Below are 121,896 nucleotides of genomic sequence, written 5' to 3'. Positions count from 1 at the left end.
TTTCATAAAGCTTTCTCATCTTATAATTGTTTTTTGAGGAACGGAATCAATAATTACAAGGAACTTCGGTGAAATTTGTATTAAAAAGCCATGCATTCTAAAAAAAAAAAGGTTTTATATAGTTATGTATTTTTCAAAAATAAAACTTTAAACTTAGAAATACAAAAAGGTTCCCAATAATTTTAGAATACACCGAGAAAACTATCATGATAAAATTTACTATCCTCAATACAAAATTTTAATAGACGCCGGATGATAAAAAAGTTATCCAGCATACGGGATATTAGATAGGACAGTCAAAACATTGTAAAATGTACGTGGTCGTCCTTAGAGTTTACTCCTTTGGATAGCTAGTAATACTAAGATAGGTAGGTTTTACTAGATAGGTAGTAAAATTTTTTGCCCATGCATATAATTCGTGATCAGGAAGTGGTCAAAAACATTTTGGCAAAGTTTGAGACCGATCGGAGGACATGAGATTTTGTTAGGATTATAGTAGGTGAGATTGTTAAGAATCTCACCTAATATAAATTATGATGAGAAGACTTTCAAATATCCAAGAAATATTCAGAATTGGTTTATTAAGTATCCAGATCCTAAAATATAACAAATTAATTAAGGTGGAAAATTTCACATTATGTAGGGGAAACTGGGGCCAAACAGGGGTACCAGCAAACACTGTGATTTTTTAATTAGTTATAAGATTTTGGAGAATGAGACTTATATGAAATCATAGATACTATAGCGATGTTTGTCCAGCGAAAGAATGATCCACATAGTTCAAGTAGTTTAGAAATGAGAATCTTTTTTCGCAAAATTCTGAGATTTTGATAATTTTTGTCATTTATGTATCTACCTGGAAAATCAAACTGGAATAAGTTACATAAAATTTCACTACACCAGTACTTTCCTACATGTATTGGGATAATATTTATGTATTTATTAAAAAAAATTAGTGTTCACATTTGTTTTAAAGAATAAAAAATAAACCACAAAACAGAATTTGGGGCACCACTAAACAGGCAAATTTCTCACAATTATAGAATTATTGTCGTGAGCGTAACTTAAATGGCAAAATTATTCCTCTTATCTTTCTTACTCTTCCTCTCCCTCTATGTTCGATTTCCGATATTTATATACATTCATGGAATTTTCATTCAAAATTCAGGAGAAATGGGAGAAATATAGTTTAATGAACCTAATTTTGTCTTAAATGAATTTTTAATCAGGAATTGGCGGATGATTTCTCAATTTTATCAAAAACAAATCTGAAGTGCGCGCAAAATTTGAACTTTACGTAAAATATTCGACATGATTTAGTGACGCTGCCTACCAATAAGAAGTCGATTGTTGTCAAAATGATGAAAAGTCAATGGAAAAATGTGTTCGTTGTACATTGCTTTAGTTTTCTGCTTTTTTAATCATTTATTCTAAATGTTGCAGTGTTTTTTTTTGAGAATTATTCACATATATAATACCTTCTTTATAATTAAGAGCTCTGGTGAATGCCCAAAATAACTTTAACGGGTGAGAAAAAGAGGTGTTTACTGGTGCCCCAGAAAGTGTTTAGTGGTACCCCGGGTGGTTGGAAAAAAGAGAAAAATGCATTGTGAAACGATTTTCCTTTTTCTGGAAAATTGCATTGTTTTACATCATTCTTATATGCATTAATAATGCAACCTGTACCCAAGGCTATAACATGGGGTAAGCAAAATTTTTCTAAAATTCACAGTTTTCTTGGGAAATTTAGTCAAAAGCGTATCTTTCAAAAGTGTTTGGTGGTACCCCAGTTTCCCCTACATAATTTTTATTTTTTAACTGCTCAAACTCTAGAATAATGAATTGCATCAAGCGTTGTAATTCAGATAATCAAGATTCTAAGGAAAAGAAGCATGACATAATTATGTTGAATATTGAAATATTGAGGATCGAACATTCAGAATTCTTTCAAAAAGCACTAATAGGAGTAAGAATGATTACATAGCTGATTATCATTATTAGAATAAGCTGAATAAGATTTCAAAACTACATCTATTGTTATTGGGAGTTCAAGTACCAAAATAATTCTTAAATTATCTCTTTTTTTATAATTCAGGATTTGCATTATTTGCAAAAAAAACCTATTACAATACAAATGCATAAACTTCACGCATTCGTACATATCTGAAATTATCTCTTCCATCCCAAAAGCTAAAATGGATCAAATTTCTACGTTTTGGAAGGATGAAAGGCAAAATTTCACTGATTCTTTTTGATATTCAATCCTATTGCTGGGTGAATTCTCGAGGGTGCTCTGCTCTAATCTATATCTAAACCATCTAAACCCACCGCGAATTAAATCTTCAATTGAGTGCCTGACATTGACCAACAATTGAACCTCTGCCTATTTTTCAGTGCATGCATCTGGCTCATCTACAGTAAATCCTGACAGAATGTGCAACATTTTTTAAATGAAAGCACTCTCAAAAAATGTTCATGTTTTGATTCTTGTGTTATTCTTTTGTGAATTTCTTCCTCAAGTGCCCACTCGAGAGAGAGATTGTTTTGATTCACATTGCTTGAAGAGTTCAACTATAAGCACCAGCTGCAGTAAACTAATGCTATGGACGAGGAATTTTATATCTCATCGGCTGGATTCACTTGCCAATGAGACTCTCATAAAATTTCAATTAATCATCGAAAGATTGTAAATCTCCCGATAACATCTTGTGCATTTGGGGGAATTTATTATTCCCATATGTAAATACCACGCAGAGTTTTCTTGTTCGCTAAACACCTCGTCTGCCAGGGGACAGTAGGGGATGACAAAAAAGCATCCATTTAGGGCATTAAACCAATCGGTGGAATAATCCATTGTCAGGCTTGCAATGGTTGCAATTTTGTAGCCATTGTCTGGAAGATCGTTGTGTGAGGCCTGCAGGAGACTCTTCTGTCTGATCCATGGTCTCAATGGATTTTGACACCATCCAAAGGGACTCGCCCTTCTTAGTTTTGATGTCCTATGACCAGACACAATTACAGAATAGTACAAAGTGCTTCAGAGAGGATTATTTATTGTCGGATTTCTTTTTTTCTAAATACTTATACTTTTGGTTTGCAAAAACAGATAACTTGGCTATCTCTTTTGATGCAAAATTTTCAGGTTGTTTCTGGTTTTTGGGCTGAAATTTGAGATTTATTGATTATATCATCCTTCTTTATGGTTGTGATTTTTCATAATAACAGCTATTGTGATGCATCAGTTCTAATATCCATCTGTGATTGGGCTTGTATTCACAGCGTAGGTATGTGTTTTCAAAAACCCTTGCTATTTTAAAAATATAACTATTAGAAGCTAAATTCAGGCTGATGGAACATGCTAACTATATAATTTTGGTTTATTTAAGAAGAAATCTATGATTTTTTACACTGACTATTGTCATATTCATATTGTTTTCTGACTTTTTCGGATTAATTGCTTTTGAGTTTATGCCATTCTCTTTGGATTCAAAGACAATGGTTTTTGCAATATGTTCTATTTAGCCAAATTTCAAAAGATTTCGCTATTGTAAATTAAGAATCTGAACTTAAAAATTGGCATTGTATAACTAAGCAGTAAAAATTCAAAATTGAGCAGTAACAAAAAAATTTGAAACAGTGATATTATCATCCAAATTTTAGCAAAGGGAAAATAAAGGTCTTTTCATTCTTATCTGGAGCAATTTTAAATGTTAAATATATAAATTAAACCCATTCTTGTAAATATATGAGTTTTTACTGACCATAATTAAAAATTTTATTGCTCATTTTTAATTTTTTACTAACTATTTCGAATTTTTTACTGCTCGTTTGTTTTTTTCCTTAAAAATTTAATAAATTATTTTGATTTTCTACTTTATAAAATATTGTTAAATAAAATAAAATAACAAATGAATTCCAATAAAATAGAAGAAATCTTGTTACGATAAAGGTCGATAAAAAGTTTTGTATTTCAACATTATTTATTTATCAGGCGCTAGGACCAACGGTTTTCACATAATGGGAATCCGAATCTGTTACGTTTCACCGCTCCTTATAGTTCCAAACGGCTGTAATGAACTGAAGTTCTGATCCACTGAAGCACGTAGTTTACTCCAAAAGCCTTTCAGGTTGGGATGTCTTTATCCTTAGCAAACCAAACGATTATTAGTGTTTATTCTAGCTTTAAAGCCTTATTTATTTCGTAGTCGTATTCGTAAAGGCAGATTGCGACATGGAAAATTGTTAAATAATATAGTCCAAAAATTTTCAAAAATTCGAATGGTTAAAGGTATTCTCTCTAACTTCTGTTTGAAAAGATTTTAAAAATATAATAGTTTGCTCTATAAAAATTTCCTTATAGTGAATATTTCCCGAAATTATGATCCAAAAAGTTATTTTCGATATTAATACTAAAACCTACTGACCGTATTTGATGATTTTTTCTAGCGCTCTCGGACAAATGACATATAGAACGGTAGTATACTCAACAATTTTTTCTTAGAAAAGTGGAAAAAGTAACATTTTAACACTGAATATATTACATGTATATTTTAAGAAATTCATAAAATTTGATAGCGATATTGTACTGTTTAAATATGTATTAATTTAAAAAAATTAAGCCGGTCAATTTGACCGGTGTTGGTAGGTTTAATATTGAAACGGTTTTGAATGAGATATCCGTCAATTTGTTTTTTTTATTACAAGTTTGATTTAAACAACTTTTTATTTTAGAGAATTTTAAATTAAAACAAAAAAAATAAACTACTTATTAGAGTAAGTGTGCCAAATTTCGGCATAGTTGCATACAAACGTCAAAGTCTCAAGTTTGAAATGTAATATTTTAAATACAAATTGATTTTTTTCTTTCTCCTGAAAGAGTGTTTCTTGGAACCTTGTAAAGAGTTTACCGTCTTTATTTACTCTAAAATTATTCTTAATACATTTTAAAATGAATAAAAATATAGACAAAGCTTTGGTGCCCTATTTCGGCCACCTTCATTCTCATAGTTCCTTGCCCTTCGGGAATTCTTCCAATATCTTTTTCACGTCATCTCGTTTGTCGAAGCTACATTTTTTGTTATTCTTTTGCATTGTATAATCTCTAGAGTACGTAAAATCTAAAAGTTCACGGAAATTCGAGGAACAAAAAAGGTGGCCGAAATTGCAAGCTGGCCGGAATTTGGCACACTTACCCTAATAGACACTTTTAAGGGAACGGCAAACCTGTTTAAATTAAGATTCTTGAAAACTCTTTGAAATAAAGATTTTAGAATATATCTTCCAATAAGATCTACCATGTAATAGGAAGTAGCTAACAAATGAGATTTTCATTAAAAAAATCACACAACATTGTAAAGTAAAACATGTTTATCATCAGCTCTCATCCAGCCCAGAAAACCTAATTGCAGACTGTAATTCCGAAATGCCCTGAAGCGGGAAAAATGTTCGGGAAAGAGATTTGCATTCTAATGCCATCAAGGCATGATCCATGTTCAAATAAATTTCACCCCCTAAAGGTAAATACGGGTCTTTCTGGGTTATATTTCCCAATTTCTGAAATTACCTAAAATTTCACACTCTAACTAACCATATCAAACATTTTCATTCTGCGTCCTTTTTGCCATCAGTCCTCGCCCAAACAGCATTACAAAGAGCCCTCAATTGACTGACAAATCCCTTAAATATGAAGAACAAACAACAATTTTTGGTGTATTTGCAATTGAGCCGATGAATTTAGGACCTACCAAAAATTTTTGGACAAATGTTATTTTAAAGGGGGATCCGTTTTTGTGGATTTTTCAACACTATACGTACAATTCATGGCAAAACACTCGAGTTGTGACTTTTGAAACATTAAATTGCAATTTAGCTCTTGCCAGGAAATCTCTTCGGTGGTGATTTCTCTGGACACACACAAAAAAGTCTCTCAACCCTCCTTCGTAATTGAGAATCGTGTTAAATGTTTCTACCACAGCTGGTAAATAATTTCCTGACTCACAATTCTCAATCAACCATGCAGAACGACCAGCGATTGGCGTCGATTTTGAAGAGAGTGGGAAGTCATATTCCGTGATTTTTTTCCTGCTCCCAGGAGAAATGTAAAGCCTGAGGAGATTTTCGTGAAAAATAATTAAAATAACCTCCGCTTCCTGTCGCGCTAAGACCATGGAAAATGCAGAATTTTGCGGTGAATATGTTTTGTTGCACAAGCCCTCCTCAACTCGAGCCCTACATCCACGAAAAAAAAACTCAGCTAAAAATCACCCCCTTTACAAGCTAATCTCTACAAAGTCTATAATAATTTTTAACTCTCACTCTCTCTCTAACAAATAAATTTTCAATTCATACACTCATTTATTATTCACGATCGTATTTCAGAGTGTGCAGAAAAAAAATCAGGAAGGAGGGAAGTAAAGTTAACAAAAGACGCAAAAAGTATCAGAAGAGCGTTAATGGACAACATTTTCCATTCATGAGTTTATGAACAAGTCTTCCTTATTTTACTGTGAATTATAATTTTTTTTGTAAAATTATTGTAAAATAATTGTATAGACGCTCAGAGATTGCCCAAAACATTCTTTGATTAGAAGATTGACTAAATTTTTACATTTCGCACGTTTGAGAATTCAATAAACTGTTTTAATGCTCAAATAACTCAATTTAAATAAATAACTTAAACAAAATAAATTTTTTGGCTTTCTCAAGTAATATTTTAAAAATTAAATTACTAAAATTTTTGGTGAACGTTTAAAGCTAAGTAATAAATTTAGTACATAAGATTTTCTAAACAATTTTCCCTGTAATTCCAGTAGGTTTTGCTTGAATTAAAACAAATAAGTAATTGATAAAAATAAATTGAGATTTTAAACAAATATGTGCATTATCTATTCAATATTTGGCAGTTTAAAAGTTTTGGCTTGATTTTTTCACATTTGTACTAAAAATATGAGATATATCAACTAATAGATATGTCACTTATTTTGGAGGTTTTTTAATTATGTCAGACAATTCTTAAACTTTTATATAAAAACTATTGTTATATATAAAACAATTCTTAAACTAATTTAAAATTTGTATAATTTAACTACCTATTGCTATTCCAAGTGCGCAATATTATTGCATTATATTAGGCATATTTTTAGAACATACTACTTTAAATAGTTATTTTATTGTCTTTATTTATTGAAACGACCAAGAATTCAAAATAAGAAAGTACAGGTGAGATTATTAAATATTTTTTTCTCAATTTGGTGTAGATTAAAGTCGCTTGTTTTGTATTAAATATCAAAAACATTGAAAAAATTAGAATTCATAATGTAAAATTTGGATATCACAATTAAGATTTACTAGATATTCTAATGAATTATTAGTGACAAAATCATCAAATTATAATAATCGTAGATTGACAATCAATCATTTAAGTAAATCATGGGTTTAAATATCACCTAATAATTGAGGAAACTTAAACAAAAACTGTGTAATTTTTCAATTTTTATCTTTTATATTATTTTTTTAAGAAAAATTTTAAAGGTAGAACAAATAAGAAATCAATGTATAGGGGAAAGTGCCCATGCTTTACACGGTCCCAAGCTGCATAATGACTAAATTTTGCCTACGTTTCTGAATAAATGTGACTCTGCAATATTTTTTAAAAACATAACACTTTCGACTAGTTTTTAAAATATGGGTGCGATGAGTTACATTTATTGAAAAACGGGACAAATTTAGTCATTGTAAAGCTTGGGATCGTGCAAAGCATCGACACATTCCCCTAATAGAAACTAATGATTGAACGATTGAACCTACTATTAGTACTCTGTACTAATTATAGACTGCAGACCTAAGGCTTAATTATATGACTTAACTGCTCTAATTTCTTATGTGCCAAGATTTTTCGAAAAAGTTTTACTTAGGATTGGTTTATTAACCCATTCCTTACCATGGTATTATACATCATACTCAAATTGAGTGATTTTTGATGATTTATTACTGGGCAATTTTTATCCGAATTGCTGTCGGGAATGGATTTTTAAAAACCTATATTAAGAGGAAGGCCAATTTAGTTTAAAGAATTACGACTTTTAGATAAATATTTTCATTTTTAGTTAAGTTTCTTCTTAGTTACTTTACGGAATTTTTCTCCTTTCGTTGTATGAAAACCACGTACCGTTTCTTCTATTACTAACGAATTAAACAGTTTCAAAAATAAATGTTATGATTCTGTACTAAATATATTAATTTTGCAGACTTCTTCATATTAACCCACTTCGACTTTTAAAAAATGTTTAGATGAATAATTCTTTTAATAACTTTTCTTTTATTTAAATTTTGCCAAATGTTTTTATAAAATAATTGTCTATAAAATCATTTCAATCCCCTTATCCCCTATATTTAGAATACTTGATAAGCTTCTCTTCAATTCTGCAATATTTATATCCTGAGACAGTATAAATATTGCTATACAAATCTCTTTCAAAATCCCATAGGGAAGTAAATTAAACAATCCATAGTAAGGACATGCGGAAGGATCAAATAACACAAATCCATTCTCAACTCTGGTCACTTTTATCTCTTGAATGTGAATCTTTCAGGCTTTTTATCTCCCTTGGGAAGATAGTCCTCTTTCGGAGCGGACAATCTTCAAAGGTGCTCTTCCCTCATCTCTTTGTTGGCAATCTCAATGGGAAGATGTCGCAAATCAGTGAATTACTTCCAGCTTCCGAATTTTATTCACTTGGGATTATCACACATTCAACAATCGTTTGGTGTTATATTTTTTGCTATGGAAAATTTCATTCCTTTTTTTTCCAAAAAAATGGATGATGGCATAAAAATCTTTTGTTGTTTTTTTTTTTGACAAAAAACGACGGTCACATCTGTCGGGAATTTTCACACATTTCCTGGTGCGGTTTACAATGTTCGATGATCTGGCAATAAAAAAGCACTAATCTGGATGATTACCAGTTGGAGGACTCATCAAATCGTCGCGTGTCTTCGTAAGGATGATAGAGTGGCCAGAGCTGGTGATCAGTGGCCCAAAAAAACAGCAAATGGAGAATTGGATGGCGTAAAAAAAGTGGCTTCCTGGATCACTTTCCCAGCACGTGCGCTCAATTTGCATCAACACCTCGTTTGTGGAGTATTTTGTGGGTTGAAGGAGCAACAGATTTCTCTTTCCGGGTGGCGCGTGGCTAGGACGCACGCTCGAGTGGGTGGTGTGAAGACTGTATTAAGGAGGCGATTAGTTGATTGTCGACACGTGCTGGGCAATGATACACTCCTTGGCCTTCTGCAAACACTGACAGTCGTCTTGCACTTCTCGCCTCAGGATTATTTGCTTTCGGATCCAATTAAGTCCCAATGAAGCACGTCAGTGACCCTCGTGAATAAAAGAGGACAAGAATATGACTACAATTTCCATAGCCGCAAGCAATCAGATGCATGAAATTTTATTCAATGGTCCTGTTTATCCTAGAAATTCGACACACTTCTGTTAGAAAGGGCGTTTGAGGGAACAGAAATGCCACAGAACGTCCAGTTTTTTCCTGGGTACTCTTCCTTCATAAACACGTATGAAAAGGGTATGTTGCATTAGGAAATAATGGAAATACTACATTAAAATTTTTTAAATATAACACGATCTTTAACTTAGTATTAAAAATTAATAGGGCAATATCTCTATTCCAGATAACTCTAAATTCCGCACAAACAAAATCAACTGTCTTAAAACTTGATAAAAAAAATTAAATAATCTACAAAATATAATAGAATTGCATTAATTACTAAATTTATTATTTGATTAAAGTCTGAACTACCAACGGCTATTTTTAGTTTCTCTAAAATTATTCTTAATACCTATAAAGTTGAATAATAATATAAGTATTGCTTGTGTACAATATCGGACACTAAGTTTCTTGCTCTTCCGGTACCCTCACAAGGACTTTTCAATAGCATCTCATTTGTAGACCTGACGCTCTTTTGTCTCTTAAGAATTGTACAACCTTCAGACAAATTTATAAAAAAAAAACTAAAACAAAAGAAGTGTCCGATATTGCAAGCAGAATTTGGTACAGTTCACTTACGTCAAAAGTATTCTTAAGATCCGAATATAAAAATCTGTGTAAAATTCATAACAACGATCGTAGTAATAGGGAAAACTGGGGCACCACCAAACACGGGGTACCACCAAACAGTAATTTTTATTTCTAAACTACTTAGACTATCTCGACCATTCCTTCAGTAGACAAGCATCCCTATAGTGCCTATAAATTCCTATCGGTCTTATCCCCTGATATCCAATATCAGATTAAAAAATCGCAGTGTTTGGTGGTACCCCGTGTTTGATGGTGCCCCAGTTTCCCATACATAGATTTTGTATTACGAACTGCTTGCAATACCGGACACATCTTTTGTTCCTCAAAATTCTGTAAATTTTTAGATTTTTTTCAATTAGTAAAGGCAAGTAAAGCTTATACAACTCCATTGTCTTTGGATCCAAAGAGAATGACTGTATAGGGCTATATTGATATACGATTTTTTCGCATATTTCTAAAGAGAGCTGGGCCTTACAATTATTTTATGTAGTACCACAATTATTTCGTACAAATAAGTTACAGAATGTTAAAGCCTAGTTCGTATCTTAAAATCGTATATTAATGTAGCCCCACCGCTCAAAGTAGCTCCCCACCTCCCCCTAAGAGATCCATTTCTAATTCACTGTGAAATCTATTAAAAAAAACTGACATTTTTTCCAATATCAATTTTCCAGTACACAAAACCCCTTGATAAACATTCTTTTTCTTTTTAGATTTCTATTTGATTTATTGCAGTGTTTTCTGTGAGCAATTAAATAGCCCAAATGAATAAAAATTCTCTCCCTGCGTCACTCAAATAACTGATGGAATATTTGTAAGCCAGCAATTCAAACACTTTTTTCCTGAACTCCTGCTCCTGTTCAAATAGTTTCGGGCTATTTTTTCCTGGACTAAAAAAAATGCAATTCGTGTCTAAAAATGGGAGAAAATGAAGAGAATAGCTTCCTAATCAAATATTGACTTCAATTGATAGCCTCCAGGCGAGATTTACTGGCAATGTTGGTAAATTAAAATTGTATATGCTGCAAGTAAATATCTTGTATAATTATTTCGATGATTTGTCGTAGAAAAACATTTTTTGAAAGTCGTTTTTTAAAGATAAAAGATGCTCAATTCACTCTAAAAAAGCAACATTGTCTTTTATTTTGCCTTTGCAGAGGACTTTCAGAAGTTATTCTCCCTTGACTGTGTCTCGGCTATGAAGCATATGCTGCGTGCGTCCAAATAAAAACTTCAATATGTTAACAACCATCAAATGTAAAATATATTATCATAATAAAAAATTGCTGGACAGAACAAGTGAAGGGGCGGGAGACGGGGGGGCTATTCTACATGAAGGAGCATGTGACAAGGAGGAAAAGGATGGCAATGGGGAAAATCACATAAATAGCCATTCGAGGCTTGCAAGAGGAGATCAATGTGGTAAAGTCCTCATCTTCATGTTCAATCCCATCCCTCGTGGGCACTTCTACGATCACCGTCTCGTCTGAGAAGAAATGGATGGGGAAGGCACATGTGGTGCTATTGATACAGTCCCTGGAGCCCTCTCGCCTCGAATACTGGAATGTTGGTTTGTGGATATCGAATATGGCATTGATATCATTGGACACGAGGTCATTGTCGCTGTAGAAAATGTAGTAGTAGTATCCATCAGCTGTGGCATCGTGCTTCATGATCATGTGAGTCCCATTCTCCAGGAACTTCACATTGTGGCACTGAGAACTGGGCGGAAAGCTCTGTGCAAGCAGAATCTGGCCATCGTAGCACGTCAGGAGACTATTCTCGAAGCTGGATACAGAATCTGATGGTTCATCTGTGTAATTTAGTGCTGTACCACCATGATTTATCTTTCGATCCAGCACCAGATCTCTTCGAACTCTGGCTGAATGATTGGCTTTGAGTTCCAGGATCGTTTCAGCCAATACTGACTTTGGATGTGTCTCAATGTATCTCTCAGCTGCTTCTTTCAACCTTGCCATCTCCTCGATTTTCGCTTCCTCTTCAGATGTCTCTGATTTGGGAAGGTCATCGTGTACTTCTTCCGCGAATGTCTCAAAAGTCACACTCACATGGCCCAAATTGTTGGCAAGATTGGCATTTGGTTTGTTCTTGTTGTGATCCTGCAAAGATAGAGGATCATTTAGCTCCTCAAGAAATTAGGCAAAAGTTAGTGATATTAAAAAGCCATGCACAATTTAATAGCGAAAGATGTAATGACCCTTCATTAACCTCCTACTAGCTTAAGAATATGAAATTATTGAGTGATGTTAGAGCCATTTAATTTATTGCTTATATCTCTGTCAGTTTATAAGAGAATATTATTTTTTTTAATTTGAAAGATAACTTAATGATCTACTATCTACAGTACAGGTCTGCAGAACAAGCCTTATATATATTAGAAGAAGGCTTTCATACTGGAACACTTTATATTATATTTTTCCTATATTCTTTTAATAAAAATTAGGGATTAAGGAATGGTTTCAAAGAATGTTTTTGTTATTTGCAAATATCTTGTGTATGAACTATCCTCCATGTTCAGGGTTAATATGGGGATCCTACCACGATGGTAAGTTGAGGAATTGATATGTTGAAGTTGTTCATTTTTCGCGTTTTTTTCAAAGAGCTCCGGTAGACAGTTAGTTACTAAAAAATGGACTGTGATTAACATTACAGGCTAGAATTTGTTCTAAATTTTTAGTATGCACAAGTAGAACTAAACAGTTATTACCGATATGACTTTTTTTATATCTCAAATTTTGCAGAATGAGCAATAAAAAGAACATTATATTTTATGTATTCGAATATCTGGATGCAAAATGGTGATATATAGGGACTTGGGACCTTCAGCGGACCCCATATAAGTTGACCCTGGGACAATTTATATGTTTCTCTAATATACTGCGTAATTTTGTTCATTAAACTAATCTGAGAAAAGAAAGTTCTATAACCCAAACCAAAAACCATTTTAAATAAAAATTATCGTAAATGCTTTTAATTAATAAAACTTTATCAGTACTCGTATTTCTATTTTTGCTGAAATTACGAGAAATTTCGTAGAAAAATCGATATTTCGAAATTTACAAATTTTGACAAATTCATGAAAACGGGCACTGTATGTAATATGTTTGAGAAAGGGATAGAAATTTTGACTTGATGAAATTTTCCTGATACAAAGGATACAACAGAGGCATAATAATAAATAAATTTGGTCTGTAAACGTAGAGCAATAAAATTAGATGGGGCAATAATCTTCCAGATGGACCCCTAATAAAAAATAAAATAAAATGAGATCGGAAAAATATAATATTAATTTGTTGTTAATAGAAAACCTAATTCATTACTAAAATAGATATAATTTATTAAATTAGCATCAATGTTAAATGCAAAATTAATACTAAAATTAAATTCTGATTTTGACTGCACAGTAAAAACGGTCACATTTTTTTTATCAAAAAATCTAGACTATTTTTTGTTACTAGCTCGTGTCCTTACTTATAGCCTAAAATTATTGTTGGGCGTATTTATAACAAGATTAATAGGTATCTAATAATCATTCAGTGGAAAAAATGTTACAGTAAAACGATGAATTTACTTGTTTTTGTGACGAGGAAATAATATATATATTTTTTTTTATTTAATTTTCGACTAATCAAAAAACATATAAAAGTTATTCAAAATATGCATTCAGCAATTTTTTATAAAAAAGATACTAATTCTAATATGTCATCCCATCCTTTTTTACATGTATACTTAAATAATCAATCATAGAATATTTTAATTTCAACGTATTCTACACAAGAGAATAAAATAAAAAATAAGCTATTTGTTCTTAATCCCAGACAAAATACAATTCCGTGCATGAATTTTCATGATAAAAATGAAAATATTTGTGATTAAATTTAAATGCTATGGAAAGAATTTTCTATTTTCAAAATAAGAAAATTTTCCATTGCTCTTCTTGTGCATCCAACATTCTATTGTAAATATTAATGAGTTATCATGCCATTTAGAGGTACTGATATTGAAAACACACTTCTATACCAGTCTATAAATTAAAATCTGGTGGAAAAGTGCAATTATTTCGCAAGAGTTGAATTTGATGATCATGCGGGTTTACCTCTGGCAAATTAAATTTTCTAAATGGACATAAAGTGGCTCAACTAACCTGTAATCCGCAAGTTTTTAGATTCCTCTCGCCCTTCACCACCAAAATGCGCGATCCGTCGAAACGCGAGCAGACTTTGAGCGCCACAGAGGCCCCTTTGAGCAGGAAAAACCCCCAATATTCCAATGTGTCATCGGGCAGCGTCATGGATTTCTTCAGGCGAATGTGCTTGCGTCTTTTCTTGGAGATTTCAGGGCTATGCGATAGCTGTACTGCGTGGAAGGAGGTATTCATGCGAAGAATATGCTGCTCACAGAAGATTGTGGAGATGCCCTCCTTAATCTCCACAATGTCCGATTCAGCCAGGGAGTAGATTACATCAGCAAACTTGCTATGCCTCAAGTACAGTGGTAGGATGATCAGGATGGAGGGAAGGAGTGTGGTGAGCATACAGAAGATGCACACCCTCTTGATGCCTTGCATGGTAACACTCGTAAATCTACCAAGAAATATTCCCCAAAAAAAAAATCTTTTGTGAGGCCCAAACCAGATCTTATTGCGTTTCACTGTATCATTTCATTAATATACCAATTTGCATTGAAAAATTTATCACACACTCTTCACGACAAATTCACGTTAGATTGTAGAGGAATAGCTACTTGGAGCATTTCTTATCTTCACGGAAAGACAATAAAGAGCACTAGAAAAAAGGCAGATGAGACACTTAGACAAATTCCACGGTGATATACTTCATTATTGTCACAAAATAGTCAATTAAACTTTTATCACTGTCAAACGAGCGGAGATTATACTTATACTAAGCAGACTGCTGAATGAAATCTCTGATAAGGTCACAACAAGATCATGAGCAGGGAATTTAGGCGCACATGTACTCATCAATCCGGATCATCCTGAAGCCATACTAAAGTTACAGTTCATCACCTCTCAAACATTTCAATGGGTAAATATTGTAAAAATGCTATTTGTAGAAGAAATTTAATGAATTCAGAAGCAAGTACACAATATCTAATTATATATGAGGATCATTAGCCTTGCTAATGATCACAATGTGGTTCGATTCAGATGTCGATTGTTCAGAAAAATATTTGAATACTGAATATAATTTATTAAGAACAATATAATATGATCTGAAATATTGGTTTCTTTCGGTGTTGGCTGATCCAATCAAATCATTAATAAAATTGTTATCGCAGTAAAAATTGATCATTTCTCTCTGCTTTTTTTCTGACCATGTTTTGTCATATAAAAAATATACATAATTATATTATTAATTTAAATTGTGCACGTGAGTTAAGCCTTATTCTTAAACGCTTTTCAGGATCAAACATTTTTCTCTGTTCATTTCAGAGGAACGAACATACACATGACGCATATGCTGCAGAGCTATCTTTAATCATTTTGTATCGGAACAAGAGAAATCAGAACTGAAGCTTAGTGTATCTTGTGAATTTAAATTCAGTTTAGAATAAATAAAAAATAGTACAAATAATCCTAAAAATTTCATTAGAAAAATGATTTCATCTGCGTTGGAGAATGCCTGAAAATTCTGCACTTAAGAGGCAATGACGAACAGCAAATGGGTAAGCGGGGGCCCGGGATAAAAAAATATATATCTACTTGTTCAATACAGTAAATGCAAAGATTTAGGTGCCTTTCATTCAGACTTGATAAGAGGCTCTATTTAGTGTCAAGGGTGTAGTCAGAATTTTAGTAAAAGGGAAATCAAATTGAAAGTCTATCCCCAAAAGAAACCGTTTTTCAAATCCAAAAACAATAGTCTTAAGAAAATTTTGGAAAAAGTCCAATTTTTATGAAATCGAACTTATTTAAAAATCAAAAAAAAATCTTATTAGGATCTTGGAGAAATAGAAATCCACCGTGGAACTCTTTTTTTGAGGAAATTCTGTTTTTTTATTCCATTTCTGCTAAGATGAAAACACTTCAGAAAAACACTCGTTAGGTTTAATTTTAAAAATATTTAAGATATTTTGCTTTGCAGAATTTTTTGTGGAAGTGTTTTCATCTTAGCAGAAATGGAATTAAAAAAAACAGAATTTTCTCGAAAAGGAGTTCCAAAGTGGATTTCTATTATCTTGATTTTTAAATATCCCTACTTAACAATTTTTTCTTGAAAAAGAGGAAAAAAATAAAATTTAAACACTGAAAAATATTATTACAAATACAAATATGTTTTAAGAAAATCATAAAGTTTGATAGCGACATTGTACTGTTTAAATATGTGTAAATTTTGAAAAAGTTTTTAAACCGGTCGATTTGACCGGTCTCTTGGTAAGTTTAGTGTTAAATAGGCTTTTCTTAAATTCCTATAAAGAAAAAAGATATTCTTTTCATATGTTTAAGATTGAACATATTTTATTTATTTTTTTTAAGTATCGTGTAGGGGAGTTGGAACAACGGCTTCTTTCTGCCCCCAGTTCGCTACGTCCTTGTTTAGTGTTTAATTAGAATCGAATAGTAAATTAGAAGCAATATTAAAGGGGGCCAGAAGGATGAAAATAAGTGTCTCATGACCTAAAAATATGCAAAATTTAAGAGCTGTTCAGGGGCCCCGTCAGCAGTGCCTCTTAGCTACCCCCTATATCCGTCACTATGCTAAGAAGTAATATACCTATCAGGCATCAATGAAGCATTTAGCGATAATTTAATAATTTTATATGTAAACGAAAGGTTCCCTGAAGAGCTAAAACTAATCTGAATGTTTAGTAACCCATTGGAAAAATGTATAAAAAATACCGGAAAAATATGCATTTTTTTAAAATAAGATCTTTATTAATTGATGATCTACTTATGAAACTGTTCCATGCTTTAAAAATCGACTGATCGGAATAATAAACGAACAACTCGCAGTTTACAAACGTTTTACATGCAGAGTATAGGATTTATGAGATTTAAAATCTCTATAACACTTTGAAGTATAATCTTTCAAGTATAATATTCACAGGGAAGGTATAGGGTATAAAGAAGTATCCAAAAAGCGAATAAAATGATTTTTGAAAAAATCGAGTTGTTTGACTTTTATTCTGAGTGGTCTAAATATTCGAAGTAATGAATGATAATATACTTCAAAAATAATTTCACATCATTTACCATTCACCAATTTAAGAACTGATTTATAATTCACTCACTTATAAAATCGTTTAAAATTTTACTACTAAAGCAAGCTGAATTTAGTCAAAAATTTATTTTCAGCGAGATCTGCACATTTGTCTTACTTGTAAAATCGATTAAAATTTGTGGCCTAACTGAAGATAAGTTTCAGGCAAGGAACAGATCGATAACCCAATGACTTAAAAGCGTATATGGACGGAAAAAAAAAGAAGTAGGGTAAAGTGATATAAGTTGGACATAGTGTTACAAGTTGGACAATTCGCCGGTACAATTTGGACATGGTTTTTTTCTTGATAAATACAGTACAAAATTTGTTTTTAAGTGCAAGGAACCAAATTATAAAACTAAAGCATTAAAAATATACAAATGAAAAAGAAGTACTGAATTTATCAAGAAAAAAGCTCTGTCTAACTTGTACCATTGTCCAACTTCTACCACTTTACCCTATTTGATTAAAAAAAATGTAAACTGAATCTTGTAATACGTCACAAAAATCAACTTTCCTTTGGATTGTTCCACACTTTCTTAACTCTCTCCGGACCGCAGCATATGCTGCAAGCCAATTTCACCATTTTTTAATCAAAAATATCTAAGCTCAGGAATTAATTGAAGTCCTACAAGAAATATTTCACATTTGGACATCCTTATAGTATGTAATCATCCACAAGAATCGGATTTTTATCAGTTCTGAATAATTAAAAAACATTGTTTTTCATAGAATATTCATATGCTTCTTTGGGTACTACAGTCCCAAACGAGACGAAAGAGTTAATGTTGATAACTAACGTACAACTGAGTAAAATTGTGGAAAATCTCCTTTTCATGTGCCAAAGAAGTCTCAAAATGATTATTTTAGGACAAAATTTTTTATTCAGCCCCCTGCCAAGTTGGCCCTTTTATATGGAAGCCAATTCCTAAATTGATCTCGCACTCAGCTCACAGTGCTCCGAGGAAAAAAATTATTTAAACAAAAATTTAGTATATTTATCCCTCCATACGGCAAGGTATCTTATAATACGGAAAAACTTCTCACTTTTTTGTTATTTAGTGTAACGGTCGCGAGTGCAAAAAAATCCCATATAAATTTAAATCGAAGTATGAGAAAGTGGCTTCAAATTTCAGGCAATTTGCCATTTTGTTCTTATTGGTTTATAACCGATTGGAATCAGTTCCTTATTGTCAAAAAATTTTAACAATTTTTAAGGCATTTCTAATGAGTCCAAACATGACCCAATTTGACAAATACACATTCAAGAACCTTTCTAACTTTTGACCTTGAAAAATGGTTACTGAAATATCCCCCTAGACAACATGTCCGAATATTTAAAAAAAAATCACACGATGCATTCTCAAAAGAAATCTCGAGAAATATGGTTTTCTAGGGGATGGGGAGAGATGGAGAACAAATTAGAGAGATGTTAATGATCCATGAGTTTACTTATGTGGGGTTCCTTAAATGTTCGAAGTCGCTATCTCTAACCGTTTAGCCTCTAGAGCTGTCAACGAGGAATATGGTAAAAAATCGAGGGATTATAATACTATTACTTACAGTTATAATATTCCCTGAAATAATATCAGGAGAGTTGGTTTATGTACTTTGACGTCTGTGGCCGTTTCTTTAGATGTAGACTGTCCAGTCCAGACCATAATCTATCCCTGTCTGGAGGTGGCTTAATGACCCTCTACATAGGACAATTTTCTGATTTTACACTACAAAGAGGGTCAAGCTACCTCTAAACAGCGTCCGATCATGGTTGTCGAAGAAAAACTTTTTTATCTCATGATGTAGAACACTTTGAGATCAGTGCCAAAAGAATTTGTTCTTTAATACGCGCTTCAGACCTAAGACTTATCCATCTGGCTGAACTCCTCTAATTCCTAATCAGGCACGATTTTTTAGAAAATCGTTGTTTAGGATTGGATTGACCCTTTAAGGACGATTGGAACACCGGTGTCCCATAAAGAAAATAATTTTTCCTGACTACCTGAAATTATTTTTTTCTTATATCTGTACATAATTGTAATGTAGAAGGTTGAAGGAATCTGGAATATTTTTTGTAAGTCTCTAGCTATTTGCTATGTACGTAGTAAATATTTAAGCTCAAAAATGGCGGATTTTTAAATTCTCAAATTCATTATTGATTTTATTTATATTTTATACTTACAATTTTTTTAAGCAAAACCCTTTTGGCTATAAAAACTATAATACTCATACGTAATATTTTTCATTAAAGTGAAAAATATTATTCATTGGTATTGTCAAAAAAATAACTTAAATTTTTGGGCTATTTTTGTCCCTATCGTTCATAGAAGCACAAAATACACCGAATCAGACTCTGTTGGACTTTCCAAGGTTAGATGTAAGACTTATCATTGATTATGTTTCTCAGTTTAATTTTTATTGTTGATTTTCAGTCCGTAAAAAGTGTCTCGTCGTTAAAGGGTTAAGGGCAAATCATTAATTAAATTTTGAAAGATTAATAAAATTGTTTGAAATTTCGATTCTTGAGACTTTCGGGAACTGGGATAAACCTCCAGTCTAAAGCTGGCATAATGTCATTTTACTGTCCACCTTTGCTTGGTATGCCCTGCGATGGCTATATAGCTTAAGAAAAATGTCGCAAGATGATGTTACTTTTGCCATTGCACGTATTACATCTGACGCTCAGGGGGATGATAAGGTCTCTTGTAAGGTCTTCTCAGAGTTTATCAGACTAATCCATCCTATCATACTGCCAATATTGAGTGACACTTTTAATTTTATAATATTGTCACATTTTTTCTTTCGTTACCATGTGGAAGTCTGTTCCAGTTATACCCGTATCGAAGGTTAGTAACAAACTTGCTCTCTCTGATTTGAGGCTCTGCTTCTTGAGCAACTCAGAACACAGGATAGAGAAATGGCATTTTAACATTTCGCTATCTTGAAAAATGTTCTCGCTTTTTCCTTAGCCTCAATTTTATCGGGATATTTTGTAAATTGCAACTCTCACAAAATTTCTAATAAAATTACTGGTAAAGATAGTGAAAATGTGGCAAAGAGTAAAATAAAGCCAAACCACTTTAATTATTGTAGTAAACTCTCGTTTTACTAAAGATGAAACGTTGAAAATTTTCATATAATTTGAAAGTCGTGATTAACTTCCCCTAGAACGGTAGCGCAACAGTGTGTTCGTGATGATTGGAAGTCAACCTTGGTTTAACCGAGGAATGGGGAGTATTAAACTCCGGGTTCCTAGGCTATGGGGACCGGGTAATTGGTTACTCCAGGGCCCTGAATGTAACAAAAAACTGATCTAGGCTTATCACCGTGTAAGTAAAATAATAAGAAAAAACAATTCAAAGTTCATTTGTGTTTTTTATTAAATGCCCAAAATATTCTTGTGTGTTTTATCGTTATTACAACATTGACTATCACACTTTTGAATTGTATTCCATACCCAATCAGAAATAGATTCCATGTCTTCAAAGGTGAAAAGATTAACAGTTTGATCATTGTCATCTTCATATGAAATATTACCACAAGCGGCATCGTATTCCCTGCTAGGTGGAAACGACACTACTCCAACTAGCATGACGATAGTGTTTGCTCCTGTTAATGGCAGATGTACCACTAATGGTCCACCGACATCACCAGAGCATACTAAAGGTTCATTAAGCAATCCAACGATTTGAGCGCAACCATTTGAAAGAGGCATGTCGGGAATCTCTGATAGACAATCTTCGAAGTCCTGACTGAATAATACACCTGCATATGACATAACATCCCCATTACCACTGGCCGATCCAAATCCATAGACCATAAAAAAGGCATCTTCATCTTCATAGTCTAACAGTTCATCTATCGTATCTCTAGGCACTATATCATGTACCGGAATTGGTTTCACAAAGTTATCTATCCTGAAGCACGCATTTAGTAAGAGAACATTAAAATCTCTGTTCATTTCATCATAAAATGGATGTACGTATGCATCGCAAGTTGTAGCATTGATATACTGAATATTTTCATCAGGAGTGTCTTCATCTGTGTATCCTCCTCTTATTACGTACACAAAACTCTGCATATCTGACAATAAGTCTGGATAAAAATAGCACATAGCTGACGTTAAGGTCCAACATGGTGTAATAAGACTTCCAGTACATTTCCGATACTCCAATTCGGTGGTAGAAGTTGTAAGCAATTGTCGAGTTGTCGTTATTAAGTATCCAGTAACATACATAAGATAGGGACTTTCGCCATCTGTGTCTTCTATTATACCATCTTGAAATCTAGAAGTCAGCTGAAACTGTTTATCTGGCATATCCTGCTTTTTTAGAATTTTATTGGGCTAAAGGAAAAAAAATTATATTATAGTGTCTAAATAAATATTTATCCATTAATAACATACCTTAGCTCCCACTTCCACAACTGATACCAGTAAATGAAGCAAGATCGCTACGACAGGAAACAACACGGTAATTTTCATTTTTAATTCACTCACTGATGGAAAAGTTCTTCGTAGCTCGGCTTATGTAGCATTTTCTACTCTTCTAAAATCCACGTGCCTCACGACTTACATACGTATTCAATATGATGCAAAACAACAAACATAATTCACGATCTACATAAAAAAAAATTAATAAATTTTGTTTCTGAGTCTACATCAATCAAAAAGCAATGATAAGCCCAGATAAGCTTATGCTACCTGAGATACTTACATATGACATTGGAGTGTACTTTCAATTAAAAACGCGTTCAGCTCAACCAGACAGGATTCAGAGATAATCAGACAGGAAGACCGAGAATGGAGTTATTAAATCCAGAACTATAATACAGATATAATATGCATTGGCGTTGCGTTGCACGTATATTGGGTTTCTTCTGTTGAAGCGCGGATTCCACAGACGCTCATCAGCAGAAACCCTTGCCCGTGCGAATATGCAACACCATGCAGCGTATGTGAGGAATGATACGGAAAAACTCTGCCCATCAGCTCTGATTTAATGATTAATTAAACACTCTCGAACGAGCGCTTAAGCAGGACAGTTGCCTTTTAAGTTTTCCCCAATTTAACTTATATGATCATATTTTTTAAGAAGTGAAAACACGGGATTTTTGACCTTTGATCTTCGCTTCCTTTATTCCTTGCCAACGTTTCGGAGCTTGATGGCTCCTTCTTCAGGTATGGAAATAGAATGGTGGGAAAAGGATGTCAGGGAAATGTATGGTCCATCTGTCTGTATAAAACACTCTTAAGTTGATTCTTATTTGATGTTCCTTATGAACTTTCGGTACCGAAATCCATCTCGACTGAAGTATAGGCCTTAACTGTAAGGCGAAATCACTTACACGGATTTGTTCCCGACAATGGGAACAAAAAGATTCCCCATATGAGTAACAATTTCGTTCCAAAAATTACCTCGTCCATGGACATCGAAAATTTTTGGAACAAATATGTTACAGATGTAGGAATAATATTGTTATAAAAAATATATACCAATTTGTTCCTGACAGTGGGAACAAAACAGCCGAATGCAACAAATTCTGTTCCAAATTTCGGGAACAAATTTGTATAAAACGAAATCACCTCAAATTTGTAGACATTCCACTGTATCAAAACGGTTCCAAAAACAACTTAACAAAATTGTAACTGTATTTTGTAACGAAACTGCAAAGAAAACTTTTTGGAACAAACAAATATCTTTTCTAGGTACAAATTGATTCCAAAGAAATTTGTTCCAAGGAAAACTTGTTCCAATATTTTGGTCAGTGTCCAAAAGTTTTTACCGTGTATAGCGGGGTTCTACTGTATTATTTTTAGAATTATTATTGTCGCAATTTCAATTCTTTTTTTTTATAAAATCATCATGTAATTTAGGACCCTACGTTTCTCTTTCTCAAGAGAATAGAATATTGTTGATAGAGCATGGGAGCACTGATTCTCTGCTGAAATCCGCTCATTGACCTTCGTTTTCACACTGTTGTCAAAGCTCACCGTAGATCCGAAACATTTGAAGTTTTTGACGACTTCAAAGTTCAACGAATCGACTGTGAGATTCTGGTGGTATCTTGGTGCCGCGGGGCCGTTTGCGATGTATTTTGTCTTCCCTTCGTTGACCTCGGACCCCTCCCTAAAATTCGCCTTCCGCCAAAAGCTGCGTGATTTTAAAAACACCAGTGATAAGCCCAGATAAGTTTATGGTAGCTGAGATTCTTTACAGGTAGCCTCGGAGTACATGGAAATAAAAAGCATTTCTTTTTTGCTTGTTGCTCCTCTTCTGACTCAATAAAAAGTCTTAATTTGTTCAATTCTCTTTATTTTGTCTATTATTTGAGAGACACGACATCGATCTACACGAAAAGAAACATTTAAAAGTAGTGATTATTTTGTAAGATTATTCCTTTATATATATATATTTTTTTTATTTTTGCTGTAAAATAGTTTGTTAGAAGTTCATGTGAATTATCTCACATGCTATCTCTTCCTAATAAAATACTTCAACAACTCTTGCTTGTAGATGCTGAAAAAATGTGTGCAATTATGAAAGGTTTGTTTTTAAATCTCCCAAAAGGGCGAGTTGCGAAGCAATAGAAATTTAATGAGGAATCGTCTCTTCCTCTTGACCACCTTAAAAACGATTGTAGCGTCCACGGCCGCGGCCACGAGGGGAGGCACGCTGTGCTGGACGTCCTCGCGTTGCAGTCTGCTTCTGTGGCTGCGGCTTCGTCTGCGGCGTCTGGGCTGTCGGCTGCTTAGCCGGTTGCGCCTTTGGCTCTGGTTTCGCCTCTACAACGGGCTCTGGAGCTGGTTTTTCATCTTCTGCTGCCTCAGGCTCTTCTTCAGCCTCTTCCTTGACGGACTCCATAGTAGTGTCTCCTTGGTTGATAGAGTCCTGTTCAGTTTTCACTTCTGCATCTGTGATGTCTGCATCCTGGGAATCTGTTAAAATATCTTCATGTCACGAAATTTTCCAAACGCATTAAATCAGAACGTTGCAAAATTCTAAAGTCAGGCTCATTCTAGCAGTTTGTGAATACGTTATTTATTCAATTCTTACATTCCTCACCGAACGTTTGATGTCCATCAGATTTTTCGGAGGTAAACTATTCTTTACTGGCATTTAATGGAATTGCTTAATTGGAACTGCTAGAATTAGGGGGAAGTGGGGCACTTTTGAAAGTGGGGCAACTTTGAATTTGGGATTTTTCACCCATTTTTAAATAAAATTTGAGCCTTATCGTGATATAATTTAGCTTTTCAATCTGTTTTTGCAGCTAAATTATATCACGATAAGGCTCAATTTTATTTATAAATAGGTGAAAATCCCAATTTCAAAGGTGCCCCACTTGCCCCTACTGTTATCAGACAACCGAGTTCCAGCAGTTGTGAAGTTTATCTGTTCAAATCTTAGATAAGAAAATTTGAACCCGCAAAAATGTGCTCGATTTAATGTACAATTTCGATAATCGTAAATAAACCAAATTCTAGCAATATCTACATTTCCAACTTTCGTGAAGCAGGAACAGTAGAATTGGTCATCTTTGTCATTTCTGTAAATTAGCTTTTGAAATGGGATAACTGAATTTCTGGCTATCCATGTCAAAGTGCTAGAATTGATTATATGGAATCGATCAACCTTATTCTAGCAGTTTTAACGTTTCGGGCAAGAAACATGTTTGCTCACTCTGATGATACTCTTGACAATCGATACCAATCTTCTACAAGTGAAGACCTTAACCAATCACAATTATAGCAGTTTTTACAGTACTAAGATAGGAATGTTCAGAAATGCTAAAAATTTCACTCTTCTTGAATTAATGTCAAGTCGTCATTCTCGTAGTTGTGATATTTCTTATTTTCACGAAATTTGTTGGCAGTCAAAGTTAAATTGCTAAAGTTGCAGTAATAGGGTAAATTAAGCTAATTCAAAACCTGTTCTAAATGGAAATTTTTCGCTACTCCAAATGGAAACGTCATTGTTTTCACGATAAATACAGTACTAAATTACTATAATTATATATTTTCTATACCACAGTTTCATTATTTAGTTAATTTTGCTCCAAATAAAGCGAAAACCCATTCATATTCACAAATTTTAATTTGTTAATTTCTCAGAAAAATTAAAAGTGTACCTTTTCACCATCGAATTTTTCATCGATCGACCATGTTTTCCAATGAAAAACACAATGAGGTGACTGATGTTTATTTGTTTCGTTTAACATGTATGTTATATTTCTGGCTAATTTTAATTAAATTAAGTGCTAATCTTCATTGTTAACGGTACGTGAAGTTTTCAAGTGAAATAATTACCTATTTCGTGAACAAAAAGGGTTTTTCTGAAGTGTCTGCAAATGCTTCAATTGGAAACCCCGGAAATACGATTTTTTGGAGAGATTTTCTTGTTTTAGACACGGGCATGACATTTTGTATGTTTCCCATATGTTTCTAGCGTGCCGAACAAACTTTTGTGTTTATTAGTTGTTTTCTGTGAGTGTAAAATGAATTAGCAAAAAAAATATAAATGCAAAATAAAAGCCAAATTAATATTGAATAGACAACCGAAAACCCCAAATTGGCAACTTACTTAGTTTTGGAGATATCTCGTGAAATGTGTACGAAAACAGGGAAAAATTTACACAAAAATCGGTCTCATTTTTCAGAGCTAATGTCACCCCCCATGGTTTTAGATGAGAAAGGAGAAAAGACAAGGAATAAAAACAAATCCTGCACTCAAGAGCAACTCAACAAGGTTTTGGAAGCCTTTCGTCGCGGTTTCACTTACACTGTTTGTCTCCAATTAGAAAGTTGCCCTTGTCTCCATTTGGATTAATATCTTTCCAATAGAAGCATTTTACACTCGCGTATTTTTCTTGTATTTAAGAAGTTTTCAAATTATATTTAAAGAATTTTCACTAAACAGTAACATTTTGGAAGAGTCAAGGAGCAAATTTATGTAATTCTCTTCAGAAAAGATATCAACTTAATGTGTTGAATCTTCTGTCAAAGTTAAAGCGTTTGAAAATTGTTTTGAATTAAGACATTTACCCTAGATCATTTTTAATTCTAGCAGTTTCTAAGTTTTTCTGGAAAAGGCTTGACTGAGAGAATGAAAGTCAGTCCTCTTTCTGTTTGTTGCTCTGAAAATTCGTATGAATGAGAAATCTTTTTCTAGCAGTTTCAACGTTTTTATATTACAAAGCCATAATTTAAATGTTAGGGACAATGACAGTACATAATTCTATCAGTGTTTGAGTTTGTCAAAAATCCCTTCTTTATGCTGTAAGTCAGAGGTGTGCAAGAAACCGTTGAAACCGACTAAACGTCAAAATAAGTTTGTTATAGTAGCGTTTTGACCATTGACGTACATGTTTCATTTGACGTTAATTCGGTTTCAACGGTTTCTTGCACACCTCTGCTGTAAGTACACAACTACTAGAATCCTAGTAAATATAATTCTACAAGTTTAAATGTTTCATCGTAGAAGTTATCCGTGGTGTTGATATTGAATATTCAACTGCTAGAATGATAACTTTCGTCCAACTATAATTCTAGCAATTTCAAAATTATACATTCTAGTAGTTAGTGTAACTTACCATTCGGTTTGTCATCATCCTCAGTGGCCTCGCATGGATCATAGAGCTCTGATGGATCAATCTTGGGCTTCTCGGGAGCCTTTCCATTTTGCTCCACTTGCTCAATCCGTGCTCGCTTCTTGCGTTCATTCTCAAGCGTTGCAGCAGCACGCTTCTCAGCAATCTTCACTTCATTGCATTTCTCATTGAGGAATTTGATGAACTGACGGTGATGTGACAGAGTTCTTGTATGAATCTCTGCTGTAGCTTCAGTATCGAAGTATCTGTTACAGATACGGCATTCATAGCAATCCAATTTCCCAATTAAACTCTTGCCCAATTGACGATGACAATTGTACTTGGGAATACGATTGTCAATCTCAGCCGGAAGCTCAGTGACACCCTCAATGTAGTCTAAAATGACATTTTCCGGTTCCTTCTCAGCTTCCGGCTTCACTTCTGCCGGTGCTGTCTGCCCATCCTGATTCTCAGCATTCTCCTCACCACCACCTTCCTTTGCCTCAGCATTCTCTTCTCCATCTGCTGTCTTCTCAGTAGTTTCCTTCTCATGTTTCTCCTCTTTCTCACGCAAATCCTTGAGCTCATCAGCTTCTCCATGGATGACCAGTTGATTCCGACGTTTCTCAGCCCGATGAGCCCTCTTGGAGGCCTTAATCATATGATTGGGTGCCAACAAATGGGCATCGTACTCAATCCTCGTGGGGAACTCCATGCTGCAGTCATTGCATTTAGGATGGAGGAATTTCTTGAGTGTCAAATGTCCCTCGGATTTACGATGCGACGACAGATGCCCGTAGAAGTGCAAATCGCACATTGTACAGTACTCACGACGCACATTGGTTGCCTTCACATTCTTCCCAATGCGCTTCAAACGTTCAATTTCAATGCTCTTCAGCTGCTCCTCAATCTTCGCCTCCTGACGAATCATCGTGGCGCGCAAGCGATAGCTCTCCTCAACGCCCTCCTTCATCATCGCATGCGAACGTCCCTTGATGTGATTCTCAAAGGACAGACAGTCCCACATGTGCTTCTTGCACATATGACAGTAGAACATGTCACTCGGAACATCAGCATACAGCGAATCCTGTGGATCGCCATCCACATTTTCGTCCTTTCCTTCACCACTAAAGTGTGCAATCGCAGAAGAGCGGCAAGGAAGAAGGAAGAAAAGAGAAGATGTCGATAAGAACAACGTTAAACTCAAAGATGCATAGTCACACATCAACTCTAAGCTCAGTTCATTCAAAGGGTTTATCGTCCTTGTAACTTAGTTTCTAGTCAATAGGCCTTTAAATTTAAATATGTATTCCTAACTCTTAGATAAAATAGATGTGATCCGCTTTAACATAACAATGATTTTTTTTTAATTTTCTAAGTTTCTGGCATAGAAAGGAAGGAAGTGACAGATTAGACTTCTAAACTACTGACACTTCAACTGAACAAATCATGGGGTTTTTCTTCTGACAATAATGCAGGCTTCAGACTGGAGGTTTAGCCCTGTTCCCGAAGGTCTCAAAAATCTAAATAACAAGCATTTTATTGATTACTCAAAATCTGATGGATCATTTGCCCTTAATATCCAATTCTAAACAACAATTTCCTAATAAATCGTGCCTGATAAGGAATTAGAAGAGTTAAGTCAGACGGCTAAGCCTTAGATCTGAAGCCCGTATAACACACCTCAGCAACCGTACTCTGAGCCTTCCCCTGAAACAATGACTACATTATACATAACAACAAGGTATCATACGTCTCGCTCTGAAGTAAATCGGGAAGGTAACCTTGACATCACAGAAGGGAAGTCGACGGTGCGAAGAGTAACGATACAATCGCTACTTTATCGATATTCTATGTATCAAAATTTTTAGTATTTACAACCTTAAACCAGTCCTTTTTTAGTCTAAAGAAGTTTGATATCTACATTTCTGCTTAGTTTTTGTAAAGTATGTCACCTTTCCGATTAATAAAATTGAGTACCAGAAAATACTAGAAACGGTCTTAGTTGTGAGATCGGTCTGCATTTAGTTTTTTGACACTGCGATATAGTGGAAAACAAGAAGCAGTATCGAAGAGCGAAAACCGAAAGGACCGCTTTTAGACCTGTGTATCATTCGAAATGAAGGAAATCGTCACAGGGGAGGATCAGTTCACACAAAGCCAAATGAGCCAAATAGACTGAAGGAAATTATAAATCTGATAACATTTTTCAGGAAGACTGGTTGGCTTCATTTAACCGATCAAAAGAACAAGCTTAATCGTTCGACTAATGTATCGGTTTTCAAAGCTGTGTTAATTTCTATTCTCTCACCTATGATCATGAGATTTAGGTAACTATTGAAAGAGTAAAGTCGCTAATGCAAGCTGTCATAATGGGATACCTCCGGGTGGAGATCGAACGAAGACAACAAGATAGACAACTCTATGATAAAATGATCGTGTTCAGCACACGAACAACAAGATTTCCTAGAAAAGCTATGCATATTAGTATGAAGCGTTGACCTTGAGGGCTAAATGGGATACCCAGCCTCTTTCCCAAAATCCCTATGTTCACCTTCAAAAAGATTGGGTAACCAAATCCAGTGGGAAGTCACGAACTTGTTCACGAACAAGAGATCTGGTCCTTCGAAAGATGTTTGGGCGAGACTTTAACAACCCCTCCCCGTAAAAACAAGAGTGTGTCTGCTGTAAAGACAGACTTTACAGCACGCTATGTACCACAACAAATGCCAGTTGAAAGAATGTCCAGAAAGCTACTAAACAGTGAATCTGAAAGGACGAAGCTGAGGGGGAACCCCCGAAAACGATGGAAAGTAGTGGACAATGTCCCTAAACAGCTGGTGGGGATTCTGACGTGCTAGAGGGAGATGGCGGAGAGTCGCCAGGACTGAAGGTTAGTGAGAGAGAGGCCCGGTCCTTACAAGGACGTTGCGGCCACCTAAGTTAAAAAGTAAGTACGCTGACCTCGAGACAGACTTAGGACTAAACCGATTGAAGTAAATTCAGAATTTTTTTCTGAAATCGTCTTGAAATCGGCTTCAAACATTTATTCCTAAAGTTATTCCAGAGAACAACTCCCCCTACAAAGAGAGTCGTGAAGAATGCGGCTCTTCGATCTGGGCACGAAGACCTGACAGATGAACCCGGTTGAAGGAACTCGGTCAGATATGTAGCTTGGCGATATTTAAGAAGACAACAAAGTAAGTCAACTGCACGGGACTGAAGAAAAAGCGGTAAAATAGTCCCCAATACTTGGTTATAATATGGGAATACATGGTCATAAGGACGGAGGTTAAAAATATACCTTATGCAACTATTAAATGTGACTGTGAGGCGATGCATTGTGCCAGCATCACAAGAAAAGAACAGTTCAGCACCATATGAAAAAAGAGGAAGGAGCAGGGCCCTAACAAGAAGTAATCGGCCAAGCCAAAGAATCATTGAAGATAACTCCAAGATTTTGGGTTTTATGGACGTAAGGTATAGCTTTGTCATTCAGCCAAAGTAGGAGTAGGATAGCGCCTCCCGCCCGCAATCAACAATGCTTGAGACTTCCCCGGATTAAGAAGAAGATCATTGTTAGCTGCCCAGGAAGACACTAAACTAAGAGAAGCATTCGCTACAGCAAAACAGAATTCAGGACAATTTTGGTCTCCAAAAAAAATAAATTTGTAGATCGTTCGTATAAAAATGAAAATTAAGGTTATTATTACTTAAAGTGGTCGCTAAGTCATTAATATAGATAGATAAGAAAAGAGGGCCGAGAACAGAACCTTGCCCTATGCCCTTGGAAAGTGCTAAAGATGAAGAGATTGCGCCATTCAATTTTACCGACTGAGTTCGACCTGTCAGATAGGACTCAATCAGTTTTATACTTGAGGAAAAGAATGAAAATAAGGAATGAAGTTTAGAAGGAAAAAGGGAGTGATTAATGCTATCAAAAGCTTTTGAAAAATCCAAAAGAATAAGAACAGCAAACCCTTTTCCATCGAGCCCGACACAGATAACGCGGTTTACTCGCAATAATGCACTGGAAGTACTATGAAACTTCCGAAACCCAAATTGAAAATTGGAGAGTAAGCCTCGGTGGCTCAGGTGCTCTTCAATTTGATGTTTTAGAATATGTTCAAAGGGCTTAGATAAGCTTGGCAAAATACTGATAGGTCGGAATTCACCAACGAGAGTAGGTTTAGAATTTTTCGGAATTGGAGTAAGAATTGCATGCTTCCAATCATCAGGGAAAAAAGAGAAAGTGATGCAGGCATTGTATAAGTCGCAAATGTAAGGTAGAATGACGTCGAAAAGACCTTGAAGGAAATTAATCGGAATACCATCGTGTCCACAAGCATCAGAGGTAACACAACCGAAAGCCGTGTAGATCTCATGAGAATCAACGCATCTGAAAGAGAAATGCTGATCTTCATTGATAGCGTTATATTATTTTCTAATAATTTGGTTATAGGTTTAAACAGATTTAAGTTCTCCATAAGGACTCTACACATCCCATATATCCTATTACATAATAGAACACTAACATTCACCAGCACCATTTCTGTAAATTTTCATTTACCTGACTAGAAAATCTATTTTCATTTAAAATTAAAATGAATTACAATTCTATCAAATTAATTGCATTCTTCTACTTCCAAATGTTCCATTGCATTGTCCTATTTAAATATCATGCCATATACTTAAAAATAAAATGGAAATCGATAAACCCTTTGAAGTTCAATCAACTCGGCATACAAACCTTTTTTTTTTAGCTGATGAAAATATTATATTTAAATTGAGATATAAATTAAATAGTGTTTTATTATATTACATGAATCTCTATAGGGGACACATAGTAAATGCTCAGTGTAAATTCAAATGGTAAAATCTCTGTTTTCTTTTTTTTCTGGAATGGGAGAGTTTCGTGGTGGCAAATAGGAAATGAAAATTGGCGGACAAAACACCTTTTTATCATCTATAAGAAAAAAATAGTAAAGTTAAAGGTAACAACAAATGGTTGATGTATCCTTTTCAGCCACGAAACTACATCAACATTTTCTCTCAAGCCCTAATTTTTTTTCAGATGGGGCGTATATATTTTAAAAGTAGTATTTTGGTTTTGTCTCTATTTCGAAAGAAGAAATTTGTGACAAATAATAAAATATCTAAAATAGTTTTGATAAAAGGGTGAGGGTGGAAAGAGTAAAATTTGAATGATGGGGGAAAAAAGTTTGGATATATATTTTTTTTCATTGGATGTTTTTGTTCAACTAAACAACTGTTTTGCAGACTTTAAAGTCTACCAGGTAAAACTCTTTTTTTTTGGTTCATTTTAGCGATTTTAGCTGAGCAAATGAAAGAAGAAGAAATTGTGTCATCATCAGCTTACCTCTCATTATTCTTATTAGTATCGTCGTCCGTTTTTGTTGATTTAGAATTGTTAGAATTCTTAGCCAGAACTTTCTTTGAGCGATCAGTGGCATTGGGTTTACGAATGCCGCCCGGTTTATTGGGCTTATTGTTGCGCGGACCACTACTTGCGCCAGGACGTCGATTGCGGTTGGCTACAGCATTGCGATTGCCCATCTGAATGAGATAAGAGAAAAGAAGAGAAATCGGCGTGTGACCCGCGATTTCTTTTGTTCTTCTTTCGGAATACATCTTCTTTCTGCAAAAGTGCATCCGAAAAAAAACTACCAATGTTTCGATATTGCATCAGAAACAATTGGTTCTTTGCCTTTTTCATTTGATGGTGTTGGACAGAAGAGAAGATCACACGGGTCAAGAAAATCATCACAGAGAAGATTATTCAAAATTAAAACAATAAATAAATAAATAGAATTATATCACGATGAAATCATCATCCTGGAAAGATGCAATTCTCTGAAGTATCCGGAAACAGGAAGGAGATTATTTGGTGATTTTTGTTTTTTTTTGTGGAGAGATGTCGCCCTGAAAGACGATCATTCTCTCCCAAATGGCTCAACCTGGCACGCAAGAGTCCTCGGGTCTAAAATTGTTCTGGCTTCAACTGTGCTGAAAAGTGAGGATTTTGTTTTATGGGTAATCTCTGGGTATTCGCCTAAGATGGAATAGGGCGAATACATTGTGTCCTGGCATTAGCGACAGAGCTCAGGACGAAGGTCACGACGTTCTCTGTCCAAAGACAGTCAGTGATGGTGGTTCTCTTCAAGAGAGACGAAGCTCTCGTGTTTTCTTTTTTTCTCTCTTTCACAATAATATCAATATTCAGCTGTGGATTGCAATTATACGAAGTAAATCTTGCACTCATATTTACTGCCAACTGGATAAAATTATGCACATGGGAAAAACACTTTACTGGAGAACTTCATGGAATAACAGGTAAAACGCATTCGGAAGTTACTTATTGTAAATTTTACAAAATAAATAAAATTATACATAAGTCAAGTGACAGAGCGCCAGCGCACGCTAAGGTAAGATATCCAGTACAGGATCCTGGTATCCCAGATTTCCGCAATGACAACTATTTTCAAGATTGGGATCAATCCGAAACTCGCGATCCCGAAATTTTAGTAAAAGCTTATTTGTAAGTATTACCGATTTTTTGAGTGATTTTGCAAAACACGTATCGGAGGATTAAAATACAGTAAAGAAGAGTACATACTGGCAGCGAAGCACAATATACCCAATTGTAGCCTAGATGCAATGGTAATCTGAAACAACATACTGACCCCTGCCCTAGTATAACATTTTAACTTTACGAATTTCTAATCAGGAAGTAGGGTGGATTCACCAGTTCTCGCCAGTGACCCACTTGTCGCCACCTATATTAAATTCACTATTTTTTCATTATTTATGAAATAAATGACCTACAAAGTCATTTGTATTTCTACTGTTGCTACTTATGAAAGCGAAAAATATGTTTATTTGTTTTGTACTTAAGAATTTGGGCGTTTTTTAAAACAATATTTTAATCCAGTGCATAGAATTCAATATTTCTTAATAAATATACTTAGTGTCATCGAATTTTTATCCAACAAAATGTATGTTTTTGGAAAACTAATTTGTCTATTGACTATAAAAGTACATTTGTAGAATAAGTAAAATTTGTGTTTATGTACTAAATATTTTATTTTATATAATTATTAAGTAAAATTGAAGCATGGCGGAAGGTGGTAATGTTCTGAAATTGATTTTACCAACTGTCGCCATGCTTTTAAAGAAGCGGAGCTATATTCATTGCATAGATTCTCAGTTGTCAAATTCGCATTGTTTATTTTCGGGAGTAGTGTAATTAATTGAGTTTTCAAATAAAAAAGGAGAAAAAATCATATTAAGGTGAGTAATAAAAAGGTGAACAGAGGGAAAAAGTAACGATGAATATATTCTTTCAATAATATTGTTCAAAATAATCGAATTTCTCTTGGAGAGACAGTTTTTTATCTTTCTAACCTTACTTTTCTGTTTTCCTTGTCTGCTACAAAATGTTCATCTCAATGTTTCCTTACTGAAATAATCCTTATTTTATATTAAAACAGATTTTACTAACATGAGTTATATTACATTACCAACAGTTCTTTTTTATAGTTTTGTTATTTTAATGTACTTAGGATTCAGCATTGATGCAAAATGGGGCGCAATAAACTTAAAAAAAAAGCAAACCTATTCACCACACACAGTACTGCGAGCTATACAAGCAGTTCGAAATGGAATGTCAATCAACAGAGCTTCTCATCTATACAAAATCCCGAGAACTTCTCTACGAGACAAATTAAGTAGGCGAAGTGCTATTGATAATTGTGGTCGTTCAGGAATACACAGTGGCCTCGGAAAGGAGATTGAGAAGAGAATTGTTGATTGGGTGATCACTTCGGCCGACTGTGGATTCCCTGTAACCAAAGAGGGCCTTCTTTCCACGGCGGAAAAAATAATCTCCAATCTTCCACAACGCCAACGATCAGGTTTCAAAAGAAACAGGCCAAGCAACAAATGGTACTATGGCTTCTTGAAGAGAAATCCGCAAATTTCACAGAAAAAGGCTGAGTATGTTAACAGAGCGAGAGGTAGTGTAACGGAGGAAAAAATAAGAGCATGGTTTCAGGACGTCGTGGAGCAGCTAGGAGACAATATTGGAATTCTAAATGAGCCGAAACGCGTATTTAACATGGATGAGACTGGATTCAATCTTGCCCCAAGAGGAGAATTGGTTCTTGGGAGAAAGAATCACCATGTCTATGTGGAATCCGGTAACTCGGACAAGGAAAATATTACCACTCTCTTTGCAGTAAATGAAATTGGCACTTTTGCTCCTCCTCTCACCCTATATAAATATGAGCGGATGCCTATTTCTGCTGTCCAGTCTGCTCCTCCAAATTGGGGAATTGGTAAGACTGAATCAGGATGGATGACTGGAGCAGCGTTCTTCGAGTATATAGCAAATGTTTTCTTGGAATTCCTCGTTCAACAAAACATTCAGAGACCAGTGATTGTTTTCATTGATGGTCATAGCTCACATCTTACTCTCCACTTAAGCAAGTTTTGTAGAGAAAACGGAATTGTACTGGTAGCATTGTATCCCAATTCTACCCACATTTTGCAACCTTTGGATGTGGCTGTTTTTAAGCCACTAAAAACAAAATGGAACTTAATTAAGAGGGAATGGAGGATTGAGAATGATGGAAGAGAGATTCGCAAATTTGATATTCCGACAGCTCTACAAAAAATCATATCACAAGATAACATGTCCAAAAATGTGGTCCCAGGCTTTCGCGCAACTGGATTGTACCCATTTAATGCAGACGCAGTTGATTACTCGAAAATTATTCAGAGAACAGGACTGAAAGATACAACTTCAGACCAGAACATTGACTCAGATATTGCAGATCAGGGAAATCAGGAGAACTTTGTTCATTATTTTGAGTCGAAAATTGAAGAAAAGCTTCTAAGTAAATTTAGGATTCAGAAAGAAGAAGGAGGTGACTGGTCGGACGATATTAAGGCTGAAAAGCTTTATCAGGTCTGGAGAGCCATATTGCGTGATTTCGACGAAGCAGAATCCTTGAATAATATGATTGAAAATTCTGGGGACGGAATTCAAGAGGCTGAAGCTGTAAAGACTGAGCTTCATCCTCAAATTGAAGTGAATCCGCCACTGGAATGTGTGATGAAAGGAGCATTTCAACAGATAAAGAGATGGCCAGAAAGTAAGAGAACGCGAAGGAGCAAACAAGATACCCCCACAGTAATAACTACCGAAAAGTGGGTAAACTTTTTTGAGAAAAAAGAAGAAGACAAGTTAAAACTGATTAAAGAAAAGGAGCAGAAGAAACTATTGAGAGACAAAAAAGCCATGGAGAAAAAGGAAATGTTGATTAAAAAGAAGATGACTAAAAGGCAAAAAAAAAATGAATAAATGAAAAATACATTCAAAAAATATATTTTTTTATTATTCTTGTAAATAATTCAGGTATATTTGTTTCTAAATTCCTTTTGAAACAATTGGCGAGAAGTGGTTAAAAAGATGGCGAAAAGTGGTAAAAAGTGGCGACGAAGTGGTTAATTTTGCATTATTAAGAAAAGTCATTTTTTTAAATACCTTAGAATTATTTTCGAGGATTACTGGTTTAACGAATCTGTAGTCAATACATCTGAGTAACTTTGGGTCAAATTTGAGTTACTTTGCAAAAAGGGTTTAAAAGATATAATTTAATTAATTACATTTTTTCCTAAAAGTGGCGATAACTGGTTATTCCACCCTAATTGAAGTTATTTCGGCAATATACATAGATCAGATGTTCCGAATATGCAATTCTAAAATAAAATTGATACAACAATCCTATACTTTTTAAGAAATTACAGAAGTTAAGACTTATGCTAAACCTCTAAATTCGAAGTCTGAATGATGGTTTTAATGAAAGCCTGTTATAAATTTCATCCAAGGAAGTAAATATCTGAAATTTTAGGTACTCTCCTTTACATATTTTTTCTCAGGATAAATTATTTTCTAAAATTTCTGCAATGGTAAGGTAAGACCGTCTTCAGACTAGAGGTTCATCCTAGTTTCCGCAGGTCTCAAAATCCTAAATAGCAACCAATTTAATTTGTTCTTCAGATTCAAATAGGTTAATTCCTCTTAATAGTTCATTTCTAAGTCAAAATATTCCAAAAATTTTCGACTGACAAGAAATTAAAGAAGTTAAGCCTTGTGGCTAAGCCTTAGGTCTGAAGCCCGTATAAGTGTTCCAAATATCGGTCAGCTTTCAATTTCGGACATTTTGAGTGTAACTTCGGTCAAGCAACTAAATTAATTAAAATTATGGATTTAATCTTCGAATTTATGGTTTTAATCTTCGAATATTCAATTTTTTTCCTTTAAATATTTATTCTTTTCAAAATGTAATAACACAAAAATGATTAAATTTTGGGTATAATTTAACCCTTTAACGACGAGACACTTTATGGACTGAAAATCAACAATAAAAATCAAACTGGGAAACATAATCAATGATAAGTCTTACATATAACCTTGGAAAATCCAAAAGAGCCTGATTCGGTGTATTTTGTGTTTCTATGAACGATAGGGACAAAAATAGTCCAAAAATTTAAGTATTTTTTCTCACAATACCAACGAATAATAATTATCGCTCTAACGAAAAATATTACGTATGGGTATTGTAGTTTTTTTTCCCTAAAGGGTTTTGCTTAAAAAAAATTGGAAGTATAAAAAAAAATAAAATCAATTATGAACTTGAGAATTTAAAAATTCGCCATTTTTGAGCTTAAATATTTACTACATAGATAATAGCTAGAGACTTTCAAAAAATATTCTAGATTCCTTCAACCTTCTACTTTACAATTATATACAGACATAAGAAAAAAATAAGTTTAGGTAGTCAGGGAAAATTATTTTCTTTATGGGACACCGGTGTTCCAATCGTCCTTAAAGGGTTAAATTAATAATTGTGGTTCAGAAACTTCGGTGTGGAAAAAGTCTTGCAAGTGACAGATCGCTTGTGTGATACTAGAAGTATAGTGTGAAGAAGTTCAAATAATTTTCTTTCGAGGTTTTTCATTAAAATTGATCACTGTTCATTAAAGATTGTTTTTGTTTATGTTAATAGTGAATCGTTCTTTAGATTCCAATTGAAAGTTACCCGCAGGATCATGTATTTCGTGCAAAAAATAGACATTTTGTGAACGTCTTTCCAGGAAGGTAATGGTTTACTATTTCGGCCACATCTTTTGCCACCCCAAAATTCTTATTTATGTATTAACAGAAGGACTGTTGAGTCTAGAGGAGTCGGGGGGAGAAAGTCCGTCCTGACGAATACTGTTTTAACCCATTCCTTACCATGGTATTATACATCATACGCAAATTGAGTGATTTTAGATGATTCATATCTGGGACACTTTGATATTCGAATTGCTGTCGGGAATGGATTTTTAGTTACTTTCAGTCCTTCAATTACTTGGAAAAAATAGCCCAACAGAGATAGAAATACATTTTGCTGTTCTTTTTTTTCCCTTCGCGGAGTCATGCAGAATTTTTGCTCAAAATGGCGGACGGAAAATACGACATCACGTCGAATTTCTTAAAATTGACCTCTATCTTTCCTGATTTGAATTCTGATTGCAAATTTGTTTTCTTGGATAGTTACTCAATCAATAATCTTTATAATGAATTAGTGTACAGAATTTTGACGAATCTGAAGAAGTAGATTTTACTTCCTCAGTCGGCCTTCACCAGTGGAGCCGAGAGGAAGCCAGATTCGTGAGCTTTCGAGGAAGAAATGGAGGCTCTATTCCGGGAGATTGCGATGAAGGGCGCTCCAGTATGTTCCGGTGTTAGGTTTGTAGCATTATTGCTACATTTATTTTATTTCTTTTTCAATTTCTGGGTTGTAATATGCCCATAAAAAACATCATCTCTATAAAAAAAAAATGATGTGGAAAAGAGCTTGGTATAGTACAGGAAGGGTAAATCACTACGGGAATCTGCGCGTAAATCTCCGCGTAAAATTACACAGAAGACAGAAGATCTCAGGGCTTGCGGATCATGTGGATCATATAAGAAAGTTTAGAAATTTTCTATCCGTTGTGTCGCATAAAGTGGTCATAAATAAGGTGGCCGAAGTTCCACTCAAAGTGGCCTGAATAGCACTCAAAGCAATGATTATATTTTTTTTAAATTAATTTTTCAATTTTTAAAGAAAACAAGGACAATAAACTACTTTTCAAGGTTGTAAACAACCCTTCTGAAAACAAGTAACAATAAATTTTAATATGTATTACAAATATGACACTTTAAATTTAGAAATTTTGTGTTTATTTGCGACTATGCCGAAATTTGGCACACTTAACCTATATGTTTTTGGAATATTTCGGATCTGGTAAACATGAATCTGTTTATTCTTTTTAAGATTTTTGAAAGAATTTTCACAATAGAAATAACTTAATTAGGGATTCCTACAAAGGCCCTCATTAAGTACTTAGCGTTAAGACTGATTCATGCCATTTGATTCTCGCTATGCGTCTTTCAAGTGGCTCTGAAAGTAGATTTTTCTTCGGGATAGAAGAAGTCTGTGATAATTTATACTGAATTTTTAAAAGTGAAATGCATGTACGATAGGGAATATTGCTCTGACGGATTGACTCTGGTTTTTAAAATCGTAAAAAAATTAAATGTCTGTTTTATCCAAACTTTGTCTGAGGTTTCCCTGCCACTAGAATTTGGGACAAGAACAGTGATTTAATTTCAATAAATTCAGATTAAAATGAATCCCTAAAACATGGTAAGACTTTTGCTAAATGCTTCTTTTTGGGTAGTTATTTCCAATTTATTTGCCGAAATAAATTTAGTGCAAAAATCAGGGAATTTAGTTTTCTTTGGATGAAAATCTATAGTTAGAACTAGCTTTCGCAAAACTGGTTTTCAAGCTCAGGTGATTCATATCCGGTCTAACATTAACATGCCTGGTAAATGTATGTTGAAAAATATTTATTTTAATTTAATAAATAATTCGAAGAATATTAGAATTGAATCCAATTCAAATTTCAATTTAGAACAAAATGTGCATTTTTATCCTGGGACAGTGAGAGTGTAAGCGCAAGATACAAATCGCAATTGCCGTCCTAGAATTTTCAGTTTTGTCATTCTGGCAATTTTTCCGATTAATCTCCCCTCAAGGACCCCCAGCACTTACCATTCTGCCGGCCATGCGGTCATCGAAGCGGTCATAGCCGCCACCGCCGCCGCCGCCGCCCCTGCCGTAACCGCCGCCAAAACCACCACCTCCGCCGCCGCCGCGCATATCATTGGGCGCCAAGTCGAGCAACGAAGGGGGCTGACTGCCCCGCAGGATGTTGTTGATGAGATTATTGGCCAGCGCCAGGGCCTCCGTGGACTGATTTTGGTTGCCCATGTAATTGCCGCCGCCGCCGCCGCCACCGCCACGCATTCCCCAGTCGTTAGTGGTATCCCACGGATCCACATTCCGGCTAATAGAGCCACCGTAGCTGTTACGGTCGAAGTTGCGATTGTTGCGATAAGCCATGTTCGCTGGAAAGTCCAATAAAAACAACCATTTTAGAGTCAAAGAAAAATGGCCCGGAAAGTCAAGGAGACGCGACACCAGCCCCAAATGTGACGCCAACACATTTGTCACTTTTTCACCGGTAAATGCTACAATTTCCTACTACATTTTACTTGATAAACGTACTATGGGGTTCCAGGAACACTTTGCTCACCTTTTGGAAGTCTTACGTTGGTTTTATCAGGGAGAAATTCACAAAATATCTGCACTTTTCACCAATGGCGTCTACACTTTGTGCAAAATTTGCATAAAGTATATGCACGCACTTCACTTTGTAGATGATACGCAGCTAACTTCGTACCATTAGACCATCCACAAAATTTAAAATAAACCGATTTCATATAAAATTTCCTAGATTTATAATTAATTTAACAAAAGTTTCTTGAGACAAGGAATAATAGTCTTTGACAATTTAATAATTAATTCCCGGATCTTAAATAAAGAATACTGTTTCATTTCAATTTCATCCCAAGAATACGAGAAAAGTAAACAAGTTCCACAATTCCCCTCCTTTTGTGTTCCACGTGTGTCGATAAAAGTCAAGGGAAAGACAATACTAGAAAGTGGTGTACGTGTACGGTGAACCGCGACGTAGAAAAAAATATTTCTCGTAGAAAATTAAGGTGTACAAAAATTATTGATAAAAATTATATTACTTAAAAAAATTAAAAAATTTTATTATTCAGTTCAGTGATGTTTTCTTTTTCATATTACCGGAATATTTTTATAAACGATATAATATTTATATTACTCCATATGCTTCTGAGGGTACAGTAGACTCTCTCAAATTCGGGCATATAGGACCGAAATGTCAGCCGAATTAGACAGAAATTCGGGCGACATGTGCATATAGATATTGAGTTTACACACTGATATATATCGTAAATTGCATGAAAATCCCTCAATAATGCAAAATCACATCAAAACTAAGACAAACCATGCTAAATTTGAGCATATTTGATTCATTTGATAACCATAATCAAACTTGAAAAATGACAACAAACTTTTTTCAAATGTAACCGCTGCCCGAATTAAAAAGTAGCCCGATCTTAAAAGAGCCGAATTTGCGAGAGTCTACTGTATTAGTATTCTACAATTTATTCATTATTTTAAATTAATAAAATAAAAAAAAAACTTCACCTTACAAGTGATTTTTTTATAAATGGATATAGAAATGTGGTATATTTTGGATAGAAATGCAATAAACACACGTCTCAACGGTCACTGAATTTAAATTTTTTACATTAATTAATTACAAACTATATTGATTTAAATAGAGTAACTATCCAAGAACACAAATTGGCAATCAGAATTCAAGTCAGGAAAGAGAAAAAAACCCAATTCTAACAAATTCGAAGGAATGTCAAATTTTCCATCCGCCATTTTGAGCAAAAATTTTGCATGACATTCCGCGAAGCGAAAAAAGAACAATAAAATGTATTTCCATCTCTGTCGGGCTATTTTTTCCAAGTTATTGAAGGACTAAAATAATTAAAAATCCATTCCCAACAGCAATTCGGATAGCGATTGCCCAGCAATAAATCATCTAAAGTCACTCAATTTGCGTTTGATGTGTGATATCATGGTAAGAAATGGGTTAAAATATAAAAATTTGTTTTCCTTTAATTTTTAAATTTTATTTGAATTATTTAACTGTTTACGTACCAGATATATCTACACAAAGTTCTAAAATTTTATTTGATAAGACACCGATCCTCTCGCATGTCATTAACGCCAAGTCCGTCCTTTCGGAGGCTCAGGTTTGTGACTTCCCACTAGGGTTGGTTACCCAATCTTCTATCACTCACCTGAATGTACCGGGGCCTACCAGACATTTATCCGCTTGGAGGTAAACATTAGGAATTGAGGAGAAGAGGCTGTGTGCTGTTAGTGTGTCACATTACTGCCCCATCATTTAGACTCCTACAGTAGACTCTCTCTCAATTAGACATTTGGCGCAAAATTTCATCCAAATTATCGAGAGATTTGGGCGTCAAAGTTATTGTAAATTCCACAAAAAGCGCTCAATTATAAAGAATCATGATAAAATGAGAGGAACTACAGCGAATTTGAGTAAATTTGCTTCAAAATCAAAAGTGAAAATTGTCAACAAAATTCTTCGCCCGATTGAAAAAGATCCGATTGAGCGAAAGCCTACTGTACTTTTACTACATAACCAAAAAAGTAATATTTATTAGACTTTGCCACTTGATTGTTTTCTAAATAATCGCAAAAATACGTAAATGTGAAAATTTTTATTAAAAATAAATTTATGGGTTTTAGAACTGTCGTATCTAGAAGTATTGCGAAACGAAAAAGCAATTCAAGATTTCCTTTTTGTTGAGAATATCTGCTTACGCTTATATTGAGCATTTCATGTCAATTTGATATTCCGCACATTTTTTGCCTTTTCTTTTAAAATGTAGAAGTTTAAGATATTAAAGTAAAGTAAAGAAATGAGTAGAACGAGTAGAAAAAAGTGGTTTATTTGTTTTTCAAATACTCGTATCATTGTTTTTATATTGAAAATTTGTGATTTCTTCTAGAAAAGTCAGAAATATGTAGAACTAGTAGATACTCTATGATTATGATGGAGCCCCAGTGGATCAGTGGATAGAGTAGTGGCTCTATGACGACTGTGAGGTCTCATTACAAGCAAAATTACATCATGACAAGGCTCAATTGCTATTAAAAAAAATAGAAAAAGCCTAATTTTAAAGCTGAGGAAGTCTTTTAGAAAGTCCTCGTCGAAAAAGTAGCTTATGTCTCAGGAAACCAAGGCCGACTTAGGTCCTGATAAACGAAATGACGAGGATCAGCAGAGTAGCAATTACACCAGTTGTAACACAGTCCGATTGTAGTATAACAAGATAATTAAGTACATTTAAGAAATTTTTATTTCTTACATCGAAACCTGTTTGGTCATAAATAACAATAATTGTGATTCACATACAAAAAAAGGTCACATCAAAAGCCGGTGAATTACAAATTCTTATTGAAGCTAACAGCCGATCGCAACTTCTTGCGGATCCTCGGAGATGTCCAGCGAGAGTTGCTAACACTACTAAAAGCTGCTGATGAGAGGGGTCGTAAATCATTGGGCGAAACACCTTCATCCACATCATCAGCTTCAGTTTTAATTTCCATTTTCTATAACCCAGAGACAGAAATACAGATTAAAATCTGTAAATTTTGACAAATTGCTCTTAAAAACTCACCTGAACAATAAGCCTTAGGAGTTGATGCTGTTGCTCCAGTGCACTGGTAATCTCTCTCAACTTTCTCTTCTGTTTATCAATTTCCGTGGCCAGGTAGTCCTCACTACTGGAGTCCAGGACCATTTCCAATCCAGCTGTAAAGGAACCGTTAGTAAAGTCCTCCCATTTAGCTGATTCAAACCCACCGTCTTCATTGAATGGATTGCAGAACCATTTCCTCAGGATGGAGTCCAGAAAGCCCAGTTTGCACTTTGTATCATTGGGATACTCAATCAGTTCCATCTTATCCACTTTCTCCAGCCACATTTGGGGCAATTTTTGTTCCAGTTCCGTATGTAGGACCACCTGCATGGCCAACCTCTTGAGCTGGGCATTCCTGCGTACTGACTCGATGTCACCGACCGCCAAACCGATCAGGAGATTCATCAGAAGGATTGGCATGAGAATCATGAAGAGACAGAGGATGACAAATGCTGGGATGGGATATGGTAATTCATTGCGATGAAAGGGTTGTACATAAGTTCCCACAAAGTCCATTTCACCAAGCATCATTGAGAAAGTGCGCATTAGAGACATGGGGATAGATGAGAATGAGTAGGTAGTCTGAAGATAGAGAGACTGGAAGGAAAAAGAGTGATTGACGCATTGCTATATTTCCGAACCATGAATAAAAGCGACTTACATTTGATAAGAGGATATAGAAAGCCAATCCAAAGGCAATAATGAGGATCGAGAAAACCATCAACACTTTGATGAGAGTTTGAAGAATCTCCAGGAACATCACTACATAGATTCCCACCTGAATAAATCAAAGAGATAATTATAGTATCACGAAATAAAACAACATGGATATTTTCACCTGATCGAATCTCTGGAGAAAAAGGAGCAAATTGAACCAGGAGAGAAATACAGTAACAGATGCAGCTGAGTAATGAGCATCGGAAATGAATCCTCCACAGAAGAGTGCAGAAATCATAGTAAGTGCAGAGACATGAAGTGTCCAGGAGACCAAATTAATCGGCTCAAGAAGATATTGCCACTTTTGCTGGTACACCTGGACAATTTCCCTCAGAGAATTGATAGCAATGTAAGCAACAATGGCCATCCCAGACACCATCATAATGGTCGTTATTTCCAGAGTCTGGTTGAAATGGTGATGTTGCATCAAGGGTGGGAGAGTTGATTCACTGTCCGAGATATTTGTGGCATTGACATCCTTGTTTACCAATTCCACGTGATTGTGCATCAATTGGGAGGAGAACATGGTGACAAAGAAGAGAAATACGCAGTAGAAGAGAAGATTTGCCAAATGAAAGTATTTTCCGTATGAATTCCATTTCATCTGCAGATACTTCTGACTTAGTGGATGTGCCAGTAATTCCACGCGTCCATGTGACACCATGGCCTGGATTCCATGGGTGCGAAGATTTGCCAAAAAAGTCAATGTTACAGGAAATAAAAGCAAAAATGCATGAGAAAACTTGGATAATGCTCAAAAAGGGTCCACACTTAAAGCAGCAATTTGGGATGATTATTTAAGCCAAAAGCAAGATAAAAAAGCATTCTACATAAATACATTGTAGTGTAGTATGATATACTCGTGCAGAAGCTCTTAAGATTAACTTGGGGATATAAAACAACTCACATTGACAACATCGAGAGGCGGTGGTCGCCACTTGGGATCATTTAAGCGAATTCGTATTTCATCAATTTTCGCCTGGGATTTTTGGTATGCCGAAAAAGAATATTTTATCTAAAAGAAGAATAAAATCAAGAAATATGCCAATAAAACAACAAAATCACTTAAACTCGATTTGTTTTAGAAGAACTAAAAAACATCTATAAAATAAATAAATTAAGAGTAAATCTATAATATCGATGCCTAATATTTCAATCCAAAATATTATTATGAGCATTGTAGAACACTGGAAATAAATTTTTCAGGTTTTGGTAGTTGAAAATCTGTACACACCTTGCACTTCCAACACTTATGAGATGTATTAAAAATATATTAATACTTCTGGCACTTTTTGTATCTCTGCTATTATTTTTTTTTCACACAGAAAATTCTAATTCTGTTTAAAATCATTACATTATTTCATAATAATAATTTTGTTTTTAAATAAAATAAGTATACAATTTTGTAAATTCAAAAATCTAAAATTATTGAACTCGTATAAAAATTTGCCATCAAAATTTTATGTATTTCCTTAAGTTTTTATAGTTCTTTTATAGCCAACAATTAGAGAAGCTAAAAAAATAATACTCCCATTTCCTAACAATGTAAATGTAAAGGCTTTAATGTGGTGTACAGATTTTTGCGCATAATATCATCCCCTTGGAATATGCATTAACATTAAAGCCGTACATAACTTTAAGTAGTTCCACAATTTGAATGTGGAACTTCTTCTCTGACTTTTAGAATTTTGGAACGATCATACACATATATAAAATTCGTTAAATTATTCATAAATGTTTGTGAGTTCGGAGTTTCCACTTAGAGATTTACAAAATGCTCGTAAATCATAAACTACTTAAAAGTTCGTAAAAGTTTGCTTGCAACAGGATCACTTTACAAGCATTTTTTGTTCTTTTATAAACATTTCTTTTATACATTTTATGTTTGTCAAAATTTCACGAACAAATAACAAAATTTGGAGAAAATTTTTCTGTGTTATAAAACATTTAAGATAAAATGTACGTGAAATAACAAAAAAATACTCGTAAAATGATCATGTTACGAACAATGTTTGTGAAAAAAGTATAACCTTTTTATTGGAATAATTTATTATACAGCATCGCATAAGTTCCCAGCTCGAATTCACAAACATTTACAAACTTTCATCGGTTAAATCGCCATCTTGAATTATTTAAGGTCAAAACGCCTAATTTTAACCCAATTTGGTCAATTAATTAATTAAAATATGAATGATTTTACTGCTCGAACTCCACGGAGAGAGCAGTACATATAATCCCTTGATTTTTGTACCCCCCAAAATTTCCACCTTCCACCCCCGAGACCACTTTTGTCAACAAATCTTCATGTTTCAGACGATTTCTGAGAAATGTCGTCAGGCTGTTTATCCGTCTGTCCGTCCTTACCGTCGCCAGATCTAGAGGCCAAACGGTAGGAGATAGCGACTTGGGACCTTCAGGGGACCCTCCCATAAGTCGACCCAAGGATCGTTAACATGCTCCTCGTTAACATTTTCCCCCCACCCCGCCCCTCCAAAACTATGTTTTTTTTTGGGATTGTTCGAAAACGCGTAGTGCGATTTTTTTCATTTTTGGATATATTTTAGATATTACCCAGGCGGACATTTCGTCCTTAGACGAAAATACCGTTGAATCATTCCTAACAACGGTTTCTCAAGGTCAGAGGTTAAAAAGACACTAGAGAGCGCATTTATCAAGCGAATGGTATCATGTTTTGGCTAGTTAGAAAGGTCTTGGAATTTCCGACAAAACTGAACTGGTTCCAATCGGTTTTGAATCGGTAATGAACCGGTCCATAACCGATAAATAATTTTTATACGAAATTCAATTAAATTACTCCTGAGGTGTATTTTGGGAAATATTTTGAGCGATTTATAAGTCGGTTCAAACCGGTTGTGAACCAGTAATGAACCGGTTATGTACCGATAAGTAATTTTTGTTCCAATATAATTTTTATTACTCTTCGAACAATTTTGTGGAATCTATTGAGTGATTTATTAATCGATTCAAATCGGTTGAGTACCGGTAAACGGTAAATGATGCGAAAGTACTTTTGAGTTATAGTATCTAAGTTACGAGTTCGAGCATTTCGCAAAGCCTGGAACGTTTTTCCACCCCTTTTAAATACCATTTGGGAAAAAAGGGACAGATAATCCTAACCGGCTTATGTAGGTGAGATTCTTAACGTGAGCTAACTCGGAGTGCATGCAAATTCGATTTGATGCTGAAGTTGGGAGACGCCATTCAGTTATCTTGAATCAAATTCGTGAAATTATACAAATTTTGTATTTAAACCAAAATATCAAGGATTTGGATGAACTGGCACAAAAGTGATATATGGGTGAAATGTAGACCAGAATGTTCTCTATAATTTTGCCGTAGAACTTGAACTCATCGATTACTCAGAAGCCAAGATAAGCGAGGTTTTTTGTTTCTGAACTCGTTTTTTCATCCAGAGTGCCCCAAGTAGTCATTTGTTGAACTTCAACTATATCAAAGAATTGTTGTATTTTGCGGGACTTTCCATTTAAACCCCTATTTTAAGTGTCTTGGTGGAGTAGAGTCAGTCAAATTGGCATCTGAGTGATTTCAAAGCGTTATTATTGGAAAAATCAATTTTTTCACACTTAAACGGCAAAATCGGAGTGATAGCGTAGTCTGAGCGGAAAATGATGTATGGACGAAATGTAGAGACAAATGTGCTCTACAATTATGTTGAAGTAATCATCAAAATCGGATCAGCGACAGTCGAGATAATTGAGGTTATGTGATATTGAAATTGGTTTTTCGACTGTGGCGCCCCTGGTGTTGGTCCCACGAAGTTCAAATATTCTAGAAAGTTGTAGCATTTGGTGAGATCTTTCGTTTAAGCCCTCATTCATCAAAATCGGTCACATAGAACCGGAGATATGATTTTTTGAATTTCGTGAACTTTGACCCCTCATATCTCCGGTTCTATTGAAACCACAGCGCGCATACGCACCATTTTGGAAACGTCCTAGACTGGACTACAACATACTAAAATTTCATTAACTTGCACAATGCCGTTTTTGAGAAAAGTGACTTTGAATTTCGATGAATTTTGATGCTATCACAGCGCCACCTGTGGTGACTTTTTGAACTTTCATCTGAAAGCGCTCATCGAGACGAAACCAAAAAGGTAAAATTTAGGTCGCTATGTTAATTAGAACCGGAGATAGAGGCCGGTCAATGTTCGAACTTTGACCCCTTATAGCTCGGGTCAGGGATTTTAGATCGACTTAAGGTTTTTTTTGTTTGATAGGTATAATCAACGGCTACAACATACTAAAATTTCAGCCCGATGCACAATGGAATTTTTGAGTTATTTAACTTATAAGATTTAAAAATTTTCTTTTTAATAATAGCGCCCCTAGCGGTGGTTTTATGAACTTGCGATGTTAGAAGGGGAAGTGGAATTTCACGAGAGCTTTCCAAAAAGCCCTCACTTTTTAAATTCTGACAATTAGAACCGGAGTTATGGCCATTTTAAGAAATTTTTTTTGGACCCTTATAGCTCGGGTCAGGGGGGTCGGGGGACCTTAAGTTTAGTACTGATGGAAAGCTCTAAGGCCCAGCTATAACATACTAAAATTTGAGCCCGCTCGATGCCATAGGGGCGGAGCTATTGAGAAAACAAAAAAAGGGGGGTCTTCAAAATGGCGGAAGGAGGGGTGGGGGGTGAGGGGTCAATGCACCAAGTTGCAATTTTCATGCGATATTTAACCTTTGCCGAAAACCGCAAGTCGATATCTTTTTTAGTTTAGGAGCTATTAAGCTCCAAAGAGCGGCCGGACGGCCGTCCGGCCGGCCGGGAACGTAACTTAGCCCCCCATATATTCGTGATCAGGAAGTGGCGAAACACATTTTGGCCAAGTTTGAGCGCGATCGGACGACATGAAATTTTGTTAGGATTATAGTAGGTGAGATTGTTAAGAATCTCACCTAATAGCCACATATATATTCGTGATCAGGAAGTGGCGAAACACATTTTGGCCAAGTTTGAGGTCGATCGGACGACATGAAATTTTGTTAGGATTATAGTAGGTGAGATTGTTAAGAATCTCACCTAATATTGAAGTAAAGAATAATCTTCTGAAAAGTTGCGAAAATGCAGATACGGATGGAGATATTAACGATATTTCAATGATTTATCTAGAAGTTAACGAATTTACAAAATTTTGATTAAGCCATGCTTAAAACGATTTACTCGGGATTTTAATAATATTTGGACGACAAATTCTGTTCATAAATATTCATTTTCTTCGTAAGAAACAAAATTAAAGAAAAAAACGTTGCAATAATTTCTGGTTAGAAGCTAAACAATTATATTTTTGTGAGAATAATTTAGTTAAATAGCGGAAATTTTGTCACGCATACGGAAATTACTAAGTAATATGTTTAATATTTTCCTTCTTGTTTTCGTTCTCATTAAAAATATGTATCACTTTTGTATACTTTTGACACTCTTTATGTAAATTGAAATTACTCAAATCACTCTGATTAATTTCTTTTTAATTATAGACCAAAGAACTGTCAAGCGGATGAATAAACCACAAAATATTGAATAAAGTACTATCGATCCATTCCATAATTAAGACTTAACTTAATATGAATGGGCTTTGTTGAGGAAAAGTTTAATTATATCCTTCATCAACTTCTATACCTAATATAACATTCAGAAAGCCACAAAGAAATCCTATTTTAAAGATTTATTTTCATGCAACAAATTTTGCGTATTTGCAAATTTCTGGTCGTTAGGTAACACGTAAACTAAGAATCAAGCCATTCCTGATGCAATTCAATGTTATTTTTAAGATGAAGAATAACAATCTCAGTTAATTGAATAAATCATGCAATGGAAGTACAAATTCCTTTAAGTTTATTATTGCAAAAGAATTCTTGACAATAACCATGAAAAGATGAGATAGCTTAAAGAAAGAATGTTTCATTTAACACTTATTGAAGATTTTTCCTGGAACACGTGGCAGCTAAATTTTAATTAGAGTTTTCTGGAAAACTTCCAGACTGACAGATAATTATTACAAAAAGGTGTTGAATTACAACAAAATATATTTCAAAAAGTCTCAAAATATTCAAGTTTTCAATATGATACCACGATAGAAGCACACAAATTTACTTTTATCTTAAAATAATAACATTCTATATAGAAAAGACCATCTTGAAGCTGCTTCAATGAATATGAAAATAACATAAATCTACAAAGAATAAGAATAGCATTCCTAGAATGTCAAGATAAAATGAACTTTGATGCAAAACTCAAAATAGAACTAATTCCAGCATCAATCATATACGAATGTTTCTGCCAAAAAGGGATGCAGAAATATTGTTCATTGTCTTACATTTAGTGCTGGCAAAGGAATGGGTTTGGAAATTTGTACTGCATTCCCCGTCTTTTCGTCCATTTGAGCATACATCATTGGACATTGAAGAGTTTTAAAGCAGTATTTGATCTATTTTAAAGAAAATAATTTAGTTATTTTGAGCATTTCCCTGTTTGATTTTTATATTTAGACACTCGTCCACTAAATGCTGAAAGAAAATACTACTTTTGATGAATCTATACTGTAACATTTTTAATACTGAAACAATATTTGACCTTCTGCTTAAGCTCCACCCATGAACTTTAGATAAAGCCCTTATTCGAAAAAAATTGTCTTACAAAGTAAAAATTTTTGATTTTCAATCTCTAATCTGAGGAACTATAATACTCCAGAACAACAACCACATCAAAATGAACACTTAAAATATTTTTGTGTTTGCAAAATAGGCCACGCCCACTTTTGCCAATCGTTTCTTTGATTATTTATTCATATCCCAGTTCACTTAGGAGAATATACTAAGGATATACCAATATTTTTTGTAGTAAAAACATAGTAAAAAGTTTAAAAATAATTAAAATTTTTATAAAAGAATAAAATAACGATTCTTGTAATTTTTTATAATTTTTAACAAAAAAAAATAAACATTAAAAAAATAAATTTGGTCAAGAATTAAACTAAAATGGGTCCCGGTCAAAATCCCGAAAGCTAAAATCCCGAAAGCCCGAAAGTCAAAATCCCGAATTCTTAAAAGTGTCATAGCTACTCCCACGATTGCACCCGCGCTGGGAGGCAAAGGGAAATCTTCTGTGTCTTGGAAAATTATTCTAAACATTTTCCTTCATATAATTTCATCCCTTTCAGGATTTTGAAAATTTGGGATTTTGGCTTTCAGGATTTTGGCCTTTTCGGGATTTTGGTGTTCGGGATTTTGGCTTTCAGGATTTTGGCTGCCACCGACTAAAATTGCCTAGTAATGGTTCCGGAACATCTTTTAGACTAGGAAAATATCATGAAATCAAAATTCACCGTCTATTCTACTCTTTAGCATTCTTCTTATTTTTTTGAACTTTACAACACATTATTTTTTCGTTTAGTCCAATTTTGAGTGAAAAAAGTGAGATAGACATAAGCAAAACAATTAAGAAAGAAACGAAAGTGAAATTTTTTTTCAATGGTACTTCCCTGATCCAAAAGTTACGTATGCCTCGGAAATTTAAAAAATTAAATTCTGTCAGTAAATATTAAAATTTCGTGAGCAAACATTTAAATTTGGTAAGTGAAAAAACCTGAATCTTCACAGAAAATGATCTACTAGTTTATAGAATTAATAGGTACCGGCCAAAATTCTGAAAGCTGAAATCCCGAGAAGCTAAAATCCCGAATGGGCCAAAATTCCGTAAAACCAAAATCCCGAACGCCAAAATCGCAAAAATCCAGAAAATCAAAAATCCCAAATAGTTTAAATTCTGAAAAGGACAAAATTATACGGGGGATAATGAGTAGAATAATTTCCCATAACACAGAAGATTTCAGGATTTTGGCTTTGGGTATTTTGGCTTTTCAGGATTTTGGCTTTCGAGATATTTGCTTTCTGAATTCTGACTTTCGGAATTTTGAAGTTTGGAATTTTGGTATTCGGGATTTTAGCTTTCGGAATTTTTTCTCACTGCGTTTGGGATTCCGGTTTTCGGGATTGCAGGGCTGATAATGAGTAGAATAATTTCCCATAACACAGAAGATTTCAGGATTTTGGCTTTCGAGATATTGGCTTTCGGAATTTTGAAGCTCGGGATTTTGGCAACCGGGATTTTAGCTTTCGGAATTTTTTCTTATTGCGTTTGCGATTCCAGTTTTTCGGATTGCGGGGCTGATAATGAGTAAAATAATTTCCTATAACACAAAAGATTTCAGGATTTTGGCTTTTGATATTTGGCTTTTCAGGAATTTGGCTTTCGAGATTTTGGCTTTTGGAATTCTGACTTTCGGAATTTTGAAGCTTGGGATTTTGGCGTACGGGATTTTAGCTTTCGGAATTTTTTCTTATTGCGTTTGCGATTCCAGTTTTCCGGATTGCGGGGCTGATAATGAGTAGAATATTTTACCATAACACAGAAGATTTCAGAATTTTAGCTTTTGGTATTTTGGCTTTTCAGAAATTTGGCTTTCGAGATTTTGACTTTCGGAATTTTTTCTCATTGCGTTTGAGATTCCGGTTTTCGGGATGGCGGCTTTCAGAATTTTGGCGTTCGGGATTTGGTACTTCGATATTTTGACTTTTCGGTATTTTAGCTTTCGAGGTTTTGGCTTTTTGGGATTTCGGTTGTCGGAATTTTTCCTTTCGGGATTGGCTTTCGAGATTTTGGCTTTTTTGGATTTGAAAGATGGACAAATGTAAAATAAAAAAAAAAGCTATTTATTTTCTCTTTTACAGAACTAGTGTGAAAATTTAATGGCTTTTAAAACTAAATTAAATATTTAAATTGAATGCTGATCAAATTTGAGTTTTTTTCTGACTAAATTTAATTTTTTACTACTAAGAAATTCAATTTTTCCTAGCAAGGCATATGTGACAAAATTTGTTCTTTGGAATTCCGTACAACGTGGAATTCCGAATAAAATCAATGTTGAAGGTCGGATTTGGAAAATCTAGTAATAATTCAGAAAATATGTTATTATAGAGTGTTTTGAAGATTTTTTTAAAAATTTTTTTTGTCAAATTTTAAGAAAGTTTTACCTTATTGAAATAAAGAACAAATAAAAATTAAATTTATATTCTCTTCTTGTTATAAAATGTTACAAAGGCGTGGGATATTTTTGTGATGTTGATTGTTCTGAGTATAACAAAATTATCCTATCCTGTTATTAAATAGGTATATAAAGATCAAATATTTAAAGTCATGAACAAGGCGTGACCTAAAAGTTTTTAAGAGCGGAGCTTACACCGCTCACGCAGTAAAACAAATATTACCGCCGTAAGAACATTTAAAAAGAAATTTTCAATTTTTTTTTGAAGAAAAATAATAAATTTTTAAAGGACTTACGTAAAAACTTTTGGAGTCCTTTTTGCAGTTAGCCTTTGTGATGCATTTATCCTGGACAGCTTCAAATACCCTTGGCATGGATGCAATAAGTGCCAGAGTGACACAAGGATGTTTGTCCGATTTCAGAGCCATTATCTCCGAGGCACGTTCCTCGTGGGTTACCATAGCAAGAGCTGCCTCAGGATATTTATAGTAGATGGCATAATCAATTGCACTCATGTCCATATAATTGTATAGCAATTTGCACTCCATCGTCAGCAAGAGTGAAATTGCATTGGGCTTGTTTTCCATCGTGGCCAGATGCAAGGCTGTATTGCCATCTTTGTCCACTTGATCCAGAAGATGACTGTGAACTGAATGCAGAAGCTCAATGGTCTGAGTATAGCCGGACATTGCTGCCAAGTGCAGAGGATTGCGTCCATTGTGGTCACGATGGAGCAGGGCTCCTCTATTTAGGAGCAACTGCACAACTCTTGTATGTCCCTGCTGGGATGCAATATGCAATGGAGTCAGGCCTTCTCCATCGCTCTCGTTGATGATGAAGGTTCCTTTTTCAGAGTCCAACAGCTGACGGACAGTGTTGAACCTTCCGTAGCGAGCTGCAAAGTGCAGAGGACTCTCGTTGTTGTTGTTCTTAAGATTAATACAAGCACCCAGACGAATGAGATTCTCCAGGGACTTGATATGACCCTCACGACTGGCATAGTGCAGTGGTGAGCATCCTGTATTGTCCTTTTCATTGAGCAATTGCAGAAGATGCGTTTGGGACTGAGTCTTTGAGACTTCCATTGCAAACTCCTCGAGAATAGCAAAGAGCCAAGAATTAGAATAATCAAGCAAGGAAGGAAAAGTGAACTTGTTTCTACTAAAAAAAAACATTTATTGCAATCCATCTGTGAGCTTACCTCCAATCTCCCACCATTCATGATGACCAAATGCAGAACATTTCTGTTATTGGCATCTTTGAGACTTATATTCGCTCCAAGACGAATCAGGCTATGTACTGTTCTCCAGCCACCCCTGGATGCAGCCAAAAGAAGGGGAGATCTGTGCTCTTTGTCCAGAGCATTGATATCTGCTCCATTGGCTACTAAATACTCCACAATGTCCGGATGATCGAACATTGAAGCACAATGTAGGGGTGTCATTTTCTGGACATCTGTGCAACTCAGACTAATCTTCTTCTCTTTGGGCTGTAGCGTGAACATGAGCTTAACAATATCCAGAGCCCCTTGAGCACATGCCAAATGAACTGGCGTGGAGAGATCATGCTGCTGGGTGGATATTTTTGCGCCAGATTTGAGACAGAGTTCCACTGCCTTTATATCTCCCCCATGGACAGCTGAATGGAGAGGGACATTGCCCTCAGAGTCATAAAAGGAGATCATCTCTTCACGTGACGATCCACGAGATTCGCCCCATTGAAGGAAAACTTCCATTGTTTTTGAGCTGGCGTTTTTGGCAGCTTCGTGAATTGGGTAATAGCCGTTATTGCACGGTCTTCGAGGACAAGCTTTGAATTCTGTGATCTAAAAGGAATAACATCAAAAGATTCTCTTTGTCAACAACTTTATAATAAAAGTTAAAACCTTATGTTTCGATACAAAGAGAAACTTTAAAGTAACATTGTATATAGTGAGGCAAAGAAACTAAAGGCAAAAAGCGCAAGACTCCCCATTCTCCTGAAAATTTATACGCTTCGGGAAGTCAATTTTCTGCACCCAGATTCTCATTCTTATGGATACAAAGCCCCTTTCCTGGTAATATTAAAACTCACCAAAATTCTAGCGCACTCTTCATGATCATAAATAGCCGCCAAATGCAATGCTGTTCTTCCGTGTTCACCACCTTGTTGAATGTCTATGGCATTCCGATGTTTTCCCATCACCTGAAGGGCTGAGACTTTATTCAATTCTGTGGCCAAATGCACGGGAGCTTGTTTCTTCTCATTGAGAATTGTCGTATTCACAGGTCTGATAGCCAATAAAATGTTGTACTTTACTGTTCAATGAAAATTGGAAAGTTTCTCTGTGGAATGAAAAAAAAGACTCACATTGCAAGGAGAAAATCCAGAGCATCTAGTGAATCATTTTCCACGGCTATATGAAGTGGTGTATTTCCCAGGGCATCTTGTGAGTTGAGATCTTAATAAAGGGAAAGTTAGAGAACAACATTTAAAAAAAAAAGTTTTCAAAAAAATGTAAGAAGTTTCAGGAATGCCGCTTTCAACTAAAGCTAAAAGTAATAACACAATCGTTTAGTTGGAGACTTTTTTCTAAGAAGAGACTCCTACCGATTCTCAGAATTTAGTCCAAATATTTTTGTAGCATTTTTCCCCCTTATAGTATTTATTAACTGATTTTCTTACAGTCAACTTAATTAAAATGTATAATGCAATATAAAGCAAAAACTCTTTAGAACATACAGCGTTCCAGGAAACGGCATTAGCGTGGCTAAAATCTTCGAAAATTGTGAAGAGTAATGGCGTTATCACACTTGCACATTAAAATTTTAATGTGATTCACATTAATTGTCGTTTGTGAGCGTTCAATATGTTATTTGTGTCTTTGAGTCACTTAATATTTGGGGTTTTTCTATTTATTGATAAAGAAATGGACTTGGTCTGCAAAAATAAGTTTAAATTTACCTAAAGCATAAATATTTTTCACATTAAAAAATTAAAGAAAAAATCGCATTAATTTTTCGCATTAATGCTATAAATCAATTTATATCAAATTTTACGGGCCAAGTCTACCTTTTTATCAACGAATAGATCAAATTTTGAATATAAAATGATTCAAACACACAAATTACACATTTGGACTCTCACCAGCGACAATTAATGTGAATCATATTAAAATTTTAATGTGCAAGTATGATAACACAGTAAGAAATGGTTTTCAAGTTTCGCACACACTGTGATTTCGAACACTTGATACTTGTTCTATATTTCATTAAAAGAATATGAAAAAAACTATGACTATGAAGTGTTCGAAGTCAGGATGTATGCGAAGCCTGAAAGCCTTCCCTTCCTTGATTCAAATAATTTAATATAAGTGAGGGTGACTTTGTCCCCTGCGGATGGTTTTGACACCCTCCTGTTCGTAATAATTTATTGATCAGACATGATAGATCGGATCAGTAAAGACCAGCCTTAAGTTCTAGAAGTAAAGAAAAGTTTACGAACAGAAAGCGTTTTTCAGACTAGAGGTTTAGCCCAGTTCCCGAAGGTCTCAAAATCGTAAAATAGCGAGCAATTTTACTGCTTTTTGAGAACCCTATAGGTCACTTATCTTTAATAATCCAATCCTAAGTTAAATTTTTGTAAAAAATCGGGATTGGTACGAAATTAGAGCAGTTAAGCCATATGGCTAAGCTTTAGGTCTGAAGCCAGTGGAAGGGTGTCAAAAACATTCGCACTTACGGTAACATTTTTTGATCGGCAAAATTGACACGAAGAGCTTAACACATTTTCATTAAGCCACTAAATTATAAATTGGAAATATGAGGCACTCAGAGCAAAAAAACTCTTAGGGTGGAGTCTACACTTATAGATGTTATACACTTATGGACAGCGTGCAAAAATCTTATGTTCTTACGTAAAACAGATTTCGACAAGTTATAAAATTATTAGTTTATGATGTAATTAACAATTTTTTGATGTTTTGAAATTTGTTTAATTTAATAACTTAAGATTTTTGCGTTGTCCATAACTGTGTATAACATCCATAAGTGTAGACTCCACCCTAGTCGTATGCATTTCCCTATTAAAATAGCGTTTTTTGCTCTGAGCTCCTCATATCTTATAATATTGTTGATAATGTTGTTATGTCTTAAGAAAAATTATAATTAAGTAAATTCAAGACATTAACAACAAAGTTATTTTTCCCTCTTCATAGAAATTTCTTGATGTGGAATTCTAATTTAAGTATACTTTAGTCACTTCTAAGTCAATTTCCACCAAGGGGGAGACATTAGGGTGAAAATGTGTACACCACGTCCAGACACTTCCACAATTTGTATGGAAGGGCCCTTTACATTTCCAGCATTTTGGAAGACTCCCCAAAAATGCTGCAATACTTCCAGCACTTCTTGCACTCCCATGCACTTCTCATGCTTAGGAATCAGTAATTTATTTAATAACTATGAAAATTTTGAGAAGGCTTTACTAAAGTGTACCAAAAGAATTCTTTTTATGGATTTTTTAAGAGACCAGCGAAGCTACTTCTGGAAAAAACACTCTCTAAAAAAAAGTGTAATATCGTTTCTAATTTATTGAAACTGTTTTGGAAAGTCTGTAAGAGACCAAAAGTACGAGTGCAAAAACCAATCTAGCACTTCAGAAGTACATTATTGACCAAAACTTTCTTGACAATATTAAATTGCCACAGAAAGAATTGTTTTCCAGAAGTTGATCATTTTTTATCCGTCTTATCTTCGCATTTGAAAACGTTATACATAAGTTGCTCTGAAAAATAGATCATCCGATAGGACAGCGGTCAGATCAGTGAGATGTTTTTTAAGCTTGTTTTCAAAACTTCATGCTCCAACACGCTTTTACTTCATTACCGTTTATCCCAAAGACTTCATATCCGTTCAACTATAGCACATGATCCGGCAAATCCTGTACTCCGGAATTGTATAGAGGTGTCTTTGGGTTAAAAGATCACCAACAAAAAGCACCATAGTAACCAGTATTACAATTCATACAGTTCCAACAGTTCCCCTTATTCCTTTCAGTGAAAAGATGTGGTACTGATGTATCGAGCTTTTAAGCTCGTCCAAGCTTTTCTAAAAATAGCGAAATACGATTGAATTATTGTTTTCCAAAATCTTAATAATCTCTCCTATTATTATCCATAAATTTTCTTACACTCGAATACTCACAATATTGCCATCAATGTTAGAGACCGTTTAAAATAAAGTTGATCTTTTTAAGAATAAATCCTAATATCTTAATTTTCCAAGCCATTCATTCATTTAAGTACGATCTAAATAAACCCCCAAAATACTTTTTGCGGAAGTCCATCACTTATACCTTTCCATAATTCGACTAACAATAAATAGCACAAAGGCACCTTTTCGTTCCTTACGTATTTTGTAAAAGTTCTTCAAAGGACATATCGACTGCTATTAGGACGGATGTAAAAAAAAATATAGTCATACCAGTAAAAGCAAAAAAGTAAACATGAATTGTGGAGGTAACCTACAGCATACTCCTTAACGACATTCCCTAAGTCCTACGAACTTATGCAATCATCCAAGATATACACATTTACGTTAAATTAGGAAAAAAATATATATCAAATTGATTCAAAGTCAGCTACAATAGCTATATCATTATTTGCGAACAATTACCTGTATTTGAAATTCCTGTCAAAATTAAAGAAAATTATATTGAAATGGCAAAGACAAAATTTTCATAAATAATGAATATTGGGAATAAATTTATAACCTTTAACTGAATATTAAATAAATTATAAATTAAGATACTAAATTGTAAAGTTATTTACTCCATTTTATTATCATAACCGAACTTTTCAACAAACTTTTTCGAATTATTATTTCCGAATTTAAAATCTGAGCTAAAAGTAGCGTTATAGTCTGCAAAATTCCGAATTAGACAGAGCACACATTATTTTCAGGCACTGCCACTTCCAAAGACTTCCAAACACTTCATTTTCATCTGTACACCACTTGCGATCCTAATATCTCCCCCTTTATTTCCACCTATAATGATGAAAATTGTCCAAAGATCATCAGAAGGGAAGCAAAAACTTTGTTGTTTAATCCACTAAGGCGTACTAATTGTTTCTCAAACAATTTCTTGTCCTTATGCTTATGGAAAGTTGCTATTTTTGATTTTTTTTTGTAGGAAAAGTACCAGCATTAATCCAATCAGAATTGTAATCGTAAGAAACGTTTCTCAATAACTTCCCACAGAAGCTCTTGGCCTTTATCCTATTTTCTTGCTAATATAGATAAATTAAGAAAAAAATCTAATTTTACTTTATTTTTCTATATTTTCTATCAATAGCATGTTTTTAGGCATGTCTGCCCTTTTATGACCTTTACAGATTGTGTGAAAAATTAAATTCTTTCTTCGTTTTCATTAAAAATACTTCCTATATATTTTGCTAGAAGATGTTAATGATGATGGTCGTCCTGAACATGAAAAACCGATTAAAATGTTGAAGCTGTGAATACATTTATTATGGAAAATTTCCAAATCATTATTAATCCTTTAAGGATGATTTTTTTAATGTTGTAGAGAAAGAATTGTCGTTTAATTGCAAAAATTGTTGATCATTTGAAAATAATTAAAGGTTTAGGATAATTTATTGAAAGCTATTTGAAGATGCAGAAGTGGTATGCTGTTTGTGTAACTCGACCATAAAATGACCGTTAAATTTGCACCAGATAGAGCACGGTTCCACGATAACCGCATCGTAATAAAATTAACAGGTTGTGATTATGTGTGAATCACACTTAATAAAAGTTGTAAACAAACTTTAATTTAAACAGAATTTTATTCTGAATGAATCAAGTTTAAAATGAATCAATTTATTCTAGTAAAATTAAAAACTATTTTAAGGTTAAAAAATGTAAAAATTAAATTTGATAAGCATGTACTAACATTATAAAAATAATTGGAATCATTTATGATACAAGTTTTGACAAAGGGAAAATGAAGAACATTTCTTCCACCCAAAAGATCTTTTATTTGCTGATTGTTTAAAAAAAAGAAATATTACTGTAAACATTTCCATTTATCAGTAATTAAAGATTTCATACTGAATAAAAACACTTCGTTCTCAAATTTATGGTAGAGAAAAGGCTTATGCCTTGTTTTTCTGCAGGAATTCACATACTGAATTTACTTAATAATTGTTATGCAAATAGGTTTAGCTAATTACCTCCTTGTTGATCACGTATAAATTGCAGAATATTCACTTTATTCCTCGCAGCAGCCTGATGAGCCGCTGTACGCCCCTTGCCATCCTTAACGCTCAATCTTGTGTTATCACTGTTAAAGAGTCGAGCAAAATCCTCAAGATTTCCCGCTTCAGCCGCCTGCAAAAAATCCATTTGAACAAATAACATCACAATACAACAACATTTTTGGAATTTACTTCGAGCACTTGAAACATAAAAATATCGTGAAAAAGTTCAATATCAAAAAATGTATCCTCGTTGCTCTAAACAAACAATCCACGTGAGCTTTTATTCGACGGACAAAAAGCTCACTTTCTCCTCTTACTTGGCGTGCAAATAGAAATTTTAATTGATTCTTTGACAATTTCTTTTTCCACATTCTACACCACACCAATTTTCTTTGCTTTATATCACTGTAATTTTCTGGTACATTTTCCGATGAAAAATTTTCAAGGTGAAGGATTTTGCCAAGAAATTGCAATCAATGATCTTGTTACTCAATATTGTGAGAATGTTTTAAGATGATTTCATTATTTTTAGAACTCAAAAATAAAGCAAAAACTTTGTGTTAACTTCAAATCTCAGGGCATCCATACTTGAGGAGAGAAATTTTAGTAATATTTTACAAATAAAGGGGAAACCTTTACAACTTCGTACTGAAAATGATGTACAATTTTCAAAAGTTTTTACTGAATGTCATACAAGCCGAATCAATTGTACCACTATCTCAAAAAAATCTCGTACTCATTAGGTTGATAATCCCACCTCTAAAAATTCTTGGAAATTCCTGGGATTTTCCTCTACATGAAAATTAAAATTTAATGGAAATTTTTACAAAGCTGCCTCGGTTTGCTTAGCTACGTACAAAATTTGTCCACCTACGTACACCTTATTTCGAGTATTTCGTAAAAAAATATTTAGGGTAAAGTGATATAATTTGGAATTAGTGTTACAAGTTGGACAATTCGCCGGTACAAGTTGGTCATGGATTTTTTCTTGATAAATACAGTACAAAATTTGTTTTTAAGCACAAGGAACCAAATTATAAAACTAAATCATTAAAAATATACAAATAAAAATGAAGTACTAAATTTATCAAGAAAAAAGCCCTGTCCAACTTGTGCCACTTTACCCTAACATCACGCTAAGAGCGTCTTGCACAGTGTAAAATCCCCAGAGCTTCTGGTCAACAGTTTAGGCTAATACATTTACAAAGCTGCAAAAGTTTGATTTTCCCGAACTGCCAAAGTAGTTCCACAAAAACACAAAACAGCCCTCTACGAGCAAACGATTTTTACGTAAATATTAACCCTGATAAACACTCTATAACTTTTAAAAGTTGTTTTCCAAAAAGATATTTGAAATATAAAAAAAAAATTACAGATTAATATTATAGTTTTACGGCGTTATCACACTTGCACATTAAAATTTTAATGTGATTCACATTAATTGTTGCTTGTGAGCGTCCAAATATGTTATTTGTGTCTTTGAGTCACTTTATATTTGGGATTTTTCTATTTATTGATAAAGAAGTGGACTTGGCCTGCAAAAATAAGTTTAAATTTACCTAAAGCATATATATTTTTCACATTAAAAAATTAAAGAGAAAATCGCATTAATTTTTCGCATTAATGCGATTTATATCAATTTATATCAAATCTTACGGGCCAAGTCTACCTTTTTATCAACAAATAGATCAAATTTTGAATATAAAATGATTCAAACACACAAATTATACATTTGGACTCTCACCAGCGACAATTAATGTGAATCATATTAAAATTTTAATATGCAAGTGTGATAATACAGTTAGGCCCATTCTTTATTTTCACTGCTTGAACCTAGGGAAAAAGGTTTAGGCTTCCAATTTTTTCAGAAAATGTTAGGTATGTTGGACTAGCTATTAGAAGAATATATTGCCGTGGGTTATATTAGTTTACAAAAATTAAAAAAAAATGACTTTTATGAAGCTGTAACCGTACGAAGCTGCAAAGGTTACTCCTACACAGTTTCGAAAATGGGTTTATGTCGTTTATGTATATCTCTCTATTTGTTCTATTCTTGGAGGATAACAATTAAAGATATTAAAATTTACTCTTTTGCATCTTTCTGTCACAATTTTTAATAGAGGAAATGCAACGGGATTTAACAATCAAAAAATCAAGAAAATTTTTGAATCAAATCCTATGATTTCTTTATTTATTCAATTATTATATTTTAAACTGATATTTTTTTTTTATTTTTTCGTTTAAGGTTAAAAACACACAAGCCTAATTCCTTTAAATTTCTAAACCGATTTAGTCCAGATTGGTTTTATTTGAAAGGTCTTAATCTTGAAATTCAAAACGAATTCGTAACCATTCGACTTCGCAGAGAAACGATAAAACAACTTTTTATTAAATTTTTGTCCGAAATTCAATTGAAATTTTGCATATACGTGGTACTTTGAGGAAATTTATGAATCGATATAATCGGTAGTTTAACCGATACATATTTTAAAACAATAGTTAATGAAAACAAGAGAAATTTAGTTTTTTTTATGAACCTGTATAAATTCTTCAATGGGCACTTTCGGCGGCTGTGTTAGCCTTAGAACTCTTGTCCAGGTACGTGGAATTCTCAATGGGGCTGGAACTGTAACATTGGCACCATTATTGCATCCTCCGAATAAAACACGAAATGATTTTCTCTGCAATTTAGCCATTATTCTTCACACTTTTCTTACACAATTAATTGACTTTCAGTTCCTAGATATGGGACAAAAAGAGTTCCTTCTTGACAATTTAACAGGATATTTGGGCGGAAAAAACGGGCTTTTTGTTTTTAGATCATTGCTCCTCTAACGATTTTTTTTATTATGTGACATTTTATTTTATTGTTAATCTCTTGTGTCCCGCAACACGCAAACTTATAAGCTCATTTTATATTTATCTATTCAGGAGTCATCAAGTTTTATTGCTGTCCACACAAATTGGAAAATTATTTGCCCTTCCTCAACTTTTCGTTTTTTTTTCTTTTTTTTTATTTACTTGTAATATTTAAAAGTGTTATATCCAGCCACAATGCGATTAGGACACTAATTGAAATTGAGCATTGTCTTTTTTTTCGTTGCACAAGTCAAGTCCATTTGATAAATAAAATGCTAATCGTCACTTTAAACAAATAGCCTTTCTCTTGGGGTTCAGACAGAAGCACGATACTTAAAATGCAGCAGTTCAACAGCAACTGGCAATTTTCTCAAGAGCTTTCCCTTATTTTATACATTTTCAGGAGAGAGAGCAAGAGAGAATAAGATCAGCAATTACTCATTTCTGAATTTTCTCTCGACGCAAACTCTTCCCACATCCTCAAAAGCTTTTCGTTGTATATCGCGTGTTTAAAGTTCAGAGGATAAATTCAATGGCAAAAGTTGTCCAACATTTTTTTTTCTTCATTTACCCCTTGAGCAATTAATGTTTCTTTTTTCTTTCTTTTTTTTTTGAAAAGCATCTAATAACATAAACTTCTCACCCTTAAGATCCGAAAGGGGCTGTCACGAAGGAGACACACTTCTTCCGCTGGCGCAAGAATGGCCTGAAGCTCCTGTCCACTTTCATTTTCAGCCCCGGATGATGCCTTGTCCACATCCTTTCTCATGTTATCCAGAGACTGACCTATGATTTTAGTCAGAATCCATGTCTGCGAATTCAGAGATTTGGAAATTTCTTTAGCATTTTAAAATTATAATTTTAAATTATAAATTAAATTTTCCTTTAGAATTGGTCATTCGGCAAAATTCAGCTACAATATAGAAAACTTTTAATTTGATTTTACTTCTACGGTATTCAACTTTAACTAAAATTTAAATAAATCAGTTATTTAAAATTCTTAATGCTTAAATTATTATCCAAAGAAATGTGGTGGCATGTTATTTTTTATACAGAGCTCTCATGTCCTCAGCATTGATCTGTGACAAAATGTTTGTTCAACAAATGTACGTAGTTCCGATGCTCTATCAATAAATTTGTTTACTTTTGCAAAAGTGTAATGTACTAATGTCAGAATGTCTGTAAATAGTAGGCACAAAATTTTAGAATTAAAATGCTTATTGAATGTGTTTTTGAATAGTCTGAAACATTTTTAGAATCAAATTATATAATAAGATTTTTAGAACACCGTCTCAAAATTGTCATTCAACTACCGATTTAAACATTGTTTAAACCAGTCAGTCGAGCGATTTACCACATTCTACTAGTTTAATAAAAATTGTAAAAATTATACATTTCAAATTTGCTTTAACTTCGAAATTCAAATGCAACTTTAAAAAGAATACGATACAGCTTGTTTTTTTAACGGTGTGTGATATTTTTTCAATTCTCAAATATAGCGAGAAGTGGGGTATCCTTGAATTGGGATATCTTTCAAATTGGGGATTTTTCTTCTAATTTTAGAAGTAATTGAGGATTATTGTAATGTAATTTAGCTTCACAATTGGATTGTCGAGCTAAAACACAATCATGGTTAAGTTTATTTCGGTAAAAGTGTTTTTTACGTCGATTTATTTCTTCTAAATTAGTTAAGTATTCTTTTCAATACTGATGATTGAAGATCTATTTTATATTTTTACATTTTTAAAATAGGAAAAAATTATTATTTTTAATTTTTAATTATTAGTAAAGCGCCAGGAATATTTTCATCTATTGAAGTTTATACCTCCTTTACATTAAAACAATATTTTTAAAGTTGATATAGTCCTGAAAATTGGTGATCCTCCTGAATTTAAAACACCTCAAAATATTTTTTTATCCGTATAATTTTTTTAATAAATACAATCATCTTTTGTTTAAAAACTTGCTATTGTTTATTAGAAAGAGATATTTTAAAGAAAACGCCATAGTGGTCATAGTTTTTGCAATGATGATAAGCCTTTAGTTCTTTCTCCAATATCACATATCCAATGACTTAATTTCATGTTTTTTTTAATCAGAAATATATTATGGTCACTAGTCACTACACAGTAGAGAAACTTATGTCCATATTGAAGCAAATTCCCTTCGATTGTGTAGGAAAAACTCTTCAATATGGACATAAATTTCTCTAGTTTGTAGATGCCATCAGATCAGAAGTTAATCAAGCTACTGTAAAAAATATTTTAAATTTGGACATCCTTTTACTAAGTTTGTAATTTATCGCCAAACATCGGATTCTTATTGATTTTAAATAGTCGAGAAAAAAATTCTTAGAATATCCATAGTTTTCTTACACTATTCGGAGTCTCAAAAGATACGAAAAGGTTAGGGAAGTTAAACACATTTCATATAGTAGAGAAATTCAGGAAGATAAAATTCGTAAATGTTTGTGAAGTCTTGCTAGGGACTTGTGAAATGTTCTTGAATGACATGACTTACCTAAAGTTCGTAAAAGTTTGATTTTTCTGACAAACATTGTATGTATTATGACTAACGCACAATAACTTTTGTTTGTAAACATGTTTTTAAAATTTCCTATGAGAGAGAGCGAGATGACTAGATCTAGATCTCACTCACTCTCATTGAAATGTCAAAAACATGTTTACAAAACAAAAGTTATTGTGCGTTGGGCATTATGATTACTTTACGAGTATTTTTGTTCTTTAACAATTTTTTTTCGTTCACTTGACAAAAGTTTACGAATAAATGATAAAATTTTACGAATATTTTTTTGTTCCTTTTCAAACACTTACGGACAAGTTTTTGCAAATAAACAAAAATTGCACAGTAATTGACCATATTACGAATAATTTCTGTTAAAATGTACAAATTCTTAGGAACTTGTTAATAAGTTATACGATCCACGTGCATTTCGTAAGTCCTCAGAAAGAATTGTTAAACATTTACTATTTTACAATTTTTTCTGTGTAGAAGCTTCGCGAGACTTTATTCCAAAACACGGAAACACAAATATTTTGCTAGACAGCTTTGGGAATTTTAAGGGCCTTGACAGACATGAGGATTAGCCGAGAGACGGCTTAGCGTAATTATATTAAAAATAATGGTCAAACTACATTTCCATCATTTTCTACTAAGTCGTCTCTCGGCTTAACTCGCAAGTGTGTCTAGGGCATAAGACATATCCATTATAGGGGATAAAAAAAAGAATATTTTTTTATGTTATTTCTCTACAACATACGTTTTGTAATTTTTATATAAACTGAAAAGTCAGTCGCTTCCACATCAAAGTATTAATTTAAGAGAAATATTTTTGGAATAAATGGAAATTCGATACTGATAATCGTAAAACAAAATTTAGAAACGACATTTTCTATAAGTTTTTAGTTTCAGAGAGAATTATTAAAAACAGGACTAAATATACTATACTGCTCTCGGTTGTAACAAAAAATCTCGCATTTTCCTGTCTTATGAACGAATATACAACCGGATGAAGTTTATTTTCCTGAGTTCTTATATAAAATTCAGTATTCATAGAAGCACCAAAAGTGCGAAAACTTCTTCACATAACTTCGTGATACATTTTTATTTTTAAATCACATTTTGCAACAGCATAGGGTAAGTGTACCAAATTCCGGTTAACTTGCAATTCCGGCCACCTTTTTTCTTCCTTGAATTTCCATGAATTTTTGGTTTTTACATACTCTAAAGATTATACAATGCAAAAGAATAACAAAAAATGTAGCTTCGACAAACGAGATGACGTGAAAAAGGCATTGGAAGAATTCCTGAAGGGCAAGGAACTATGAGAATGAAGGTGGCCGAAATAGGGCACCAAAGCTATGTCTACATTTTTATTCATTTTAAAATGTATTTAGAATGATTTTAGAGAAAATGAAGATGATAAACTGTCTACAAGGTTCCAATCAACACTCCTTAAGAATAAGGAATAAAAAAACATTCAATTTATATTAAAAATATTGCATTTCAAACTTGAGACTTTGGCGCTTGCATGCAACTATGCCAAAATTTGGCATACTTACTCTAGTTCCCCTAAGCTTTCAATTATATCGAATTAAACGTTTTTATCTATTTCTTTAAATAATTTTGTGATAAAAATTTAAGATTTATTGAAGTGTTTCTGATAATAATACGGGAAGGCGGAGCAGTTTTATACATGAATGACTTTAGAAAATACATTAATTTTAAGCAGATTGTTGTAATGGTTGCAATACAAGCTTACAAGCTTCCAATGGTTGCGCTCGCTCTTCTCTATAAGTTTTTGTCAAATTAGCAAGATAAATTTGTTTAAGGAACGTTCCTCAATACATAATATGGAAAAGTTCTGTCAAATCGGTGACCAATTGGATGTTGTTAAAAGTTTGTCAAAAATATATGTTTTCCTGAGGAAAAGTACTGACAAATTGGTAAACAACATCCTTTTGACAAAATTTTATAACAAGGTACATTTGTCCGCTTAACAAACTTATTTTCAGAGTATGAAGCAAATATCCTGAGTTCAAATATCTTTTAGATCACCAGGAAATTTCTTACTTTAAAAGTGATCCAATCGGACTTAATCAGTTTTACTGAAACTAAATTTTAAAAAATAATAATAATAATAAATGAATAATAAAAGTAATCGCATCCAATAAGGCTTAGTTTCTTTACACAGAAAAAAAATATTTTGTAAAAATGTTCGTAAATGTTTGAGAATTCCTATGGGGGAGTTACGAAATGCTCGTGAATCGGTTAACCCACAAACATGTTCGTAAAAGTTTGTACTTTTTTCACAAACATTGTTCGTAACATGATCACTTGAGGAACATTTTTTGTACTTTTACAAACATTTGTTCGTAAATGTTCGTAAACACACAAAAAAAGTTCGTAAAATTTTGTCATTTGTTCGTAAATGTTCCAAAATTACAAAATTACAAATTACAAAATTTTACGAACATTTTTTGTGTGTTTATGAACATTTACGAACAAATGTTTGTAAAAGTACAAAATATGTTCGTCAAATGATCATGTTACGAACAATGTTTGTGAAAAAAGTACAAACTTTTACGAACATGTTTGTGGGTTAACCGATTCACGAGCATTTTGTAATTCCCCCATAGGAATTCACAAACATTTACAAACATTTTTAAATTTTTTTTCTGTGTATGCAATACTGTGCCGTGTTATTATTACTTAAATATACATTAAAATTAACGAACGATACCGTCAATGAAATACAATACCGTTAATCACAAAGGAGTAGGGTCCCGAAAAAAACTACCCTATCTTCCCCTGCCTACAATAATAACATGCCACCGCATTAACGACTGACTATTGAGAATATCTAAGAAAACAAAAATTTTATAGTTCCTCTAGGGAGAAGTGGGGCACCTTTGAATGGGGGCAGCTTTGCAATTGGGCTTTTTCTCCTATTTTTAAATTAAACTGGACCTTATCATGACATAATTTAACTATAATGATGTAATATATACCAACTGCGAAGCTAAATTACATTATGATGAAGCTTAATTTCATTTAAAAATATGAGAAAGAATCCCAGTTTTAAAGCTGCTCCAATTCAAAGTTGCCGTACTTCTTCTAATAATTTAGTAGCTTTCCAAATGTGTAATATGTTTCATCAATATTTTGTAAGATCTATCACAAAAATTTACAATTTTGTATTTTTTGATTTTAATTAGGTGTAAAAATTTAAAGCTTTTGTAAAATGTATAAAAACCACATAGTGATCAGAGCTTGTGGTATTCCTAATTCAATTTCCTCAGTTTACTGCAATGGAACTTTGTCTCATATAGGGTAAAGTGGTACAAGTTGGACAGGGCTTTTTCTCTTGATAAATTTAGTACATTTTTTAATTGTATATTTTTAATGCTTTAGTTTTATATTTTGGTTCCTTGTGCTTAAAAACAAATTTTGTACAGTATTTATCAAGAAAAAAGCCATGTCCAACTTGTATTACTTTACCCTACTGTGTAAATTATGTTCTTTGGGGAATTTCGCGCTCTGTTTAACCATTCTTCGTGAGCTTTATATGTAATTTATTAAACCACTTTAAAGCTATACCCACTGAACTAGCTTTAAATGACTTTTAATTATTGATAAATGTAATGATTGTAATAGTACTTGTAGGTTATTTCTGAATGCTCTTCCTCACCTTTAGACTGAGAGGTTTGCTAATGTCAGGAACATCAGTCGACACCACAACGGTTGGAACATCATCCTGATTCTGTCCATTTACATTGGCGTCAGTAGCAGAAGGACTGACGGCTCTCGTGTTGTGCAACATATAGAAAGGACTTGGCATTACCGTGAATATGCGTATCATATAAAATCACCAATAAAAAAATAATCCTTTGAGATTGACCAAGTCAGGGTGAAAAATGATCGATATACCAGTCACTCTGCATTTGGAGAAACAAATTATATCACCGATAAATGTTTTAGCACTGATAATAGCCATCTGTTGACTTATCAAACACACACTCTCATCTAATCAGTTCCTTTTACCATTTATATTAATTCATTTCATTGAGTTAACATTCATTTGGAATAATTAAAAGTGTAGAGTTATCACAAGGTGAAAATTTTAGTGGAAAGATTACTCATAAAATATTAAATATGCATTAGTATTGATTAATTCTTTTCGATTTTAATCATATTGATGAGCCGAAAAATATAATTCCAGCAATTTTCTGGGAATATTTTGGAAAAAAAACACGCAAGATAAATCAACTCAGTAATTTCAATGGAAAGTTTATTAGAATATTAGAAAAAATGTTCCATGCAATGAAGCTCAAATGATCCAAATGATATGTTTAGTTGTAATATTTCAACGGGTGGAGAAAACTCTTTCTATATTTAATCTTGTCACATAATGAGTGATTGCCATAAACAGCAATTAATTAATTAATTATTTAGAGAACAGGACAACGGAAACATCGTGTTCTCTAAATTTACACAATTAATTCAATGAATTGTAACTCATACCTGATGCTATTGATTTGATGATGGACACAATGATGATGGATTGGAAGGTCCCCCCTTGTGGGATGTAATCCTTTTCACCTTGTTAGTCCAGCAGCTCAGCAAGACCTTTACCTTGACTGTGACCTGTGATTGACTCACTATGTTCTCAGAAGTTTCTCAGAATGTATATACCAGAGAAATACTTCTTATATTATATGAAATTATTAAATATTAACCATGCACTTGTCTCGCTTGAATGACAATTCACATCCAGAATGTCCATTAAATTGTTAACTGATAAATGATAAAAATTCACTATATTTCACAACATTTTCCTGACATGTCTACATGACAGGAAAATTGCATCATGGTCTTTAACAATTCTAGAATTCCAAGAAGTATCTTCCGGAAGATCCTAGAGAATTGTTTCTCGAATCTCGGTTCAATATTTCTTCACTTTTTTTTGCACAATATGGTAAAGGTCAAATTAATTGATTTTTCATGTAAAAAAATATTTCCCAAAAAGAAAATTAACGCACCACTATGTCTCCTTTGTCTCAACCGTCCACATCAGCAGTTTTCACTAAACTGAGAACCACTTCATACATCCATCGATAGGACAGGCTCTTCCACTCTCAATCTCCACCCACGTCCATCCTCACCAACCCCACATGTACACGCATTTTATTTGATATGAAACACCATCGCGTTTAGTACATTTGAGGAAAACACGAGCACTCAGTAATGACACACCCTTTCCAAGCACCATCACGACTTCATCTTTCACCCTCAGGGCTCCCCATTGCAAATTTCTCACTTGTGATGGACACTTGTAGGGGTTCAATTGAGCATGAAGTATTTAATTATAAACTTAGAAGAAAACAATTTTAACGACAAATTTATTCAAACGCTCTCATTTATATACTCACAGTATCCAAATCACAATGATGAGCAGCAAAACAAATCCTCCCGCCACATACATCCATTGAACCGGACACTTGCCCAAGATACTCGGAAGGAGAATATGCTGAAGAGTTCTCCATGGTGACTTGTACCATTGGAATGAGATGTCGGGTCGACTGAAATGGATATGGCAATTCATTAAGATCATCAAGTCAACGTTCTTGCAACACAATCTACAATGGGTGAGGAATTGCTGTCGCGTCCAATAATTAAGTGGTTTGTTGTGCTCAAACTCTCACTCTCTCTCCCCCATAGAAGCCAAATTATTCTAGGAATTCCTACAAGTGAATACATATTGTTGTAGGATTTCCCTATGGGACAGATATTTTGCTCTCAATGCTACAAAACTGGGCATTTTGGTCCAGATTTGCAGCGTCATTGGGGGCTCGTCTCAAGGGGTGATCAGAAAAAAATAACAGGGATCTTTCAAAATAACAAGAGTACAAGGGATAACTCATAGGCAATCAGACTGTCTAACGTTTCTGGTTTCCTGAAATAATATATAAGCTTCCCGAGTTCTCCGTGAGTTTCCTGAAAAAATTGTAAGTGCCCAGGGTTTATTAAAAGGCTTGAAAGGATTATCTGAGTTCCGTGAAAAAATGTATAGGTTCACTAAATTTCATAAAAATGTATGGGTTTCCTAGATTCCTCGTGGATTCCCTGCGTTCTCTCGCTAGATTGGCTCGTATTGCCCGAAATAAGTTACTGTACTTGCAAGAGAAAGAACTTTTACTTCTTCTTAACATAGGCTACCTAGGCTATCATAAGGATTCTATTTTTTAGACGCAATTTTACATGATACATGCGAAGTACCGGCGTTGCGGGTGACTTTGCACACTGCTGTTCGTGAGACTTTCATTAATTCTAGCACTTATTGATAGTCTGCGCCGTCTGCGCCGATCTGGTCTACCATGTCAAAGTATATAGGGGATATAGGGATATGTTATGTACCAAGTAAGGTACAATGATCCTCAAAAGTATTCTTGTAGTTTCAGTAATAGTAAATGAAATGCTAGTATAGGTATTTTGTCAAAAAACGGCTCCGTGAAAAAGTTATCTGAAGGTGCAATCCAAAATTGATTTCAGAGCAGTAGGGTAAATGTCCTAATTCAAAACCATTTTCAGACGCTTTAACTTTGACAGAAGATTCAACACTTTAAGTTCAATTCTTTTCTGAAGAGAATTACATAAATTTGCTCCTTGACTCTTCTATATTGTTACTGTTTAGTGAAAATTCTTTAGATGTCATTTGAAAACTTCTTAAATACAAGAAAAATACGCGAGTGTAAAATGCTTCTATTGGAAACAAATTAATCCAAATGGAGACAAGGGAAAGTTTCTAATTGGAGACAAACTGTGTAAGTGAAACCGCGACGAAAGGCTTCAAAAACCTTATTGAGTTGCTCTGAATGCAGGATTTGTTCTTATTCTTGGTCTTTTTTCCTTTCTCATCTAAAACAAAACGAAAATCTCTCCAAAAATATCATATTTCCGGGGTTTCCTATTGAAGCATTCGCAGATACTTCAGAAAAACCCTTTTTGTTCACGAAATAGGTAATTATTTCATTTGAAAACTTCACGTACCGGTAACAATAAAGATTAGCACTTAATTTAACTAAAATTAGCCAGAAATATGACATAAATGCTAAACAAAACGAATAAACAACAGTCACTTTATTATGTTTTTCTTTGGAAAACATGGTCGATCTATGAAAAATTCGATGGTGAAAAGATATAATTCTAATTTTCTGATATTCTTCTAAGTTTCTGAGAAATTAACAAATTAAAATTTGGGAATATGAATGGATTTTCGCTGTATTTAGAGCAAAATTAACTAAATAATGAAACTGAGGTATAGAAAATATATAAATATAATAATTTAGTACTGTATTTATCATGAAAAAAAATGACGTTTCCATTTGGAGTAGCGAAAAATTTCCATTTGGAGCAGGTTTTGAATTAGCTTAATTTACCCTAAATTGCCCAAATCTATTCTAAATATATCTGACTAGAATAATCCACTTCGATTTTATGCATTTTTTTTTAGTAAAATACTTTTTTTCACTATTATCTTCCTAAGAAGATTTATTTATTTATTTTATTTTTATTTATTTTAAATTAATAATGCTTTTGAGCTTGCGCTCTTGGAAGCATATATAATGAAAAAAAAAGAAAACTGTTAACAAAGCGAAACGAAAATCAGGAAGCAAGAATTTGCGGCCACCATTTATGTTGTAAAATTGTATATAATGGTCTTTCTAAAGCTTTCTTATAGAAGTATTTGGCTAAAAATTATCCAATTTTTTTTGGAAATTTAAGATAAAATGACCAAGATCTACAAAAAGGTATGGTCGCCATCTTGACTTGACGTTTCTGTCCGCCATTTTGAATAACTGTCAAAACAAAAATCTCATCCGATTGAGCTGAAATTTTAGTATGTTCTAGCTGATGTTAACACTTTAAGGACGCGAAGCTTTCCGCTGAGCGGAATTCAATGAAATCAAGTTTCCCTCGATATTTTAGCCGAAATAAGAGATTTATGGTTAAAGACATTTTTCCATTCGTAGGAGTCCTGGAAAACTGTGGGTCATATGTGACCCAATCGTCCATAAAGGTAAAAAAGCACAAAATTTTCAAGACGACTAGTTTACTCATTTGCTCTGTTATTATTGAAGGATAAATAACTTGAATATATTTGTAATAATAAAAAAAATTAGAGTACGAGTAAAAATTAAAACGATCAAAAATTAATTTTAAAAAATCTCATTCAATTTTTGGTCTCAAAGACTCTTGAGGACTTGTACACAAAACAAAAATTTTTATGAAAAAATGTATTATTGTTTACTTCATTTTTAATTTTTATGATATTCATCGAAACAAATTTCGCATACTGGTAAGGTCACAGAGATAAATGTCGCATGCCTCACTTATACAATTAGTCTTATAATCCTTTTTTCTGATAGCACCATGTGCACCTCAGTTTTCTTCGAAACATTGTAATGGGTAGGTGTAATGTTGCTTGTTTCTGGGAATTTCAGACGTACAGTTGCACATTGCTGTGGATCCGGGAGTTCTTCCAGAGTTGATGCGTTCTCGATGAAGACTTCAAAGTCCACTTCATCCACGTCTTGTTCCAAATATATTATGTCGCTTTCGTTCTGGACAAAATTGTCGTCTGGGCATCGTCGCTATCTTCCGGGCATAATATGTGGATTATTTCGGATTCATTGATTATGAAATTTTTTTTCCATTTTTGAAGTCATGTACAAGTGCCTTATAAATTATCAAAATATTACCTTCTTCAGTCAGTATTGCACTGGGAAATCTCAGCTAATTGATATATCACACAATATTACACGAATAATTAACTATTTTGCGCACACATAAGCAAAAACATGAAACAGTCTAACCTCAAATCTTCGAAAATTCATTAGAGACAGATTCGGTGTTTTTTACCTTTATGGACGATTGGGTCATATAAGACCCATGAAAATTATGAAGCTTTCCTGAAAATACCAATAAACTATAATTTTTACTTTGTTGAGAAATATTATGTATAGTTATTATAGTTTCTAGTCCCAAGAGGTTTTTGCTTAAAAAATTGGAAATATTAAAAATATTAAAATTCAAGCACCAACGTGAAAATTTGAAAATTCGTTATTTTTGAGCTCAAATATTTTTTATATAGCAAATAGCTGGAGATTTGCAAAAGATTCCCCAGAAAAGCTATGCAAGCCATTGTGAGGAGACCTCGGCCTCGGGGCAGACCTAGGACAAGGTGGCTGAATCAAATTCAGAATCTTGCCTTGGAACGCCTCGGGATCGAACCCGAACATCTTCCTGAAGTAGCGGAGGATCGACAAGCGTGGGCTGCTAATTTGGATGTCATGGGCCCGCGACCCCAATAGGGATAAGCGGTTGAAAATGAATGAATGAATGAATTTGCAAAAAATATCCTAGATTCCTACACCTTTCTACTTCGTAATTATGTACAAACATTAGGAGGAAATAACTTCAGGTAGTCAGGAAAAATTGTTTTCGCTATGGGTCACGGGTGACCCAATCGTCCTTAAAGGATTAAATTTATTATTTCTCACATCACATTTCGTTCATTTACTTTGTGTGAGGAAAGAAGTGAATAAATCTAAACCCAGGTCGTAATCAATGATTAAATCCCCATCAAGTAAAACTAACTGACCGAAAATATTCCAAATCCTTATTATCTAAATAAGAAGCAGGAGCATAAAATTTTAAAAGCGTATTAAAAGGACAGATAATCCTAACCGGCTTATGTAGGTGAGATTCTTAACATGAGCTAACTCGGAGTGCATGCAAATTCGATTTAGAGCTGAAATTGTGAGTCGCCATCTAGTTATCTTGAATCAAATTCGTGAAATTATACAAATTTTGTATTTAAACCAAAATATCAAGGATTTGGATGAACTGACAGAAAAGTGATATATGGATGAAATGTAGACCAGAATGTACTCTATAATTTTCTTATGGAACATGATCTCATCGATTAATCAGAAGCCGAGATAAGCGAGGTTTTTTGTTTCTTAACTCGTTTTTTCATCCAGAGTGCCCCAAGTAGTCATTTGTTGAACTTCAACTATATCAAAGAATTGTTGTATTTTGTGGGACTTTCCATTTAAAACCATATTTTAAGTGTCTTTGTGGAGTAGAGGCAGTCAAATTGGCATCTGAGTAATTTCAAAGCGTTATTATGGGAAAAGTCAATTTTTTCACACTTAAACGGCAAAATCGGAGTGATAGCGTAGTCTGAGCGGAAAATGGTGTATGGATGATATGTAGAGACGAATGTCCTCTACAATTATGTCGAAGTGATCATCAAAATCGGTTCAGCGACAGTCGAGATAATTGAGGTTATGTGATATTGAAATTGGTTTTTCGACTGTGGCGCCCCTGGTGTTGGTCCCACGAAGTTCAAATATTTTAGAAAGTTGTAGAATTTGGTGAGATCTTTCGTTTAAGCCCTCATTCATCAAAATCGGTCACATAGAACCGGAGATATGATTTTTTGAATTTTGTGAACTTTGACCCCTCATATCTCCGGTTCTGTTTTAACCACAGCGCACATTTGCACCATTTTGGAAACGTCCTAGACTGGACTACAACATACCAAAATTTCATTAACTTGCACAATGCCGTTTTTGAGAAAAGTGACTTTGAATTTCGATGAATTTTGACGCTATCACAGCGCCACCTGTGGTGACTTTTTGAACTTCCATCTGAAAGTGCTCATCGATACGAAACCAAAAAGGTAAAATTTAGATCGCTATGTTAATTAGAACCGGAGATAGAGGCCGGTCAATGTTCGAACTTTGACCCCTTATAGCTCGGGTCAGGGGTTTTAGATCGACTTAAGGTTTTTTTTGTTTGATAGGTATAATCAACGGCTACAACATACTAAAATTTCAGCCCGATGCACAATGGAATTTTTGAGTTATTTAACTTTTAAGATTTAAAAATTTTCTTTTTAATAATAGCGCCCCTAGCGGTGGTTTTATGAACTTCCGATGTTAGAAGGGGAAGTGGCATTTCACGAGAGCTTTCCAAAAAGCCCCCATTTTTTAAATTCTGACAATTAGAACCGGAGTTATGGCTATTTTAAGAAATTTTTTTTGGACCCTCATAGCTCGGGTCAGGGGGGTCGGGGGACCTTAAGTTTGGTATTGATGGAAAGCCCTGAGGCCCAGCTATAATATACTAAAATTTGAGCCCGATCGATGCCATAGGGGCGGAGCTATTGAGAAAACAAAAAAAGGGGGGTCTTCAAAATGGCGGAAGGAGGGGTGGGGGGTGGGGGGTCAATGCACCAAGTTGCAATTTTCATACGATATTTAACCTTTGCCGAAAACCGCAAGTCGATATCTTTTTTAGTTTAGGAGCTATTAAGCTCCAAAGAGCGGCCAGCCGGCCGGCCGGGAACGTAAATTAGCCACATATATATTCGGAATCAGGAAGTGCTGAAACACATTTTGGCCAAGTTTGAGGTCGATCGGACGACATGAAATTTTGTTAGGATTATAGTAGGTGAGATTGTTAAGAATCTCACCTAATACCTCTCATTTTACCATAATACCAAAATTTTTCTATAAAGCTCGCCTAAAACTATGTTACTAAGCCAAAGATCTGAAGTCCGTATAATAGTTTGATCTAGAGTTTGACTTATTGCGACTGTTGCATAACTAGATCTGTTGAAACGCTAATGTTGTAAATATCCATTCAATGACTTTAGTTTTAATATTTTATATGTTAAAAAATCAGTTTATGGAATTTAACTTTTCAATGTTGTGATTAAAATTATTCTACAACAGTTTTAAATCCTAGGTTTCAGAGCTTTGATTAGAAGAATCATAACAGTATCACATATAATTTCTTGTAATGATATTTTTACTGATGATTACCCCTTTTTCAGAAAAATCCATTTTGGCTTAGAAAATTCCAAGACATAGACTGATAAAGCTACAAATTTGTAAATATTCAACTTACCTTGGGTCTTTTAGGGGTTCTGGTCCTTTTCGTTGTTTTCCAACGGGCTTTATCAATGCCTCTGCTGCCGTCAAAAGCTCCAATTCCAACTCAACTTTTCCCTGAAAGTAGAAAGAATGAAATTGGATCTACCAGTGCTTTTTCTCGAAAATTTTCCCGCTAGAATAAATATTTACAGTCAATTCATTTTTGCCATAGTTACCCTGAGTGGGAAACCATCCTCTTATTGATTTGCTGCCGAACAGACTGATGTATTCCATCTGAGGATTTAGAGAGCAATTTTTGGCTAGAGATGGTGGGACATTGAGATGATTCAAATTAATTGCTGTGGCTCCTAATTAAATCAAAATGAAATATTTTCTAATTAATTACAATGAAACAATGTTATTTCAACTCTTCTACACTTCACCTATAAAATCATCTGCCGATAGCGTATCATTATCCCAAATTTGAACATTGAGCAGAGGTGGGCTCTTCACGATTGTATCGAATTTCTCATAGAAACGCCGCTTCTTTGTTGTGACTATCTTTTTAATTGATACATTACACACTTTATAGAAGATGCAATTATAATTTTCTGCGTGGTAAGAAGTTGAGCTTACCTTCTTCTCAGATACCAAATAGTGAAAGGGAAAAATCATTCTCCAATTAAATTTTCCTTCACCATTTAATGAACGATAATGAACATCAGTCTTCTGGGAATCCCTATCGCAATTCATGAGCCAACTGAAAATTATAGAGATTGGGAAAGATGTTTTTTTTTCGGTGAAAGTTCAGCGGTTGAACTTGAAACTTTAAACTTTGCCTACTAAAAATGGATCAATACAGTGTTTAATGATTCTTACCATTTAACATATATATCGCTCATTTTAGTTCGCAGGATTGTTGTATCTTTCATAGCAACATCCACTGTATTCCAAACTATTACTCGCAGTTCGTACTTTTCGGGAACTTCAGGACTAATATCAATTGCAGGAGGGATACAGTCACTCTCATAAATTTCCACCCAAAGTTGGAGTTTCCCTTGCGTAATCCCTGGTCGATCTTTTCGGAACAGATACCTTGTTTCAACATGTTCCGGAACAAATTGAACACCCTCAATCACCTGATCAAATTGCTTCAAAACCGATAGAGCCAAGCGTTCATGAAGGTTTTCAGACAAGGATAGCCTAGTCGAATCAGTATATTCTCTCTCTCCAATCCATATAGAATTTTCAGTAAATCTTGGCTCGGGTAAGTTATATTCCTCACAGAGATCAAGTAAAATTTTCAGTGGTGTCTTCGAATATCTCCACATGTTATACCCAAACATATTGTACTCTTCAGCAAGTCCAAAAAATGCTCTATGTTTGGTAAACAGTCGATCTTCGAGATCAATAAGTGTTTCTCCAATCAAATCATCAGTACATTCACTAAAATCCCGATCCCGGAGAGAGACTTTGAGGATGTGATCCTGAGGAATGAACCCCTTAACTTCGAAACATCTCCCAAAATACGGATTGACCTGGTTCTTTACAAAATTGTCCCGATCGATAATTTTCGTTTTTCCAAATTCAATACAAATATATGCATCTGAATCGCTATTTACGTCTCTAGATCGTAAATTTATGCCTCTCACCACATAAATTCTAGCCACAATTGAAACTTCGCGAGAATGTTTGACCACCTGTTGATATCTGCAAAGTATTGGATAAAAGTTTCATCACACACCTGTTGCAAAATTACCACGGTATAAGCCTCGAGGACTTACACGGCAACGTGATTCTTTTTGTTGTAAAAACACTTGTCGAAGAATAAAGAAGAACGGCTTACCATTTTGTTACTATTACGAAAGGATAATAAATAAATAATTTTAACTATTACTGCGATTAATTTCTTAATTGGAGTCAATTATTTTGGAACAAATATCTTGTTAAACGAACAAATGGATCTTGTTCAAATTTTGTCAAAAAGATGCCCATTAACAATTTGACATAACTTTTTTTCACATTTTATATAGAAAAACATCCTTTTAACAAACTTTTAACAAAAATCCATTTGACTGCCGATTTGACAAAATGTTTCAATATTGGCCTTGTCTCTGGATTGAGTGGACATTTCCTGACATTCTTACTTAAAGGTTTTAGTGAAAGATCTGTAAGCAAATGTTGCTTTGGCTTATGCAGCCCGTGATAGAGCTTTTCCATCGTTTTGGCTCTTGAAGTTGGTCACCAACGCTAAGACGGCGATGGCCGCAGGGGAGGTTGGAAATGTCACAATCAAGATGAAGAATAAATACAATACAATACAATACAATACAATACAATACAATACAATACAATACAATACAATAAAATACAATACAATACAATATTCTGTATAGAAGAACATCCTTTTCACAAACTTTCGTGTTAACACTCTAACGGGTAAGACCGCCTCCAGGCGGTCTTCACAAAAATCACATTTACAGCGACAATAAAGTTTTTATTTATTTAAAAGTGCTATAGTGTCCTCGGTAATAGTCGTATAAACATCTCTTGAAAGTTTGAACTCATTTTGACTCTTCGTTTTGTTGCTATTCCCAGTTTTGTGTGGCAGGTCAGAGAAAAAGCAACAAAAAATATTTGTGCAAAAAAAATCATTTCCAATTTCCATAAAAATACCGATTAAAAATTTATCTCACTAAAAAAAATTTATTTTTTACTGAAAGATATGTCATTCTACTTTCTATATATTATTTAAAAAATTTGAAAATCTAAAAATGTGAATTTTAGAAACAAAAAGAGTTTCAAAAAATTTTTATATTTTCTCACCTAGCGTCTAAACCAGAGGTGTGCAAGAAACCGTTGAAACCGAATTAACGTCAAATGAAACATGTACGTCAATGGTCAAAACGCTACTATAACAAACTTATTTTGACGTTAATTCGGTTTCAACGGTTTCTTGCACACCTCTGGTCTAAACTAAAAAAGATAATGAAGAATGGATGGTTTTTTCGACTTTATTGGATCATAATTATCCTAGAAAATATTGTTTTAGAACTTTTTTTCGCATATTAAAGAAAACACCGTTAGAGGGTTAATTTTACAAGACTATTCTACAGAGTTAGTGACTGACTCCTTAAAATTTCATGTTTTTTTTAACTACCTTTCTCCAGAAACTAATTTTTTCGACATACGATTAAATTATAGGATTTCTGGGAAATAATTATAGTGTTTGTCCATTTATCCAATCATTAGTGGAACTAGGAGCCAAGCGGTTATAGATAGGTACTTAGGATTTACATAAGAATTCATTGTAAGGCGAAAATCGTATGATTACCATAACTCACATACAGTCGAGTTCCTCAAATATGAACTCATCAAATTTGAACGACGGTTGCATTCAAAATGTAAAATATGAGGTTATGTAAAAGGAATTTTGCATGGAGTCTAAATTATTAGAACTATTTTTCTCTGTTGTTTCCTCAATATTGTCGTATTATAATAATTTCTTCATCAAATTCCACCAATTTAACAACAAATTCAATTGATAAAATTCTCTAAAGGTATTTTCCTTAGTTTAGGAAAAGTGAATTTTACATGAATTCCGTTACGTTTTTGAAAATATTGTTCAAATTTGAGGAGTGAGAATGTCATCTATACTCCCCAAATGTTCAAATTTGAGGAACTCTACTGTAGGGGAGACTGGGGCAAAAAGTCACAAAACGGATATTTTATTTTTTTGCAAGCTACTCGAGCGATTCAAAAATTTCTAATTAGCGCAGTTTTATAGGAAATTTACCGCTCCACAACTTTGTGAAAGTAATTTTCCTCTATTTTGTAAGGAAATACGTTTGTCGAGCCAATTTCTAAAAGGTAATTTTGAGACTATTCTCAAAAATGCTGGGGCAAATAGTACCAGACATTGAGTATTATCATATTTTGATTCGCTTCATTACGGGCTTCCGTAAATTTGAAAAAATACCTAGAGGACATATTTTCATAGAAAATTTATTCATCTACACCTTTGTAAAACACCGTTTTCTCTGCGAGAAAAGTGAGAAAACGAGAAAAGCGCTTTTCAAGCTATTTTAGAAAAAAACACACAAAAGACTGCAAATCGTTTGACCAATGCAAACAACAAGCGGCGAGACATGCAAATGACGTTTCTTTTCGCCGTGAGACGTCAGAAATTGCTTCGCTTTTTTGTTACTTTTTGCTCTATACATTTTGTTACTTTTTACCTTAAGTGGTCAGTATTATTAAAAGGATTTCTGGAGAAAAGAACCTTTGTGAAATTCTAAAATAGATAGCGGATTCGTATTCAAAGAATCCAAATTATTTAGAAAATATTCACCAGTGCATAAATTTTGGAAAATAAGTAGGTAATAATTGTTATTTTCTGCAAGCAAAATATTTCAAAAATAGGGTTAAAAATTTCGATATTTTTTTATTTTCTAAATTCCTTGTTCAAATCCTAAGAAACTTACCACATTGAAGAAGGTCTATGGAGACTATCTATAGAAAAAAATTTAAGCCGCTATCTTTTTTACCTTGGAAGATATTTAATTTTGAATTTTTCGATTTGTGACTTTTTGCCCCAGTCTCCCCTACGTATTGAAAACGCTAGATACTAGTAAAAATTTTCTATATAAGCTTATATGTCTCAATGCACATCGCTCTTCTCTACAATCTCTAATCTATTAATCTCCTCTACAGCAATAAGAACTTAACAGAGGTTGATGGAAAGGAAAAATATTTTACTTTGCAAGTCTCTCACTGAATGTCGGATCAGAATCTTTGAGAATTTCAATGTGACCACGAAGGAAACAATATTTCTGCCTCTTCAATCCATCACCGCTTTGCTTACGTGCTCTGCCCATCTCAAAGACATCTGCCCAATCACGGAAATGTCCGAATTCCGGCTGATTTTCCAATTCTGATTGATAGATTTTCAACTTGTGAATTGATTCACTAAAATTCTCACTGTTCTCTTCGAGAGAATTGAAGAACTTTGACCACCACGTGAGTTTCTGAGAAATATCAGTTGGTATCACGGATGTGGGTATTTCTTTGGGAATTCCCTGTTCAATATCCATATTTTTAGTAACATCTTCTTCCACCTGAGTCCCATAATTGAGAAACCTCGACATTGTGGACTTTATGAAGCTCTTGGCAAAATTCAGACCTACACCTTCAACCTTCTCGTCATTGGCTATTTTTGATGCTTTTTTCTCAGGAAGGTCACCCAATTTCACGGAATTCTCTTTGTGAGTTGTCCATAGTTGATTTTTCCTGAAGAATTGCTGTGTATTGGAAATAACAGTGATGCCAATTAATTTTGCAGACTTTTCCCTTCGATGTTTCAGGACAATTGGAGGCCAATAGGAAAGCTTTTCCGGAAGATAGACTTCGCAAGATTTGACACAATCTACAAAATTGCAGCTTCTTCCCACAATCCGGGAACATGATCCCATTGAGAGAGTTGAATTCCCAAATTCCAAGAAGATTTGAGAATGGTTCTTATTAATTTTGTCCATTAGACGAAGTCCGAAGCAGGTGAAAATTAAATGGAACTTTTCTATTGCAACATCAACTACTTTTGGGACAGGTGATTCCACTTTGACCAGCTTTTCACCATCCTCTTTAGAAGTCTCTTCCAAATCAACTGAGAGGAGCAATTGTGCCACTGTTATTCCATTTCTTACAACGGGTATCCACTTCAGTTTGCTTTTAGATTGAGGAGAATCTTTTAAACTAACCCTTGGGATTGTGTATCCCATTCCGAGGAAATCATCATTTTTCTTATCACCATGGAAGAGCTTAAAGAGGAGTATTGGAGGATTCTGAACACAGGAATCTCCTTCACAGTTTAGTGTAATATTCTCAAAAGATACTACTTCATTCCAATTAGGAACGAGGCTTTGGTGATGAATCGTGGATTTCCCATGGATTCCATTGAAGAAAATATCCACATAAGTATCGTAGAGGGATAATCTGTTCAGGCCAGGTTCAATTTTTGCCTGATAGAGATAGATAGTGCATCTGAAAGTGGTCTTCACAGGACTCTCAATAAAATTGAAACTGGACGTAGGTGAGTACGTCCAGTCTTTCGGCCACCACTCTGAGTCCTCTTTCTCTCCTCCCATCCAGAGAATGACATCTCCATGGCCGGATATACATCCACAATAAGTCTCTTCGTGACGACATTGTGAGTTCTTAAAGATAACACTATGTCTCTTCCGACACAAATATCCTCCCTCATACTTCTGATTTAAATAAACAATATCCTTCAAATCAACCCTGTGTACCCCAAATTCCCGTCCCTGATCATCCTCGAGCTTAATCATCAAATCTGGCCACTTTGTAACTCCCATTTTGGCAATGTTATGCAAATTTTGCAAGAGTTTATCAAGAAATTTTGCAACCAAAGTCAAATCAATATTTTCCCTCGCATGTTTCATCTCATCAATTAATTTCTCCAGCGAAGCCACAATTTGAGCTCTAAAGTTGACATGCCACTTCATCAGAGTCTCCCCATCATCCGCCACTGAAAGAACTTTCTTGAGAGATTTCAGAGAAACTTCCGTGTCCTCGAGAAACTCCATAACTATTCCTTGGGAATCTCCTTTATTTTCCAGGAAGTCAATTAAATTGCTTCTTGTAAGTTTGTAGGTCAATTGAGAGGTGAAGTTTCTAATTAGGATTTCATCCCTAAGAACATGTCTCAGATCCGGAAGAATTAGGTTTAGGGAGACGGTTGGGATTTTTTGCGATAGTTCGAGAAAGAAAAGATTGCAGGAGTCATAGGCTGTGCAGAGGAGGTCATAAGACATAGAAGAATCTTCAGCACAAACCATCTTCAGTCGAATGTGCCTTGAAGGAGAATGAAGAAAATCTAGCTCGACAATTGCTAGGTGAATTCTAAACCTAGCGGAAGTCCAGAAATCGTTCTGGCGCGATTAAGAAAGAAGAAAAAAGGGAAAACCAATATTTTTAAATTATCCTATAATAGATTTACCGTTCTACATTCTACACAAAAAAAATTATAAAATTGCTCGTAAATATTTGTGAATTCCCACTCGGGACTTACGAAATGCACGTAAATTGTATAACCTATAAAAAAAAGTTCGTAAAAGTTTGTACTTTTTCACAAACATTGTTCGTATGGTGATCACTCGTCTTTTACAAACATTTGTTCGTACATTTTTTGTCTGACAAACCTTTATGAATAAATGATAAAATTTGCGAACATTTTTTTTTGTGTGTTTACGAACATTTCAGAACAAATGTTTGTAAAAAAAAACAAAAAAAACTCGTCAAGTGATCATTTTATGAATAATGATTGTGTAAAAGTACAAAAATTTAAGAACTTTTTAGTACGCTATAGGATTCACGAGTATTTCGTAAGTCCCAATCCCAAGTTGGCATTCACAAGACGTTAAAGACGTTAAAGAATAATTTGTTCCTATGGTCTGTTTGTGTAACTAAAAACTAAAATTACAGACTGATGAGAAAATTATCCAAGAAGCAAAATAGCTGCCTTATGCCGGCTTCAGACTGAAGGTTTAGCCGAGTTATCGAAGGTCTCAAAATTCATAATAACAAGCAATTTTTTTTATTTTTCAAAATCTAATGAATCATTTGCCCTTAATATTCAATCCTAAACAACAATTTTCTAAAAAATCATGCTTGATGAGGAATTAGAGGAGTTAGGCCAGATAGCCAAGCCTTAGGTCTGAAACCCGTATTATAGTGCCGAAACTTTGAGAAGTCATTTCTTACTGCACCTTTAAAAGGCTCATAATGAGTTTTTTTTTTTAATTTAAATTCCTGTAGAACCTCTATTAAGAGTGTGCCACTTTACTTTTAGTATAGTCACAAAGACAGAACCAAGAACGCTATAGGTAGATTATAAGAATTTTGGTTCTATAATGTCTTCTTACTTGAGGAATTGTACAAGATAATGAAAAGAAGAAAATTCTACTACAAATTCTAAAAACCAAAATTCTTATTATAAGTATTTTAAAAGTCAATTACAGAGCATTTAAAAGTTGTTGCTGTAGCATCTAAATCTATATTAAATTCTAGAACCACAGGTTGTACAGAGACAAACAGAGAAATCTTTTAACACGAGCATCTGATGTTGTATGATGGGGAGAGTATTTTCACGACTTGATGTGCGCGGCCGACGATAAATCGGCACGGGTGAAGGAGGTACCGGTTTCTGATGGTCGTTATGGAGGACCATCAGACGCTTCCTGAAGAACTGCAAGGCCTCAGGTGAGGATAACGGCCTTGCGGAACTACTAAAGCATGAGGAGGGACTATACGATCGCATCCCCGGATTAATCCGTAAAATCGGGAGGTGGAAGGTAGTATTAATCATCCCAACAAGAAAGGTGACCGTTTGGACTGTAAAATACAGGGGAATCGCTCTCATAGATAGTCCGTATAAGGTACTGTCGAAGTTGATGCTTAAGAAGTTGAGGTCCTATCCTGAAAAAACTATAGAAGAATATCTGGCAGGCTTCCGGCCTGGAAGATCTACGTTGGATCAGCTTTTCAATGTACGACATGTACTTAAAAAATGCTGGCCGTACTACATCTCACTCCATCCGCTTTTCATTTACTTCAAGCAGACCTACGACACAATCAACAGAGAAAGGCTTGTGGGCAGCCATGGGGGAGCTTTGCATTCCACCCAAACTAATCAGTTTGTTGAGAATGACCATTTCCAACTCTATGTGCCAGGTCAAAACCATGGGAGGAGGATGGGGATTTTCAGGGTTAGACTCAATCCTGAGGCAAGACGATGCTCTATATCCCACGTAATAAAGCTATGCATATTACTATACAAGGTATACAAGTCCTTCCAGATGACTGCCTACATTAACATCATGGGTTGCTCGACGCGAGCGGTGAAGGAGACTTTTGTCGAACTCGCTTTTGCAGCGGAGCAGATGGGATGGGACTCAAGATCAACGAAGAGAAAATTAATTGTATGGTCACTGGCGATACATAGCCATGGACGAAGGGTACTTTGAGATAGTCCAACACTTCAAATATATCGGTTCGGGTTTGACTGCGAGCAATGAAGTTAAGATAGAGGTCGATGTGATATTGGTGGTGGGAAGCAGATGTTTTTACGTGCTCTCATCAGTTTTCCATACAAGAGACATATCGTCGGTTGCGTCTACCTCTGTCGTATCTGCATTTGTTTTGTATCTGCATTTCGTGTAGCTACAATACAGACGTCCCCTCTTGCGTGAAATGCTGACACAAAAGAAATGCAGATACGACAGAGGTAGACGCAACCGACGATATCTTGGTCATCTAAACCAAAATATACAGGACCATTGTGAAACCTATTATCACATACGGTCTTGAAGTGGCACCAATGACCCGCAGAGAAAAGAAGTCACTACTTGTTACGGTGCTATCACACTAGGATCTTCACAATTTAATTTTAAATTCAATTGAGCCAATTGAGCGTTATAAGATTTCTAGAAATTACTTGAAAATTCTCACAGCCAGGACACATTTTGCAAGAAATTTGCTCAATTTTAAATAGTGCCGCGAGATTTTTGATTGTGAATGACTCCGGAAAATGTGTGATAGTAATTTAAAATGTCTTATAAATCACTTATTTGTTATGCAAAAGAATCCCCAAAACCAGAAGAAAGGGTTGCAGACAAGGGGGCTCCTGAAAAAACTTTCATAGTCTTGTTGAAAATCTGTATGAAGTCATCCCAACTGCGATTTCTTAACACAACAATTTCCTTCGAATTGCTTTGAAGGAACTCAGCAAATTACTCCCGATATTGAAGTTCACACAGTTCACACGTATACAAGTTTATCACTAATCACTGTACTTATTTTACTTTTCTGGTCACAAATAATAATTAATTACGAGTGAATAAATTTAATAAGAACAATTTGGTTCAAAAGGCTACTTGTTTAACTGCAGTAAAATTGAAATTAATGAGCAATTTTAACATTTTAATTTGCTGAATTCAAATTTAATTGACCAACCACATTTATGCTATTTTACCATGTTTTAATGTATTTTGGTGGGCCTAGTATTAGTTTATATCAATAAATAAGCGAAAATCTATCAATTTAATTGATTTTTACTGAAAAATAACGCATAGGAACAATTCATCTGAAAATTAAATTGAATTTACAAATTGAAAAAGTCCTAGTGTGATAGCACGTTTATAGAAACAAAATTGTTATACTCTGCTTATAGCGCTCTCGGCTCCGTCGGTTTGACTACTAAAAGCGAAATAGTGCATCCTTAAGAAGCTTAGAGTTTCTTTAGGTACTTAGACACAAAATTCTCAATACAATCCTTTTAAAGATGTATTAACAATCTTGTCAAAGGCTTGGTTCTTTAGAGCAACTATTGCGCTTTCTGAGTGGATCCTACTTCGATAACTCTTTTAAGCACAGTACCTTACTAATAAGAGACTTGGGCACTTTCACAAGAATTCAAAAATTCCAAATTTCCACCAATTAAAATTGTTGAGATTTTTTTTTGGATAATTGAAAAATTACCTCAAAGAATCTGTTAATCCCATTCACTTTAACGGATCGACTAAAAGGACTCGTTTGGGGTTGTGAAGTGGCTTCAATTGAGAAGAGTATCCTACCTCTGTATTTTTGGTTCTTGTACAAATGCCACCAGGCTGGCCCAAAAGTTGGCAGTGTGGCCTCTCCATCAACCATGTGAGAGAGATTCCTCAGAAAAATATTCATTTTAGCAATAGTCTTGGATTTTAGATTGGAAGGAGACTCAATCTTTATCCCAAAATTCCCACATAGTTCAGGGAAGAACCACATAAACTGAAACTGCTGATTCCATTCAGGATGTTCAGTCATTCTTGCAATTCTTGAACAGACATCTACTCCACAGAGAGATAATCGTACACAATGGTCACGCATCGTGGGAAAGGTTCCTCTATAGAGGTTAAAATTGAGAAGAATTCTCTGACGATCAGTTTCAAGATTCAGCACTTGACTCAACTGATGGTCAAATTGATTGGAAGCCTTGGTGTTGTCGGAAACAATAACCAAATCAAATTTGATAATTCCACATGAATCTGACCTCTCACCCGGTGGAATTGCCCCTGAAGGGGGCACCAAGCGACCCCATACACCACGAAACCCTCTTCCATCGGCCCTCCACACTCTATCCAGATCCACCACTAGCTCCCCTGAACAGCGCCTCAAGCACGCTTCATGGTACAACTTGAACGTGACACTTTTCGTCAGAAGCCTGTCCAGAGTGCATCTTGCCTCAAAGACCATGTACTGCAGATCAAAGAAGAAAAAAAAAACAGACTAGATTTTCTCTCTCTGACCATTTATGGTCAGCAAAAATGCTATCAACCTCATTAAAATGTGGATTGCTGGAGGATTTTGCTACACGAGTAGTTTTCACTTTTCCACCGAAAGACACCTCTATGAATGACTTAAGATGCTGAATACGCAAATTCTTCACCTGATGGACCGTAATACTAAGGAGAAAGTCCTCCTCATTACCCTTCCTACTGGACTTGAATATTTTCTTCCCTAATTTCTGCATTGTATTTGGGAAAGATTTAATAGACTTGTTTTTATCGAGCTACTAAGGATTGTAGTGGAATTTTTTTCATGGAATTTATACATTTGATTACGCCCTGGAAATCCCACGAGATACACCCAGCCATCCCTTTGAGAATTGTTCTATTACGCACGGTAACAAAGAACTTTTAGTATTTTCCCGCGCAATTATCCTGTCTGGTCGTGGTCATATCAATTTGCACGTGATTGCGCAGAATCCCACTTTTTGCGCGGGAACTTTCCGAGAGGTATTTCACCTAGAAAGTCTCTTGTTTCAAAATTCTCCTAATTTCTACAGCATGACTTTTAACGGTTGTTCCACACACAGTTTGTGTCTTTTATTGTCTTCTAATTAAATACGCTAATCAAACCACGCAGTGCATGTTTTTTCCACAACACCATACAGCCTGGTCCCCGCCAAATTCGTTGGCCTATTCTCCAATGTGTGAGTGCGCGAGAAGTTGAATGAATGGAAGTACGATGTATTGGAGGGAGTCCCCTCCCCATCATCAATCGAATGCGTAGCAATTCAATGATGATGACTTCAACAACGAATGCGAACGCTCACACATCGTCATTCAATTTAGGCGCGCTTCCACTGTGTTGGAGGTAATGGCTTCTTCCATGGTTAGGGTTAATCATTGAATGAAAACTTCAAGTTAAATGAAATGAAATTTTCATTACGAAATTTTCCGTATTTTATACTTGTTTGTGTATTACTCGTTGCATTGAAAAACCGGAAAAAACCTTGCACATGTTCTCGTAATGCGGTTTGTGATTTTATAACGCCATCTCTGTTTAAAAATAAATTGAACAGTGAATTTTACCTCGGCTGAGGTACATCAATTTATGTAAAAATCATTATATTCCCAAAATAATAGCCTATTTCCTTGTACCAGTATTTGAAGGTAATGAACTTGGTTTTAAGGGAATTTCGCTTTATAAATTTACTTCAGACAATTTAAAAAAGCCTAAGCTTATGGTAACTGAGATTCTTTACAGGCGACCTCGAAATGCGTGCAACTCGAGGTGCTTGAAACTCAAAATACGTGTAAATTCGAAACTAGTAAACGGGTAAACTGCTCTTGTCTGCCGAAATGGATAAAATTTGCTCGATGCGATTCTTAACCCCCAAAATTAAACTAACAATCGAATTTTCACGCATTCCGAGTTGTACGCACTCAGTTTTGCACGCATTTTGAGGTCACCTGTAAAGAATCTCAGGTACCATAAGCTTATCTGGGCTTATCACTGATCATTTTCTATTTTGAATAGTCTGAATGGGGGGAGACCAACAAAAGAAAAAAAAGTTTTGAAAATCGATTTCTCGATAATTCGGACCTTTGAATAAATCGGATGAAAATGAGGTGTCATAAGGGTTGTGCACACGGCTCTTCGTTGTCCGGCTGACTTGGGGACAAAATGACATTTAGGTTTTTTGAATCTGGTCAACGGTTTTTATATTTTGTGCAATATGACTTTGCCTTCTGTCGAAAAACAACAGAACTTTCTTCATGGTGTGTTTAAGGCTTCATTTTGAAGCACAATTGTGCGTCTAAAATTTTGATAAAATCAAAATAACACATTAATTTACACTGGAAAAACTGCATGTTTTGTTAAAAAAAAACGTTTTAAATACATCAGCCGGTGGTTTTTGGCAGCTGTCATCCGGATATCGAAGTGCCGCATAATGAAGAGCTAAGCTGAGTATAGTATTCCACGAGAGCTTTCCACAACATCAAATTTTTTTTTTTAAATTCTGTCAATTAGAACCAGAGAGGTCCCGGTCAAAATCCCGAAAGCCAAAATCCCGAACGCCAACCGAACCACCAGCTTTGCTGCCACCGAACCAGAGATATGATCATTTGAAAATTAAATTTTTGACCTCTTATAGCTCGGGTCAGAGGAGTCGGGGGGGAAGGGCTTAATTTTTTTTAATCGAAAGCTCTTAGGCTCAACTATCACATACTAAAATTTTAGATCTATTTATACCACATAGGCTGAGTTATTGAGAAAACTATGTCCTAAAGAATTAAGTGCAGTGAACCTTAGTAGATGTGATTGCAACATCCTTAATGTCCGAAAATTTCTAGTCACCTAAAAGGAGTTCGATCCCGGGTCACATAGTTTATACAGCAGTCTAACTCAGTCAATTAGTAATAAATATTCCCAGAATTAAATTTGGCGACGAAAATACTTTTTTTTAGTGAAGAATGTCGGTTCTTAAGATTCTTAATAAAAAAAAATAGGAAAGCCAATGCGTGAAATTTTCAGAAACATTTCATGGAAACAAAAGTTTCGAATCTTCCAAGCACCATTGAAATTTTGCCGCCAACTGAAAACACAGAAATGTTATGTATGTGAAACCACATCAGCGTTGCACACATTCTTACGATTTCTTTTCCAACACATGCACTAACGCTAGTACGGGGGACCAAATGCCAGAAGCAAAAGTTGATTTTCCAGTTGGAAACCAAGCAAAGAGTGTCAGTTCCACAGCAGAATCGGAGGCGAGTGCAGTGAGTTCTTTGTTGCTGTGTCGCGTTGCGTACAGAACAGTGGCCAAATTAAATTTTCTAAGTGTTAGGAATATAGGAGTGAGATAAGTTTTCTATTCATCACCTAAATCCACTTGTTGGTAACACTCTTGCACTGTTGAGAATTTCACAAGTGCTCCCCCATTGATTAACAATCATTGTGCGCGTCGAAATTGTTAAGGCGGAACTAAGCAAAGGAAACAATAATAATAAAAAAAAAGGAAGAAGGGATCATTCACCTTTTATTGGCCTTTTGCGAAAGGATAGTGCGAATGACCTGAAAAGTGAAGAGGATCCAAGTGTTGCGCGTGAGAAAATTTTTTCCACAAGTGACCATTGAGAACTCAACCAGTGTTTCTTTGGATTTGTAACATGAGATAAATCTTCTCACACACTCTTTTGTGAGTATTATATCAAACTGAATGATGTTATGCTGAAGAATTTCTTTTGCTCTGTCAGTAGCCAAAAAAGCCCACAGACTTGTCTCTCTTTTCGCGGACTTTTACAGTTATAGACTCTTTTACGAAAAGGGGAATTAATATGGCCTGAAAATTTATATGCATCATCTTGGGGTTTTTAAATTTCATGAAACATTCCATTCGGAATGACCTTATTTTAAACGCATTACTAGAACCTAAAGCAGTTTTCTCAGTTTTCTTTTAGATTTAATATTGAATTTTTCAAATATTCAAATTGTTTGTTATTCTGAATTAAAAAATATGACGCTTCATTAATAGAAACTCATCTCAAAAGCTCTTAGCAATTAACCTGGGGTAAAATGTAACAAAACAGATATTTTACCTTTTAAAAAATCACAAAATATTTGAGAGATTTGTATTAAGCACTTTGAAGAAGGAATTTTAAACTTTGACCCATTTCTGATAAATTTTCCTCCGACTGATCATTTTCTGTAAAATGATTTCTAAAGGAAAAGTATGTTTTTTTTAGGTTCATAAAGTTTCTTTTAAAAAATTTGAAGACTCGGTCTCTTAATTTGAAAGATATATATTTTTAAAATTTTTGATATGTCACATTTTGCCCCAGATTCCTCTATTATGCTCGAAATTAGCGTAAAAGTTAAAGATAACTTGGAAAAGTTTTACATCTATTTTTCAGATCACTTTTTGTGAACTTTTAGCTTCATTTAAGGGGGTTCCATTAATTAGGAAGTTAAAAGCGAGCTGTTTTTCGAGAGCTTTTTATTAAAAAGAAAGAAACTATGAATCTTCTTGAAATTTTTGGTATGTGTTTGTACATAATGTAAAGTGTCTAACTACAATTTTTTGAAAATAATTATTAAAAAATGGCAGATTAATGAATAGTTCAATAGAGCATGTCGTCGCAACACTCCCTAATTGGCGGAAAATCTGCAGCTCGTAATTTTTGTGTGAGAAAAAGCAACTAAAAAAACAATTCTCATAAGTGAATTTGATATTTAAACTAAGATAATCCGAAGAAAATAGTGAAATTGTAACTTTTTTCACGATTATTAAAATAAACATGCATTTTTGGGACAAAATTTTGATTTTAACATGCTGTACAAGATAGAAAGATAGGTTTACCACAATTCTTTTAGTTCAAATAGAAGTGCATTTAATTCCGAAGAGAATAACTTCATTCTTTTTATTTAGTCAACACCTTTTTTCCAAATCTTCGCAAATTTGTTCTGGGCTCTTTGCTTTCGTTCATGTAACTTCGAAAATACTTCGAATTGATTTCTGAAATTCTTATGCTATATTCTTATACGGACTTCAGACCTAAGGCTTAGCTATATGGCTTAACTTCTCTAATTTCTTATCATTCAAGATTTTTTGCAAAATTGTCATTTAAGATTGAAAAACATGGGCAAGTGATCCATTTAATTTTGACAAACCAATAAAATTGGTTGCTATTTTAAATTTCGAGACCATCGGGACCTGGGCTAAACCTTAGGTCTGAAGCCGGCCTTAGATTGTTCATCTATTGAGTTAAGCTATAAAAAATTATAGACCTCTTTTGACCTTGTTGGGGAAACCCCTTAATCCTTAAAGTTTAAAGAGAAAAAGAAAACGGACTTTAAAATATAGAAATTTATCAAAGAAAACAAAACAGCTTTTAAAAGCAGGTTTGAAGTTTGAAAGCTTAAAGATTTATCTCAAGATTAAAAGTTTGGACTTTGTAACTCCAAAGTTTCTTTTCAAACATCCTGTTCAAGATTTTTTTCCTAATCTTCACAGATTTACTAAATAGCAAACCCTATTTTCCTCGCGGCTATTTACAGGTCGTTTTATGCAATAACCTATTGGGAATTTCTCTTCTTTCTCATCGAACCTAAGCTCTTGAGCAAGTTAGTCTCTTGGAGCTCACTTTAAATTTCTCCATGTCATTTAAAATGCCTCCCAATAAACCTCAATCTCAGCATAAAATCATGAGAAAAATCTTAAAGGAAAAAAAGTGCGAAAAAACAGGAAATTTTTTATGCGTCTAGGAAACAATAGCAAATCAATTCTTATCTTTTTCTCATAACTAAAAAAAATTTTGCATATTTAATTGGAGACTTCCATCAAAACTCTTATATCATAAGTCGCGCTTTTTGCTGTGTTCTCAGTTTTTTTTTTATAGTATACAGATGTTTTAAAATAACACACACGCACAATTTTTTCCTCTACCATCTTCTACACTTATTTATGACCAATATTGAAGAGTCAGGCGAGAGTATTGCAAGAAGAGAGCTTGAAACAACCTGCAAATGATTAATATATACAGAGGAAAGATGGTTTTACGTAAAATTGTAAACAATAAGATAATGTGGCAAATACATAAAAAAATACAAAGAGAACCTCTGACCTATATCGTTGTAAACATCCAATAGTGAAGGCTCTCTTGTATCCCAAAATAAACGTTGTATTGTAAATTGGCGAATAATTAGTGATAATAAGAGGGAACTGAACTATTTCTAGCATATCTTTCATTTCTTCTTTCCGTGCATTTTGAGGATAATTTTTTTCGGAAAATATCGCGAAATATTTCATCACTCCTTCATCTCTCATCGTGGTCATTCATTTCTCATGAGAGAATATTGCGCAAAATCAGAGCAATAATAGCTCATCTTTTCCCCTAAATTTCGTAATTATATTACTTATAAATTGTTGAGATATTAGTTGGTGGTTCTTTTTTGCTGCAGAGGATTGAAAAGCAACAACATAAAAAATTGTTATGTGAAAAGATTGAAAGTCTTTTTTTTTCATCTCACTTCAATTAAAAGAGTACGATATATCTTGTTGAATAAATTCATAAAATGTGTGGAAAAAAATCTGCAAATTTATACGTATTATTACCCATTAAGGTGTTCTGATTCACTAGGATAGTTTTCACACTCTTTCTTTCTAAATACTATTTGTGAAATCTTGTAAAAATAATTCATTTAATCATTTTAATGGGTAAAAAAGAAACAATTTTAAAGTTGTTTTGTTTATAAGATAATTAAAAATTCCAATTAACGGAGTAAATGTAGCTTAATGATATTTAGCACACACTAAAACAATTTTTGACACATGTATTTTTTTAGATACTGAAGAAGTGTTACGAAAAATTGGTATAGGGCTTCCTGGCCTATACTCTGGCTTGGAACACTTCATATTTTCCTAATGAATCTGACATATTTCAAAAGTTAATCTTAAGTCATTACTTTTCCTGAAAAAAATAGGTCAGATTCATTAAAGAACTATGAAAAAATATGAAGCAGTCAAAGCCAAAGTTTTTGCGAAACCAGAAAGCCTTCCCCTAGTGCCCAAGAAGTTTAGAATCACGAGGAAGTACACAAAAAGTTTTCTTATGAACATGATCCACTAAAATATTTACAGATTACTTTTTTAGTATACATGTCATCTGAATTTTTGATTATTATGAATTTTAAATGTATCATTCCAAAAATATTCTATATCCGTGAGAAATTATAATATTATCGTCTCAAAAAATATTAAAAGTATATCTTGCGTTTTCTAAAACGTGAAAAGAGATTTTAGTACTCAGATAATCTGCCACTAAAAAAATTCTCTTAGTCTATAGTAGTAAAGGAAGTTTCATAACTCGACTTTTTTTTTTAAGAATCTTGAAGATTCTCTGCCAAATTAAGAAAAAAACGAATTATGCTTTTCTTTATAAAAGAATCAAAGCGATAAAGGAAGATCAAATTATGCTAATATCGCATATCACAAATCACAGAAAGTTTAGACCAATTTTTAGTACTTCACAGAAATTACCCCATCCCTTATATTAATAACTTTAATAATTTGTTCCAGTGTTAAAAATATCATAAAAGAAAGCAAAGAAATTAAATGCCATACGTCGAATAACTGAATTATTGATAAACATTTCCTAATGTAATAACTCCACACATTAACGAACTTTCTAACTCTTTCCCGGCTTTAAATGTCATGAATATATTTATCGGAAAGTGTTTTGATTAGGCTTTAGTTACCCTTCTACTACATTTTAAAATTCTAGAACTAAAATCTTACAAGAAGTGGCAGTAGGGGAAAGTGCCAATGTTTCGTACGATCGCAAGCTTTGTAATGACTAAATTTTTCCTGTGTTTCTGAATAAATGTGACTCCGCAATATATTTTAAAAACTGGGAAATTTCCCCTATGATACTCTTGGTTTTATGCTGAAACTTCTCAAAGTTCATTTTAAAGAACTTGTTCTGATCCTTAGGGGCAAATTCAGGCACATATGGATTTTGAAAATGTAAAAGCCTAAGATAATGAATTAATGAGAAATGGGATAAATAATAATATCTTAAATTAGCCAATACCCAAGAAGAATTATTATGGCGACTTATTTTTGAAATAACAACTGTCTGAACTGAACCTTTCCTACGAGGCTGTCACATAACTTTCTTCACCACGTAATTTCATTTGCTTTAAATGTTAAACCACAAAATTTTATAACAAAATCAGAAATTGTTTCAACATTAACAATATAAAAGTCATTAAATCTATTATCGTTTGTGGTCGAATTGAATAAACAAATCAGTGATCTTAAAAGAGACATTTGGGAACTGTACCAAATTTCGGACATGTTCCTTATAATTCTTAAAGTACTAAGTTTGAAATACAAACTGAAATTTTTGTTATTTATTTTTTCAAAACCGGTATTTGGAATTTTAAATAGTAGTTTATCATATTTTTTTAATCTTAAATTACTCTATAGAGGAAGCTTGTGCAACTTCGTAAGGAAAATGATGTCCAAAATTCAGGACTTTTTACTGAATGCGACACAAACCGCATCAATTAAACCAGCGTGTCAAAAAAAATCTCTTATTAGGTTCATAACTCCAAATCACAAAATTCTTGGATTTTCCTCTACAGGAGAATCAAAATTTAGTGGCAATTTTTACAAAGCTGCCCCGGTTTGCTTAGCTGCGTACAAAATTTTAACACTTATGTACGCTTCATCTTCACCAGAAACATTATACCGGACACAAAAATTTGTACATCACTGTTTAGATGGGACTTTCATCTACTTGATTTAACCATTTGTGGAAGGTATCTTACGTTTGGCATATTTAAACTGTCAAAAAATGCATTAAATACTACACATCGGAATTACGATTTATAGGCCCCTATTTTTATTTCTGCATTTCAAACCCGGGAAAAAGGCTTATGGCCTCTACACATTGGGAGCATTTTTTGTCAAAAATTGCTTTTTTGAAGGAAATTCCCTGCAGCGTTGTAGGGAAAAACGTCAAATTTCTGTCAAAAGTGCAATTTTTGACGAAAATTGCTCCCAATGTGTAGACGCCTTTAGTCTTACAAGTTCATCAAAAAATGTGAGGTACGGGATTAGTTATTCGAATATATGGCCATGAATGAGATTCAATTAATAATTTAGAAAGAATTCATCTTTTACTCAGCTACAGTATAACGTAGTTGCAAAATCTTCTTCTAACTGAATAAAATGTATATTGCTTTGTATGTTATACCGGACACCAAACACCGGTTTCTCGAGATCCCTTGTGTTTCCGGAACTATTTCAAGGATTTTTCTACAAAATCTAGTTCACAGAAATGGCATTGTTTTGTTTCTTGTGCATTGAACATCCTTTACAAATGAAAAATCTAATAATTTATCAAAATATGAGAAGTAAAAGAGGTGTACGATATTGCAAGCTGTCCGAAATTTGGCGAATTTGGCACATTGTCCATAGGCTTTTTAAAGATAAGTTATAAAAATATTTCTTTGGTATCGTTGATGATGGTCTGATGAATTTTAGCATACTCAAAATATTTTAAAACATTAAATGTTTATTGTGCTAAATATTAACAAAAATTCGAAAGAATTAAAAGTAAAACTCTGAGATGTCCAGTTTAGAGTCTATTATAGAGTTGTAATAATTTTAGCTTATTTCAAGTTTTAAACTCTGAAATAGACTTCTATTTGTAGATTTCAGCATTTCATTTTTACTATTGTGTCTACAAATTATTTCTAATCTCTGAATTTAATACAAATCCTTATCCATCGCCCTATCAGTTTTTTTTTTCATTCTTCTGCAATTAAGAAAAATACACACAAAACCTTCACCTCAAAACACAGTTCTATATAAATCATCTTGAGAGACAACTCCTAGATATTCTAAATATTTATTTTGAGATTCTAAACATCAAAATATGTTGTGTACATAAGTATATATTTCCCATTTTAATAAATCTTTCGTATGAAGTGACAGAGGTGAATATGTTACATGTTTCAAGATTTAAATGAACGTATAGGGAACTATCACATCAACACGTCAATATGTTTACCAAGAATGGTTGGAATGGGTTGGAAAATTATGCAATGCAACAAGTGTATGGAGAGCAGCTGCCTCCAACAGTCTCTTCACCTCAGACTCATTTTAACACAAAAGTGGGGGGATATCACATTTTCTAACTATGGGATTAGGAATTGTGATATGATTTTACATCAGGGGGAAAATTCCCATCCATTCTGATTTAGTAAGAAAAAAAATAGTATCACGTATCTGTTGAACCTCCCCTTGAGTTGGGAGAATAGGTAATGAATTCTGTATGCATCGTTGCATGCTAATTAAGGCACCTCATAAGCAAAAATTCCTTTTTAATTGCAGATTAATTTGGTTTTCTCGGTGTCAATTGTGCGCTCGCAGAAAACAACCAACAATGTCGCTCGATTGTGGAACATGGATCGCCAAATACGTACTGTGCCTTTTCAACTTCATCTTTTTCGTAAGTATTAAGTATATATCTCTCATTTTATTTTTTAATATACACTTTGGTTCAAAATGCGACTTGTGGCAAAACCTGCACACATTCAATGGTCTGTATCGTGTGTGGAGATTGAAGATTAGGACCATTTCATAACTGGGTAACATGTGTAGTAACACGAGTATAATATAGAAAATGTCTCTGACGAAATTAATAACCTTGATTTTGGTGACTTTGGATTCACAATTTTACCACCTACCAGTCACTCTCATTGGAATTACTTTTCATTTCAATGAGAAATTGCAATTTACTTTTTATTGCGAGCTCATTTAATAGCGCGTTTTAATGAATTATGGGCAAAAGAAAATAATTTTATAAACTAATCACTGTGAACTTTAGCATAAACAATTCCAACATTTAAAATGTAATTGTGCGTTATCCATAACGAAGTTTTAGAGAAAAATAAGAGCACGTGTGCTAAAATATAGTCAATTTAGTTCATGAAATAAAATAAATATTTGAGATGATTCATTACAACTCTTTATTAGATTCATTATAAAACACTTTTCCCCTTTCATTATATCTTGACAAAAGCAAAAAACTACAAAACCTCTCATGTATGATAAGGAATATTAGACTATCATTGCACTGGTTTCTTCTTAGTATTAGGTTAGAATCATAATAGTCTCATTTAAATGTCGTCAAATTTCAGATTATCTAATTCGGTTTAATTTTTTTTTCTTTAAATTCGTGTTCACAGGCAAAAAATCTTTACCCAGAGACATTTGTCTGCACAAAAATCTTTATGTAACTCAAACAAAAATACTATAACCCCAGATCCGAGACCGGACAGGCAATAGATTATCGTTTAACGGTTTTCGGAGAATGTTATACAGCGATTTTAGTCTTCACATCCTTCTGATATTTTAAAAAAAAACTTACAGAATTTGTCTTTTTTTTTTGTTCAATATCACTAACTACAGAGTAGATTGTGCTTAAATAAAAGTAGGGGGATCTGGGGTAAAATATGACAAGTCCAAGATATAGAAATGCGAAATCTTCTTGGATGAAATAATTCAAGAGTTCAAATTTTTACCTCATACAATCGCCATGAGCCTCTTTAAACTTCTAAACTTAAAAAAAAAATGACTAAAGAAATCCTGGTCAAAATCCCGAACGCGAAAATCCCGAAGGTCAAAATTTTGAACGCCAAATTCCGAAAGGCAAAATCCGGAACGCGAAAATCCCGAAGGTCAAAATCTCGAACGCCAAAATCCCAAATTTGTCGAAATCCCGGATAACCAAAATTCCAACTGGGTCAAAATCCTCAAAAGTCGAAATCCCGAAAGCCAAAATTTCGAAGTTCTTAAATCGTATGTATAATTTTGCCCCTGTTAGGATTTTGGCTTTTTGTGTTTTTGAGTTTCCGGGTTTTTGGTTCTTTAGGATTTTGGCTTTTTGGAATTTTGTATTTCGTGTTTTCGGTCGGCACTGCAAAGAATATTTTAGAGTATTCGATTTAAATACCGGCACGAGATAAAGAGTGTCAAGAAGTTAATCTTAAAATTACAAAAGCTCCGGTACTAATTTTCCGAATTTGATCATCAAAGGTATACATTTTATAATATGAAAACCTGGAAAAATAGGTTCACTGTTACCTGTCCTGCCTTTAATAATGGTAATCATCAGGAGATGCAAAAATAAACATCTTGCTACAGCAGTTGTTAATATTTTGAGAACAACGCTTTCTTAAAAATGTACTTAAATCAAATCTACTTCAATATAAAATTAAACTTTAGTTATCTGTATATCCGGTTGTGATCAATAATTTATAAATAGGGCTAGTATTAGCCAGAGTTCAAATTTATTTATTTATTCAGGAGTAAAGTTGTAAGTTGTTGGTGCCACAGAACGATTTCTAAAGGAGAGCTCAAGTAACATTTTCCTAGAAAAAACCATATCCCTATCTTTCCAATTTCTTTGTAATTATCCAGATTTTCCTCAACTGTTCCATAATTTCATGAAAAAGATTACATGTTATGACATATGTCCTTTGCAGAAATATACTTCTTAAAAAAAAACTAGAGTTGCTGAAGATCATACAGTTAAAAAAGCTACTATTATCAAAAGAATATTAACAAAAGATTTGGAGTATAATGGCTTTATTAAAATAATTTTACTCTGAACGTCTGAACTTATTATTCAAAGTTTTTGAGTAACTGTATCTTTACGACCTGGCGATCTTCATAGACTTCAACTCTTTTTTCAAGAAGTATATTTCTGAATAGGAGTAATTTCCCTAGATGCAATCCTTTTTATAAATTTGGAAGATATTCAAGGACTTATAGGAAAATTAGAAGAAAATAAAGGTTTATTTTGGGAAAATCTTTCTTAAGTTCTCCTTTACAAATTTTTCTTTGACACCAACAAGGTAAGATAAAGCGTTATTAAAAGAAATGAGTTTTATAAGATAATTCAACTCATTTCAAAGCAATATATATTATGCTCTAGAGCAGAGGTGTGCAAGAACCGTTAAAAACCGAATAAACGTCAAAATAAGTTTGTTCTGGTAGCGTTTTGAATATTGACGTACATGTTTCATTTGACGTTTATTCGGTTTCAACGGTTCTTGCACGCCTCTGCTCTAGAGCTTTTCCTACATACTTTTGGGGTGGGTCCCGGATTAAAAGTTGTTAACTTTTCGCTGTTTTGCGCACAGTCCTTTTGCAGTAAAGGATCAGGTAATTGATGATCCTAAGTCCTCAGTGTATGACAGTTTGGGCTAAATCTTTAATGTTCGATTTTACAGGTCTAATATTCTCGAGGATCAGCCTCACTCTGTTTGGAGCCTAATATGGGCTTTAGACCTAAGGCTTAGCCATATGGCTTAACATCTAATTTCTTCTTAATGAAGATTTTTTGGAAAATTATCACTTAATATTAGTCAATATGGGCAAGTGATCCATTAAACTTTGAAAAACCAATCAAATTGGGTGTTATTTTGAATTTCGAGACCATTGGGAACTGGGCTAAATCTTAAGTCTGAAGCCGGCCTAAGGGTGCTTTAGTTACACGAATTGTAAAGTTGTGAAAATAATCCGACCGATCCGACTCATAAGACTTAGGATCTTTATTATTATTATGCCCTAGTCCTAGACACATTTACGACTTAAGTCGAGAGACGGCTTAGTTAGTAGGAAACTGACTGGAATTTAGTGAAATCCTTATCTTGATTAAAAATACGTTAACTCTTTCGCGTCCCACTTTTATTCAGCAGATGAATTCATGTAAAATTGAGTTTTTCCTAATGCTTTATGATCAAATATAATAGTTCAGAGAGGAAAAAAAATTTCCATTGCGTGAAAACTCGGAAAAACCTCGGGTCATATATGACCCTGTTGTCCTCAAGGGAAGTGTACATACCATTTTCAAAATCTATATCACGGGCTTTTTAAGAGTTTTTTTTTTGCTTGAAGTTACTAATTTGGCCAAAACCATGGCAAACTGGATTGTCTTGATGAACACTGTACTCCTGGTGTTCAAGGAATCTTCCTGGTAATCCCTTGAACAGTCACTGTCACAATATTTTGAGTGGTATTTGGCAAAAATAAACTTATCCACATATTTATTCACACACAATATAATTGCACAATATGAGACGCTTGCAGAATACTCTAAAATATTGCTAAATATGTTATAATTCATCAGATATAAGATGAAATGTCCAGAAGCAAGATGTCCCACCTGCATTTCACGAAGGAAAACAATGTCCCAACTACATTTCGCTGCAGGTTTGGGACGAAAACACTGTTACCCTTGCGGACAATAGGGTCATATATGACCCGGAAAATTCTACACGCTTTTCTGGAAAATTGAGAGTAGTTTATTATATCAAAATATGCAATATACAATCTTTGGATATTCTATTTTGTGTTTCTAAAGAACTTTTTGTTGAAAAAAATAAATTAATATAAAAAATTTTGAAAAAGAAAAGTCATTTCACAAAGTTCGAAATTAGTGATTTTTGATCTCAAATATTTTCTTTTCCTAAATATTTGGAGTCTTGAGAAAATTAGCCAAGAATCTTACATCCTTCTATTATGATGTCGTGCACAAACCGATAGATTTCAATTAATGTAAATAGACAAAAAAAAATGTTTTTTCCCCGGGTCATATATGACCCTAATGACGCGAAAGAGTTAATCCATCTCTCGGCTTGAGTCGTAAGTGTGTTTAGGGCATTACGGGCATTATTTAAATGATTCCCTCGCATATCTTTTAGCATGTTTGCATTTATTAATTAATTTAACTTTAATTCGGATGTTCCAAATATTCTACAAAACACTTTTGCAAGGACCCCCCCCCCAAATTAACTTTTATATTAAGAATCCATTCGAATGATACCAAATCAAGCATTATTATTGATTTTACTTGAATTTCCATAACTGTGTAAAATAAATCATGCATAAGTTATACTTTCAAAAATTGAAAAATGACGAAGTGAAATTACTTTCAGTTTCAAAGAGAAAATGGAACGCTTAATTGAGTATTTTTCATAATTATTAAAATTATTTAAAAACCGTTCTTGAGAAAGAAGTGTGATTCATTTGTAGGTGAATCATCGCAAGTTGTTGGGATTCTCTTTTAATTTCTTACAGATTTTCCCATCAACAAAGGATTTTATTGAATGATTTATAAGTACGTGATATAAATGTTTTATTTAAGCCCAAAAGATACTCATCAAGAGGAAGACATATGAAGGAATTTTCTACCAAAATATAGGGATTTTCAATTAGTAAATAAAGAAATCTACTTATGTTTTACAAGAAAATACTACCAGGAAATCCCTAAATAATTCCCCAAATAAATGTGAATCACTGTGATTAGATGGCCAAATGAATGCTTCAGTGGAATGTGCAACAAAGAAATATTATGCGAATGAGAAATAGAGAAATTGAAATTTCCTGTATGTTTTGTGTCTGGTGTGGTTGAAGTAAAGTGTGAAAAATCTGCATAAAATATGTTTCAATTGCCTCTATGAGAAATTCCTGAGACATTTATGTGTAATTTCATATTTGCAGATTCTTGGTACAGTAGTACTTGGCATAGGAATATGGCTAGCAGCAGACAAATCATCCTTTGTTGCCCTGCTGAAGATGGTAGAGAATGAGCATATTGAGGTGAGTAAAATGACCAATATATTGAGAAAATTTCACGACTGAATCTTTCATAATTTAAAAAAAATCTTAAAATATTCATTTTGCAAGTTTAACCAAGAAAAAATGTTCGTTGGTTTCCCTTTGAATTACACTGAGAAAAATGTAGAGTGAAACTAAAAGTAATTATAATAAATTTAGACATGTATATACTAAAATATGCGCCACACAGAGAAAAATAGTTGATAATTGAGTTGATAAAAAAGTTGATTTTTCATATAAAATTAATCACCAAGTTAATATATCGAATCCTATGTAAAGTTGGTCAAAAGTTGATTGATTTTATCAACTGTTGGTTTTTCGATATTTTTTCCGATATTATCAACAGATCAATCGACCTTTATCAACTTTTGACCAACTTTACATAGGATCACGTTTTAATCAACAGTTGATTAAAAGTTGATCAAAGGTTGATCAACTTTTAATCGATCAACAGTTGATCAAAAGTTGATCAAAAATTGATCAACTGTTAGTCGATCAAAAATTGATCAACTTTTGATCAACTTTTGATCAACTGTCAATCTTCGCATCATCTGAGTAATATTGTAATACTTTACATTAATCGTTCCATTGATTGGAGTGCTGAACCAAGCTTTGGCGCCAAATGATGTTCCTGACGAAATTGACCAATCGAGATATCTGTAAATATACTATATTTCATGATAACAAGTCTTTTTGCGTCGTATTTGCACTGTCCGTATATAAATTATTCACTCAAATTCTATCTCGCCTGAATTATAGCTGTTAACTGTAACAAAATTGATCAACTGTTGATCAAATTTTGATCAACTGTTGATCAACTCTTGATATTGGGCCATATCTGTAAATATGCTATATTTCGTGTTTTTGTGTCGTATTTGCACTGTCAGTATATAAATTATTCACTCAAATTCTATCTCGCCTGAATTATAGCTGTTAACTGTAACAAAATTGATCAACTGTTGATCAAATTTTGATCAACTGTTGATCAAATGTTGATGCCATTAAAAATAAACAATTTTATCAAATATCAGATAACAAAGGAATCCATCGACTCATTAAATTCAGATTGGCTTCATATTAACAACATAGATTCGAATAGGCATAATAGGGAACGTCATACTCAAAAAGTGCTACATTAAATTTTCCTTTAAAGTTTAAGATAAAGCACTTTTAATTATTTCATTGTAAAAGTAGCTGAGCGGAATAAAATAACAATAATTACGCTATGCAACAAATTCACTATTGTTTTTCTGTCTCAGAGGTCTCACATGGTACGTTTGATAAGAGTTGAGTCCCCTGATTAAGAATCTGGTTTTAGTTTTGCTCTATCACGTCTCAATTTTTTTAATTACTACTTTTATATTTTTTCTGCTTTGCCTTAGATTATTTGTTACATCTCAGGTTCTGCTGAACAGAACTTAAAAGGCGTAGGTTCGTTGGAAAGGTCATTAGTTGTGCTTCAATTTCCATTATTACACAAAACTTTGTAAAACCACTCCTCCCAGGGTGTAAAATTAGAGTTTCTCTAAAAATTACCACAAAAATAATGGTCTTAAAGTGAGGTTTTAAAAATTTGAATAAAATAAAATAAACAAAATATTAAAAAAATCATTAACACCAGGAGATGGGCAACACTTAGAACTACAAATGGCTCCAAATGTATGTAAAGTTTGAGGCCCCTATCTCTCATAGTTTCCGAGATAATCGACTTTAAATATTTTCAGACACTTTTATGCATTTCTCGTCCAATTTTCTTAATTTTCCAATGAAATTTTGCACATATCAATCCTGAAAGAGGCTCTAAATGGATGTAAAGTTTGAGGCCTTTATCTCTCATAGTTTTCGAGATAATCAACTTTAAAGATTTTGAGACACTTTTATGCATTTCTCATCCAATTTTCTTAATTTTCAAGTGAAATTTTGCACATATCAATCCTGAAAGAGGCTGCAAACGGATGTAAAGTTTGAGACCTCTATCTCTCATAGTTTCCGAGATAATCGACTTTAAAGATTTTCAGACACTTATGCATTTCTCGTCCACTTTTCTTAATTTTCCAGTGAAATTTTGCACATATCAAGCCTGAAGGAGGCTTCAAACGGATGTAAAGTTTGAGGCCTCAATTTCTCATAGTTTCCGAGATAATCGACTTTAAAGATTTTCAGACACTTTTATGGATTTCTCATTAAGTTTTCCTCTTTAATAACGATAATAAGTTATATACGTTTAAGAATTATTATTTGGCAATTTGCATTATTTATGTATAAATATCGTTCGAGTTTGCTACAATCCAAATTTGAAATGAAGGAATCGCACCTCTATAAGCTGATCTAAGCTTATCACTGTCTTTTGTGGTGCTACCATGCAGTGACTCTTAACCGTTAGAGGGTTAAAAATCGATAACATGGTGATTTTTATATGCTATTTTAATTACTTAGATGTTATTTTATTACTTGGAAATTTGTATAAAACTTAAACTTATGTGATATAGAAAGTAACACTGACAAGTTCAAAAACTAGTATTTTTGTGTTTCTTTTAGTTTTATTTAGGTCTAGTTTTAGATTCATTTCGATGAAATTACGTAATCATGAGGTTAAAGCCGATAATTGTAGGCACAACTTCCAAAGAATAATAAAAAAATTAAATTTTAATGCAGGGTTTTAATTCACAGTTTTCTATTAATAACTAGTATAGATGTTTATTGATTATAAAATATGTATTAAATAAGAAATATTTAAAATTATGCAATTAATATGTCATTTTTGTAATAAAATTTGTTTTAAGCTTGAAGTAAAACTGAAATCTATAGATATTAAAGATATTATTTGAGTTATTAACTTGTGTAATATCTAATATCTAAATATAAAATGGTAAAAATGATTAAACTTCTAGAGTTGTCAAAAACAAGATAAAAAATACCCTGGGATTTCTAAATTTAAAAAGAAAAAGTCAAAATGTGTGAAATAGTAAAGATTTTGTTTAGTTGGTTAAGTGCTAGATTTTCGCTTGAGCCTCAATTTCGAGGTTAAAAAACAATCTTAGCGAAAAGTTGCACATGGACGAAAATGTAGCTAATTAAATTCTCTATCAAAGTCACAAAACAGTTCTGTTCAGCAGAATCGGAGATATATAGGCACCCAAGTATCAAAAAATGGCAAAAACGGTTTTGTAGTCCTAAGTGTTGCCTATCGCCTGTTTATTTGCCTATTGCCTGTTTTGTTTATTTTATCTTATTCAAATTTTTAAAACCTCACTTTAAGACCATTATTTTTCTAGTAATTTTTAGAGAAACTCTAATTTTACACCCTGGGAGGAGTGGTTTTACAAAGTTTTGTGTAATAATCGAAATTGAAGCAAAACTAATGACCTTTCCAACGAACCTACGCCTTTTAAGTTCTGTTCAGCAGAACCTGAGATGTAACAAATAATCTAAGGCAAAGCAGAAAAAATATAAAAGTAGTAATTAAAAAAATTGAGACGTGATAGAGCAAAACTAAAACCAGATTCTTAATCAGGGGACTCAACTCTTATCAAACGTACCATGTGAGACCTCTGAGACAGAAAAACAATAGTGAATTTGTTGCATAGCGTAATTATTGTTATTTTATTCCGCTCAGCTACTTTTACAATGAAATAATTAAAAGTGCTTTATCTTAAACTTTAAAGGAAAATTTAATGTAGCACTTTTTGAGTATGACGTTCCCTATTATGCCTATCCGAATCTATGTTGTTAATATGAAGCCAATCTGAATTTAATGAGTCGATGGATTCCTTTGTTATCTGATATTTGATAAAATTGTTTATTTTTAATGGCATCAACATTTGATCAACAGTTGATCAAAATTTGATCAACAGTTGATCAATTTTGTTACAGTTAACAGCTATAATTCAGGCGAGATAGAATTTGAGTGAATAATTTATATACTGACAGTGCAAATACGATACAAAAACACGAAATATAGCATATTTACAGATATGGCCCAATATCAAAAGTTGATCAACAGTTGATCAAAATTTGATCAACAGTTGATCAATTTTGTTACAGTTAACAGCTATAATTCAGGCGAGATAGAATTTGAGTGAATAATTTATATACTGACAGTGCAAATACGACGCAAAAAGACTTGTTATCATGAAATATAGTATATTTACAGATATCTCGATTGGTCAATTTCGTCAGGAACATCATTTGGCGCCAAAGCTTGGTTCTTGGTTCACCACTCCAATCGATGAAACGATTTTGCGAAAGAATTACAGTATTACTCAGATCAACAGTTGATCAACTTTTGATCAACTTTTGATCAAATTTTGATCAACTGTTGGTCGACTAACACATGATCAACTTTTGATCAACTGTTGATCGATTAACAAATGATTAATTTTTGATCAACTTTTGATCAACTGTTGATCGATTAACAAATGATTAATTTTTGATCACTTTTTAATCAACTGTTGTTGTGGAAATTAGATGGAATCATCTGATTAACTTGAGTATCATGGTAGTATTCAATAAAATTGACAACAAAATTCCAGAAAATCTGTGATGTTTTGGAGAGAGCACGTGGAATCTTTTGACCAACTTGAGTATCGTGGATATGTTCAATGCAATTGACTACAAAATCACAGAACCTTTAGGATTTTTTGGAGAAAGCAATAATATTAATAATATGTTACTCATCAGTTTTTGTCAAACAGAAACGGAGTTTTTAACTATAATCAATTGTTCAAAACTTTCTTGGTTCTTAAGAATTTACTATTATTCAATTGCTATCGACAGGTGATTATTTAGTTGGTTTTTATATTTGATAGTTAATAGTTGATAAATTTTATACACATTTTGATCATTAAGTTGATTTCAATATTTAATGATCAACGATTGATAGAAATGTATTTAAATTTAATTAACTGTTGGTAAAAAAATCTGAAAATCAACTTTTGTGTAATATAATATTATTACTCATCAGATTTTGTCAAATAGAAACGGAACTGTTAACTAATCAATTGTTTTTGAAAATTTTATCAATTCGCTTTAAGAATTTACTATTGCTCAATTGTTATCGACAGGTGATTATTTAGTTGGTTTTTATATTTGATAGTTAATAGTTGATAAATTTATACACATTTTGATCATTAAGTTGATTTCGATATTTTATGATCAACAGTTGATAGAAATGTATTTAAAACTGATTAACTATTAGTCGAAAAAATCGGAAAATCAACTTTTGTGTAGATAAAATCAACTTTTTTACCAACTTGTTGATCAAACTATCAACTGTTGATAGAAATTACCAACATTTCTATCGACTTACTGATCAATTGTCAAATTAATCAACTATTTTGATCAACAGGGTCGATCTGATTATCAACTATTTTTCTCTGTGCAGAGCCCATTATGTCTGTTTTTACCATACACCATATCTAAAAATTTTATGTCTAAATTTTACATAAATATTTTAGTTTTTCATATTGAATATTGCTGTCTACATAAACAGAAATTGTCTAATTTCTATTATTATATATTAGATTTTACAATACAGAATGTCTGAATTATGAAGCATGTATTACAAAATTAGACATATATTTGTTAAAAACTAACTCGAGAATAATTTAGCTCTCATATCAAGATTATTTTTCCTATTTATGCCTCTCTTCAGAGGAGTAAGTGTCTGGGATAAAAGGGAAATGGTATGTTGTACGAGATATATGATATTATCGAGATATTGAGATATGTGTTTTCATTTTTTTTGTTTATTGCTTTAAAGCGCATTTTCCATTAAAGCAAATAAAAAATCACCAGAAACCATTCCAAAGTTTTTAAAAGTATCATATAGCCAAAAAACGCTTTTAGGGTAAAGTGGTACAAGTTGGACCATGGTACAAGTTGGACAGGGCTTTTTTTCTTGATAGATTTAGTTTCATTTTTATTTGTATATTTATTTTATTTATTTTTATTTTGTTCCTTGTGCTTAAAAAAGAATTTAGTACTGTATTTATCAAGAAAAAAGCCATGTCCAACTAGTACCGACGAATTGTCCAATTTGTAACACTATGTCCAACTTGTATCACTTTATCCTATACAACTTTAAATGGATCAAAATGATATTTCTAGATTTAAAGCCTAATAAACAACGTTCTTATGTAATAAATGTGAAAGAATAGCGTTTGAATCTTTCGAGAGTATGAAAATGATCTTTGTAAAAATATGAGGCATGTTTCTTCCTTTCCGTTTGTGCTAAAATTAAGCTTAACATTCTTCCAAAATTTGATAAGTAATGCACTAAGAAAATTCTATCGCTCTTGGTGTTCCTTCTTCAAATTGCAAATTTAAATATTTAACAATATTTACCACATTTATAAACAAAACCGTTCTATTTTCCTTCATTCGTCTCAATATACTGAAATAGCTCAGCAAGTGGTTGAAGAACCAATAACATACTGTCCACTGTTTGTTTTTATTTCTGGTCCATATTTATTTGACCAACTATTTTGGCACAGAAGAAAAACAGATACCCCAATTGGGCAATAATTTCTAAATAAACAAGGTGAATTTTTTTAACGTAAAAATCAGGTTGGAATTGTGTTGGAAAATATTTTTCTTTTATAAAAACGCTTTCTTCAAACATAAAAAAAAACATTCATTGTGGTTTGTATCGTGGCATGTTCTTAATTGAAATTTTCAGGGTAGATTGAGAGAAACCGCTCACGAGTCGTTAAACTAATATAGTTTTTTGGCATTGCAATTGGCGGATTTGTAAAAGTTTGAACTCTGTCAATATAATTTTTGGAACATGAGTGTCAGGTGTAGGATTTTCTAACAAACATAATTTCCTGGTAAATTTGTTGTTAAGAAGAAAAAAAACACATAAATTGAAAAAGAAAGACAACCGGACATAACCAATAAATTCCAGTTGTGGGTGGGAAGAATGTTTCTCCTCTGAAAACACACAAATTGCTAACTTTTCCCCATAAATTTCCAATGAGTTCATTTCCCTCGTGCGCCCATTGCACTTTTAGGTCGATATTGACCAACTGCAGGGACTCTAATATTACAAATATTATCCGTCGATTTAATAACGTGCACTCACGATTTGCCATACTGAAACACAATGTATGTCTCACAATCAAATGGGTCATACGACCAGCAGACCAGGAAACATGAAATTAAATAAAATTATCGAGAAGAGTCCCACTGGATGTTATTTTTTCCAATGGACAGAGTTGAATTAACAATTTTTATGCGTAGAAAGAAATTCAGTGCAAATTGAGCGACACCAGAGATTATTGGTTGGATACTTTATTGGGGAATGGACCAGAAATGCTTTTGCTTTTTAAAAGCATTATTATATCTTATCGGGTCTTAAAACGAAGAGAAAAAGACTATTTTTGCAGCGTTCTCTTCTGGTGTGAAAGGGAAGTAACACTTTCAAAAAAAGACTCACCAGTAATGATACATTTTCCATCAAAATACCAATTAATCTGTGACTAAGCTTTCGTGCACAATTAAATGCATGTATGGGTTTTTTGCCGTCGAGACACGTTACATTGTATTGTCTCGCGATGTTTTGCAATAGACCTGTATATTGCAACTGATTGTTTTGAAAAAAAATGAAGACCTAGTCTAATAAGATGAACTATCTTTAAAACACAATCATAAATGTGGGAATGAATTTGGAATGATCTCACTGGGAACGTAGTACCCGATCAGTAGAACAAATAACATTATAGAGTTCTGTTCAAGGGAGGAGACGTGATGAAGTTGCATAGTACTGAATTAAACCATTTATTCAATTAAAAGGAGAGTTTTCCCTCGATATCCCCCTTTCCCAAATCCTACATAAATCAAAATTTATCCCAAAAATATTATGCAGTTTTTAGAGGTTTAGGCGAGTTCCTGAAATTCTCAAAATCCTAAACAATAACCAATTTTAATCTTTGTTTTTCAGAATGTAATAGGTCATTCGGCTATAATAATACAATCTCAATTCAAAATTATCCAAAAACCAAGCCTCTGGCAAGTTGCCTGAAATTTGAAGCCACTTTCTCATACTTCGATTTAAATTTATATGGGAATTTTTTTGCACTGGCTACTGTTATGCTAAACATTTAAAAAATGAGAAGTTTTTTCCGTATTATAAGAAACCTTACCGTATGGAGGGATAAATAACTACATTTTTGTTTAAATAAATTTTTTCCTCGGAGCAGTGTGAGCTGAGTCCGAGATCAATTTAGGAATTGGCTTCAAATAGCTCCATATAAAAAGGCCAACTTGCCAGGCGCTTGCCAAAAACCTTTAAACTGATGAAGAATTAGAGGAGTTAAAGTTAAGACATATGGAAAAGCCTTAGATCTAAAGGCCTATTACCTGCTAGGAAATGAGTAAACTTAAAACCATGCCGGTTAAAGATTTAAGGTTTAGGAATTTGGCATAACTTTTCTTATTTCTCTCTAGTTTAAATTTTTCAGAAAATTTAGATTTAAGATTGAATATTAGGAGCAAATGATTCATTAGTTTTCGAATATAATATTCGATTAAATTGCTTTAATTAGGACTTCGAGACATTTGGGAACTAGACAGATTTACAGCTTAAGCCGTACATAGGTATGTCCAGAACACAAAACTTCCAGTTTGAAACCCATATAGCGATCCAAACAGACTTAGGGCCCGAATAGACTTAGACTGATCCTCGAGAATATTTAGCCTGTAAAATTCGGCAATAAAGAATTAGGTAAAGGAAATTTATGCAAAGGACATCTAAACAATGATCTTAAACCCCTCAGTGTATGACAATTTAAAATAAATATTTACTGCCATATGTTACGGACTAAATATTATTGAGGATCAGACTGAATCTATTTGCGTCCTTAGGCTCATCATATGTCATACACAGTGGGCTTAGGATAATCAATTAGAGGACCCTTGCATAAATGTAATTTATCTAATCCTTTACTGCTAAATTTTAAGGCCAAATATTCTCAAAGATCAGCCTGAGTCTATTTGGGCCCTAATCATTCGGTCGTCACACTGGTGATTTATCCTAGTTCACGAAAGGTTTAAATTACTAAACAACAAACAATTTTAATGATTTTCAAAGTTTGTTAAAAAAAATTTCTGTGTTGAAAATTTCGAGCATTAAACTAAATAGATAAACTTTAAGTCTAAATCGCGTATTACGCCTAAAGACGGTTTTACTTACGTTTGACCGAATGCTAATTGGGAGAGGGTTATTTTAATACGGGAAACCGATTGATTAAACGAGATTTCAATTGTGCATTATTTTTTTTTATGATATACCACAGAAATGGTCAGTATCGCTTCCTGTAACATTGGGTACAGGCGGTACGGTGAAGCTAATAGGATTCGATTTTAAAACTTTTAATATGCTTACAACTTCTGATGATCGTAATGTGGTTTGAACTATTGCTTCATAGAGTAAGCATTGTACCATTTTAGTCTCTTGATTACCTAAACTTATTGTACTTTATATTACAATTTAAAACAATTAATTAAGGATTACACATTTAGCTACAATTTAATATATTTTGGGCACTAGAAAAATCGAATTCTGGAAGCCTATTTAAAAAAAAAAATCCTTATGAGAGTATTAAATCAAAAATTTAAAAAAGCAATATTAAAAGTGTTGGCTTTTAATAACAAAAATTGCATTTTTGAGAACTATCGATTAATTTTCTTTGAGGACATCGAGTGGATTTTTGGCTAAGGAACTATACTTTTTTCTGGAATTTTTTAATCAGTGTTTGTGATTTTTTACTAAAATTTAAAAGTTTAGAACTGCCTAAGTGATTGATTCGATATTTTCTGATTTTTTATACTCTACGATTTTGTTGATCGAAATACATTGAAGTCCTTTCCAGAACATTTTATTTGGATCGGTTTTTTGAAATCGATTCAAGCTTATCAAGAATTCGAAGACCTTTCCAACAAACCCAAGCATGACTCCACTTGCGTGATAAATGCATTCTCTAAAGCCTTTTTATTCTTTCACCTTGAAAAATGTTATAAGGAGTGATTCAACGGTATTTTCGAGCATGGATGAAATGTCCACTTAGACCTTTAAAACATATCCAAAAATGAAAAAAAAATCGTACGACGCGTTTTCAAGTAATCCTAAAACAAACATGGTTATGAAAGGGAAGGGTCTGCGATCATGCAGCGAAGTTCATGTTCTTTCTTCCCATTCTTCCTATCTCAAACCAAGCACACGAACTGAACTGAATTTAATTGTGATTTCAGGAAGAAGAATAAGGTTAAAAAACAGTTTTGAAGTATTCATTATGGGAAATTCTGTGAAATGATAAAACAATAAAATACAATTTGAAAATATGTGAATATTTTAGTGCATCTATTGGGCCGAAAAATCGTGTCTTGTGCACGGTGAGTGTTCTGTTTTCTAGTTCATCAAGCCACAAGGAGAAAGGGAAGCCCAATAAAATAGAAAGGTGGTTTATCGAAGCACTTGCCACATTCACTTTTTGGTTTCAAAAAGGGAACTTATAATGGGCACTAAAATATGAATATTTCAATTGATCTAAATGTACATATATCGGTAAAAGACCCACAATCACAGTCAAATTAATTTTTTAAAGAGTAGCCTAAATAAAGATAAGATACTCCAATTGATTTTCCATTAAGAAATGGGTCAGAACATATCGTTCGATGAAATGAGAAATTAAATAATTTTACATGAATATATCAAAAAACTTGTTCTTCTTCCCTTCAAAAATAAAAAAAAATAAATAAATTTGTGAGACTTCGTGGCATGAAGAGAGAGTCACAACTTGTTGCATAAGCCATACTTAAATTACACGAGTACACAATATTCTTATTGAGTAAATTTATTTAAATTAGCATGTCTTTATGGAGATTGCGCTACAACCCACAAATTATGTCTATCTAACTCTCTAGTGTTTTTTCAAACAATATTTTTTCACCCATTGCCGATGTTTTTCTTCACGTGTAAATTGAATTCTTCGTCTTTAATTCCTATTATGTGGAAATTTATTGTAAAAAAAAGAGTTCTTTTAGTGAATTGCGTGGAAAAATCAACAGGTTATTCAATGGATGTTGATGGGAAGTCAAAAAGGAAATCCAAGGGGGAAATTCACAAGAATATCAGCATCTTTTGAAGGGCGGTGAATTTATGTTCTTACAACGGCAGCACGCCAAGATAAAGGAATAGTGTTAGATACATTAGAAGAAAATCTTTTTGATCTGCTGAGAATTACCTTGAGTGTTAAAGTATTCAAAAGTTCCCAACTCTAACACCTTGAAAATTCTTTCAGTCACTTCTTGTTTGTCAGGTTGAACGAAAAATCATTGAAATCGATTGTTAAATCTTGTTGATGGAAGTTTCCGTGGTATTTTAGCTTCGAGAGAAATTTCTTGTGCCATAAATTCACGATAGAAAAAAAACACCAAGAACGATAGATTGTGGAATTATGAGCAAAAAATATCGCAATTGCAGACCCAGATTTTGCACAAAAAAGACCCACTTCTTTGGCAAATTGCTCTGTAATGATAGACTCTGTTCTGTAGATTGTTAGCGTTTGAACTTTCCAAGATCGAAGCCATTGAAGCGAATTAGTAATTTTTGTCGATACTTTTTTATGATAGTAATTATGTTTAAAATTAGTTTGAGCAAATATTTTCTTTTAAATTTGTTCAAATAAGAATGATTAAAAATCTTCACAATCATCTCACATATCATAAGATCTTCATAAATCACCTGATTTTATAGTAAAGTGACATATTCTAAATTTATATTGCCAATATGAGTTTATTAAGTGCACGAAAAAAATATTTCGTAAAATCGTTCGTAAATGTTTATGAATTCCTACTAAAGATTTATGAAATGCTAGTCAATTGTATAACCTACAAAAATGTTTGTAACTTTTTCGCAAACATTGTGCGTAAGATGATCACTTGATGAACGTTGATGACCTTTTACAAATATTTGCTCTTACATTTTTTCTTGTCTGACAAAACTGTGCGAACAAATAACAAAATTTCACGAACATTTTTTGAGTGTTTATGCACATTTACGAACAAATGTTTGTAAAAGAACAAAAAATGGAATATTTTTTGATACACGAAATTATTCATACGCCGCTGAAGATAATTTACTTTAAATTCAAATATAATAGGGTAAATGTACCAAATTCTGGCCAGCTTGCAATACCGGCCACATATTTTGTTTCTCAAATTTCCATGCATTTTTAGTTTTTGCATACTCTAGAGATTATACAATGCAAAAAATAACAAAAATATCGCTCATATCGCTTCGACGAGCAAGATGATCTGAAAAATGCATTGGAAGAATTCCGGAAGAGCAAGGAACTATGAGAATTAAGGTGGACGGAATAGACCACCAATGCTATGTCTACATTTTTATTCATTTTAAATGTATTAAGAATGATTTTAGTGAAAAAAAGACGATAAACTGTCTACAAATTTCCAAGCAACACTCCTTATAAAAGAGTAACAAAAAAATTCAATTTGTTATTAAAAATATTACATTTCAAACTTGAGACTTTGGCGCTTGCATGCAACTATGCCGAAATTTGGCACACTTACTCTATTATTGTAGGAATTTCATGGAAAGAGGAATATAATGAAAACCTTTCAAGATTCGGTAGTACTTTGAGATATTCGTTCTGGATACCACAAGGAATATAATTTAGTGTTTTTTTTTTCTTTATTTAAAAAATTCTGGTTTAATAACTTATTTTTTCTAATTTATAATCAGACAAGATTTTTGGAAACACATCGACTCGGTATTCAATATTTAAGGCAAATGGTTGATAGCATTTTGAAAAAAAAAAAAAACTAAAGTTAGTTGTTTTTAGTCAAGATTTGAGACCCGTGTGAACTAGGCTAAACCTTTAGTCTGAAACTCGTGACACGAGATTTGCTTGTCTATTCAAACGTTTTGAGTGTTAGAAGCCTTTTGCGATATTTCAAAAATAGCGACAATGAGGCCATTTACACCTCCGCACCGCATCGGATTGAGATTGAATTGTCCCAAAATCGGATTTTGGGACAAGTCAGTTTGAATCTAATGCGATAGTTTAAATTACCTCAATAACACCGTTTAGATTGTGGTCATAGATTGAGACTTAATGATCCGAAATCCGATTTTGGAACAGTTCAATTCCAATCTAATGCAGCCAGCGGTGTAAATAGCCTCTTATGTTTTTTTTTAATTGTGGATTTATTAGAGATTGTTTACTCCTCACGGACGAGTTATCCGTTTCAGTAAGAGCATTGAATCTTTCAGGGGTTTTTTTTAATAATAAAAGCTCTAGAAAACATATTTCTTAACCGATTTGAATAAATTTTGGATTCATTCAAAAGATCTTCTAATATCGTACAAAATTGAACATATTCTAACAAATTATAATAATCTGAAAACAAACCTGAAATTATTTTATTTGTAATTCAATTATCATTTTCGAAACTATCATCGTTTGGATTTGAGGTTTTTCGTGAATCGTTTTTAATCGGAGAGCCAAAAATCACTGAATGATTGAAAATTAAAAAAATGTATTTGCTTTTGCAGGTTTATTAAATAAAGAATCTTTTAAAATTTTTAAAATACCGTAAAGCGGTTTTCAGACCAGAGGTTTAGTCCAGTTCTCGAAGGTCTCAAAATCCTAAATGGAAATCAATTTTATTGCTTTTTAAACATCTATTAGGTCATTTGTCCTAAATAACCTAGACCCAAGTTAAATTTTCCAAAATATCTTGACTGATAAGAAATTATAACAGTTAAGCCATAGGGCTAAGCCTTGGGTCTGAAGCCGATATGAGTGTGGGTGACTTTGTCCCCTGCGAGTGACTCTGACAACCTCCTGCCTGATTCGTAAGCTTTTCTTTATTTCTAGAACTTAAGAATGATCTTTACCGATCCGATCTACCATGTCTCATCCGTGAGAACTGATCTTAAATATTAGAATTAAAGAAAAGCTTACGAAGAGGAGGGTGTCAGTCACCCACAGGGGACAAAGTCACTCGCATTTAGGGCCCAAATAGACTCCGGCTTATCCTTGAGAATATTTAGCATACAAAATCTGGCAGTAAAGGATGCGGTAGAGAAACTTTATGCAAAGGAGTTCTATTTGATGATCCTAAGCCCACAGTATATGACAGTTTGGGATAGATCTTTACTGCTGAATTTTACAGGCTAAATATTCTCGAGGATCAGCCTAAGTCTATTTAGGCTTTAACGATATCTAATTTCAAGCTTAGAATGAAAAAAACCGAGAGATATTTCAGCCCAAAGATGCCACGATTTTTGTTTGTAAGTTTTAACAATAATTTTTTATTTTATCGGCTTTCGGCTAATCACCAGAATTGTAAAAGGTATTAGAATATTTTGCACTTAGATACGATCGTATTTTATGTGATTAAGGTTTTCTGTTAATAATTTTACTAGAAAAATGCATGTGCAATAGGCTCCTTTTGCTCTGAGTGATTCTATCCTAACTTCGCTTTTCGTATAAAAAATATATTTGTCGTAAAATCTGCTAAGTTAGTACTAAAAAAATAAGTAATTGCTTTTTTTCTTTATTAAAAAAGTAATTAAATTACCAATAAATATGTTGCGTAATACTGAAGTCAAATTCACGAATGTAATTAGAAAACTCAGCTAACTATTTACTGGTTACTGCTTATTCTGTTGGGCAATTATCTGGTTATAACCAGAAATTTAGTCATAGACCACACCAATTATCTCGTACAAGGCACTATCTCCCTGAATCCAAGACACTTATCTGTCTCCAGATATGTGAAATTATTTTAGGCGAATTTGATCTCCTATATTTACATACATGTCAAATCTTTAAGCTTAAGCTTTCCACTGAAATCAAATTTTTATTCCAAGTACGAATACGAATATGAAAAAAATATAACAATTAGGGGAAACTGGGGCACCACCAAACACGGGGTAGTACCAAACACAGGGTAGTACCAAACACTAATTTTTATTTCCTAACTACTTGGACTATCTCAACCATTTCTTCAGTAGAAAAGCATCCCTATAGTGCCTATAAATTCCTATAGGTCTTGTCCGTAGAAGTCGAATATCTGATTAAAAAATCGCAGTGTTTGGTGCTACCCCGCGTTTGGTGGTGCCCCAGTTTCCCCTACTCTCAGTTGAATTTTTTCGGTAAAATCGAATAGCCCATTTCAGTAAAAATTGAGTTTTTTTTTTCAAAATCATGATGATTTAATCAAAGTTTAGAGATAGTTTAGCTAGCATATAATTATATCTTCTCCCTTGTTCAAATCATGCTTATCTGTGGGAATTTCTCCTTCATCGTAAAATTGGTGGATCAATTTTAATAAATTTCTGAGTTATTGAAGAGACGTTTACCAGATGAGATTTCAGCAATAAAGCACAATTTATTTTCACTGGACGAATGAGAAATTTGACCGGTCGGTTGGTAAATTGAGAAGAAAAGTTCCAGTCAAATTGAATTTGATAATACCCACAATAGTCTTGTTTTATCATTTGCCTCTTTGAGGTCACAGTCACTTGACCACCATAATAACGAGGCATTTTATTAATTGAAGCAAAAATAGCCACATTTTTACATTTCTTTCTTTTCTATTATTCTTTTTTTTTTCAGCAATTTACTCAGCCAGCCGTTATTGATCAACTCGCCTATGTCCTCATAGTTTGCGGAAGTGTAACATTCCTGCTCAGTTTTTTGGGCTATTGTGGTGCCATTCGAGAGAGTAAATGTCTCCTAACAACGGTAAGTACGTGCATAAAGTCCAAGTCGTGGACAGGAATAAATTAAACATCCACACTTGAATGGATGGTGCAGGAAAGAAAAAAAAAAGATCACTGAAAGTCTTGCCGTGGAGGGAGATTGAGTGAAAAATGGAATTATTTCACTTTCTTCACTCTTTCTCTTGGGCATGAGATACTTGTTGAATTGCAAAAGGAAAATTGCGATAGTGCAGAAAAAAAAACTTTGTCACCACTTCTTGAGCATTTTAAATATTTCATTCATGTTTTTTTTTGTTAGTTTTACCTCACCCAAGTCTGTATAAAGATATATAAAATAAATCCCCACAAAGTTATATTTCACGGGTATAGAAAGTCCCGTGCAACCAACTAGAAAGATGATCAACATAATGCGACTCTTGCAATGGGATATAATTGAAGGCTTAAATAACTGAAAAATCACTTTCTCGTCAAATGCTGGGTGAGACAAAGTGCGATCTAAATGCACGTTTTACCGCGATTTTCGAAAAACTTTCCAATCAATTGAAAAGAAGCACAAAAAGACGTCGATCACTCACGAGAGGAGCGGAAGTCACTTAAAGATACAAAAAGCACAAGTGAATTCACCAATTGAATTTAAATATTTGTTACCTATTCTAAATTCAATTGTGGCCATTTGTAATGGGAAATTAAATCACATCCATTTGTCAGTATTGAGAATAAACCGCATTATTGTACAGAAAGAGAAAAGTTATTAAATCAATTGGATCACTTTGGCTAACTTTGCGTTATTTTTATTCTTCACCTTTATTTCTCAAATTTTGCGAATATTACGCATAAAAATTTTACAATTTATTGTTTAGACACAAAGTTAGATTGGGGTCTCAATCAAATTAAGTGATACAAATGTTCTGAATTTAATTTCACTATAAAAGATTTCTGAACTCATAAGGTACCTATACGAATCACACTCAGTGAGTTTAATTCACATAATTCCACAGCAAAATGTATTTGGCACGCCCATTACAGTAAAAGTAATGAAAATAAATCAATAAAAAATATTAAAAATTAATTATATTAGTATTAATATTACTATAAAAATACAATGTCTCTATGCTCAGGTATAAAATTAATCAATCCAGGTTTTACGATTATTTTAAATGCAGCAGAATTCGGATAATATTTATTATACGAGCTTCAGTCTTAAGGTTTAGCCATATGGCCTAACCGGCTTAACTACTGTAATTTCTTTCTGTTGCAAGTCGAAAAGCCTCCTTCAGTATTATATTCATTGTAATTGGCTTGAAATATCTCGAAGAATCACTGCAATTTCTCGTTCTTTAGAAAATCTAGACATTCGGAAACAGAGCTACACCTTTAGTCTAAAGACCGCTTTAGACCAATATTTTGAGTTTTTTTTCTTGAAAAATCAATGATAATTCCACATAAGAAATTGTTTTGAAAATATCAAAATCTATTTAATTAAAATCTTAGTAAAACATTAACTAATAT

The 121,896-nt window shown here is 33.6% G+C and overlaps 7 protein-coding genes across 16 annotated transcripts in view; 1 reads left to right on the top strand and 6 right to left on the bottom strand.

The window, feature by feature from the left end:
• Nucleotides 1-11,335: 11,335 nt before the first annotated feature.
• LOC129804205 (uncharacterized) lies at nucleotides 11,336-15,035 on the bottom strand. Of its 3 annotated transcripts, none has more exons than XM_055851316.1 (3): nucleotides 14,788-15,035; nucleotides 14,260-14,698; nucleotides 11,336-12,241 (listed from the first exon to the last, which is right to left on the bottom strand). In XM_055851316.1, exons 2-3 carry the CDS (start codon nucleotides 14,680-14,682, stop codon nucleotides 11,423-11,425), a joined length of 1,242 nt encoding a protein of 413 aa, XP_055707291.1. In that variant the 5' UTR covers nucleotides 14,683-14,698; nucleotides 14,788-15,035; the 3' UTR covers nucleotides 11,336-11,422. The 3 variants fall into 3 exon arrangements, with proteins under 3 accessions (XP_055707291.1, XP_055707292.1, XP_055707293.1); XM_055851317.1 differs by having other exon boundaries at nucleotides 11,336-12,238; XM_055851318.1 differs by having other exon boundaries at nucleotides 11,336-12,214; nucleotides 14,788-15,034.
• A 5,652-nt stretch (nucleotides 15,036-20,687) lies between these two features.
• LOC129804204 (urokinase-type plasminogen activator-like) lies at nucleotides 20,688-21,838 on the bottom strand. The gene is made up of 2 exons (XM_055851314.1): nucleotides 21,738-21,838; nucleotides 20,688-21,677 (listed from the first exon to the last, which is right to left on the bottom strand). The coding sequence occupies exons 1-2, from the start codon at nucleotides 21,813-21,815 to the stop codon at nucleotides 20,712-20,714; spliced, it is 1,044 nt and encodes a 347-aa protein (XP_055707289.1). The 5' UTR covers nucleotides 21,816-21,838; the 3' UTR covers nucleotides 20,688-20,711.
• A 1,791-nt stretch (nucleotides 21,839-23,629) lies between these two features.
• LOC129804203 (zinc finger protein on ecdysone puffs) lies at nucleotides 23,630-40,784 on the bottom strand. Of its 2 annotated transcripts, XM_055851312.1 has the most exons (5): nucleotides 40,640-40,784; nucleotides 40,096-40,451; nucleotides 32,301-32,497; nucleotides 26,924-28,047; nucleotides 23,630-24,269 (listed from the first exon to the last, which is right to left on the bottom strand). In XM_055851312.1, exons 2-5 carry the CDS (start codon nucleotides 40,444-40,446, stop codon nucleotides 23,959-23,961), a joined length of 1,983 nt encoding a protein of 660 aa, XP_055707287.1. In that variant the 5' UTR covers nucleotides 40,447-40,451; nucleotides 40,640-40,784; the 3' UTR covers nucleotides 23,630-23,958. The 2 variants fall into 2 exon arrangements, with proteins under 2 accessions (XP_055707287.1, XP_055707288.1); XM_055851313.1 differs by lacking the exon at nucleotides 32,301-32,497 and having other exon boundaries at nucleotides 40,640-40,758.
• Nucleotides 40,785-43,364: 2,580 nt separating this feature from the next.
• Nucleotides 43,365-64,486, bottom strand: LOC129804201 (transient receptor potential cation channel subfamily A member 1). 7 transcript variants are annotated; one of them, XM_055851310.1, is made up of 12 exons: nucleotides 64,270-64,484; nucleotides 60,741-60,897; nucleotides 55,877-55,967; nucleotides 55,601-55,796; nucleotides 54,729-55,352; nucleotides 53,824-54,621; nucleotides 50,801-50,911; nucleotides 44,563-45,108; nucleotides 44,386-44,502; nucleotides 43,889-44,321; nucleotides 43,704-43,837; nucleotides 43,365-43,635 (listed from the first exon to the last, which is right to left on the bottom strand). In XM_055851310.1, exons 1-12 carry the CDS (start codon nucleotides 64,393-64,395, stop codon nucleotides 43,468-43,470), a joined length of 3,501 nt encoding a protein of 1,166 aa, XP_055707285.1. In that variant the 5' UTR covers nucleotides 64,396-64,484; the 3' UTR covers nucleotides 43,365-43,467. The 7 variants fall into 7 exon arrangements, with proteins under 7 accessions (XP_055707285.1, XP_055707286.1, XP_055707282.1 ...); XM_055851311.1 differs by lacking the exon at nucleotides 50,801-50,911 and adding an exon at nucleotides 45,349-45,456; XM_055851307.1 differs by lacking the exon at nucleotides 64,270-64,484 and adding an exon at nucleotides 63,305-64,251.
• A 7,063-nt stretch (nucleotides 64,487-71,549) lies between these two features.
• LOC129804197 (fer-1-like protein 6) lies at nucleotides 71,550-79,943 on the bottom strand. The gene is made up of 7 exons (XM_055851300.1): nucleotides 79,879-79,943; nucleotides 78,974-79,804; nucleotides 78,731-78,854; nucleotides 78,538-78,655; nucleotides 78,305-78,462; nucleotides 78,129-78,229; nucleotides 71,550-71,728 (listed from the first exon to the last, which is right to left on the bottom strand). The coding sequence occupies exons 1-7, from the start codon at nucleotides 79,941-79,943 to the stop codon at nucleotides 71,575-71,577; spliced, it is 1,551 nt and encodes a 516-aa protein (XP_055707275.1). The 3' UTR covers nucleotides 71,550-71,574.
• A 2,905-nt stretch (nucleotides 79,944-82,848) lies between these two features.
• On the bottom strand, nucleotides 82,849-89,678 carry LOC129801019 (fer-1-like protein 4). Its single transcript, XM_055845774.1, has 3 exons — nucleotides 89,484-89,678; nucleotides 88,649-89,404; nucleotides 82,849-85,041 (listed from the first exon to the last, which is right to left on the bottom strand). Exons 1-3 carry the CDS (start codon nucleotides 89,676-89,678, stop codon nucleotides 82,849-82,851), a joined length of 3,144 nt encoding a protein of 1,047 aa, XP_055701749.1.
• Nucleotides 89,679-92,143: 2,465 nt separating this feature from the next.
• The window catches only part of LOC129804199 (CD82 antigen), a 39,724-nt gene continuing 9,971 nt past the window's right edge, over nucleotides 92,144-121,896 (top strand). The window contains exons 1-4 of the mRNA XM_055851303.1: nucleotides 92,144-92,633; nucleotides 99,339-99,456; nucleotides 104,517-104,615; nucleotides 120,281-120,409. Coding sequence (XP_055707278.1) covers nucleotides 99,391-99,456; nucleotides 104,517-104,615; nucleotides 120,281-120,409 — 294 coding nt within the window. The 5' untranslated portion in view covers nucleotides 92,144-92,633; nucleotides 99,339-99,390. The remainder of the gene's footprint in view (nucleotides 92,634-99,338; nucleotides 99,457-104,516; nucleotides 104,616-120,280; nucleotides 120,410-121,896) is intronic.

This window comes from Phlebotomus papatasi, chromosome 2, assembly GCF_024763615.1.
Source record: "Phlebotomus papatasi isolate M1 chromosome 2, Ppap_2.1, whole genome shotgun sequence".
Classification (NCBI taxonomy): domain Eukaryota; kingdom Metazoa; phylum Arthropoda; class Insecta; order Diptera; family Psychodidae; genus Phlebotomus; species Phlebotomus papatasi.
The sequence above is the reverse complement of the archived record's forward strand: the minus strand, read 5'-3'. Positions and strand labels throughout refer to the sequence as shown.

Bases quoted from the DNA above. Each gene is read 5' to 3' on its own strand.
- LOC129804204 (XM_055851314.1), bottom strand. From the start codon at position 21,815: ATGAAAATTACCGTGTTGTTTCCTGTCGTAGCGATCTTGCTTCATTTA. The intron at 21,678-21,737 runs GTATGTTATTAA...TTTTTCCTTTAG, and splicing joins TTGTGGAAGTGGGAGCTAAG to CCCAATAAAATTCTAAAAAA.
- LOC129804201 (XM_055851305.1), bottom strand. From the start codon at position 63,463: ATGGCTAAATTGCAGAGAAAATCATTTCGTGTTTTATTCGGAGGATGC. The intron at 50,912-53,823 runs GTAAGTCCTTTA...TCTTTAAAATAG, and splicing joins AGGACTCCAAAAGTTTTTAC to ATCAAATACTGCTTTAAAAC. The intron at 43,636-43,703 runs GTGAGTTTTTAA...TCTGGGTTATAG, and splicing joins TCCTAAGGCTTATTGTTCAG to AAAATGGAAATTAAAACTGA.
- LOC129804197 (XM_055851300.1), bottom strand. From the start codon at position 79,943: ATGGTAAGCCGTTCTTCTTTATTCTTCGACAAGTGTTTTTACAACAAA. The intron at 78,656-78,730 runs GTAAGCTCAACT...TCAATTAAAAAG, and splicing joins ATTTGGTATCTGAGAAGAAG to ATAGTCACAACAAAGAAGCG. The intron at 71,729-78,128 runs GTAAGTTGAATA...TATCCATTTCAG, and splicing joins GAACCCCTAAAAGACCCAAG to TCGACCCGACATCTCATTCC.
- LOC129801019 (XM_055845774.1), bottom strand. From the start codon at position 89,678: ATGCAGAAATTAGGGAAGAAAATATTCAAGTCCAGTAGGAAGGGTAAT. The intron at 89,405-89,483 runs GTTGATAGCATT...TTTGATCTGCAG, and splicing joins GCAATCCACATTTTAATGAG to TACATGGTCTTTGAGGCAAG. The intron at 85,042-88,648 runs GTAATTTTTCAA...TAATCGCGCCAG, and splicing joins GGATTAACAGATTCTTTGAG to AACGATTTCTGGACTTCCGC.
- LOC129804205 (XM_055851316.1), bottom strand. From the start codon at position 14,682: ATGCAAGGCATCAAGAGGGTGTGCATCTTCTGTATGCTCACCACACTC. The intron at 12,242-14,259 runs GTTAGTTGAGCC...TAATTTCTTGAG, and splicing joins TAAAAACTTGCGGATTACAG to GAGCTAAATGATCCTCTATC.
- LOC129804203 (XM_055851312.1), bottom strand. From the start codon at position 40,446: ATGGCTTATCGCAACAATCGCAACTTCGACCGTAACAGCTACGGTGGC. The intron at 32,498-40,095 runs GTAAGTGCTGGG...TATCTCATTCAG, and splicing joins ACCGCATGGCCGGCAGAATG to ATGGGCAATCGCAATGCTGT. The intron at 28,048-32,300 runs GTAAGCTGATGA...TGCACACTTTAG, and splicing joins ACTAATAAGAATAATGAGAG to TGGTGAAGGAAAGGACGAAA.